This window comes from Oncorhynchus mykiss, chromosome 24 (genome assembly GCF_057628025.1).
Source record: "Oncorhynchus mykiss isolate SJ-2025 chromosome 24, ASM5762802v1, whole genome shotgun sequence".
Lineage (NCBI taxonomy): Eukaryota > Metazoa > Chordata > Actinopteri > Salmoniformes > Salmonidae > Oncorhynchus > Oncorhynchus mykiss.
The window spans coordinates 6964264-7108442 of NC_143045.1; the positions used below are offsets into that span (position 1 = coordinate 6964264).

General features: G+C 42.0%; 5 protein-coding genes and 1 long non-coding RNA gene across 11 annotated transcripts; 2 read left to right on the forward strand and 4 right to left on the reverse strand.

The window, feature by feature from the left end:
* Nucleotides 1-17535: 17535 nt before the first annotated feature.
* On the forward strand, nucleotides 17536-18969 carry LOC149972350 (uncharacterized). Its single transcript, XM_090218154.1, has one exon. The coding sequence runs from the start codon at nucleotides 17552-17554 to the stop codon at nucleotides 18863-18865; it is 1314 nt and encodes a 437-aa protein (XP_090074280.1). The 5' UTR covers nucleotides 17536-17551; the 3' UTR covers nucleotides 18866-18969.
* A 9970-nt stretch (nucleotides 18970-28939) lies between these two features.
* Nucleotides 28940-32658, forward strand: LOC110503584 (uncharacterized). The gene is made up of 2 exons (XR_016491301.1): nucleotides 28940-29055; nucleotides 29274-32658. It is a non-coding gene; the product is annotated as an uncharacterized LOC110503584 (long non-coding RNA).
* Nucleotides 32659-36221: 3563 nt separating this feature from the next.
* LOC110503586 (protein YIF1B) lies at nucleotides 36222-45693 on the reverse strand. 3 transcript variants are annotated; one of them, XM_021581990.3, is made up of 8 exons: nucleotides 43980-45693; nucleotides 38732-38952; nucleotides 38514-38618; nucleotides 38266-38344; nucleotides 38106-38163; nucleotides 37863-38018; nucleotides 37585-37678; nucleotides 36222-37455 (listed from the first exon to the last, which is right to left on the reverse strand). In XM_021581990.3, the coding sequence occupies exons 1-8, from the start codon at nucleotides 44044-44046 to the stop codon at nucleotides 37300-37302; spliced, it is 936 nt and encodes a 311-aa protein (XP_021437665.1). In that variant the 5' UTR covers nucleotides 44047-45693; the 3' UTR covers nucleotides 36222-37299. The 3 variants fall into 3 exon arrangements, with proteins under 3 accessions (XP_021437665.1, XP_021437666.1, XP_021437667.1); XM_021581991.3 differs by having other exon boundaries at nucleotides 44010-44173; XM_021581992.3 differs by having other exon boundaries at nucleotides 44000-44167.
* A 518-nt stretch (nucleotides 45694-46211) lies between these two features.
* LOC110503585 (HHIP-like protein 1) lies at nucleotides 46212-61562 on the reverse strand. 2 transcript variants are annotated; one of them, XR_016491299.1, is made up of 9 exons: nucleotides 60938-61562; nucleotides 56089-56735; nucleotides 55750-55893; nucleotides 49662-49990; nucleotides 49363-49489; nucleotides 48993-49134; nucleotides 48503-48584; nucleotides 48015-48097; nucleotides 46212-47885 (listed from the first exon to the last, which is right to left on the reverse strand). XR_016491299.1 is itself a non-coding variant. In XM_021581988.3 (9 exons), exons 1-9 carry the CDS (start codon nucleotides 61223-61225, stop codon nucleotides 46759-46761), a joined length of 2973 nt encoding a protein of 990 aa, XP_021437663.3. In that variant the 5' UTR covers nucleotides 61226-61562; the 3' UTR covers nucleotides 46212-46758. The 2 variants fall into 2 exon arrangements, 1 of the variants encoding a protein (XP_021437663.3); XM_021581988.3 differs by having other exon boundaries at nucleotides 48989-49134.
* A 7301-nt stretch (nucleotides 61563-68863) lies between these two features.
* Nucleotides 68864-72640, reverse strand: LOC149972351 (uncharacterized). The gene is made up of 3 exons (XM_090218155.1): nucleotides 72470-72640; nucleotides 71539-71623; nucleotides 68864-70527 (listed from the first exon to the last, which is right to left on the reverse strand). Exons 1-3 carry the CDS (start codon nucleotides 72638-72640, stop codon nucleotides 70424-70426), a joined length of 360 nt encoding a protein of 119 aa, XP_090074281.1. The 3' UTR covers nucleotides 68864-70423.
* LOC118944082 (uncharacterized protein C14orf132-like) lies at nucleotides 72577-109589 on the reverse strand. Of its 3 annotated transcripts, none has more exons than XM_090218156.1 (2): nucleotides 109432-109589; nucleotides 72577-75201 (listed from the first exon to the last, which is right to left on the reverse strand). In XM_090218156.1, the coding sequence occupies exons 1-2, from the start codon at nucleotides 109459-109461 to the stop codon at nucleotides 74983-74985; spliced, it is 249 nt and encodes an 82-aa protein (XP_090074282.1). In that variant the 5' UTR covers nucleotides 109462-109589; the 3' UTR covers nucleotides 72577-74982. The 3 variants fall into 3 exon arrangements, 1 of the variants encoding a protein (XP_090074282.1); XR_005039386.2 differs by lacking the exon at nucleotides 109432-109589 and adding an exon at nucleotides 84690-84810 and having other exon boundaries at nucleotides 75063-75201; XR_016491300.1 differs by lacking the exon at nucleotides 109432-109589 and adding an exon at nucleotides 84686-84763 and having other exon boundaries at nucleotides 75072-75201.
* Nucleotides 109590-144179: the final 34590 nt, after the last annotated feature.

A 144179-nucleotide genomic window follows, 5' to 3' on the forward strand; every position in this document is an offset into this window, starting at 1 on the left:
GCCCTGCACCTGATTGCAGATCAGAAACATCCTGTAGGGAAAACATGTTGTTAACAGAGACAGGAAGTGCAACAAAATAGCCTCCAAGTTTTCAACCAATGTGAAATGGAATGTGAATAGAATGTGAAATTGTCTTACCAGATGAGGTGAGGAAACCACATTCCTTCCAGAGTGTGCCAAAGGCATACACAACCCCAAATGTTTACCTGCTATCAGCATAAATCATACAAGTTTTCTTCCTAGCCTAATCTGACAGGTGGGTTGGTAGTTTAGCACTTTCTAAGGTAGTGGCAGCCAAAATTACTGCATAAGCCACTAATGGCTCGCCTTGAGGTGATTTTTGAGCACAACCATCAACAAATAGTTCCAAATCAGCATTCATTAAAGGTATGTCAGATAAATCAGAGTGTGGCTTACAGACCTGGTCAACTAGGAGAGCACAATCATAGGGCTCACCATCATCATCAGTTGGTAAAGCGTGGCAGTGTTAAGAATGGTACAGCGTTTCATGTGACATGAGACATTGTTAACAGCACATTCTGGTAATGGAGCAGCCTTGCTGGGGTGAAGTGAGCAGTAGGTGTCTGTGAAATGAGAGCATGAACAGCCTGATGGACATGAACTGTTGGAACATTTTCACCAAAAAAAGGGTTAAAAGATTTGGAGTGATCAGGCAATCCTAAACACGGTGAAGAGGTTAGCAACTGTTGCAATTTGTCAACAGCCTGCAAACCTTCAGGAGTCCACCTTATCTTGCCATTCATCGCCATCTAGTGGCCATGGGTGAGATCAGTGTTAAACATTCATTCACAATCATTCTGGTCTTGTGTGCTTCCACACCGTAATTCATGGTGTACCCCTCTTTATTTCTTCAGTTCTTTAACAGCAGTCAACTCTTAGATCAATCAGTTAACTAATTCCAGGCCTATTTTAAATTAAATTCCAAAGATCAGTCAACTCAATTCTCACTACTTAAATTCAGTTCCCGAGAGTTCAGATATTCTTACTACACGTGTCGACTTACATCAAGTGCACCTTTTCAAATTGTGTACACAGACCTTCTCTACACACGGCTCAAAGCATTAACTGTTAAAACATTGACCTTTAAAGACTTCACTGGTAGTGCTGTGAAAGCAATACTTACAATACTGTTACAACTAGCAGGCGGACAGAAAATGGTGTTGTTGGAAATCAGTCATAACTCCTTCAATCAGTAGCTTAGTTATAATTTTGTAAAACTACAGTATACAGCAATTGTAGACCGTATCAAATTTAGGAAGGTGTACTGAGTTACAACAGTACTCGTATTGATTCCTATACCAAATGAATTCGCTTTAAACAAATTTCTTATAGTTCGACGCTAATTTTCGAATCGTCTTCAAACCTATAATTTCCTATAATTTCAAGACAATTCGGGAGAAAAAAAAGTACAACTTTCCATTAATCTTATATAAAACAGCAGGAAATGCTTTTCAAGCAGTACATCTCCCTTACAAAACAGTCATCAAAATAAATCACATCTGAAGCAAACTTAAACAACTATAACCACTAACATTAGTAAATGCATTTAAAGCAGTACATTTCCTTTACAAAAACAATCACCAAATGAAATCACATCTAAAGCAACCTTAAACAACTATAACAATTAAATTGTTAATGCAAATTTTCTACATACTTTCGCCATATATTTTTTGGTCAGGAACTTGGCGAAGGATTGTCACAACACCCACACATTTCCTAAACTTCACTTAGTCAAGCCAATTCAGTCTGTCATCTTGTAATTGTAAATGGAAGTCCACACGCAAGCCTAGTTAATGAGATATTCGTCTTCAGCTTTAAGCCTCATCTCCTTATCTCGTTAATTATCCAAATCGATCTTTCTCTCTGCAACTTCCACTGCCAGCCCAGTGCAGTTTCTTATTTTCCATGTATTAGGCTAACCAGCCCTTTTCCTCGCTCATCATGCAACAGTATAGCCCAAATAATTATATTTTCTCGCTTTGTGTGTTCCAGTAGTCTTGCTGTCTCTGCCTGTCCCCTCTCTCCACTGGGATTCTCTGCCTCAAACCCTGTTACAGGGGCTGGGTCACTGGCTTACTGGGGCTCTTCCATGCCTTCCCTAGGAGGGGTGCGTCACTTGAGTGGGTTGATTCACTGACGTGATCTTCCTGTCCTGGTTGACGACCCCCCTTGTGTTTGTGCCATGGGGGAGATCTTTGTGGGCTATACTCTGCCTTGTCTCAGGATGGTAAGTTGGTGGTTGAAGATATCCCTCTAGTGGTGTGGGGGCTGTGCTTTAGCAAAATGGGTGGGGTTATATCCTGCCTGTTTGGCCCTGTCTGGGGATATTGTCGGACGGGGCCACAGTGTCTCCCAACCCCTGCTGTCTCAGCCTCCAGTATTTATGCTGCAATCTCTCTCTCTTTCTTTATTTCTTTCTTTCTTTCTCTCTTTCTTTCTTTCTTTCTTTCTTTCTTTCTTTCTTTCTTTCTTTCTCTCTCGGCGTACCTGAGGACATGCCTCAGGACAACCTGGCCTGATGACTCCTTGCTGTCCCCAGTCCACCTGGTTGTGCTGCTGCTCCAGTTTCAACTGTTCTGGCTGCGGCTATGGAACCCTAACCCGTTCACCGGATGTGCTACCTGTCCCAGACCTGATGTTTTCAACTCTCTAGAGACAACAGGAGCGGTAAAAATACTCTGAATGATCGGCTATGAAAAGCCAACTGACATTTACTCCTGAGTTGCTGACCTGTTGCACCCTCTACAACCACTGTGATTATTATTATTTGATCCTGCTGCTCATCTATGAACATTTGAACATCTTGGCTATGTTCTGTTATAATCTCTACCCGGCACAACCAGAAGAGGACTGGCCACCCCTCATAGCCTGGTTCCACTCTTGGTTTCTTCCTAGGTTCTGGCCTTTCTACAGAGTTTTTTCTAGCGACCGTGCTTCTCCACCTGCATTGCTTGCTGTTTAGGAATTTAGGCTGGGTTTCTGTACAGCACTTTGTGACATCAGCTGATGTAAAAGGGCTTTAAAAATACATTTGATTGATGATTGATAGTTTTCATTTAGTCGCAATTTATGTCAGTCCTTCATACTTTTAGAATCTACTTCAACCAATTTCCACTTATCATCAGTGTCATTATTTTTCATTCGTCCAGTAGTCTTCAGGATTTGTGTTCTAAGAGTTCAGTTATCCTTCACCTTTTAGTTTGTTTTTTTTTCAACCGAAAACGTTGGAGTCTTACTACGACGTTCTCCCATTCTTACTCAAGTTCCTTTACAATCATTCAATTTCATTAATTATTTGTATTTTAACAATGTTGTTCAAACCTATTTTAACGTCTTACTTAAATCCTATCTACCTTGTTCAATGACACAAAAACCCTCCACTCAATCACCAACCTATCGCATTCATTTACTTAGTTGCCCTCCTATTTTCACCTAATCTGTCACGGTTCTCTCTTCAACAAACACATAAAACAAACAGTACTTGCTAAGGAACGTCTTCCTTTCTTAAATGTCCAATGAATTAATCAATAAAAAAAAAATATATACTGTATATATTTTTTTTGAGGGTGGGGGGGGGGGGGGGATCTTGGATCCAGACTGAATCATCTCCTACATAGACACATTGCAGTATAACTTTTATAATAAGTTCTCCAACTATGTCCCACTATTATTCCTGTCCACTAATCTATTAGAGCTGTCTGTTGGCTGTGGGCTTCAATTCTACAGAAGTATTTACTACTAAAATGGGGTTTGGTTTAAAACAATTACAGGTGCACCTTACTATCTTATACCATATCATTTTATACCACGCAGGACTTCATAGCTCTTATGGCAGTGCCACGCAGGACTCTGTCATGGCAGTACCACGCAGGACTCCAAATAACTATTTACACTTTTCTATAATGCACTCTCGTTTATTTCTATGGCGCTCTCTGTACACACGAGGACTTTGAATTCCATCAGAATTCTTTGCTTTATAAAGTCAAACTAGTTCACACAGATCCTGGTTTCATCCAATCCACAGATTCGGATGCTAGTGACACAAATATTTGTCAATGGCAGTTCCCTCAGAACCCCATTATAAACTTGCCTTTTCAACTTTAACAAACACAGACGGAGCTCCATTTTTCTCCAATCCACAAATTTGGATGCTGGTAACACAAATATTTGTCAATGGCAGTTCCCTGAGAACCCCATTATAAACGTGTCTTTTCAAGTCTAACAAAACACAGATTTCACCAAATGTCAGTTCCCTCAGAACCCCATTATAAACGTGTATTTTCAAGTCTAACAAACACAGACATCACCAAATGGCAGTTCCCTCAGAACTCCATTTTCCTTTAAAAATACACACACACACCAACTGCGGGGAGCTAGAGGGGAACCATCCATTTACAGAAGCACAGTATTAGTAGTTATAAAAATCAATTGCTATTGTTAAGCATATAATTGGTAACTATCAATATTCAACAAAGCAGGTAAATACGTAATTTTCCCTGTACAGCTCATCTCATCAACAGGGACCAAAGGACAGATTTCCACCAGTCTAATGTCCATTGCTAGTGTTTCTTGGCCCAAGTAAGTTTCTTCTTATTATTGATATCCTTTAATAGTGATTTCTTTGCAGCATATCGACCATGAAGGCCTGATTCAAGCAGTCTCTTCTGAACAGTTGATGTTGAGATGTGTCTGTTACTTGAACTTTGTGAATAATTTATTTGGCCTGCAATTTCTGAGGCTGGTAACTCTATTCAAATCAAATAAAATCTATTTATATAGCCCTTCGTACATCAGCTGATATCTCAAAGTGCTGTACAGAAACCCAGCCTAAAACCCCAAACAGCAAGCAAAGCAGGTGTAGAAGCACGGTGGCTAGGAAAAACTCCCTAGAAAGGCCAAAACCTAGGAAGAAACCTAGAGAGGAACCAGGCTATGAGGGGTGGCCAGTCCTCTTCTGGCTGTGCCGGGTGGAGATTATAACAGAACATGGCCAAGATGTTCAAATGTTCATAAATGACCAGCATGGTCAAATAATAGGTCTGGGACAGGTAGCACGTCCGGTGAACAGGTCAGGATTCTATAGCCGCAGGCAGAACAGTTGAAACTGGAGCAGCAGCACGGCCAGGTGGACTGGGGACAGGAAGGAGTCATCATGCCAGGTAGTCCTGAGGCATGGTCTTAGGGCTCAGGTCCTCCGAGAGAGAGAAAGAAAGAGAGAAAGAGAGAATTAGAGAGAGCATACTTAAATTCACACAGGACACCGGATAAGACAGTTGAAGTACTCCAGATATAACAAACTGACCCTAGTCCCCCGACACATAAACTACTGCAGCATAAATACTGGAGGCTGAGACAGGAGGGGTCAGGAGACACTGTGGCCCCATCCGATGATACCCCCGGACAGGGCCAAACAGGAATGATTTAACACCACCCACTTTGCCAAAGCACAGCGCCCACACCACTAGAGGGATATCTTCAACCACCAACTTACCATACTGAGACAAGGCCGAGTATAGCCCACAAAGATCTCCGCCACGGCCAACCCAGACAGGAAGATCACATCAGTGACTCAACCCACTCAAGTGACGCACCCCTCCTAGGGACGACATGAAAGAACAGTGACTCAGCCAGTGACTCAGCCCCTGTATTAGGGTTAGAGGCAGAGAATCCCAGTGGAAAGAGGGGAACCGGCCAGGCAGAGACAGCAAGGGCGGTTCGTTGCTCCAGAGCCTTTCCGTTCACCTTCACACTCCTGGGCCAGACTACACTCAATCATATGACCCACTGAATAGATGAGTCTTCAGTAAAGACTTAAAGGTTGAGACCGAGTTTGCGTCTCTCACATGGGTAGGCAGACCATTCCATAAAAATGGAGCTCTATAGGAGAAAGCCCTGCCTGTTTGCTTAGAAATTCTAGGGACCATTTGGAGGCCTGCGTCTTGTGATCATAGCGTACGTGTAGGTATGTACGGCAGGACCAAATCAGAGAGATAGGTAGGAGCAAGCCCATGTAAAGCTTTGTAGGTTAGCAGTAAAACCTTGAAATCAGCCCTTGCCTTGACAGGAAGCCAGTGTAAGGAGGCTAGCACTGGAGTAAAATGATCAAATGTTTTGGTTCTAGTCAGGATTCTAGCAGCCGTATTTAGCACTAACTGAAGATTATTTAGTACTTTATCTGGGTAGCCGGAAAGTAGAGCATTGCAGTAGTCTAACCTAGAAGTTACAAAAGCATGGATACATTTTTCTGCATCATTTTTGGACAGAAAGTTTCAGATTTTTGCAATGCTACGTAGATGGAAGAAAGCTGTCCTTGAAACAGTCTTGATATGTTCGTCAAAAGAGAGATCAGGGTCCAGAGTAACGCCGAGGTCCTTCACAGTTTTATTTGAGACGACTGTACAACCATTAAGATTAATTGTCAGATTCAACAGAAGATCTCTTTGTTTCTTGGGACCTAGAACAAGCATCTCTGTTTTGTCCGAATGAGCATCTCTGTTTTGTACTTCTCCACAACTTGATCCCTGACCTCTTTGGAGAGCTCCTTGGTCTTCATGGTTCCACTTGCTTGGTGGCCCTCCATGCTTAGTAGTGTTGCAGACTCTCAGGCCTTTCAGAACAGGTGTATACAGTGCCTTGCGAAAGTATTCGGCCCCCTTGAACTTTGCGACCTTTTGCCACATTTCAGGCTTCAAACATAAAGATATAAAACTGTATTTTTTTTGTGAAGAATCAACAACAAGTGGGACACAATCATGAAGTGGAACGACATTTATTGGATATTTCAAACTTTTTTAACAAATCAAAAACTGAAAAATTGGGCGTGCAAAATTATTTAGCCCCTTTACTTTCAGTGCAGCAAACTCTCTCCAGAAGTTCAGTGAGGATCTCTGAATGATCCAATGTTGACCTAAATGACTAATGATGATAAATACAATCCACCTGTGTGTAATCAAGTCTCCGTATAAATGCACCTGCACTGTGATAGTCTCAGAGGTCCGTTAAAAGCGCAGAGAGCATCATGAAGAACAAGGAACACACCAGGCAGGTCCGAGATACTGTTGTGAAGAAGTTTAAAGCCGGATTTGGATACAAAAAGATTTCCCAAGCTTTAAACATCCCAAGGAGCACTGTGCGAGCGATAATATTGAAATGGAAGGAGTATCAGACCACTGCAAATCTACCAAGACCTGGCCGTCCCTCTAAACTTTCAGCTCATACAAGGAGAAGACTGATCAGAGATGCAGCCAAGAGGCCCATGATCACTCTGGATGAACTGCAGAGATCTACAGCTGAGGTGGGAGACTCTGTCCATTGGACAACAATCAGTCGTATATTGCACAAATCTGGCCTTTATGGAAGAGTGGCAAGAAGAAAGCCATTTCTTAAAGATATCCATAAAAAGTGTTGTTTAAAGTTTGCCACAAGCCACCTGGGAGACACACCAAACATGTGGAAGAAGGTGCTTTGGTCAGATGAAACCAAAATTGAACTTTTTGGCAACAATGCAAGACGTTATGTTTGGCGTAAAAGCAACACAGCTCATCACCCTGAACACACCATCCCCACTGTCAAACATGGTGGTGGCAGCATCATGGTTTGGGCCTGCTTTTCTTCAGCAGGGACAGGGAAGATGGTTAAAATTGATGGGAAGATGGATGGAGCCAAATACAGGACCATTCTGGAAGAAAACCTGATGGAGTCTGCAAAAGACCTGAGACTGGGACGGAGATTTGTCTTCCAACAAGACAATGATCCAAAACATAAAGCAAAATCTACAATGGAATGGTTCAAAAATAAATATATCCAGGTGTTAGAATGACCAAGTCAAAGTCCAGACCTGAATCTAATCGAGAATCTGTGGAAAGAACTGAAAACTGCTGTTCACAAATGCTCTCCATCCAACCTCACTGAGCTCGAGCTGTTTTGCAAGGAGGAATGGGAAAAAAATGTCAGTCTCTCGATGTGCAAAACTGATAGAGACATACCCCAAGCGACAAAGTATTAACTTAAGGGGGCTGAATAATTTTGCACGCCCAATTTTTCAGTTTTTGATTTGTTAAAAAAGTTTGAAATATCCAATAAATGTTGTTCCACTTCATGATTGTGTCCCACTTGTTGTTGATTCTTCACAAAGAAATACAGTTTTATATCTTTATGTTTGAAGCCTGAAATGTGGCAAAAGGTCGCAAAAGTTCAAGGGGGCCGAATACTTTCGCAAGGCACTGTAATTATATTTTAAAGTTTCATATATTTATATTAATCGTGTAACTGCTTTATGGGAAAACCAAAGGGTGTGCAATGTGTGTCCGTAACCTTTGAACAAAGAAAGTTGGCTTAAGGTGCCTAGGTCATGTGATCAAAGATTTATTAAAATTCTAAGTACAAAATGTAACTAATGAAGTAAGATAAAAGACCATTAAACCATTTATCAGCAAACCAAAGGGTGTGTGATATGTGTCCCTACCCTGTGAATAGGCTGCATCACATCCGGCCTTGATTGGGAGTCCCATAGGGTGGTGCACAATTGGACCAGCATCGTCCGGGTTTGGCCGTCATTGTAAAATAAGAATTTGTTCTTAACTGGCTTGCCTTGTTTAAATAAAGGTTAATCAAAACATATATATAATAATATTCCAAAGTTGGTTTGAAGTGTCTAGGTCACATGGTCAAAGAGCTATTGAACTTTAAATTATTTATAAGTTCAACTTGCCTCTCTGTGTCAGGAATAATGGACCGTTTAATGAGGTTGCTAAGTCACATTTTAAATTTGAATATTGTGATTATGCAGTTTGTTGATGATCCCTAACTAGTTACGTTGACTGCATCAGGCTGCCTTTAAGTTACCATGTAATTATGAAACGGGTTGGAATCGGAAAAATAAGACCTGTGTAACGTTGTACACTTTTTACCGCCATAAAGAGCCTAATTTAAGGTATGTAGCACAAATCGTTCGTGAGCTATTGAAGTTTGAAGGTCTGAATGTCTGTCGAATCTCAAACTACCATGGTTCATTACTGTACCTTATCATTTGGTTAGCTAGGAAGACATGTGAATCGCTTTGCTAGCTAGTTATCTATGCTGAACTTGAACGACTGTCTTATTTGCATGTCTTATTTGTCAAATTGGCGAGCAGGCAAATTCCCATTCAGATGTCATTATCTATTAGTGCAATTTTGACGGCCAACTACAAGCTGTTCCCTCGTTTGATTTTTAGCTTATCTTGCTCTAGCTCAGTGATTCCCAAATGTTTTATAGTCCCGTACCACCTCAAACATTCAACCTACAGCTGCGTACCCCCTCTAGCACCAGGGTCAGCGCACTCTCAAATGTCGTTTTTTTTGCCATCATTGTCAGCCTGCCACACACACACAATAGATACATGTATTAAACATAAGAATGAGTGTGAGTTTGTCACAACCCAGCTCGTGGGAAGTGACAAAGCTCTTAATCGACCAGGGCACAAATAATAATAATCAATGATGTTGCTCTTAATTTAGCCATTTTACATATAAAACTTTATTTGTTAATTGAAAATTATGAATGACTCACCATAGGTTAATGAGAAGGGTGTGCTTGACAGGATGCACATAACTCTGCAATGTTGGGTTGTATTGGAGAGAGTCTGTTATAAATAATTTTCCACACACAATCTGCCTGTATTTAGTTTTCATGCTAGTGAGGGCCAATAATCCACTCTCACATAGGTACGTGGTTGCAAAGGGCATCAGTGTCTTAACAGTGGATTTGCCAAGGCAGGATACTCTGTGTGCAGCCCAATCCAGAAATCTGGCAGTGGCTTCTGATTCAATTCAATTTTCGCAGAACCGCTTGTTGCAATTTCGATGAGGTTCTCTTGCTAAGATGTCGGTCAGTGGACTGGAGGCAGGGCATGAAAGGGATAACAAATCCCAACTGTTTGTGTCATCCTTTTCGGGAAAGTACCTGCGTAATTGCGCACCCAACTCACTCAGGTGCTTTGCTATATCACATTTGACATTGTCCGTAAGCTTCAGTTCATTTGCACACAAAAAAATCATACAATGATGGAATGACCTGTTTGTTGTTTTTGTTAATGCAGACAGAGAAGAGCTCCAACTTCTTAATCATAGCCTCAATTTTGTCCCGCACATTGAATATAGTTGCGGGGGGTCCCTATAGTCCTAGATTCAGATCATTCAGGTAGGCCAGTCGTGTGAGAAACTAGTCATCATGCAAGCGATCAGACAAGTGAAAATGGTCAGTAAAGAAAACGTGTCAGTACTTTGCCCCTTGATAACCAGCGCATTTCTGTATGTTGTAAAAGCGTTACATGGTCGCTGCCCATATTATTGCATAGTGCAGAAAATACACAAGTTCAGGGGCTTTCCTTTAACAACTGTAGTGTAGTGTCCACAGCGTCTTTCAAGCTGTCAGGCATTCCTTAGGCAGCAAGAGCCTCTCGGTGGATGCTGCAGTGTACCCAAGTAGTGTCGGGAGCAACTGCTTGCACGCGTGTTACCACTCCACTATGTCTCCGTGTCATAACTTTTGCCTCATCAGTGCAGATACCAAAACACCTTGACTGCCAAAGTCTATTTGATGTCACAAAGCTGTCCTGTACTTGAAAATATCCTCTCCTGTTGTCCTGGGTGGCAGAAGATGATGTCTTCCTTAATTGACCTCCCCCCATAAACATAAAGGACATATACCAGGAGCTGTGCCAGGCCCGCCACATCTGTTGACTCATCCAACTGTAACACATAGAATTCACTGGCTTGTATGCAAAGCAGTAATTGTTTCAAAACATCTCCTGCCATGTCACTGATGCGTTGTGAAACAGTGTTGTTTGAAGGCATTGTCTGTATAGTTTTTGGGGCCTTTTCCCCCAGCATTGTCCCAGCCATATCTGCGGCAGCAGGAAGAATTAAGTCCTCCACAATAGTATGGGCTTGTCCAAGCCACTCTGTAGCTCACCATATAAGACGCTTCTAGCTCCTTCTTATTAATGGTATCTGTTGCTTTTATACATGTCTTACTACTCGAAAGTCGTCTAAATTCTCACTCAAAAACTCCCTTGGCTTATTTTTCAAATTGCCATGTTTTGTTTCTAAATGTCTTCGCAAGAGTGAAGGTTTCATAGAGTTGTGAGATACTTTTGCACATATAACACACTGTGGCTGAGGAAAGGCACTACTCCCAAAATATGTGAACCCCAAATCAATGTAGTTCTTATCATAGTTACGCCTCTTCGATGGTCCAACGTCCCTGTCTGTTGTAAGGTATTTTCCCGGGTAAGGGGGCAGTAGCTCTTCGGCTGCATCAGATCCAACTGTCAGTGTCCATGCTAGCTGGACTAACAACAAATGTAGAATTGCTGATGCTAGCATTGGATGTGCTCGTGGAAGCAGAACAACTTGTGTCGTCGACAGATGCGGGTGTAGTACTGCTGGTAGTAGCAGTACTACCAGTAGAGGTGATATGTGTCTCTATGGACGCGGGCCTTACTTTTTTTAACCATTTATTCCTTTTGCTGAAATAATTGATGAGCAGCTGCTACTTTTGGCTTCATACAGACCATTAGTGGAATTCAAATTGTATTAGTCACATGCGCCAAATACAACAGTACAGTGAAATGCTTACTTACGAGCCCCTAACCAACAATGCAGTTTTAAAAGACAGATAGGAATAAGAAATAAAAGGAACAAGTTAATTAAAAAGCAACAGTAAAATAACAATAGCGAGACTATATACAGGGGGGTACCGGTAAAGGATCAATGTGCGGTGGCACCGGTTAGTTGAGGTAATATGTACATGAAGGTAGAGTCATTAAAGTGATGATGCATAGATGATAACAACAGGGGGGGCAATGCAAATAGTCTGGGTAGCTATTTGATTAGGTGTTCAGGAGTCTTATGGCTTGGGGGTAGAAGCTGTTTAGAAGTCTCTTGGACCTAGACTTGGCGCTCCGGTACCTCTTGCCATGCGGTAGCAGAGAGAACAGTCTATGACTAGGGTGGTGGAGTCTTTGACAAATTTTAGGGCCTGACACCGCCTGGTATAGAGGTCCTGGATGGCATGGAGCTTGGCCCTAGTGATGTACTGGGCCGTTCGCACTACCCTCTGTAGTGCCTTGCGGTCAGAGGTCGAGCAGTTGCCATACCAGGCAGCTCTCGAAGGTGCAGCTGTAGAACTTTTTGAGGATCTGAGGACACATGCCAAATATTTTCAGTCTACTGAGGGGGAATAGGTTTTGTCGTGCCCTCTTCATGACTGTTTTGGTGTGCTTGGACCATGTTTGTTGGTGATGTGGACACCAAGGAACTTGAAGCTCTCAACCTGCTCCACTGCAGCCCCTTCATTGAGAATGGGGGTGTGCTCGGTCCTCTTTCCAGTAGTCCACAATCATCTCCTTTTTCTTGATCACGTTGAGGGAGCGGTTGTTGTCCTGGCACCACATCACCACTCTGACCTCCTCCCTATAGGCCGTCTCGTCGTTGTCGTTGATCAGGCCTACGACTGTTGTGTCATCTGCAAAATTAATGATGGTGTTGGAGTTGTGCCTGGCCATGCATTCCCGAGAAAACGGGGAGTACAGGAGGGGACTGATCCGTGTGGCGGATGTGTTGTTACCTACACTTACCACCTGGGGGCAGCCTGTCAGGAAGTCCAGGGCTCAGTTGCAGAGGGAGGTGTTTAGTCCCAGGGTCCTTAGCTTATTGATGAGCTTTGAGAGCACTATGGTGTTGAATGCTGAGCTGTCGTCAATGAATAGCATTCTCACATAGGTGTTCCTTTTGACCAGGTGGGAATGGGCCGTGTGGAGTGCAATAGAGATTGCATCATCTGTCGATCTGTTGTGGCTGTATGCAAATTGGAGTGGGTCTAGGGTTTCTGGGACAATGGTGTTGATGTGAGCCATGACCAGCCTTTCAAAACACTTCATGCCTGCAGACGTGAGTGCTACGGGTCGGTAGTCATTTAGGCAGGTTACCTTTGTGTTCTTGGACACAGGCACTATGATGGTCTGCTTAAAACATGTTGGTATTACAGACTTTTTTTTTTTGCCTCTAAACAGTTCAGCTTGTCCGGTAGACTCGTGTCACTGGGCAGCTCTCAGCTGTGCTTCCCTTTGTAGTCTGTAATGGTTTGCAAGTCCTGCCACATCTGAAGAGTGTCAGAACCGGTGTAGTACGATTCGATCTTAGTCCTGTATTGATGCTTTGCCTGTTTGATGGTTCGTCGGAGGGCATAGTGGGATGTCTTATAAGCTTGCGGGATAGAGTCCCGCTCCTTGAAAGCGGCAGCTCTAGCCTTTAGCTCAGTGCGGATGTTGCCTGTAATCCATGGCTTCTGGTTGGGGTATACGGTCACTGTGGGGACGACGTCATCGATGCACTTTTTGATGAAGCCAAAGACTGATGTGGTGTTCTCCTCAATGCCATCGGATGAATCCCGGAACATATTCCAGTCTGCTAGTAAAACAGTCCTGTAGTTTAGCATCTGCTTCGTCTGACCACTTTTTTATTGATCTCGTCACTGGTGCTTCCTGCTTTAATTTTTGCTTGGAAGCAGGAATCAGGGGGATAGAATTATGGTCAGATTTGCCAAATGGAGGGCGATAGAAATTTGCTAATAGAAATTTGGTAAAATGGATATGTTTCCCTGCATTAAAGTCCCCGGCTATTAGGAGCCGCCTCTGGGTGAGTGTTTTCTTGTTTGCTTATGGCGTATTACAGCTCATTCAATGCGTTCTTAGTGCCAGCCTCTGACTGTGATGGTATGTAAACGGCTACGGAAATCGGTAATTTTGGAAACTGATTTGGCCAATTTAAAAAAATATATATATTATTATATATTTTTTTACACCTTTATTTAACTAGACAAGTCAGTTAAGAACACATTCTTATTTTCAATGATGGCCTAGGAACGGTGGGTTAACTGACTTGTTCAGGGGCAGAACGACAGATTTTTACCTTGTCAGGTCGGGGATACATTTTTGCAACCTTCCGGTTACTAGTCCAACGCGCTATCCACCTGCCTTACATTGCACTCTACGAGGAGCCTGCGTGGCAGGCTGACTACCTGTTACGCGAGGGCAGCAAGAAGCCATGGTAAGTTGCTAGCTAGCATTAAACTTATAAAAAACAATCAATCTTCACATAATCAGTAGTTAACTACACATGGTTGATGATATTACTAGTTTATCTAGTGTTTCCTGCGTTGCATATAATCGATGCGGTGCCTGTTAATTTCTCATCGAATCACAGCCTACTTTGCCAAACGGGTGATGATTTAGCACTGTCATTGCACCAAACCTAACCATAAATATCAATGCCTTTCTTTAAAAACAATTATCAAGTATATATTTTGAAACCTGCATATTTAGTTAATATTGCCTGCTAACATGAATTTCTTATAATTAGGGAAATTGTGTCACTTCTCTTGCATTCCGTGCAAGTAGTCAGGGTATATGCAGCAGTTTGGGCCGCCTGGCTCGTTGCGAACTGGGTGAAGTCCAATTTTTCCTAACAAAGGCCATAATTAATTTGCCAGAATTGTACATAATTATGACATAACATTGAAGGTTGTACAATGTAACAGCAATATTTAGACTTAGGGATGCCACCCGTTAGATAAAATATGGAACGGTTCCGTATTTCACTGAAAGAATAAACGTTTTGTTTTCGAAATGATAGTTTCCGGATTCGACCATATTAATGACCAAAGGCTCGTATTTCTGTGTGTTATTATGTCATAATTAAGTCTATGATTTGATATTTGATAGAGCACTCTGACTGAGCGATGGTAGGCAGCATCAGGCTCGTACGCATTCATTTAAACAGCACTTTCGTGCGTTTTGCCAGCAGCTCTTCACAATGCTTCAAGCATTGAGCTGTTTATGACTTCAAGCCTATCAACTCCCGAGATTAGGCTGGTGTAACCGATGTGAAATGGCTAGCTAGTTAGCGGGGTGCGCGCTGATAGCGTTTCAATCGGTGACGTCACTCGCTCTATATGCAAATATGCAGAATTCCATTCAGGTGTATTTTATGGCTTTTGGCAAATGCTTTCTAATGATCTAAAGTCCCTCTGTTGATATACTGCCTGCAAACACACAGTCCAGTTCAAAGTCAAGGATGGAAGGTCCATGTATAAAATGTCTTATTTGGATATAACTTAGGCCTCTAATGGTACATGGGTCTGTGTAAAGTCTGGTCCTAGACAAGCCTGAGATGTCTTATTTCCTGCAGTGTCTATTTGTTGTCCAGTTGCACAGACATTTTCCCACTCATAGATTTTTCACAAATGCCTTACTCAGGGTTTCCCAAACTCTGTGCACATTTTAGTTTTTTGCCCTAGCACTACATGGCTGATTCAAATAATCAACTAATCATCAAGCTTTGGTAATTTGAATCAGCTGTGTAGTGCCAAATATCTAAATGTGCAGCTTTTGGGGTACTGAGGTCCTAGTTTGGTAAACTGTGCTCTATTTCATTCCCAAACATTCCTATGAAAGTATAAAAATGTGAAGTGCTCACTTGTTAGAAAAAAAGGTGTCATTCTTCCTGGGTGTGTGAACAGATTTGAATAAGATTTTATGTTGTTAAAATGCTGTCAGTTCCACTTTAAATAAAAAATTCAAAAACGACTAATATATAAACTCAGCAGAAAAAGAAACGTCCTCACTGTCAACTGCGTTTATTTTCAACGAACTTAACATGTGTAAATATTTGTATGACCATTACAAGATTCAACAACTGAGACATAAACTGAACAACTTCCACAGACATGTGACTAACAGAAATTAAATAATGTGTCCCTGAACAAAGGGCGGTCAAAATCAAAAGCAACTGTCAGTATCTGGTGTGGCCACCAGCTGCATTAAGTACTGCAGTGCATGTCCTCCTCATGGACTGCACCAAATTAGCCAGTTCTTGCTGTGAGATGTTACCCCACTCTTCCACCAAGGCACCTGCAAGTTCCCGGAGATTTCTGGGGGGAATGGCCCTAGCCCTCACCCTCCAATATAACAGGTCTCAAGTGTGCTCAATGGGATTGAGATCCAGGCTCTTCGCTGGCCATGGCGGAACTCTGACATTCCTGTCTTGCAGGAAATCACGCACAAAACTAGCAGTATGGCTGGTGGCATTGTCATACTGGAGGGTCATGTCAGGATTAGCCTGCAGGAAGGGTACCACATGAGGGAGGAGGATGTCTTCCCTGTAACGCATAGCGTTGAGATTGCCTGCAATGACAACGAGCTCAGTCCGATGATGCTGTGACACACCGCCCCAGACCATGACGGACCCTCCACCTCCAAATCAATCATGCTCCAGAGTACAGGCCTCGGTGTAACGCTCATTCCTTCGATGATAAATGTGAATCCGACCGTGAATCCTGGTGGGACAAAACTGCGACTCGTCAGTGTCGCACTTTTTGCCAGTCCTGTCTGGTCCAGCGACGGTGCCTTACAACAGGCCTACAAGCCCCAGGTCTCTCAGCTCTCTCAGCACTGATGGAGGGATTGTGTGTTCCTGGTGTAACTCGGCAGTTGTTGTTGCCATGTTTGGTTGTACCGATCCTGTGCCTGGTGAGGACCTGCCTTACAAGCCCAAGGTCCAACCTCTCTCAGCACTGATGGAGGGATTGTGATGAAGTTGTTGTTGCCATGTTCGGTTGTACCGATCCTGTGCAGTTGTTGTTACACGTGGTTTTCCACTGCGAGGACGATCAGCTGTCCGTCCTGTCTCCCTGTAGCTCTGTCTTAGGCGTCTCAGTACAGACATGGCAATTTATTGACCTGGCCACATCTCCAGTCCTCCTTGCAGCATGCCTAAGGCACGGTCACACAGATGAGCAGGGACCCTGGGCATCTTTCTTTTGGTGTTTTTCAGAGTCCCGGGCCTCTTTAGTGTCCTAAGTTTTCATAACTGTGGCCTTAATTGCCTACCGTCTGTAAGCTGTTAGTGTCTTAATGACCATTCCACATTCATTGTTCTTTTATTTCTTTTATTTTACCATTATTTAACTAGGCAAGTCAGTTAAGAACAAATTCTTATTTTCAATAACCCACTGTTCCTAGGCCGTCAACTTGCCTGTTCAGGGGCAGAACGACAGATTTGTACCTTGTCAGCTCAGGGGTTTGAACTTGCAACCTTCCGGTTACTAGACCAACGCTTTAACCACTAGGCTACCCTGCCGCCCCAATGTTTATGGGTCATTGAAGAAGCATGGGAAATAGTGTTTAAACCCTTTACAATGAAGATCTGTGAAGTTAATTAGTAAAAATCCAAATATCGTTGAAAGACAGGGTCCTGAAAAAGGATGTTTCTTTTTTTGCTGAGTTATATATAATTCATTTCAACGTCAAAAATGGATGTACCAATCTCAGATTGTGTCTTTAAATATTTTTTTGTTTGCACACTGCTTTCTGACCCTTGACATCAAAATATTTATATTTGTGTTTATTGTACAGGAAAACTGAAAGATGGTATTGCTATTTGTGTTCTGCAGCTTTCTTCAGAGAGACCCTCATCAGCCCCTCATAACCATGACAAAGAAGAATTTGATGAAGATATTTCTTGGTTTGACTCTGTTCACCATGGGATATATCATTTTTATTACTCAGAAATGGTCTGTAGAGCAATTGTTTAGGAGGAAGGACTGGGCAATGGACACCTGCTTTCCAAATTTGAGCACTGACCCCTTCATCCCGATCCAAGGGTCCAAAACATTTGTGCTGAATGCTTTCTTTGAGCACCGGACCCATAACATGAGCCTTCGTCTCATCTCCATCGTGTGGCGACCAGAAAAGACCATCCATCACTGCTTACTATGCTGCCAAGACCGTCTGTTCACCTCTTTGGCCAAGCGGACTATCCACAATTCCCACTTCGGGTTCCCTTACGGCACAGGGGACTTCCTGTGTGACATCCCGGAGGACTGTGAGCCCACACACGCTGGCTTGGTGTCTGAGGACTTTGATCCTGAGCACGTCACCTTTGTCCCAATCTTGAACAGGGTACCAAGGGAGTCCAGCTTTCCTGTCAACTTCACTGTGTGCCTCTCTACCATGTTCGGGGGGTACAACAACGTGCTGCAGTTTGTGCAGGCCATGGAGATGTATCGCCTGCTGGGGGCCCAGAGGGTGGTGGTCTATAAGACCAACTGCAGCCGTGACATGGAGGAGGTACTGCATTACTATAAAGACGAAGTTGGTCTGGTGGAAGTATTTCCCTGGCCAATTGACACCCACATCAAGGTGTCCTCCAGCTGGCTTGCCACCAAGTCACCCGGTGACCTGCACTACTATGGCCAGATCCCTGCGCTCAATGACTGTCTGTACAGGAACATGTACCAGACTAAGTATCTCCTCCTCCATGACCCTGATGAGATCATCCTCCCTGTGGACAACAACACCTGGGGGGAGCTCCTGAGTACTCTGGAGATCAAATACGGCAACAAGGCCAACTTCTACTTTGAAAACAATGTTTTCCCAATCGAGAAGACTGACGAAAGCAGCAGATTCAACTTGTCAGAGTGGGCCACCATTCCTGGCATTAACTTCCTTCTGCATGTCCTGCGAGAACCCATTCTCAAATCCCACTACAAAACGGGGAAGCTGATCATCAACCCCAGGACTGTGTTTGAGATCTCAGTGCATGGCGTGAAGAGGCAGAACAGCCGGACAGTAGAAGTGTCTTCCCATCTCGGCAGGCTATATCATATCCGCCGGCGGAAGAACGGCAAGCTGAAAAGCAGAGACTTTGTCAGGGATGAGGGACTGTTGAGGTTCGCCCCACAAATGATCAGAAAGGTAGTACACTCCCTCAGAAAAATGAACCTGCCCTCCCAGAAACAGTAAACGCTCTCGTCTAGTGTCTCTACATCTAATCATGGGTTCTCTTCAATTCTTCATTTAGTTGTTTAAAGCTGATTCATTGCATGATATTTGATTGCTAAATAGCCCAAACCTCACTGTGCAACGTGACTGGCAGCAATTAGACTTTTCTTAAGATATCCCATTCACCATAGACCAAAGTACCGTCATTGGTTGTGCCTCTTATCAGGAAATAAAGATAATGCTGTTGTGAGAAAAGGAAAATTGTCTAATCCAGTCATGAATCTGCACAATAGAGATTTACCGACGCCACATTCGTCAGAGGTAGCTGAATTATTTGATGTTGTTGAATGGAAAATGTTCAGACACCTGCTGTGACTTACCTTACTCAACATTTTTGAAGTGATGCTTAGTCTGACTTGATGATAAACTCGTATGTACTGCAAAAAATGAAATCCTAGGAAGTAAATAAATCTTGCATTAAGGCAATAAATCAAATCTCCCCCCCCCCCCCCCAATAAGATACTGTAAGTCATTTTACCAAGCACTGTATGTGTTAGATTATTCAGCTTGTTTTAAGAAAATTGGTCTTGAGTTGTCTAATTTAGATATTAGATCTAATTCTAGGTACTTTATGTGTAACTAGCACAGCTAGGCAATCAACAAGTTATCATGTAATGTCATCAATTTTGATGATATTTAAATCAGGATTGTTTCTCTTGTTTTTTAAGAACCAGACCCAAAGAAATCCCTCACTTTTGCTTGCAGATATTGCATATTATTCACCTCTGACATTGGTCCCAACTCCCGCTCATTGAAAAAAAATAGGGTATTGTGACCCGTCTAGCATTCTGACAACATTCAAACATTTGATTATGTTTTATCAAAGACTTTCATACATTTCTGAAATTCAGCATTGAGGACTGTCATATACATACAGTGCATTGGGAAAGTATTCAGACCCCTTCACTTTTTTCCACATTTTATGTTACAGCCTTATTCTAAAATTGATTAAATCGTTTTCTTCCCTTTATCAATCAACACAGAATACCCCATAATGACAAAGCAAAAACATTTTTTTTTTTTGTCCTGTTGGAAGGTAAACCTTCGCCCCAGTCTGGGGTCCTGAGCAGGTTTTCATGAAGGATCTCTTTGGTACAATTCCCCAGATTAGTGCCTCGACACAAGCCTGTCTCGGAGTGCTACGGACAATTCCTTCGACCTCATGGCTTGGTTTTTGCTCTGACATGCACTGTCAACTGTGGGACATTTATATAGACAGGTGTGGGCCTTTCCAAATAATTTACCACAGGTGGACTCCAATCAAGTTGTGGAAACATCTCAAGGATGATAAATGGAAACAGGATGCACATGAGCTCAATTTCGAGTCTCATAGCAAAGGGTCTGAATACTTATGTAATACTTTTGTTCTTTATTTATAAACAAATATATATTCTAAAAACCTGTTTTCACTTTGTCATAATAGGATATTGTATGTAAAAAAATATATAATTTTAGTCATTTTAGAAAGTCTGTAACGTAACAAAATGTGGAAAAAGTGAAGGGGTCTGAATACTTTCCGAATGCACCGTATTTTAACCATTGGAACCAATAATTTAATCTGAGATGGAACATGAATCAAATAATGTTGCTTTGATGTAATATTGTTTTCAGGGAAAAGCTTTTTCACATACTTCAAATACTGCTCAATAAGACATTTCAAATCTGATACAGTTTGAGTAATAACAGGATAATATGAACCATCTCAATCAATGTCAAAGTACATTCACATTGTCTACATTTGTTAAACTCCACCCCCTCTTTAAATCCCACAGCTCATGTTGGGCTAAAGTGTCTCAGCGGAGAGAAACCAATGCACAATATATTTCTCTCTCCCCATTGGAAGTTTGAATTTGAACTCCATTGTACAATATAACCAGGTCCTCTTGATGTCTTTCAATATCGCGTCAACCCCACACTGAGAAAGGTCACGTGATGTTGCTATAGCAACAAGTTGGATAGCAGACAGCTTGGATCTTTATTTATGGTTGATATTTCCCAACATAATAAACCATAAGTAATTTGTTCTTTGGGGCATGGGAGCATAAAGGATTACACAATTAAATTTGGTCTGTGTATATAAAATCTGTAAAGCAGTGGGTTTCATGAAAACAATGGATGTGATCTTAAAAGGTCCCCATCTACAATGTCATTTAAGAGTCCATATGTGCATTTCTGAGGTCCATCTTCAATCTTGGCTAGTATTTTCGGGTGACACTAACTGTGCCAAACTTTTCACTAAAGATATGTAATGAAAGGATATGTCTTTGATGGTAAGGCTTTGATGAAAGTACCTTTCACCCTGCATGTCTTTTGCCCAGTCTTAGCTTCTCCTTTGATATCAGGGATTTCTTACTGGGTCTAGAACATTTCATAAGGAGTAAAGCTATATGGCAAGTTGCTCATCAGGATCATGAGGTAGGATTTCAGTTTACACTAGCCAGTACACGTAATATTGGTGTAAATGTTTGCAGCTCTTAATTTGATATTTTTCAAATTGCGAACAAAGTAGAAATGGGCATTTATTGCCTAGAAAGCGATGTCTATCTGATGCATGTGTTTAAAGGAACAAGATTCAGATCAGCTAAATTTGAGACCTTGTGCACAAGGCAGGCACCTCCAGTACCAGATCCTGTGACCCCAGCACTCTCCGGTCCAGTAATCCCAGCACCTACAGAACTAATGGCAGTGACCCCAGTAGTCCCTGATCCAGTAACCCAAATACCTTCACCAGAGCAAATGGCTGGAACCCCAGTGTCTCCAAGCCCAGGTTCTGTTTTGCATCCAGGCTCAGTGATCACGAAAGGAGTCCCTACAAAATCATGAAGTTACCCAGCACATACAGTGGGGCAAAAAAGTATTTAGTCAGCCACCAATTGTGCAAGTTCTTCCACTTAAAAAGATAAGAGAGGCCTGTAATTTTCATCATAGGTACACTTCAACTATGCTCCCAGGCAGACTAAATCACATTGTAGGATTTTTTATGAATTCATTTGCAAATTATGGTGGAAAATAAGTATTTGGTCACCTACAAACAAGCAAGATTTCTGGCTCTCACAGACCTGTAACTTCTTCTTTTAAGAGGCTCATCTGTCCTCCACTCGTTACCTGTATTAATGGCACCTGTTTGAACTTGTTATCAGTATAAAAGACACCTGTCCACAACCTCAAACAGTCACACTCCAAACTCCACTATGGCCAAGACCAAAGAGCTGTCAAAGGACACCAGAAACAAAATTGTAGACCTGCACCAGGCTGGGAAGACTGAATCTGCAATAGGTAAGCAGCTTGGTTTGAAGAAATCCACTGTGGGAGCAATTATTAGGAAATGGAAGACATACAAGACCACTGATAATCTCCCTCGATCTGGGGCTCCACGCAAGATCTCACCCCGGGGGGTCAAAATGATCACAAGAACGGTGGGCAAAAATGCCAGAACCACACGGGGGGACCTAGTGAATGACCTGCAGAGAGCTGGGACCAAAGTAACAAAGCCTACCATCAGTAACACACTACGCCGCCAGGGACTCAAATCCTGCAGTGCCAGACGTGTCCCCCTGCTTAAGCCAGTACATGTCCAGGCCCGTCTGAAGTTTGCTAGAGAGCATTTGGATGATCCAGAAGAAGATTGGGAGAATGTCATATGGTCAGATGAAACCAAAATAGAACATTTTGGTAAAAACTCAACTCGTCGTGTTCGGAGGACAAAGAATGCTGAGTTGCATCCTAAGAACACCATACCTACTGTGAAGCATGGGGGTGGAAACATCATGCCAGGACGACTGATCCGTGTAAATAAAAGAATGAATGGGGCCATGTATCGTGAAATTGAGTGAAAACCTTCCATCAGCAAGGGCATTGAAGATGAAACGTGGCTGGGTCTTTTAGCATGACAATGATCCCAAACACACCGCCCGGGCAATGATGGAGTGGCTTCATAAGAAGCATTTCAAGGTCCTGGAGTGGCCTAGCCAGTCTCCAGATCTCAACCCCATAGAAAATCTTTGGAGGGAGTTGAAAGTCCGTGTTGCCCAGCAACAGCCCCCAAACATCACTGCTCTAGAGGAGATCTGCATGGAGGAATGGGCCAAAATACCAGCAACAGTGTGTGGAAACCTTGTGAAGACTTACAGAAAACGTTTGACCTCTGTCATTGCCAACAAAGGGTATATAACAAAGTATTGTGAAACTTTTGTTATTGTCCAAATACTTATTTTCCACCATCATTTGCAAATAAATTCATTAAAAATCCTACAATGTGATTTTCTGGATTTTGTTTTCTCATTTTGTCTGTCATAGTTGAAGTGTACCTATGATGAAAATTACAGGCCTCATCTTTTTAAGTGGGAGAACTTGCACAATTGGTGGCTGACTAAATACTTTTTTGCCCCACTGTAATATGTCATCTTCACAGAAAGCGAGTTAGAACAAGCCAGAATATATTATTTTAAAAAGCAGCTCGTTGGGCAAGAGCAAGATTACACACTCTCAAAAGAACTTCGCTGTCGACTACTCCATAACACGATGACCAACATGAGATCCATAATGCGAGCCACAATGGATGACTTAAAGTATCCATTGAAGCGTGAAGTAAATTCTATGGCCAAACGACTGGTAGAATATTACCATATGCTGCGGGACAATTCGGTGCATTATAAATATGAATGGGTGAGTGGTCATCTTGTTCACTTCCTTTTAGTCTAACCATTGTGGCTTTTGCTATTCAGTAATTAACAGCGGTAATCTCTGCATTGTTGTGTCATGTTTAAAGGGATACTTTGGAATTTTGGCAATGAGGCCCTTTATCTACTTCCCCTGAGTTAGATTAACTATTGGATACCATTATATTATCCACAAGTTCATTTGACTCTGGGGAAGTAGATTAAGGGCCTCATTGCCAAAATCCCAAAGTATCCCTTTAAAGGGAGACATTACATATGTGTCCTAACAGGAAACTGTCTCCAGACTACTGATGAAGAGATTACAGAATGTGCGGACCCCTCAAAAGACCAAGGGCAGAAAGCACAAGGATGCTGCACTTGGAAAGAAGATCAAGGGCCATACACCTGAATGGGAGAAGAGAAGGCGCCTTGAGTTTGGATCTGGACCGAACGACAGCATCCGTGATGTATTAACTGATGACTCACTGCAGTTCTAGTGGCTCCACGGTGTTTCTTGACAAGTCCCAATTTAGATCCAGCACCCCAGAGAGTGAAGAGCAGGTTGATGGTAATGAAGCATGTAAGTAGGCTTTATACTCTGTTTACAAACAACACACAACACAAAAAACTCAAACATTAACTTACACTGTCACTGTTTTGGCATATGCCCTGTCCACTAATTTAAAAATAGTTCAAACTCGCATTTTCTGGCGGAATGCTAAATCTGATTGCTGTGATTGCTGTGCTCTCAGCACCAGGGTTTTAGGGCTTATTTCCAAACTAGTCCCTAGACCCTACCACTTCAATTCAATCAAATGTATTTCTAAAGCCCTTTTTACATCAGTCAATGTCACAAAGTGCTATACAGATGCAATGCAGATCTAGAAGCACGGTGGCTAGGAAAAACTGTCTAGGAAGGTAGGATCCTAGGAAGAAACCTAGAGAGGAACCAGGCTCTGAGGGGTGGCCAGTCCTCTTCTGGCTGTGCCCGGGTGGAGATGGTACATGGCCATTAAGGCCAGATTATTCTTCAAGATGTTCAGTGCATAGATGACCAGCATGGTCATTCAGAGGTCGGGACAGCAGGTGCAGTAGAGAGTCAAAAACAGCAGGTCCAGGACAAAGTAGCATGTCCAGTGAACAGTTCAGGGTTCCATAGCCGCTGGCAGAGCAGTTGAGACTGGAGCAGCAGCATGACCAGGTAGACTGGGGACAGCCAGGAGTCATCAGGCCAGGTAGTCCTGATGACTGAGAATTAAAGGGAGCGTACTTAAATTCACACAGGACGGGATAAGACAGGAGAATTACACCAGATTTAACAGACTGGCCCTAGCCCCAGCCCCTTGCACATAGACTATTACAGCATAGATACTGGAGGCTGAGACTTGGGGGGAGGGGGGGCACTGTTGCCCCGTCCGACGATACCCCCGGACAGGGCCAACCAGGCTGGATATAATCCCACACACTTTGCCAAAGCACAGCCCCCACACCACTAGAGGGATATCAACAGACCACCAATTTCACCTCATTTAACAAAGTAAATTCATCAGGCTTGAGCCATGTTTCAGTCAGGCCAATCACATCAAGATTATGGTCAGTGATTAGTTCGACTATGACTGCCTTGGGAAGTGAGGGATCTAACATTAAGTAGCCCTATTTTGAGATGTGAGATCACAACCTCTTTCAATAATGACAGGACTGGAGGAGATCTTTATTCCAATGAGACTGCTAAAGCAAATACCGCCATGTTTTGCTCAAGCTAGATCGAGGCACAGACACAGGGATAGCTGTGGGGATAGCTGAGCTGAGTACACTGACTGTGCTAGTGGCAGACTCCGCTAAGCTGCACCCTATCTCATTGTGGAGCTAGAGGATTGAGAGCACCCCTCCAGCTAGGATGGAGTCCGTCACTCCTCAGCAGGCCAGGCTTGGTCCTGTTTGTGGGTGAGTTCCAGAAAGAGGGACAATTATCTCCAAATTCTGTCTTTTTGGAGTGGCAGAAAACCATTTTCAACCAGCAATTGAGTTGAGACTTGGCTTTTGAGCTCTTCACTGGGAGGGGCCAGAGATAATTATTCGATGCCGACACATTGTTCTATTTGATTTACACACTGAAGCTATATTGCGTGACCTCTGACTGTATGTTATACGAGGGGAAAAATAAAAATATAAAACGGTTATTAAACATTTTGAAAGTAAAAACCTTAAAGTTGACATGGAGCAAAGTAACGTTAGCGTTTTACAGCACATTGGTTGACTGTCATTCATATTCCATTCACCCAGTTAAATGTAACAACGATAGGTTTAGGCTACAACATGATACTAACAGTTTCCCTATACCCATCATAAAGTTGCTTCAACCTAGCCTATGAATGAACGTTTACAACATGCACACAGGTCGAGAGACAAATTTGATGTGATAGACCGTGGCACACGGACAGACAGTGACATTCAATACCGCCTTGCACACTCTTGCCTGCATCTAGCTGATAATGTTAGTCCAACAGTTGCAAACAAGAGTTTCTATACCTGGACAAATTCAGGTATGTTTATCCTCGTTTTGTTCAGTTGGCTTCTGTTTAAGAAACGTTTTTCAACAGAATGGGCAGATTGAATACACCACTGATCATACGTAAACACAGTTCAGTTTCATAGCTGCCACGATGTATTCCTTCTCACATCTACGTTATGCGCTCTCCTACTTTCACCGCTTCCCTTCGCTTGTGGACTTCAATGCACAACACATCAGCTGTATGTGACAAGGCGAAAAATCCTTTCCAAGTTACACACAGCCTACATCATTATCACCATAAAGCAAAATTAACATCATAATCAGCATAGCTAATAAAACTAACACGTTAGTAAACCCGCTAAATCATGCAGTAATGTTAGTGTCCATCAGTAAGCAGTTGCACCGGTGGCAATACATTTGTAAAACCAAAAGCTCACCTTTTACTTGGAAGAGTTCCAGTGTTGTGTTGGATAGTCATAGCCAGCTAGCTAACATAGCTAGCTGGCTGTTTTAGCAGGGTCTTTCAGTAGGCTAAACTAGCTAGCTAAGTAGGTGAAACTGAAAGCAAAAAGCAAAAATTTGTTCAACTGTTCAACTATTTTCTTTCTCTTGAGTCAACTACTCACCACATTATATACACTGAAGTGCTAGCTAGCTGTAGCTTATGCTTTCAGTACTAGATTAATTCTCTGGTCCTTTGATTGGATGAACAACATGTAAATTCATGCTGCAAGAGCTCTGATATGTTGGAGGACGTCCTCCGGAAGTTGTTGTAATTACTGTGTAAGTCTATGGAAGGGGGTGAGAACCATGAGCATCCTAGGTTTTGTATTGAAGTAAATTGTTGAGTGGCAGCTCTCAGGGAACTGTGGGGGGATCTTGGCGGGTTGGTGGCCCGGCGGTTAGGAGCTTGTGGCCGATAGGTCACTGGTTCTGGTCCCTGTTTTGACCTGTTGGGAGACCTGTCAACGTGCCCTTGGACAGGATGATTACCCTGGTTGCTTCTATTGGTCACTCTGGATAGGAGTCTGTTAGATGACTGAATTTAATGTAAATGTTGTGGCTTCACTGCAAGTAGATTTTATGTTTGAATATTTTTTTTGAAGAATACACAAAAAAAAGTCCTAAATATATTTAAAAAAAAACTAAAAGCATTGTATTTGGGACAGACCCCCAAAACCAATTCTTCCTTTGGTCGCCTCTCCTTCCAGTTCTCTGCTGCCAATGACTGGAACGAACTACAAAAATCTCTGAAACTGGAAACACTTATCTCCCTCACTAGCTTTAAGCACCAGCTGTCAGAGCAGCTCACGGATTACTGCACCTGGACATAGCCCATCTATAATTTAGCCAAAACAACTACCTCTTCCCCAGTGTTTACTTGCTATATTGTATTTACTTCGCCATCATGGCCTTTTGTTTGCCTTTACCTCCCATATCTCACCTCACTTGCTCACATTGTATATAGACTTATTTTTCTACTGTATTATTGACTGTATGTTTGTTTTACTCCATGTGTAACTCTGTGTCGTTGTATGTGTCGAACTACTTTGCTTTATCTTGGCCAGGTCGCAATTGTAAAGGAGAACTCAACTTGCCTTCGTGGTTAAATAAAGGTGAAATAAAAAATATAAAAAATAAATAATTCACTAAACCTCAACTAAGTCTTGTAATGAATGTGGAAATTGAGCAAGTTGAAGAGACTAAACTGCAGGAGTAACCCTGGATTGTAAACTTATGGTCAAAACATATTGATTCAACAGTAGCTAAGACGGGGAGAGGTCTGTCCATAATAAAGTGCTACTCTGCCTCCTTGACAACAATATCAACAAGGCAGGTCCTACAGGCCCTAGTTTTGTAGCACCTGGACTACTGCCCAGTCATGTGGTCAGCTGCCACAAAGAGGGACTTGGGAAAATTACAACTGGCCCAGAACAGGGTGGCACGGATGGCCCTTAAATGTACATTAATAATATGCATGTCAATATCTCATGGCTCAAAGTAAAGCAGAGATTGACTTCATTACTACTTGTTTTTGTAAGAAGTGTTGACATGTTAAATGCACCAAGCTGTTTAAACTACTAGCACCTATGCATACCCCACAAGACATGCCACCAGAGGTCTCTTCACCGTTCCAAGTCCAGAACAGACTACACTCAAGGAGTAAAATCGGATTTAAAAAAACAGAATAAAATATACTGCTGTTACCAGATGGAAAAGACTGCTCCCTGACTTCTGTGGCCCATGCCCTGGGAAAGGCTTGTGTTCAGGGACACCGTGTTAAGCAAGGCTGCATTCAACATGTGTTCCTCCTGCAGTGATGATTGTCAACCGCAATCGTTCATCAGCAGAGTTTCATCATTGTGCGTCTCTTTCTGCAGGGTTAGTGTTTGAGGTGCTGGCCGCTCGCTTCTCCTCCTGCACATGCTCAGACATGGTCTGGCAGAGGGTGCGCTGGAAGCTGCTGGAGACCGTCCCAGAGTGCTGGCTGGAGTGTGTTCTCACTGGGCTGGTGTGGACTGTCAACAGGTAAGGGAAGGGGAGATTGCTAGAGGTTATAAAAAAGGTGTCAAGCTTTGTCTTTGTCCCATGTCTTTTTCTCGTAATGCAAGTGTTCTTTTTCCTCTAAGCCTGACAGGGGTCCAGGATCATGGGGAACCTGGTGTTGAAGGACAGAAAGTCCACTTAAAAAGCTGTTGTTATAGCTAAAGTCTTCAACTTCACTCTTGTTTTGAGGATTCTTCTGGGCTACCCGACTCAGGACAGGGAGAGGCCACTACTTATACAGGTGAGTGTACAACAGTCTTTTGTGTTGTGATGATATGTGTGTATTTTCTTGACAATGTTGATTGTGTGTGTGTCCAGGTGCTGCGGTTGCTGTGCCAGGCCTGAGCCAACCCCCTCTGGAGCAGAAGCTCTGTGAGCCGGGCTCTGCTGCTGTGTGTGACTGAGTGATGCAGAGCTACAGTAGCTACGCTCAGGTAACACCCCTAATATTACGGCACAGTATTGTCACAAGATCAGAGCTGTTCATACTACTTTCTGACCTGTCCGCCTCTTGAGTTATATATTCATTTTTCCTAGGAAAACGATAAACATTTTGTTATGGGAAGTGTCCATGTAGTCCCACCTTGTTGAAGTCTGTTTTCTTCTGTTTTGTGCCTAATGATCCCAACACTAATGTCTTTTCCCATGTCAGAGTTACTGCAGGTCATGCTGGGAGGGATACAGAGTCACCTGGATAGCAGCGTAGTGCATGTGAGGGGCATGGTGGTTGGGGAGTGTCTCCGCTCCTGCATGGACATCAACAGAGCCAAGCTCAAACTCGAGGTATACTACAGTATGGCACCTTACCCAAGGTTTTGGGTGCATCTCAATAGTCTGAAGTGACTTATATTCTGTTCTCTGCTCATACTGCTCTGAATGAACTGGACAGGTGAAGACAAATACCATAATGCTTTCACCTATCTGCTGTTCAGATCAGTGCAAATGAAAGGAGATAGAGGAAACCACTGTAGACTATGGAAGTGCACCCCTACAATAAGCTTTGCCTGCCTTATTATGATTAATGTGTAGGACACAGGGAAGGGTGTGTGTTTCTTTCCCTCAGGATGAGGAGACCAAGGAGCTGCTCTCACTGATGACTCCACTTTCTGATGAAGAAACGGAGCCGCTTGATGACAGATTGGCTCGTCCTCGAGGTCAAAGGGCAGACCATACCATCCCAGGCTGCTTCAGTGGCCCAGAAATCAGGAGCTGACCCAGACTCTTGTTATACACTACATTTATTAACATAATGTTGTCTGTGAGACTGAAGTTGTATATTTAATTCAAATCATTACAACTTAATGAATCTTCCCATGGGCAGTTAAGAAGGCATGGTATAGAACTCGCCAACTTGTAGTCCTAAAAAACAAATGCATCAAAAATCACAAAAAGTTAGATTAACTGATGAAGATTGTCTCATTGAGGAGAACATATACAATATCCTAAGCCTGTGTTTACCACAGACCTTATTTTCGGTGTTTATCCAAAAATCCTACAAAAACGCCTTTAATTTCCCCATAGCCTTGACCAACGAACCATGGTGGAGTTAGTGCCTACAAAAAGACGCCATTTCTATTTCTCTCTACTCTCTGTCCTGTGTTTGTATGAAACAGTGATGATTCGCTCACCCCCTACTGACCAGGAGATGAGACAAGCCGCCCCGCCTTGCTACCGCCGAGACAGTCTTGGAGAGTAAGATACAGTAAAAACAGTACATTCGGAAAGTATTCAGACCCCTTCCCCATTTTGTTGTAGCCTTATTCTAAAATGGATTAAATGAAACATTGGACTCTGCAAGGTGTTGAAAGTGTTCCACAGGGATGCTGGCCCATGTTGACTCCAATGCTTCCCACAGTTGTCAAGTTGTTTGGCTGGCCTTTGGGTGATGGATCTTTCTTGATACACACAGGAAACCGTTGTGTGCAGAGTTCGCATAAGGTGCTTAAAGTACTTGAATTTGGCACTCTAAAATTCAAGTACTGGAATACCTTGAAAATCAGACCTTTTCTCAAGTTAGTACTTGAAAAGTACTTGAATTAAAATGAGAGCAGAACAGAACATGATCAAGTATGTTATTTCCTTACATGTTTTCCTTTCACCGCAATGGCACTCAGCCAGGCAGATACAGAATTGATTGATTAAGCGCCGCCAAACATCACATCTATAGCTAAAATGCCGGGCAAATGTAGATGTATTCCTTCCTGGCAGGATATTGATGTTAATGAATGGGTTTTTCCAGACAACCAGGGATGTAGTGGAGCGCACATTCTTACTTGTGAAATAGCATTTACTCACTTTTTATTTAATTTTTTTAGTTAATTATTGTTTACCCACTTATTATTACGTTCCCAGCATTGATCAACGCTCAGAAGGATTGTTGATCAGAGTTCTAATTGCGCCTACCTCTGCGAACGAGTGGAATCACAAGTGATTCATGCATGTTCGTTGTTTATTTATTTACATTTTATTTAACTAGGCAAGTCCGTTAAGAACAAATTCTTATTTTCAATGACGGCCTAGGAACAGTGGGTTAACTGCCTGTTCAGGGGCAGAACGACAGATTTGTACCTTGTCAGCACGGGGGTTTGAACTTGCAACCTTCCGGTTACTAGTCCAACGCTCTAACCACTAGCTACCCTGTTTGCCTGCTCCCCGGATTTGCCTTGTAGGCAGCTCATTCTCTGCCTACTCTGTCCAAGGGGAAATTCCACCCACGACATAGGCGGAGAGGTGAAATTAACTAACTCAACCCAGGCAAGTGTCAGACGCAGCTGACAGCGGGGATTTTTTTTAAACATCCCTCGACTCCTGCCCTGTCAACAGACATCCCCAAAAACGGAAGAACCTGACTCTGAGAATGAGTGTGCAACTGGTAAATAGTCGCTGATATTCAGTCAGATGTCTAGCTAGCTCGGTAGCGCTGGGACTTAAATACAATTTAATACAATTTCTCATAACAAAATAGGGTCCCCTGAGAGAGTCCTTAATCTTATTAAACACATTAATAACTTGTATCTCTTCAAATGGGTATAGAATGCAACATTATAGAGTCAACTAAAGGAAGGGCATTTTACACTGTCAGAATTCACTTTCATGTCATTGTGTTGGGACAGCTTGTGGGACCCAACATGTTGACTTATAAAGACAACTTAAAAATGATTATCATGTACACTGAACGAAAATATAAATGCAACATGCAACAATTTCAAAGATTGTACTGGGTTAGTTCATATAAGAAAATCAGTCAACATCATCAGTACTGACTTACCACTCTTGTGTAGTAAATGAGTAGTGAAACGTATTATTGAGTAGAACTTGTAAGGTAGTGATGAATAGTACGTATTTTTTTTCATGTGGTTAATATACTGCAATCTGGTGGCGACAAAAAACATTTGCATAATAGGAACTATTACAAATTGATGATCCTTGAAAATACAAAATAGTATGTGTGCCATTCACCCTCTGAAGGGCACACATACACAATCCATGTCTCAAGGATTTAACATCAATAAGGGATCATAGCGTTCACCTGGTCAGTCTGTCGTGGTGTCCACAACGTTTTCTACACTTAGTGTACACACCATGCACAGTTTTGACAAGGTGGATGATACATACTGAATTTATACTGTTTTTCATACTAAGATGTGTTGCTTTTTCACATATTTGTTCATTGGTTTTGCAAGAGTTGGTTGATGGGTCAGTTCATTGGTTTTCAAATATGTTGATGCCATTGATTAAGAATAGGATGCAATGTCCACCCCAAAATATAAGCTTGTTTTACCCCATTGTTTGTAAACAATATAATTGTACAAATAAATTGTTGGTAGCATAAATAATGACTAAATGTTACATGAAATGTAATTAAGAAATATTTAAACCGAATGAAAACCCCCTATGTTTAATATGTATTGGCAATAATTCACTTAATGGTGAGGCATAGAATAATACATGTCTTTTCTCACACTGGATGTTTGAAATATGAGCAGGTGATTTTAGTCATGCTTCTTTAGTAGTGGAATAAAGACAATTAGCACTTGAATGTTCTTAATCAATACTGTGTACTTACTGAATTGATGTGATTATGAATCCAATTGTTCATTGACCAATTTGATACTGTGTCCATTTGAATGAAACTACATTGAAATTACTTTGTTTTCAAGTCATTGAAACAACCTGAAAAAACTTTTCAACTTCCAAACGAAAGTAGGATATTAGGAAGATGTTCTTGATGTTTGGTACACTCAATGTATACTGTCCAAAATGTATCCTTGCCATAAGTGTCCCCATGGCATACTACATACAGTGCCTTCGGGAAAGTATTCAGACCCCTTGACTTTTTCCACATTTTGTTACGTTACAGCCTTATTCTGAAATTAAATCGTTTCCCCCCCCCCCCTCAAACTACACACAGTACCCCATAATGACAAAGCAAAAACAGGTTTAGAATTTTTGCAAATGTATTACAAATAACAAAAACTATCACATTTACATAAGTATTCAGACCCTTTATTCAGTACTTTGTTGAAGGACCTTTGGCAGCAATTACAGCATCAAGTCTTGTATGACAAGCACCTCCTGCATTGTCTTGGCTGTGTGCTTAGGGTTGTTGTCCCGTTGGAAGGTGAACCTTCACCCCAGTCGGAGGTCCTGAGCGCTCTGGAGCAGATCTTCACCAAGGATCTCTGTACTTTGCACCGTTCATCTTTACCTCGATCCCGACTAGTCTCCCAGTTCACGCCACTGAAAAACATCCCCACAGCATGATGCTGCCACCACCATGCTTCACCATAGGGATAGTTTTGGCCAGGTGATGAGCGGTGCCTGGTTTCCTCCAGACGTGATGCTTGGCATTGAGGCCAAAGAGTTCAATCTTGGTTTCATCAGACTAGAGTGTCTTGTTTCTCATGGTCTGAGATTCCTTTAGGTGCCTTTTGACAAACTCCAAGCGGGCTGTCATGTGCCTTTTACTGAGGAGTGGCTTCCGTCTGGTCACTCTACCATAAATGCTTGATAGATGGAGTGCTGCATAGATGGTTGTCCTTCTAGAAGGTTCTCCCATCTCCACAGAGGAACTCTGGAGTGCTGTCAGAGTGACCATCTGGTTATTGGTCACCTCCCGGACCAAGGCCCTTCTCCCCTAATTGCTCAGTTTAGCAGGGAGGCCAGCTCTAGAAGAGTCTTGGTGGTTCTAAACTTCCATTTAAGAATGATCAAGGCCACTGTGTTCTTGGGGGACCTACAATGCTGCATAATGTTTTTGGTACCCTTCCCCAGTTCTGTGCCTCGTCACAATCCTGTCTCGGAGCTCTACGGACAATTACTTCGACCTCTGCTTGGTTTTTGCTCTGACATGCACTGTCAACTGTGGGACCTTTATATTAGACAGGTCATGCCCTTCCAAATAATGTCCAGTCAATTGAATTTATCTCAGGTGGAATCCAATAAAGTTTATTAAAGGATCATCAAAGATGATCCATGGAAACAGGATGCATCTGAGCTCAATTTCAAGTCTCCTAGCAAAGCGTCTGAATCGTTATGTCTAAGGTATTGCAAACATTTCTGAACCTGTTTTCGCTTTGTTATTATGGTGTAATGTGTAGATTAGTTTTTAAATGCATGTTAGAATAAGGCTATAACAAAATGTGGAAAAAGTGAAGGGGTCTGAGTACTGTTTGAACATATGAACTTAGCTATGAATCTGGAAATACACTGTCTTGCAATACTTGGCACCAGTTGTCTATTCTTTTTGAGAACTCAAAAGGAAAAAACTTCAGTCAAACCAGATGGATAAATTATTTGTGGTCGTCTATGGAGAGTTTCTGTCGACAGGCATATAGAGAATAATATTTGTCTGCGAAGTAAAACCACACCTTCGTCTTTCTTCTATATTGTCGCTACCCAATCAGACTACGGACAGCCATCTTCATGAGAGACATAACTGACCTCATTTTACACATTGAATTGTGAACATAATACCAAATAATAGTTTTATACAGAGATCACCTGAAATATGTAGATTGGTCTTCCTCAGAACATTGTCAGAAACCCATGTAGTAGTGCAAGTAGATTTTATTGGTTTCTCGCATTCAAAGACTAAATTGTAAATAAATGTTCAATCATAAATTATTAACAAATAGTAAAATCCTAAAGTAGCACAGTTTAAATAACACAATGTTAACAGATACAATATATGCAAAACAATAATACAACTACAATCTTTGGGTCGCAGCAGAAAAGCTCAGTGCTTGACAAGTACTGTATATGGCAAAGTGTAATGTGTAGGCCAAATTTTCCACCTGTACATTTAAATCTAGCCAGAATGAAAGGTTAGCGGGTAGTGAAGTCCATTTCAGTTGCTATTAGCCTATCAGATATGAAAATAATACATTGGTATTACAATCCAATCCTTTTTGATTGTATTATTTATAAGTCACATAGCTTTCTGTAAGCATGAACAAGGCCACTGTCCAATATATCGATTGCAGCTTTTATCTAAGCATTTTCATAATTTGACCACGTCTCTGCTATAGGTTATATTCAGGTTCCGTTAGCGATTGATCACTGATCAATTATTTGGAGGAAACTAAACCACAGTTGTACTCCCAGCCTGTCGTTTTTTTTAAAAATGTGGTGCTTGTTAGGCCTATATAGGGGTTATTTTCAATACAAGATTACAATAATATAAAGACAACATCCATGCGTAAAGAACAACCCTGTCCAAACCTGTTTGGATAATGCTTTGCGCCACTCTGAGATGCACTTTGTAGCCTACTTGAACTTGTTTTGGTTTTTACTGTGGGCATTAGAGCCTACGTGTCATTTCTATTTATACTGTTCAATATATTTTGTACACACATCCAGATACTCAGCTCGTTTGCGTGGGGACTTTTTTAGGGATGGGCGAGATTCTCAGAATATTTATTTGTACGGCCGTGGACAGGGCAAGGTTAATTGGGACAGTAGGCTATTATGGCCAGTCTTAAATCATTGGATAAAAAAAGTAGGCTGTAATGAGTATAAAACAAAACGTGCCATTTCCTTTCAATTTATACAGCTTGTTTCATAATGGGAGGTCCAAGACAGGTTGAATTAATTTGCATACAGGGAGGGACCATGGCATCTGGGCAAAATGTGGAAGCAGCGGTGGATAAGACACATTTTATTACCATGTGTAACGCAACACATCTCGATTAGATAGTGATCCGATCAAGAACGGATGACAACCACATGTTAATCCAAGGTGTAAACCACAACTTCTGTTAATCTGATTGTGCCATGTGACAGTGGGGACAGAGCAGGAGTGTTGGATCAAGATTGACAGGAATATCTGACATACATCTGCTAATGTCAAGGTAAGCAGGCTTTATCATACACACCGGCTTTCCTTATTGATTACCATATCATCCTAACCTGGGGCAGAGAGGGAAAAGGGCTAAGGTGTTAATCTTACATAGATACAATGTAGCCATTGTCCATTAAAGCTTATTTCCTGTTGGAAAAAAATTGTATCAATAGGAAGCAAAGTTTGAGTGTATGTTAGTGATACCGGACGAGACATATTCAGCTTCATAACAGTTCAATTTAAAAAAGCCATATCAAATTTGTACTCCAGTTTCAGTTTATTTATCAAGTTGAAGAGAGCATTAGAGGATCCATGTTATTCCGCCTCTGTATATCAAATATTCATAAAAGCAACTGAGGCATGGCAAGCAACACCATTTTAGCGTGATATCTCTAGTAATTAGGCCTACATTTGAAATGGAGGCTAGTATTTGAACATCTTAAACCATTAAATATTGTTTCCACTTTTCCAGTTTGAAGCCTGAAAATCAATTACAGTGTCATATGCTCATGTAATTTTGTCAAGCTTGTTTAAAAAAGCATCAGCTGTAATTTAAGATGACTTAATGACTTTGTTACATGATTGAAAGTCTTTGTTTGGGCTTCAGTTCGTGGCACCAAGACATGTACAAAAAAGCATTTTTCGTATTTACAAACACACATCCACAAATCTGTTTACATACATCATCCTGTGATTAAGGACATTAAGAGCGCTTTTTTTGTGTGTTCACTGGACGGCGCAGGCAAATTATGCTAAAGCCTTTGGGTCAATGTAAGTATGTAACGCAAGAACACAATTCACATTAAATGGTTTCCCTGCGTAGTTGTGACACATTACAAATTGTGGGCTGCAAATTCTGCAATGCAATTCTGCAGGACAGCCATTTCACGGAGCTAACTTCGTTCTTGCGTTGCCTACTTACGTAGGCTATGAATTTGCCTTAACTGTGCTTCCATCCTTGGCTCAGTCAAAGCTTTTGCGATTGAGGACCCAAAGCTGGATTGCTAATATACAACCATATGTTCACAAATACTTAGAAAACATAACTAATTACAGTATACAAAACATGACGAGCCAGTCAATTATCCTTCTTAGACAATTACATTTAAAAAAAACAATACAAAAGACAGGTCAACACTACTGTTACACTTGTACTGTGAGACTTCGCACAATGCTAATTCTACAATGCCATTTGTGTGTGGTTTTATTTATCCGTGCATGTGTCCCGCACCTCTGCAGCGAATGGTGGGGAGAAGTGATGGTCAGTGAACAGTCTTATTTTTCCATAGAGAGGTAGTGTCTTGTCAGATGAAACACTCCTGGTCAGCTCGTGGTCTTACCTGACCAGGTGATAGGTCAACCAGTACATAAAAATGGGCTGGGCGGCTGCGATGGACATGGTCAGGTACATCCTCAGCTGGTTCCTGGCCCCGTGAACCAACACGCCTTGGGCTGCTGCCTCAGACAGGAGCTTTAGTCTCAACGTGCGGATCTGAAGAGAGGACCAAGACAGAGGGAGCCAAAATCAAGCTTGTGAACCTACGTACAGTAGTCAAGGCGCTAGCAGGGGACATTGGGTGGAGTAAATCCGATTCTATCATCCGCTCGTCCTGCTACTCACCATGAAGACGAAGATGGATATACAGCACCACAGCAGCGTTAGGTAATATCCCGTTCGACCAAATAGTAACCCTGCCACGACCCCTACAATCATCCTGCACACACAAGGGAATCTTTCACAATTCATCCGAGTAGTTGATGTGTCATCATGTCTTTACAACTTTAATATATAATTAAGACAACTTCCATGTTGAAAGACAGGGAAATCCAGAAACACAAACCGCAATGTCATACTAATCATGTCAGAGAGAGCAAGAGAGAGAGAGAGACCAGCCATACCCCACATATTTGTATCCGGAGAAGGCCACAAGATCGATGGTGGTGAGGTCTGTGTTGACTGTGACCAGGTAGAGACTGAGGAGGACAACCAGCACCTCCATGATGAGCCACACCAGGGCTGAGCTGGCCTGCATGCCCAGGATCTCAGGGGTAAACCTAGAGGGGAGATTAGGGTAGATACACGTTTCAGGATACTCTTTATACAGAAAACTGGGAAGAAAGGTGCAAAGTGGACCAGTTTACCTGTTCTGTGTTCCGAGCGCTAACCCAGCCACCAGGATGTATGTGATAAAACCCATTGCTGCAAAATAATATAAAGCAATGTTAAAACAATAATAGGCTAGTTCCAGGTTTTATTGGTTTGGTTCAGTCAGGGTGGTAGACCTGACCAGATCTCCTTTACCTGGAATGTACAAGTCAGGAGCGTTGATATCAAAGCGTGGAGCCACTGGGGTGTCCTGTTGGTAGCTCACTTCCCAGTTCTAATCAAAAGCAAAACAAAAACATACACCTTCTTTAGTCACCCATTCAATGAGAGTCATCCTAGGGCGTAAGTTCAGTATCAGCTTGGTAGCTCTGAGTCTGGACATGGACACAAGCAATACCAACAGATGGTGACCATAGTAACACAGGGTGACATGGCATCAGTACCTGGTGCATGTAGGGGAAGACGAGCAGGCCGAGTTTCTTGCCCACGTAAACTGTGTCCACGGCAAAGTAATATTTCAGCTTAGAGATGGGGAGGAAACGATCCAGCTGTAGATTAAACGGAGCAAAACCAAGACAATTTAGGCCCACTTAATGACACATCATGTTGCTACTTACTAACTGGTACCACAACTATGTACCGTCACTACCATGAGTCTTACATTTTTGTCCACCAAGTCTTTGCCCTGGCTGGCCAGGCTGCTCCCGTAAGCCATGGCCAAGTTGGACATAGGGTCTGAGAGGAGGGTCCGGCCGGGGTGGCCCATCGTCCCAACACCCTGGCCCTGGAACCCAGTGGGCTGCACCCCCGGCGCTGCACTGGTGTCATCAAACAGCTGACTGGGGTCTGTCCCGTCCATTGACGTGTTCCTCATTTCGGGATCTGTCACACAAGAGGTGGATGAAAGCACATTCTGGTCAGTGGAGTGGGGAATACGTCCAATGCATTTTGAAGGACAACCCAAATGTAGCTGCAAAAGGAGGAGCTATGCAGTGCACATTGACACAATTCAACAAATAGCCTAGCCTAAGCAGACAGTGCCTATAACAGGGTCTCTTCACTCCATGTGTAAGATAAACCCTGTTCTCAGTCATCAATTCTGGGTGTGTTTTATCCCGAGTGCAGAATCACATCGCCCACTAAGCAGATGGATACCCTTATGTCACCCCAGCCGCTTCCTATCAATGTATACTTTGTCCTTCCACAGACATCCATTGGCCTGCACCGTAGACTAATCTTATTATTAATACTTAACAATGAGATCAATTGAGATTAGGAACCTCTTTCTCAAAGAGAGAGAGGTCAACCAGGACAAGTAGGCTGCATTTCAAAATTAAACTTCAAAAACGGACACACTTACAGATCTCCACTCGTGGTCTACTGTAGAGCCGGGACGATAAACCAAAAATGATCGGTACCAACCAAACCGAGGATTTTACAGATAACAATAACTAAGTATAGGAATGTGAAGTTTGAAATGAAATAAGTCTGCTAATATGGGCTATTGCTAACTGGACAAATGGTACAATATTACAAGTAGCAGTAGTAGTTAAGCGCCATATAACAAAAGTAACTTCTGCACACTGTTTTAAAGTTATTAAATGTCTCATTATCGTGCCAATTTATCGCGTTATAGATGTTTGTCCATATCGTCCAGCTCTAGTCTGTCTCAAAAAAGCCTATAAGCCTAAATAATGAAATACAATGTTTGTTATTCATTAGAAGCACATCTCTGATTCTCTATTTCTTACCTATTGAAATGGGTAGCCCTAATGTTTCATATCCTTTACCAAATCAGTAAGTTTACCATGGTACTCTTAGCCGTTCTCATGACTACAATTCCATTCCATTACAGTGGAGCCAATCCATGTCCCATTTTGCCTTGTGAGTGAAATGGCCCATAGCTCTGACGCTTTATGTAGCAGGTTTCGCCTGCTACATAAGTTCTGTTATAGTCACAGACATGATTGAAACAGGGTTAGAAACTTCAGAGTGTTTTCTATCCACACCTACTAATCATATGCATATCATATATTCCTGGCATGAGTAGCAGGAAGTTGAAATTGGGCACGCTATTTATCCAAAAGTGAAAATGCTGCCCCCTATTCCAAAGAGGTTAAGCAATGTCTTTTTTTCTGGCCACTTTTCTGTAAAGCCCAGCTCTGTGGAGTGTACGGCTTAAAGTGGTCCTATGGACAGATACTCCAATCTCCGCTGTGGAGCTTTGCAGCTCCTTCAGAGTTACCTTCGGTTACTTTGTTGTCTCTCTGATTAATGCCCTCCTTGCCTAGTCCGTGAGTTTTGGTGGGCGGCCCTCTCTTTGCAGGTTTGTTGTGGTGCCATATTCTTTCCATTTTTTAATAATGGATTTAACTTCTCTAGGGTAGGGGGCAGCATTTGGAATTTTGGATATAAAGCATGCCCAAATTAAACTTCCTTCTACTCAGGCCCAGAAGATAGCATATGCACTCTAAAGTTTCCAAAACTGTTAAAATAATGTCTGTGAGTATAACAGAACTGATTTGGTAGGCGAAAAGCTGAGAAAAATCCATTCAGGAAGTAGGATTTTTTTTTTTTTGTCATTTTCTATTCAATGCCGTGTCAAAGAGCTTTTTCATGTGCGCGACCAGAGAGTGCTTTTCTTGTTTACCTTTTATATTGACGACGTTATTGTCCGGTTGAAATATTATCGATAATTTAGGCTAAAAACAACCTGAGGATTGAATATAAACATCGTTTGACATGTTTCTATGAACTTTACAGATACAATTTTGATTTTTTGTCTGCCTGTTGTGACTGCGTTTGTGCCTGTGGATTACTGAAGAAAACGTGCAGACAAAACGGAGGTTTTCAGATATAAAGAGATTTTGGACTGATCTTTGTGGGCTATACTCAGCCTTGTCTCAGGATGGTAAGTTGGTGGTTGAATATATCCCTCTAGTGGTGTGGGGGCTGTGCTTTGGCAAAGTGTGTGGCGTTAAATCCTTCCTGTTTGGCCCTGTCCGGGGGTGTCCTCGGATGGGGCCATAGTGTCTCCTGACCCCTCCTGTCTCAGCCTCCAGTATTTATGCTGCAGTAGTTTATGTGTCGGGGGGCAAGGGTCAGTTTGTTATATCTGGAGTACGTCTCCTGTCTTATCCGGGTTTCCTGTGTGAATTTAAGTATGCTCTCTCTAATTCTCTCTTTCTCTCTCTCTTTCTTTCTCTCTCTGAGGACCTGAGCCCTAGGACCATGCCTCAGGACTACCTGGCATGATGACTCCTTGCTGTCCCCAGTCCACCTGGCCGTGCTGCTGCTCCAGTTTCAACTGTTCTGCCTGCGGCTATGGAACCCTGACCTGTTCACCGGATGTGCTACCTGTCCCAGACCTGCTGTTTTCAACTCTCTAGAGACAACAGGAGCGGTAGAGATACTCCTAATGATCGGCTATGAAAAGCCAACTGACATTTACTCCTAAGGTGCTGACTTGCTGCACCCTTGACAACTACTGTGATTATTATTATTTGACCATGCGGGTCATTTATGAACATTTGAACATCTTGGCCATGTTCTGTTATAATCTCCACCCGGCACAGCCAGAAGAGGACTGGCCACCCCTCGTAGCCTGGTTCCTCTCTAGGTTTTTTCCTAGGTTTTGGCCTTTCTAGGGAGTTTTTCCTAGCCACCGTGCTTCTACACCTGCATTGCTTGCTGTTTGGGGTTTTAGGCTGGGTTTCTGTACAGCACTTTGAGATATCAGCTGATGTAAGAAGGGCTATATAAATACATTTGATTGAGGAGTTCACCACATCAGTCATTGGCTTCTTCAAAAAGTGCATCGATGATGTCATCCCCACAGTTACCGTACGTACATACATACCCCAACCAGAAGCCATTTATTACAGGCAACATCCGCACAGAGCTAAAGGCTAGAGCTGCCACTTTCAGGGAGCGGCACTCTAACCCAGAAGCTTATAAGAAATCCTGCTGTGCCCTCTGGCGAACCATCAAACAGGCAAAGCGTCAATACAGGACTAAGATCGAATCGTACTACACTGGCTCTGATACTCATCGGTTGTGTCAGGGCTTGCAAACCATTACAGACTATAAAGGGAAGCACAGCCGAGAGCTGCCCAGTGACACGAGCCTACCAGATGAGCTAAACTACTGCTATGCTCGCTTCAAGGCAAATAACACTGAAACATGCATGAGAGCACCAACTGTTCCGGAAGACTGTGATCCCGCTCTCCACAGCTGATGTGAGTAAGACCTTTAAACAGGTCAACATTCACAAGGCCGTAGGTCCAGACGGATTACCAGGACGTGTACTGCGAGCATGTGCTGACCAACTGGCAAGTGTCTTCACTGACATTTTGAACCTCTCCGAGTCTGTAATACCAACATGTTTTAAGCAGACCCCCATGGTCCCTGTGCCCAAGAACACTAAGGTAACCTGCCTAAATGACTACCGACCCGTAGCACTCACGTCTGTAGCTAAGAAAGTAATGAAGGGTGCACAACAAAACCTATTCCCCCTCAGGAGACTGAAAAGATTTGGCATGGGTCCTCAGATCCTCAAAAGGTTCTACAGCTGCACCATCAAGAGCATCTTGACTGGTTGCATCACTGCCTGGTATGGCAACTGCTCAGCCTCCGACCGCAAGGCACTACAGAGTGTTGTGCGTACGGCCCAGTACATCACTGGGGCCAAGCCCAATGCCACCCAGGACCTCTATACCAGGCAGTGTCAGAGGAAGGCCCTAAAAGGAAGCCCCCCCCCCCCTCTAGAACACTGCTGCTACTCTCCGTTATTATCTATGCATAGTCACTTTAATAACTCTACCTACATGTGTATATTACCGCAACTAACGGTACCCCCACACATCGACTCTGTACCGGTACCCCCATGTGTATAGCCTCGCTATTGTTATTTTACTGCTGCTCTTTAATTACTTGTTACTTTTATTTTATTTTACATTTTTTTAACTGCATTGTTGGTTAGGGGCTCGTAAGTAAGCATTTCACTGTAAGGACGGTCTACACCGGTTGTATTTGGTGCATGTGACTAATAAAATTTGACTTGAATGTCCCCCGAGTGGCCTAGTTACAGTTTTGGCAAGACTTGAAAATGTCTGTCTAGCAACAATCTACTTGACAGAGCTTGAATAATTTAACAATTAATAAATGGGCAAATATTGTACAATCCAGGTGTGCAAAGCTCTTAGAGACTTACCCCAAAACACACTGCTGTAATCACCGCCAAAGGTGCTTATTTGAAACATGTATTAATTTTGTCATTATGGAGTATTGTGTGTAGATGGGTGGGAAAGAAATATTGAATCCATTTTGAATTCAGGAAGTAACGCAACAAAATATGGAACAAGCAAAGGGTGCTAAATGACGTAAATAGAATACTCTGTATTGGGAACAAGTTATGATTGAACACTGGGCGGAGACCAACAAGAGGCTAACAAAACAAGAGGCACAGTCCCATGTCCCAATTTAGAAGCAAGGCAATACGTGAAGGCTTGAAATCGTAAGTCTTGAGAGGGAATAGCGCGACCTTCTAACCTACACCTGAATAATGTGGCCCGAAACTGATCAGACATGTTTCAGATTCGCTGTCTACATGGAATATGACAACGTCACCAGATAGTTTATCTAATGACGTGGCTAACAGCCAGCTAGCTAGCTAACTCAGTCTTGTGCAACATGGCGTCAGCTAGCCATATTAGTAAGAAATTAGCTGTCATGATTGATAACACACCGCATATGACACAAAAAAGCAAGTTAGCTAGCAACATTTTCCAGGTAGTTCGTTTAGCTTTGGCTTGAAGAGCAGCCATCGAGTGGGTTAGCTTGTTAGCTAGCTATTGGTATTAGCATGCCGGTTAGCTACATTTCTAGGCCAAAAAGTTCAGACATCTTACCAATAGTTTGATCAACGTACGTTAACTTACGCTGTCTGGACACACTTTGGGTTGCGGTGTAATCCATGTCTATCAATTATTACAGGTAGTTTCGGATATCGTCTATAAAAACGCTGATATGAAACCATTCAATATGCTTCCTACAAAATTTGTACACAGCCACACCCATGTGTCAACTGGCCAATGATAGAATCGTAAAAGACAAGACGAAGTTGTTCCAGGAAAAATGTGGACCAATCGAAATAATCCACTATAATTAATTTATTTCTACGTCTACCATTTACCATCAATTCTGGGACAGACCATAGTCTTAGATATGCAGTTTTAGAAACGTATTTGTCCTGTAAACATTACATGGCCATTTTGATAGCGCACAGGGCTGCGGGCCAAACCGTTGTGGGTTTGCAGACTACCATAGAGTAGGGGTGGAAAGATCTCCTATATAGTAACATGAAAAATAATATTTTATAAACATTTCATGCAATTCTACTTTGTTATATAATAGCGGAAACGTTTTTTAATACCACACGTTACCTGAAATTACAAGATAAGAATGGACAGAGAGGTTAGGCATCTGTTCATTTTATCATATTTCTCCAACGCCAAATCAGTGTGTCTTGTTTGCAACGAAACTGTCACTGTTTGCAAATAATACAATCTGAGCATGGTGCTGAACTTTCAAAAGTTAGGCCTACCTTTCCACCAGAACAAATATAAGCTTTAATTGTGGGCTACTCTTCTTCCATGGCTTAACCCAATGAGAGGTCACAAGTAAACCCAGCTGTCTTGGTTTAAACAGTTTACTCAATTGATAGTGACAGAATTTGATTAATTCTCAAGCAAAGTAAATGTATTGTCTCCTCGGCTATGGAAGGTTGTAGCTCAGCCTCTGAATATCCAAGAAACGGAACAATGATATCCCCATATGTATCGGATTCATGTCTTTCATGGGTATTTTACAGCTTGTTCCTTCCTATATATAAAGCATCGGACCAAAGCGGTGTTAAATATCACTTTATTTAATCTTATTCGTTTTATTTTCTTCAAAATCTTAAACTAGTAAAATCTTGTTAGTAAAATCTAATTACAATGAAGATGGATTTAATGAATTATGCCCACTCAGTTGCCTACTTTCAGCATCATGAGCTGTCCATTTCTGACTGATTGTGCCGGGGCTTCTGCTTCAAGTGTCAGCACCACAATGTAAATTACTCAAATATGGCTTATTGTGAGGTCAATAACTCTGATAAATAGGCTGACATGGGCAAGAAACATATTGCTTTTAATGAAATCAATTATAGTAGTAGCAAGCTATCAAAGTTGACCTCAGGTCCTCCTCATCTTCCTGCTCTCTTTCTCAAACCGAACAGAACATAGGCTATAGGCTTGTCCATGCGCAAGATGGACTAGGCCTAATTTTTTTGAAAGCCTTTCACTCTCCTGGACTGCCACTATGTGCATACACAGGACAGCCATTGGTTAGGCAAAGCACAACAACTTTTTGATCAGCAAGAGCAGAGCAGACATTGGGCTCAGTGTTGGAATATCCATTGCAGTGTGTAATGCAGCCCAGTTTTATTTACACAATCCCAGCAGCCATCTTAGAAATATAACTTTGCTCTGTGCTTCTCCAGGCATGCATTTCGTAGCCTATAGTTTATAGGCTATGGATAATTTGGTTGAGACAATACTAGCCTAGAGGCGCACTTGATATAGCCCACCCAGCAGAGAATCAGAGATGAGGGGCAGCATTGGGCACAGCATTGGGCACCCAAAAGTACTCTTTACATTTTGAATGCTTAGCAGGACAGAACAATTGTCAAAGTTAAGCACTTATCAAGAGAACATCCCTGGTCATCCCTACTGCTTCTGATCTTGCCAGCTCACTAAACACAAATGCTTCATTTGTAAATGATGTCTGAGTGTTGGAGTGTGCCCCTGGCTATGCTAAAATAAAAACAAGAAAATGGTGCTGTCATGTCGGATTTAGACTTCTCAGTTTTCCATTTACCATGAGCACATGAAACCACCCTTCTCCCTTATCGTCCAGCATTATGCCTCGTTCAAGTGCTAGTCGGAACATGTATAACTACAACCTATTAGCAAGTCGAGTTTCCTAGTTCCGACTAGCATGTGAACGCAGCCATTAGTCCTCTGAATAACAGTATCGTTTTATCGGGTTGTCCATGGGTGATGCAGTATGCTTGCTTGAGTAGAAATGAGGAGCAAGAATTCAAATGAAATCTCAATTTATTCGTCTCAATGGCCTTAAACAGTTTACATGCTGTATATAATCAGTCAAATTTTACAATAATAAAGCACACAATGTCCAGCATTTTCCTTTTCATTATCATTATTATAATTATTATTTTGACATCACTTCTTCACATGTAGAATTTTGTTTTATGAAAAATAAAACATATATATATATATATGTAATTATCAATTCATACAATGTAAAAAATTATAAATTCAACAAAATATATGCCATTTCTTCCAGCAGAGGACAGTATTGTAAAGTGATACACTTTTTTCTGGTAGAGAGGCAAGGAAGGAAAGGGATTCTGCCTCTGAAGTAAAGTATCAGGATGTCTAGTCTACAATCAACAATTGTTGTTAATCATCTTGAATTCGCAGTGTGTGTGAGTATGTGTGGGGGAGTAGAAGGGTGAGATGTGTCTGACCACAGTTTGTGCCCTGAAGTACAGTGCATAGAGGAAGATTCTGTTCATGCACAGGAGAGTAGCAATGATCCCCCAGTCAGACGTATTTTGGCTCATTATTTATCCTCGTCGTGGTGGTAGCCACACACCACCCCCACATCCTCATCGTGTGCACAATTGTGCTTGCCCACCTTTGCCCGTTTGCAGTCCAGTAACGTCCTCTCTGTGCCTTCACACTCCACATCATCTAGCAGGATACTGCCACTGCCGCCCCCCAATTCCGCCCGTTTAGCCACACGCAGGGCTACAGGGAATCCTAGTTGCTGGCACACCACCGTGGCCGCTTTACTACTAAACAAGTCATCACACACTGTACCCCACTCCCCCCGTATGTAAATCTCCACCCGCCCACGGTCCGATAGCTGCTCTGCACTGATCAGCCTCACAGACCCAGCCCGGTGCTTCCGGCGCCGCTGCTTCCCAGGTTGGGAGCCCCGGTCCTTCTTGTTGAACCGGTTCCTTGTGGAACGGTCTATCTTGTCACTCTGGCCTTTCAGGAGCTTGTCCTGGACCTTTGAGAGGGTGAAGTTAGGCCTCTGGGTGGTGGGCTTTGTTGAAGCTGTACAGTACATGGGCCTTGGTGTGGTCTGGGGCCGGTTGGTCGTATCCCCTAGTGGTGGGGGTCTGACCATGTCGTGTGGTTGTGGTCGGGTCAAGGGTCGTGCTGTTGGTGGAGAGGGCCTTCTGGCTCCAGTTGTCAACCGTGGTCGGGGCTTCGGGGTAACAGTGGGCCTGGTGTAGGACAACGACATTCTCTGCCGGGAAAGAGTGGTGGCATGACCTGGCCTGGCCGTCACTACCTGCCTCCATGAGGTGGTCAGGGCAGGTGTAGCGGTACCAGTAGGCCTCTGCTGCATTGAGGTGGGGTTGGAAGTTGTTGCTGCAGGTTTAACAGTAGCCCGCGTCGTCAGAGGTTTAATAGTAGCCCTCATCGTTGAAGGTTTAACTGTAGCCCGCGTCGTTGCAGGTTTAATAGTAGCCCTCATCGTTGAAGGTTTAACTGTAGCCCGCGTCGTTGCAGGTTTAGCGGTAGCCTTCAGGGTTGCAGTTGGCAGTCTGTAGGTAGGTCTTGTCGTCGTAGAACGCATGGTGGTCGGAGGAGTACGGAGAGTGGTAGTAGCTGTTGTTCTAGCCGTAGTAGTGGGCACAGCAGTGGTCATCGGCTTCTTGTCAATGACAAACTCTGTAGAGAGGAAGTCAAGCGAGAGAAACAGCCCTTTAGACCACTCCAACTGACCGAGATGTGTTGCACTATGACTAATGATAGCTCGCAAACACAGAGCGACTCGTGTTTGTTTGTGGTGTCACTTACCCTCCGTCGGGTGGAAGTGAATCAGCTTGCCCTTAATCTTGACAAGAGTGGGCTTGAAGCTGCACTTGCCTGGGGGTGCTCTCCTAGATGGTGAGAGAAATCCATTGATTCCAAAGCTGCTCATGATAACTATCTCCTAATAATACAGTATTGTGTGATTTTAATCATACGTTATCATAATCACATGAAAAAAAACAATGATATCATAGATATAAGCACATTATATTCAGTAAATTGCATTTCAGGGTAAAGGATTTAGCAGATATTCCCTTAGCGTGACACAGAGCGATTACATTTGTGAATACATAGTTAAAGTAAGATATGTACTAAACAAACACAGGGGGATTGAAGACCACATCCATAATTGGATGGACAATAGACATTAGTATATCTGGCAAAGGTATGTCTGTTTTGGGAATCTTTCATTAATTCAAGATTAATTCCCAGAGCCCCCTGGCTGTTGAGACATTGGGACCCTAGTTTAATACCTGGATGGATCTACTATCTTATAGATCACCCCCGCTCTGGCAGACGCACTGGGAGCTCCCGTTGCCAGGAAGTACAGCTCCCCTAGAAACAAGAGGGGAAAAGGATCTAAGACCCAGCACAAAGATATGCAACACTTTCAAAGTGAAATGAAGACAGACCGTTTCTTTTGAACCTCTTCCCACTCTAATCAGCTTTGAAGTCAGGAATTCTGAACAAGATTGCTTTTTGAAACTTATCTGAAGTTAAAGAGCATGCACTAAGTGGTGCACCACTGGGTTTGAACTGGGTGTTTTTATTTCTTTATTGCCGTTCAAAAGCAGCAGACGCTCATCATGAAATAACTCAGAGAAGCAATTTGTCATGGTTGCCTTGGGTGAGTGAATTCACAAGCAGCATGCATCCCCTAATGGCCTTTTCATGTACGGATCAGTACGAACAAAACACAAAGAGACACAAAAACATGCAAAGCTAGTTGTCAAGGTTACCTGCCTCATCTTCAGCAAAGGAGATTATGTATTTGTAATAGCTGTTGATGAGTTTGGGGAATCGGCACGTCTGGCCTTTTCCCATACATATCTCCTTGTACTCCCACTTCCCAGTGCTTTGGTTCTCCTTCAGTGACATTAGGCGCCTAGGCAGACAAGTAGTCACTCAGATTGTGCATGTGTCAAGTGAGTTTTAGGGCAAAAAAAACTATTGTATTGCTATTGTTTTTATGCATTTGAAACATTTGGCAATAATCTTTCAATGTTAAGAACATATCAACTTCTTTTTGAGGCATGACAAACTATGGAACATTTTCAGCATATTAATTGGTATAACATTGGATAAATGTAGGTTATGTTGTATAAACACACACCCACTCATAAAATCCCCGAATATGTAGAGGCCATTGAGATTAGGCATCTGGCAGCCTCGATATATGTAGCCTCCAGTGACCGACTTCCCCAGTTTGTGGGGGTAAGCGAAAATAGGTAGAATGTCATCTGAGGAGAAAAAAATGTAATACAACAACACATCTCACTTTGGAAACACACTGCAAGAATGTTTTCACCGCTTAAGGGATTTAATAGATATCTGAACTTAAAATGAGCTGATGCTTGATAGAGAATCAGCCTGACACTTCTACCAAGCCTGTAGGAGGAGTAGCCTACTTACCAAGAGAGGAGTTGCGACACAGCCTGTTGTCATAGCAGGAGAAGCCCTCCTTGGCTCTCCAGCCGTAGTTGCCACCCTTGACGATGAGGTCCACCTCTTCAAACTTGTTCTGCCCCACGTCCCCGCAGAACAGTCGGCCACGGCCCTGCCCGGTGATGGGGTCGCCCCGGTCGATGGAGCAGCGCCACATGTTACGCACCCCGTAGGCATAGATCTCAGGCAGCGAGTCCTTCTCCCCCAGGAAAGGATTGTCTGACGGGATACTGTAGGGGTCCATGTCATCGTTGTTGTCCACATCGAGACGCAGCACCTTGCCCAACAGAGTGGACCTACGCACACATGGGGTGGAGTTTATTCATAGGAAAATGTACGAGCGTTTTAGTGTGTGCTTCTGTCATTGTTGTGTGTGCTTCTGTCGTTGTTTTTCATTTGTGTTTGTGTATCCAACCTGGTCTCAGACCATTTTGTAAATCTGAGACACTCTAGTATGATACAGTGGCTTGCGAAAGTATTCGCACCCCTTGTCATTATTCCTATTTTGTTGCCTTACAACCTGGAATTAAACTAGATTTTTTGAGGGGTTTGTATCATTTGATTTACACAACATTCCGCTGATGTACAGCAATCTTTAAGTCATACCACGGATTCTCAAATGAGGTCTGTGCTTTGACTAGGCCATTGCAAGACATTTAAATGTTTCCCCTCAAACCACTCGAGTGTTGCTTTAGAAGTATGCGTAGGTTCATTGTCCCGCTGGAAGTTGAACCTCCGTCCCAGTCTCAAATCTCTTGAAGACTGAAACAGGTTTCCCTCTAGAATTTCCCTGCAATTAGCGCCATCCATCAGTCCTTCAATTCGGACCAGTTTCCCAGTCCCTGCCGATGAAAAACATACCCACAGCATGATGCTGCCACCACCATGCTTCACTGTGGGGATGATGTTCTCGGGGTGATGAGAGGTGTTGGGTTTGCTCCAGACATAGCGTTTTCCTTGATGGCCAAAAAGCTACATTTTAGTCTCATCTGACCAGAGTATCTTCTTCCATGTGTTTGGGGAGTCTCCCAAATGCCTTTTGGCGAACACCAACGCGTTTGCTTATTTTTGTCTTTCAGCAATGGCTTTTTTCTGGACACTCTCTCGTAAAGCCCAGCTCTGTGGAGTTCTTCATGGTGCCGCTCGCTTGGTGGTGCTCCTTTCTTAGTTGTGTTGAAGACTCTGGGGCCTTTCAGAACAGGTGTATCCATAATGAGATCATGTGACAGATCATGTGACACTTAGATTGCACACAGGTGGATTTTATTTAACTAATTATGTGACTTGTGAAGGTAATTAGTTGCACCGGGTCTTATTTATGGGCTTCATAGTAAAGGGCTGAATTACATATGCACGCACCACTTTTCCGTTTAAAATCTAGATTTTTTTTCTAAACAAGTTACTTTTTTGATTTCACTTCACCAATTTTGACTATTTTGTGTTTGTCCATTACATGAAATCCAAATAAAAATCAATTTAATCTACAGGTTGTAATGCAACAAAATAGAGAAAAAGCCAAGGGGTTGAATACATTTTCAAGGCACTGTATGTTACATTTCGTATGATATGTATTAAATTTGCTCAATACTCATTTCGTATGGTATGTTACAATTTACATTATATGTTACGAATTTGCAAAACGTACAATATGTTGTGAATTTGCAAAATGTATGATATAATGAATTCTAGCTAGCTGGCTAACATTAGCTAGGCTATGGGTTAGGGTTAAGTTTAGGAGTTAGGGTTAGCTAAAAGTGTTAGGGTTAGGGGAAGAGTTAGCTAACATGCTAAGTAGTTGCAAAGTAAAAAGAAAAGTAGTAAGTATTTGAAAAGTTGCTAATTAGCTAAAATGCTGAAGTTATCCAGGATGAGATTCAAATTCATTACAGACAAGGATTAAGGTTAGTGTTAGGGGAAGGGTTAGTTAAAAGGTTTAAGGTTAGGGTTAGTGAAAGGGTTAGCTAACATGCTAAGTAGTTGCAAAGTAGCTGAAAAGGTAGTAAGTAGTTGAAAAGTTTCTAATTAGCAAAAATGCTGAAGTTGTCCATGATGAGATTCAAACTCACAACCTTTGGGTTGCTGGACTTTCGCATCATACATACTGCCGTACTTTCATTCTTGCTTTAAGTAACCATCTGTCTTATGTAACCATACGAAACGTAACATATCATGCTAAATTGAGTGTCTCGGATTTCTGTTTACTATGTTGCGTCTAGTCTACGAGACCAGACTAGTGTATCACAACAGTCATCAAAGACATTTATGTTTAATGATGAGTGAGTACGTTATAGATGCACAAAGGTCATGACCCTAAAGCATTTTTGGGGGAATGATATTTATGCCTCCGTGACTTTCTCACTGATCATTATTCACAATTCCTTCATGATTATCCAGAATCATGGTAACATCCACATTAATGTAGAAGTATCCAGAAACATATTATATTCTTATTTACAATAATTATTTTTGTATTATTTACCATCTATTTCTATTGACCACAACATCATCTGAAACACAACCAAAACAAACTGCAAATGCATCCAACAAGGTTGTAGAGTAGACAAGTTTGATGTAGTCATTGTGTGCTAGGAAAATGGGACCTAATATTAAAAACTTTTGACTATATTTAATACACTATAAGTGGATGTATCCAAATACTTATGACTAAATACATAAAGTGCACAAATTGCTTGCATTTCTAAACGATAAAACAGATATGTATGAAAATACCCTCAAATAAAAGTTGACATTCTGTACTGTCACCTCATATAAAACATTTCATCTCAAATCCAAAATTCTGAGGTATAGAGCCAAATGAATCATTTTAGCTTCACTGTCCAAATAAATAAATAGTGGAATTTCTCTCTCTCTCAATTCAATTCAAATTCAATTCAAGGGGCTTTATTGGCATGGGAAACATAAGTTAACATTGCCAAAGCAAGTGAAGTAAATAATATACAAAAGTTAAATAAACAATCAAAATGAACAGAAAACATTGCACTCACAGAAGTTCCAAAATAATAAAGACATTACAAATATCATATTATGTATATATACAGTGTTGTAACAATGTCTCTCTCTCTCTGTCTCTCTCTCTCTCTCATACACACATACTATTATGCGGCCCACAGCGTCGCGTCTTGTGTAAATATTAGCCTTGGCAGGTTCCACAACCCTCATATCCCTGGCCTCCCATTCATTGGCTGTCAAGAAACCCTCTGCTCATCTTTCTTCTCCTGCGATGAACTGAAAGGGATGTTTCCACCCAATGGAACTCAATAGAATGCCTTTACCGTAAGTACCGCCCTCCGTGGTAAAGCTGTGATGTAAAGATCCCCTTATTTCCGCATGCATGCATTCTGCTATACACTAGAGCTACCCAACTATAAACTAGACATAACCCTCTTCTGAGAATAACACATAACAAGGTTTGATTTAGAGCACCTGCTCTTACTGTACGTCTTGCTGCTGTTGAAGATAGGAGGATGAGCTCATTGTTATGGCTGGAATCAATCATGCATTTTCCATATTTTTTGTGATTTGTTTGATACTGTTCCATTTATTCCATTCCAGCCATTACAATGAGCCCCTTCCTCCTATAGCTCCTCTCACCAGCCTCCTCTGCACCACATTTATATCTACATTGTAATATTCTGAACAGAGTAGCAGATATTTTACCTCCACTCAGGTCTTTAAAAGGAGAGGTAAACTTCCCTTTTAAAGCTCAACTACACAAGACTGTAGTAATTATCACATGGTACGAAAAGGCCAGACATCGTCCGACAACATTCCCCATAAGTATTACTTTTGGTCTGGCACTGCAGGCCCAGACACTGGCCACTGACCAATACTCTGTGGGGGTGGCAGTCACTTAGAACCTGACTGGCAATGTTATGCCCTGTCCTTGCCCATGGTTCAAAATAAAAATGCATTCTAAGACACAGACTGTCCAAAGCTCAGTGATGTTTTTTTCATAATATCACTGTGTGTACAATTCTGCCATTGTGTTATAACTATAGAGGCTTTGAGTCATTTCTGAATGGCCCTGCGAGACACTGTAGACTCTGGGCACTGCCAACCCCTGCCCCTGCCAGGAGAAAGCTAAACTTACAAGGCTAATATTGTGAACAACTGTACCGTCTCTGTCTGCATAAATGTACACATAACGTTGAGCTGAATGTTTGTCATGTCAAATGCTCAGGGGTTGAGGTCATACATGGCGATTCTCTCCCAATTTTGCCACCACTGACGAGTACGGTCATAAAATCGCACTTTCATGAATAGCTGCTGAGTGGCATTGCTGAAGGTCTTGTATAAATTTAATTGGAAAACGTTGAGCTTAAATCCATAAATGTGTCACTCCCTCAAGGCCTAGAGAAATGTCTAGTCAAAGTTTCTAGTAAAATATTCTTCTACCCTCTGGAGTCAATTAATATTCTGTAATATTAAACTTGTGACAACTCAGACATAAAGTTAATCTATGATGTGTATTAGTTTACCATAAATATAATAATTACTAGACATTTACCATGGCAACAGGATTTTCCATTCTTTAAAAAACTTATTTGGGCTAGGCCCCTTTTTTCTCCACTTCCTGTCTAAATGACGTGTCCAAAGTAAACTGCCTGTTGCTCAGGCCCTGAAGCCAGGATATGCATATAATTGGTACCATTGGAAAGAAAACACTTCGAAGTTTGTAGAAATGTTAAAATAATGTAGTAGAATATAACACAATAGATACGGTAGGAGAAAATCCAAAGAAAAACCAACCGGAATCCTTTTTTTTTGAGAGACCATGCTCTTACAATGGAAAGTATAGGGGCATACTGAATTCTAGCTCCCATTATGCAATTCCTATTGCTTCCACAGGATGTCAGCAGTCTATGTTCAAGGTTTCAGGCTTGTAACTTCCAAAACGAATAAGAAATATCAGTTTTAGTACAAGGACACAATCCTGGAAATTCGTGTTTGGGCGTGCCATGAAGACAAGACACACCTGCTAAAATTGATTTCCTATTGAACATACTTCTTTCCGTAAGAAATATTTTAGTTTAATTACATTTTAGAGTATCTGAGGAGTGAATAGAAATGTATTTTGACTTGTTGAAACAAAGTTCAGGGGTAGATTTTCAGATTCCTTTCTCTGCAGGTTGAACGAGTGGATTACTCAAATCGATGGCGCCAACTAAACTGACTTTTTGGGACATAAAGAAGGATTTAATCTAACAAAACGACACTACATGTTATAGCTGGGACCCTTTGGATGACAAATCAGAGGAAGATTTTCAAAAAGTAAGTGAATATTTCATCGCTATTTGTGAATTTATGAAACCTGTGCCTGTGGAAAAATATTTTGATGTGGGGCGCCGTCCTCAAACAATCGCATGGCATGCTTTCGCTGTAATAGCTACTGTAAATCGGACAGTGCAGTTAGATTAACAAGAATTCAAGACTTCAACCGATATAAGACACTTGTATGTACCTAAATGTTTAATATCCATATTTGTATGATTATTTATTTGAATTGCGCGCCCTCCAGTGTCACCGGAAGTTGTCCCGCTAGCGGGACGTCTAGCCCTAATTATAGAATCATGTATCACTGTAGTATCATATGAGAAGGTCACATAGTGTGAGAGTTGAGTACTACAGTTTACAAACACACTAAAATACTAACTGTGCCCTATGGTCCCTTTACTGTAGCTTAGAACTCTCCTGGCATAAAAAAAATATGTCACGCTGTAGGTTTAATGTTTTGAACCCTTATTTTTCCCGTAATTTCTTGTCTGTAAATAAGTATACTTTAAAGAGCCAGCACATCACATTAAGTGTTTCCATCCACTACTATCTCTAATACTCCAACACTACTGTTTAGGTGTCCTTAGTTGAATGATAACTGTATCTTCAACACTTGAAAAATGGACGTCTCTGAAGCAAACATATCATTCTGACCTTCCAAAAGCATCAACATGGGGTGAAGGCTAGAAATACACTAAATGTCATCCACTAATTTGTTTCCCCTGAATGTGTTTGAAATGTATAGAGCACAGGGACTCACTTATTCTGGGAGTTCCCAAACTTGCCAAAGGGGTCCCCTGCTCTTCCGCCATCACCGATGAAGATATAGAGGTAGCCATCGTGCCCGAAGAGAAGTTGGCCCCCGTTGTGGTTCGAGGCAGGTTCCACCACTTCCAAAATAGTTCTACAAAGAAAACCACTCATGACTAAACATCACTAAATTAGAAATCTGATAGGATGAATGTAGTTGCAGATCTCTATTTCAAATCTGCTGGTTCGTTCAGATTTGTTTCAAAATGTCAAATGCATTCATGTGAATGGAGCCGATGACACCACAGGTTCTGATTCAGTCCATGCCATTTGGTGATACTTCTCTTACCTCTCTGAGGAGTGGTCTAGTTGGTTCATATCATCAGCGGACAGTGTAAACTCACTAATGCGGATCCTCTCCTCCTTCTTCACAGACACAGAGTAGTAGACATAGGCCTTCCGCACCACAGTGAAGCGCGGGTGGAGGGCCATGCAGAGGAAGCCTCTCTCATCCCCCGCCCAGGGCGAGGTGAGCACTGCCTTGGTCAGGTTGAGGAAGGGCCGGTCAATACGGGAGCCGTTGGCCAGGTACGCCCACACGTAGCCCAGCTGCTCGGCCACAAAGAAGCGGTGGGTCCCGTCGTCGGCATGGACCATTGCCACTGGGTTCCTCAGGCCGTTGGCCACCTCCTGCAGACACAGCTGCAGACAGCCCTCGGGGTCCGCCCGAACATCTCCCAGGTTGGCATTGAGCTTGTCGTCGGAGAGCACGTTGGGGTAGCAGTACTCCCTGTCTTTGAGTTCCAGGAAGTTACAGAACTTATTGCGGTCCTCCTCTATGCCCACCGTGGCGTTGTTATCGGTGAGCAGGCTAATGGTGTAGCGGCACTGGTGCCAGAACTCAGAGCAGTAGTCTCCGCACAGGCCTGGCAGCTCCCTCATGGGCGTGTTGGCATCCTCAGCATCATACAGGTGGGCAGAGTAGGGAGAGCACTCCTGCAAGGATAAGGAAACCTGGTTTGAAAGTGGCAGAGCTTTTGGGGCTTGGACGACACACGCTTTTGAGCAAAACTTCATGATCAGTAGACCTACCTTATCGGCTGATAACTTTCATAATGAGCTACCACTTAAGCTGTAGTATATAGCCACTTGATTTGTGTAATGTCGTATATAATCTTCAGAAGTATAGTCCTCAGGTTAATCCTATGCCATGTCTGTTCGTGATACTGTGCAGCTATTTTCATGATGTACTCTCCCTAAGCTTGAAAACATTTGCAATTCACCATGTCCTCTTCTCATCCCAGTACTAACCAGATCAGCTAGTAATAACTGTTCTAGAAATAAATAAGGCCTGTTTAAGTGCATCTTAGAACGTCCAATCCCTTATTAAGTCAAAGACACAAAATTACACTAATTTTGACACTGGTAAACCGTTGGGACAATTATGCAAAACATATAAACCACCTTAAAGACTGGTACTGAAAAAGACGGGTTCTGTTACAAAGACTCTGATGAATGATATATCATATGATTCCAAGTCTAAGGCAAAGTGGGCATAACGTTTTTCTGGAGTTCTGCTGAGTATTTATTTACTTCTTTATATTTAAATCTGGGATATGCTCTCTCAAAGGTACCCTCAAACCACTGCTCAAAAACTCAATATCAAAGCTTTTAAAATCAACAGCACTGGCCAACTCTGGGCTGAAATCTGTTGCTGACCATAAATTGTTAGGTGGATTATGCAGTCACATGATGTCAGGCAGTGACGTAAACAAAAGGGGGCAATCTGGAGGTGGTATGTGTTATGCACAGCCACACTGTGTGTTTGAGTTGGGGGTACAGTAAAAACTAGTAAGTAAGAGCTGACAAATGTGGGCATATAGCCACTAAAAAGAACATAAAAGAATGCATGAAATGCCTTGATTATATACAACATGTATGATATATCACATCACATCATAGCACCTTGTGGGAAATGTTTATTATTTTTTTTACTTACATCATTTCTGTTAGATCTTAAAATATCTAGATTTGGCTCTTGTTGAGGGGTTCATTTGTTTCTGCAGATCTGATATAGTTTCCCAGCTATCTCCCAGCAGGGTGCAATCTCTTTCAAGTCTTTACAAACAAACCCAGCCATGGTGAGTCCCATTTCCTTTGTGCATGTTTTGGAACTATCCAGAGAAATTGTATGAAAAGAGCCCAGTGTTCAGTGAAGCTAAGCAAAGCAGGATTGATATCATGCCATGCTTATTTGGTTCAATTTCAATCCAAGGTGAAAAAGGGAATCTCTGAGTCTGAATCTAAGATGCTATTGAACTACGCCAAACATACAGTGGCTTGCAAATTTATTCATCCCCCTTGGCATTTTTCCTATTTTGTTGCCTTACAACCTGGATTTTTTTTTTTTAATTAGGGGGGGGGGGGGGGGGGGCTGTATCATTTGATTTACACAAAATGCCTACCACTTTGAAGATGCAAAATATTTTCTTGTGAAACAAGCAAGAAATAAGACAAAAACTGAAAATGTGTAGAGCCACCTATAGCTGCAAGACTCTTGGGGTATGCTTGGCACATCTAGCCACTGGAAATTTTGCCATTCTTCAAGGCAAAACTGTTCCAGCTCCTTCAAGTTGAATGGGTTCTGCTGGTATACAGCAATCTTTAAGTCATACCACAGTCTCAATTGGAGTGAGGTCTGGGCTTTATTGCCTCTCTGATTAATGCCCTCCTTGCTTGATTCGTAGGTTTTGGTGGGCAGCCCTCTCATGGCAGGTTTGTTGTGGTACCATATTCTTTCCATTTTTGAATAATGGATTTAATGGTGCTCTGTGGGATATTCAAAGCTTAAGATATTTTTTATAACCCAACTCTCATTTGTACTTCTCCACAACTTTGTCCCTGACCTGTTTGGCGAGCTCCTTGGTCTTCATGGTGCCGCTTGCTTGGTGGTGTTGCAGACTCTGGGGTCTTTCAGAACAGGTGTATATATACTGAGATCATGTGACAGATCATGTGACACTTAGATTGCACACAGGTGGACTTTATTTAATTATGTGACTTCTGAAGGTAATTGGTTGCACCAGATCTTATTTAGGGGCTTCATAGCAAAGGGGGTGAATACATATGCACCACCACTTTTCTGTTTTTTAAGTCATTTTAAAAATTTCACTTCACCAATTTGGACAATTTTGTCTATGTCCATTACATAAAATCCAAATAAAAATAAATTTAAATTACAGATTGTAATGCAACAATATAGGAAAGACGCCAAGGGGGATGAATACTTTTGCAAGACACTGGAGACAAAAACCTCTAGGTGGCAATTACCCTTCTATGACTCTCTGTAATAAACATACCAGCGCTACCCTTAACCATATAATTTATTGTGTAATTCAGCCCAAAATCCACAGGGCCAAGTTAAAAAAAAATGTTAAATGCATATAAAAAAATCTATGCATATAAAATAGAATGAGCAGAACTGGAGTCCACATTCAAGTCAATGATTTGACAGTTCTAGCCATTCTATTTCTATGCATGTAATCCTAATCCAGATTGATAACTTTTGAAGAACTGCACCCTGGTCATTGTTCTTTGCCCTGTTTCATCTTGTTTCATCAAATGGGTGTTGACTCCTCTGGCCTCTACTGTAGGCAGCCCTGATAATGCAGTAACTTCGCCAATTATAACGTTCTGTTTAAATCCTTCGGAAATACTGTAAATTAGGCCAGCGTTGGATGGGATAGGGAGTTCTGACAACAGCAATCCGTCAACCAGATGACAACCAGATGTGGCATTAGAATTTGTACAGTTTAGCGTGGAAAAAAACCTAGATTTGTAAAGAAGGTTAACTACACAGTGCAGGGTGAGCTGGTAGGGTTAAAGCTGTGTGTGTTGGTTTCCTTTCCTCCATAAGTCACCAAAAGTCAACATAAATACACTCAAAGAACACTCTAAAAAGGCCCTCCTTCCAAAAGAGGTGGGCGGTAATGAGAGAGTGCACATGTGCCACATTGTATAGGACAAACCTTCAGAGTTCCACGTTGCCACGATCACGGTAAATGTGAGACTTCTCAGCTTCCAACGTTGGGAAGGAGGTATAGGATAGGCTATATTGAGTTAAATGGCTGACGTCAATGTTACTAATTGTTTTGTATCCCAATAGTCAGCCTTAATCCCACCACAAGTAGAAGTTGTAGTTCCTTCAACTACTTCAGATGGATTCAACTCCTCACCTGCATCTCCCTCCTGCCCTCCCTCCCTCCCTCCCTCCCTCCCTCCAGTGAAAATATGATACTGTATATCCTGTTCAGTGGCCAGACAGGAAATCAATGTTTCGCTGGTGGTCAGTGGACCTCTTGACAGATCACAAGCAGCCCCCTGTATCTATGATAACTGTTCGGACAAAGGGCATCATTGAGCAGAGTTTACCCTGGCTAAGTGGCCGTAGGCATTCGGTCTCCAGCTACTGGCCTGTATCTCAGCATGGCTGATAGGAGAGCTGAGAGCCAAGCACAACAGCTCACTTCCACCAATGGAGGCTGCTGAGGGGAGGACGGCTCATAATAATGGCTGGAACGGCGTAAATGGAATGGCGTCAAACACATGGAAACCATGTATTTGATACCATTCCACTAATTCCAGCCATTCCCACGATCCCGTCCTCCCCAGCTAAGGTGCCACCGACCTCCCGTGACTTCCACTGGATCCAAAACCAAACAAAGCTGAGGACACATGGGCTGTGATTCTCTTCATTGGAGAGGAGAAACAAGTCATCCGTTTACAGTAGTGATGTTGTGGTACTGTGGTTCAGGACCCTAAATCCACCATTGTTAACAGTGCTGTCGTTTCTCATGCTCGAACAGTCAAGTCAAGGTCTTACATAATACCTCCAACTATAATTTGTTCCAATCTACAGCGTGCACATTTGGAAAGGCCTGGGGTATGTTATTATCATGATGTCCACATACATTTCACTAGCGCAGGGGTGTACAAATCTGAATGAAGTATAGTTTCATGAAATGTGATAGCTTAATCTGTATACATTTTTCATGTCCTGTGATGAATTAGTAACAAGTGAAAATGTTTTAAAACCGTGCAAGAAGGTAATCCATTCTAAAAATATCCTGCAGTTTTGTGGACTGTTTTAGAGAAGGAGTCATTAGCTAACATCTGACTACTGACAGACTTCAATTTACCTGACAGAGGATGGTGCGTATGTATTTCGCACAGGTCACGTAACCCAAGTAGTCAAAGTAGTCCATGATCTTGTAGAAGTTCTGGGAGATCTTGTCATCTTTCTCCAGGTCACAGCAACCAAACTTGGCATACTCCTTACAGAAGACCAGAGGCTCCCGTGGCTGGAAGGGGGGCTTGTAATCCAAGCACTGGGGGTGTGTGTTCCCATGTCGGGGTGCGAGTAGGACCAGTAGGACCAACAGCCACCGGGACATCAGCTCAACTCCCTTTACACTTACCCCGCTCATAGCAATGGTAGTTCACCCTGCCACCTGTAGGGCTAAGTAATGGAGTGAGGCAGAATTCCAAAAGGTCTGTGTATAGTGGTGATTCTGTCCCTTCCCCCTGGTGCTTGACTGTTGGAGAGCCTTCCTATGTTTGCTCTGGACATGTGCTCTTTTGTGGGACAAAAAAACGAACGGTGGTGGAGAGCAACAGGCCCTTTCATTCAGCAGTCAGCCCCGGCCAGCCACGCTGCTTCCACTCTCCACTCAGATCCTATTCCCATCCCTCCCTTTGCCCCCTCCCTCTGCTCCCTCCTCCCCTTACTCTCCCTCGCTCTCTGTCTGTCCTCCACAGACACATGGCATTCTTTCCCATTGCAGCCTATCTTTATCACCCTGCTGTAGCTTCCCTCCCCCTCTACATACTCCGCCTTTTCTCTACTTCCCACACACCTCTCTACCCTGCCTCACTGAGGGGAATAGACTAGGGGTGTGTGTGGTTGAATGACTCAGGACCTTGTGCTGAAAGAGGAGAGCAATGGATCCTCCACACACCACAAACAATGGCATAGCCTATACGAAACTGTATGTATACGATGGAGTACATATGGATAACGCTGTTTGATATAGGCTTCTGCCGTTATTCAACAGGCATTTGTGAACCACTTGGTTCCAACTGAAACTGAAAATCCACCCTAAAGTGAATTGAGGCGAGCGATAAGGGGCAAGACAGCATTTGAATTGACTTGCTACAGTTCCTAAGGGTTGTGTCCTAGACCTACAGGGTATACAAATACCACTGTTGTATGTCTTTCATTTCGACTCAGCCACCTTCCTCCCTTGTACTTGGCTTCAGATGTGACACATTTGCAGAGCACACTCTGGTAACAACTTAGGAACTGTTTATATTTCCTCTTTCAATTACACATTTTGAACATGTGGATATTAAACCATATGCATCCCAAGAAATAAATACAGCACCACATAATTAGAGGACAAGCTCATGAATCAAATATTGGTTATTCAAATCGGTATCATCATTTTTAATTCCTTCTAGGATGTTTTAAGACCTTGCATTGTCGTCCGTGTTTAGTGCTTTATTGAGGTGAAATGGCTGCGAGACAGAGTAAGTGAGTTCATCTGCTTTCTGGGAATTAGTTAAATACCACAGAATGCTATTTTTAGAGAAAAAGTTATGTCTCATCCTTCTTTGTTTCAAAATGATTCAAGCTCTGTCAAATTGGTTGTTCATCTTTGCTAGACAACCATTTTCAGGTCTTGCCATATATTTTCAAGCAGATTTAAGTCAAAACTGTAACTCTTCCACTCAGGAACATTCACAGTCCTCTTGGTACACAACTGTAGGTTATTGTCCTGCTGAAAGGTGAATGACTCTCCCAGTGTCTGGTGGAAAGCAGACTGAACCAGGTTTTCCTCTAGGATTTTGCCTGTGCTTAGCTCCATTCTGTTTCTTTTTTATCTTGAAAAACTCCCCAGTTCTTAACAATTACAAGCTTACCCATAACATGATGCAGCCATAATACAAATATGGAGAGTGGTACTCAGTAATGTGTTGTATTGGATTTGCCCCAAACATAACACTTTGTATTTGCTTTGCCACATTTTTTTGCAGTATTACTTTAGTGCTTTGTTGCATACAGGATGCATGTTTTAGAATATTTTTACTCTGTACACGCTTCCTCTGTTTCACTCTGTCAATTAGGTTAGTATTGTGCAGTGGCGGAAAAAGTAGCCAATTGCCTTGAAAAAGTAGCCAACTTGAGTAAAAGTAAAGATACCTTAATAGAAAATGACTTAAGTAAAAGTGAAAGTCACCCAGTCAAATGCTACTTGAGTAAAAGTCTAAAAGTATTATATACTTAAGTATCAAATGTAAAAGTATAAATCATTTAAAAGTCCTCATACTAAGCAAACCAGGCGCATCATCTTCTTGTTTTTTTTAATTTATGGATAGCCATGGGCATAATTTATAAACGAAGCATGTGTTTAGTGAGTTCGCTAAATAATTGGTTGTAGGGATGACCAGGGATGTTCTTTTGACAAGTGTGTGAATTAGACCATTTTATTGTCCAACTATGCATTCAAAATGTATTGAGTACTTTTGAGTGTCAGGGAAAATACATGGAGTAAAAAGTACATCTGTAACGATGTACGCAGAGAGTCAGGAAGCAAGTTCAGGGAGTGAATACATTTAATTAAAAAATGAACAAAACAGCGCACCGACATGGAACAGGAACAGAAACAATGACGACTGGGGAAGAAACCAAATGGAGTGACATATAAAGGACAGGTAATCAATGAGGTGATGGAGTCCAGGTGAGTGTCCTTATGCGCAAGTGGACGTGGCGCTGGTGACAGGTTTGCGCCATAAACGAGCAGCCTGGTGACCTAGAGGCCGGAGAGGGCAAGCTCATTATGTGATATTTAAGAATGTAGTAAAGTAAAAGTAAAAGTTGTCCAAAATATAAATATTAAATTAGTAGTAAGTAGTATTTTCAATTATTTTTACTTAAGTACTTTAAACTACTGGTATTGTGGAGTAACTACAATGTTGTTGATCCATCCTCAGTTTTCTCTTATCACAAACATTAAACTCTGTAACTGTTTTAAAGTCACCATTGGCCTCATGGTGTAATCTATGAGCGGTTTCCTTCCTCTCTGGTAAATCAGTTCGAAACAACGCCTGTATCTTTGTACGGACTGGGTGTATTGATCCACCATCCAGAGTGTAAATAATAACTCCACCATGCTCAAAGGCATATTCAATATCTTTTATTTTTTAGATAATTGTATGTGTGGGGTACAAGGATGATGTAGTCCTTCAAAAACCATGTTAAACCCTATTATTGCAATTTATTATGTGACTCGTAAAGCACATTTTTACTCTTGAATTTATTTAGGCTTACCATAACGAAGGGGTTTAATGAGTATTGACTCAAGACATTTCAGCTTTTCATTTTTTATTACTATTTTTAAAAAATGACATTATGGGGTATTGTGTGTAGGCCACTGACAAAAAAATATACATTTATTTGATTTTAATTTCAGGCTGTAACACAACCAAATCCAGGGGTTGTAAATACTTTATGAAGGCACTGTACATAGTCATTGAACACTTGTCGCTTTAAGTGCTCAGCATATGTGGGAACTCCTTCAAGACTGTTGGAAAAGCATTTCAGGTGAAGCTGGTTGGGGGAATGCCAAGAGTGTGCAAAGCTGTCATCAAGGCAAAGGGTGGCTACTTTGAGCAATCTCAAATATGGAATAAAACACTTTTTGATACTACAAGATTCCATATGTGTTCTTTCATAGTTTGATGTCTTCACTATTATTCTACAATGTATAACATAGTAAATGAGTAGGTGTGAGTAGGTGTGTCCAAACTTTTAACTGGTACTGTATATACACACAAAATTATGTAGACACCCTTTCAAATGAGTGGATTCGGCTATTTCAGCCATACCCGTTGCTGACAGGTGTATAAAATCGAGCATGCAGACATGCAATCTTTATAGACAAACATTGGCAGTAGAATGGCCATACTGAAGAGCTTAGTGACCTTCAACATGGTACCGTCATAGGATGCCACCTTTCCAACAAGTCAGTTGGTCAAATTTCTGCCCTGCTAGAGCTGCCCTGATCAACTGTAAGTGCTGTTATTGTGAAGTGGAAATGTCTAGGAGCAGCAACGGCTCAGCCACAATGTGGTAGGCCACACAAGCTCACAGAACTGGATCGCAGAGTGCTGAAGCACGTAGCGTGTAAATGTTGTCTGTCTCTGGTTGTCTGTCTCATTCACCACTGAGTTCCAAACTGCCTCTGGAAGCAAGGTCAGCACAATAACTGTTCGTCGGGAGCTCCATGAAATGGGTTTCCATGGCCGAGCAGTCGCACACAAGCCTAAGATCACCATGGGCAATGCCAAACTTCGGCTGGAGTGGTGTAAAGCTTACCGCCATTGGACTCTGGAGCAGTGGAAACGTGTTCTCTAGAGTGTTTTATAATGTTTCACCATCTGGCAGTCCGACGGGCGAATCTGGGTTTGGCGGATGCCAGGAGAACGTAACCTGCCCCAGTGCATAGTACCAACTATCAAGTTTGGTGGAGGAGGAATAATAGAAGCACGTCCCCACAGTAATTTTCCAACATCTAGTGGAAAGCCTTCCCAGAAGAGTGGAGGCTGTTATAGCAACAAAGGGGGTGTAAAAAAGGCAGGGACAATTGGGAACTCTGAAAAAGCAAGGTTGAATCATGATGACGTCAGTGATCTTCAGTTCGGAGCTCTAGAAAGAGGCCCGAGTTCCCGACTTGAAATTCCGAGTTGGATGACCATTCAAAACCTATTTTCCCAGTTCTGAGTTCCCAGTTGTCTTGAACTCACTAAGGTCTGACATTTCCCAGTTCTGAGTTTCCAGTTGTTTTGAGCGAGGCAGAAGTCATGCTGGATTGACAGCATGGCCAATGTTGACTGTTTTTCCTTTTAAGCTTGGAAAAGAGACCCTTAAACCCAGACTTGGACCACACACCCACTGCACTGAATAGCAGGCTAGTAATTGCTTTGTGATGCTTGCAGTTAGCCACTGATTCCTTCCAAACCACTCATTGTTGAATTTTCCATTTCCAACTTGTATAATGTTTATGTTCAATGGGCGATAAGCACGGATACGTTTAATCTATCATTTAACTTAATTATTTCTCGTCATCTGAAAAGGATTTGCCAGTAGATTGTTGACTTGATTCATGATGACTGCTAGCTTTCTAGCTAAGATTTTGAAAGTATGATGTTGATATGATCATTCCAATCAAAGCTACTGTAGATATAATGTGATTTGACATAATTTTACCTGTGGCCATTGACCTTGAGCCTTCTTGGATGGACACTTCTAATGTAACTCTATAACAGCATCCAAGGGGCTTGAATTTGTTTAGGTCTACACATAGATTTTGCGGTGATGTAGTGTCCCCATGAGTGACAGAATACTGAGCCAATCACGGCGCAAGTAGAGAACATTACCATCCCCTACACTACATATTTTCCGCTGGCTGCCCCAGGACCACAGAAAGCACTGAGCTAGGCTGAAACACCTGCATTTTGGAGCTGCTTTCCTCAATAAAGCAAAGAAGAGACCGAGTTTGTATGCGGCTTTAATAACTCAATGTTCATTGTTTGCAAACTGATATGTGACACGTATTAATGCCAAAATAACAGGCAAACAATTATTATTATTATTATTTTTTTGCTAAACAGGTGGGGCTCAAGACTGCCCTGAAGTGTACAAAACATTAAGAACACCTGCTCTTTCCATGACCAGCTGAATTCAAGTGAAAGCTGTGATCCCTTATTGTCACTTATTAAATCCACTTCAATCAGTGTAGATGAAGGGGAGGAGACTGGTGAAAGAAGGATTTTTTTTGGCCGGTAATCTATTGGAAAATATTAAATATATTATAAAACATGTTTTTAAAAAATTTGAATTTTTAAGCCTCGAGACAATTGGGACATGGATGGTGTATGTGTGCCATTCAGAGGGTGAATGGGCAAGACAACAGATTTAAGTGCCTTTGAATGGGATATGGTAGAAGGTGCCTGGTGCACCAGTTTGTGTTAAGAATTGTAACACTGCTGGATTTTTCATACCCAACAGTTTCCAGTGTGTATCAAGAATAGTCCACAACCCAAAGCACATTCAGACAACTTGACACAACTGTGGGAAGCATTGGAGTCAAAATGGGTCAGCATCCCTGTGGAACACTTTCAACACATTCTAGAGTCCATGCATCGACGAATTGAGGCTGATCTGAGGCCAAAAGGGTGTGCAACTCAATATTAGGAAGGTGTTCCTAATGTTTTGTACACTCAGTGTATATCTTGCTATCGCCCTCTTCCTCTCCTTGCCTGCCTGCCTCAGAGTATCATCGCAGGGTTGAGTATCCATTAACTCCAGAGACAACGCTGGAGCAGTGCATTTCATGCTCTGACGCTTCCCTCCATCTCCAACCTAAGAGCCAGACCGTGTGAGTGAAGGAGGGAGAGGGTGCATTCGGCTCGCACAGGAAAGTCAGGTGTCTGCGGTCGTTCAGGGGAAACCAGTATACTGCGCTGCTCTTTCAGAATGATACACAGCCAAATCCACCCTTTAGTTTAGCATCACTAACAATTATTTCTAATGAAGTTACATTTTGGTTTGATTAACAGTGACTGCTTGATTGTTACGCAATTCCAACACTTGATAAAAGTGGTGATATAAAGGTATGAGACGCCTGACTGTATTAACCTTTAGAGTTCATTTTTTGTGTCTCGATCAATCATACTACACTACCCCCCCTTCCTTCGAGAGACTGTGTCCCCAAGCTTCTCTATACCAAGTTCCTCACGTGAACACGCCTCTGCGATGGCCTCCCAGGCACCATCCCGACTTCTGACATCAATGTAGCGAATTCGGGAGTACCTCCGACAGGGACTCGAACCCGGCTCCAGCGACTGAACATTTTAGCTACGTATGGTTTTACTGTGTCTGTGTAGACTATAGCAATCCAGATACTCTGACCTGAATTACAAGGTACCTTTCAGTGGTAAAATCAACAAAAGGACAGATATTTCATTGTGCACCAGTGGAGACTGTATTGAGGGTTGAGGATGGCACTTTACAGTACATTGCTGTGACATCATGGGGATGGCAGCAAATGAACATGTTTTGTTAAGCTTTAGAATGCCCAGTGGACTAACAGAGAAGGGTATTCCCAAAGTGTGCATATTCTCTCCCCAAAGACATCATGGCGTGACTACACATATATCATGGATTGCCAGGAGCCAAAACATCCCAAACAGTACAAAACACACACCCAGTGTCTCTTACGTATACACATCAATTGCTTACCGTACCATAAAACTATCCAAGCATGCATTTCAAATCTAATATACACTCTGTACATTCTTACCACCTATCGAGATATTGTTGCCAAATTAATATTAGCCTTTATCCTGATGATTTACTGGTTTTCCAGTGGACTAACAGAGTCAGGTCGACACCAATACTTTTGGCATTAATATTCCTAATTCCTATGTAAATCCATTTCCTGACATATTATGTAACCTATCAGCCAAGCAAAGTTAGTTCCCACAATCCAAGCTTGTTCCAGCTCTAAAACGAGTTGGATTTAGTGCTTTTACCTCATGATTTACCCCAGTTGCTCTCAGAGAAAAAATGTGACAAAATGCTCAAATGGCCATGAAAAAGACCAGGATTTAATTTTCAGTCAAATTGCTACTGACACTAATTGATTGCCGTTTTAATTGTATACATGAGAAATCAAAAAGCCACATTAATTTCATATTGCATTATATCACTCCATATCTCCAGATGGCCACTTGAGTGTGGATGTGCCAGAATGTATAAGCTGATTTCAGTTTTGAACTGCAGTTGCCATTTCAGAGCTAATTCTGAAAGAACAAGAACATGTCCCCTCTTTAAATTCTGACGAGTAACCCATTACTAGGAGTTTGGGGAAAAACATTTGTTCAAAGGATGAAATTAGTCCACTGTGGATTCAACCCCATATGAGCATGACATTGACAGAATTTGTGATAGCCTAATATTATTCACATTCATATGAAGAATAACCTGACAGGACAGCCCATCATTTTCACGTTCCTGTCAATTTAATTGAATTATAAAGGATGGTAAAATCATGAGGTTAACAGACAATATAGATTTTTAATTATGCAGGTAAAAACACATCTACTTCTAAGCTTTTCTGTTCGCTTGCAAGAGTGTGTAAAAATACAAAATAAATACATCAAGGCTTTTAGCAGCAATGTTTCTGCACTGACTGAATTACTAAAACATCGGGAAAAAGTACACGATCGATAAAAAGTTTACAAAAAATATTCCTCAAAACGAATAAACATTAGTTCTACATATTTGTTCACGTACAAAGTAATTCATCATTCAATCAATATTCCATCAAATAAGATCATGATTTTTACATTATTTATCCCTTACTGGAACGCAGCTTGCAGAGTAGTCAACTAACAAAATGTTGGGATGGAAATAACCCAACACATGCAAACAAGCTAGATAAGTACGCTTATACTAAATCAAAATATTACAGTTGAAATTGAAAACGCAAGAAAATGATCATTGTTGAACTGTCAAGTGGTCTCGCACCAGCTGCATTTAAGTGGTTTCCATATTAAGATGTCTTTCCAATGAGCATGCACACATGGCTTGGATGTTGGGACTAATGAGGAGCATATGAACAACAGAGCTGGTCCAATTTACTGACGTGCACACCACCATTATCCTCATAAAGGTACACGTATTGATTCCTGGCTCATGTAATGCAAGCCACAATGTGTGTGTGTGTGTGTGTGTGTGTTTTGGTTAATCTAGCATGGGAACAAAATGATAACGAGCCTCAAATATCAGGTGTAACATAAAACTGGTTTCAATAACTTTCATAGTGCTTATACTGTACACTGCAATCATGATTACACACACTGGAATTAAAATAAATCCCAAAATGTTTCATTTCCATTTTTAAACAAGGAATGTAGGTCATATATTTATGGGAAGTCAAGACAATAAGTACCCCCCCCCCCCCCTCCCTGGAAATATAATTTAAAACACATTGCAGTAATGTGACTCTGTGCAATATTTTGTATGAAGTAATTGTTATAGAATGCTTTTGTGAATGAACATTGTGAATGAATTTAACCAACACAGTGACTGTATTTAGCCAATAGCCTTTTGATAATCAGTATTTCATAGCGGTAACCCTGACACCTACAGGGAGGTAATCAGAACGTACAACCCTGCAACTGGATGCACAGAAAAGTAGAATCCAAGTGTTCAGAGTCGACAAAGTCGATGTATATCCATCTCCATTCGTTGCAATGAATGTGTGAATCGCTGTCAGGTATCCATTTCTAAAACAAGACGTATGGGACTCCAGAAGGATCTTGCTCTTTTCCTAGTGTGGCTTCACTTTCTACGTTCTTTTGAGTGTTATGAGTCACAGCACATTCTAAAATAAAGTCAACTACTAAGTAACCTTGGATAAGATATGGTATTATTTGCTGAAGTCATGAATATGATGTCCGTCACCTCTCAAGTCCCACCTCTTCCATAATATCCCTCCTAGCCCCCATGTATAGTCTTTATGGGTTCCCTGTAGGTGCTTTAAAAAAAGTCACAGTCCCTAGTCACCCATACTGTCTCTGCTGTACTGAAGATACAGGAAGTCTGCTTTAATGAGCCGATGTGTTCCTGGGGGCAGAGGAAGGATGGACAATTCCTGGGAGTCTGCAGAGACAAAACATAAACAAGCCACGGGTTAAGGGAGCCGCTGTGAATCAGGAGGGAAGGGAGTGCATATGATGTCCGGCAGCATTAAAGTCAAGAAGCATTCTCATACCTCCGACTGAACAAACATGCAGCGTAGCCTCGTTGCATAATGCAACACTCCGCCGAGGATGAGAGGCTGGGATGCTTAGGACCCCAGAGCAATAGAACACCACAAAAGTGAGGCGATCTATGGAGGGTGTTACCATAGCAACAACATATAGAGACACCCACTGAAGTCTGACCATATTTTCATTACCACGCTAGCTAGGTCATTTGTCAATTCATACATGGGTATATCACGATATGTGAACTGTTGTATTCATAAGCTATTAAATATTTACAAAGACTATCATGCTTATGAATTATAGAACTTCCAAGTTAGTGTGGGGCAGCATATTTATGCAACATAGTCTAGGGCTATACCTCAGCAGTAAGCATGTTTGACTGTGTGTGAATAACTATGACATTAGGCAATACAGTGCTTATTAATTAAAGCGAAATTATAACTAGTGTAATTGGAGAGAATATCCGCCTCAGGGCTCTATTCAATCCGTATCGGGGAAGTTCAGCGTTGCAGTGTGCTTGAAATTTAAAGGCAATGTTAGTGGCGACTGTTTTCTTGGTAAAGGCTGCATACGTCGGCTCATATGGAAATGACCTTTACATTTCTATTGCGCAATCTGTACCGCTTCAGAGATAAAGATTGAATAGAGCTCAAAGTTGAAGCGTAACCCATTTAGCCCAGGAAGACTAGCTCCACTTTTAATGGCCCCTATAAAATGTCCTCATTTGCTAATTAGGACCATGGTGAGAAAAATGGTGTAAAACATTTCAAGTCTATTGAAAGATACGAACAAACACAAACCCTGAGAGCACATAATGACATCATAGCATTGTCATCTCAACCATGTTACGGAAAGGTACATTTACATTGTGTGTGTGTGTGTGTGTGTCTGTTCGCTTATATACCCAGCTGCTCCTTACTCCTACAGTTCTCCTCTCGTAGGATTGACTCGTCCATTTCCCCAGCAACGGCCGGACTATTTCTTGCTGCCTGGGAAGGAAGAGGCATGTGGGCATGAGGTGCCCTGCCTCGAGTCAGAGGTCAGTGCCAACGCAGACACCACGGTCTAGTGCTCTGCATGGATGGATGGATGGATGGATGGAGGGGTGGAAGAAGAGAGAAGAGAGGGGAAAGGAGAAGGAGGATGGAACGTGCAGTGCTCTATGGGCTGTAATTAAGCAGTCCCCTCTGGGCCTATGGAGGGAGGAAGTCAAAACGTGGTGAAATGCATCTGTTGGCGGAGGGAGCACCCTATGGCCACGTCTCCCCCATTTAACAGCTGTAACTACATGAGTTTTGTCATGGTAGCATTTCTTTACGAATGTGACATTTATCATATAATGCAGTAGAGGATACATGATGACAAGTCTACACATGCTCTCAGTTAACGCCACACTGAGATGTACTACTAATCCATTAGAAGGAATAAGGAGACGACACGCTTGGCGGGAATGTTTAAACTCAAGATCTACAGTAGACTTAGTACGACTGAAGTAATGTTGACTTATAGAAATAAAGAAACAGTACATGAAAACAAATGTGATTATGAATGAAGCATCACTCCAAGTTCCCCAACACTAAAAAAATAAATGTTCCCTTTAACAGGCAGATGCATACTGTATAGCTCAACAATTCACTTTTTTACCTGGAGGCGATAATTAAAAACAAATCATAAAAACAGTAAAAGGGCAATTTCCCGGACACTAGTGAAGCCTAGTGTTGGAATAAACATTAGGCTCAATAGAGAATCTCCATCGGAATGTTTTTTGGAGTACAGGATTAGCTTTATTCGACTGTGTCCGGTGAACCGCGCCTACAAACGGGGTCACGCGGTACCTGGGCTTGAGGCTGTGATGACGTCTCGTCGTGTGGAGGAGGACCATCATCCATGGTGGTCAAGGGGCGTCCATGGTCAATAAGCAGTTGACGGGGAGGAGTTGTGTAAGTCAGCTCAGGCACATAATTCGAGCCGTAGACAGTGGGCACCGGAGCCTTAACCAGTCCCATGTCAAAGCACACAGCCGACACAAGGGTAGAAGAAATTCATATTATAGCTAACTTGGGATTCCTCACCTAGTTCATATGCATGTTGTTTCAGAATAGTTACTGTATCTAAGTACCTACATATAGTGGGGATGTATAATACTAACTTGTTAGCGTCATCTTGAGTTATTGCCAGCAGATACTTATGACGCCCCATACTGTGCAATAGAAAAACTAGCGTTTTTTTGGATTGTTGTTGTTTATTGTTAAGAGACCATGCATTTCTGTTCCCACAGGTTTCTTCAGACTAAGCTCTCTAAGGAACCTGGAAAGGACCGCTCAGAGACGCCACGATGAATCTGTCTCTTGTTTTCATTAACTCTACTGTACAGTGAGATCAGGGCAATTAGCTGTGTGGAGTGATGTCTCTGCCTGACTTTTGATCCTAAATCTCTCCATCTTAAAACCTTTTATTCCACTTCGTTGGTTTCAATAAAAAAAAAATATATTTTCCATTGTACTTCAAAAAAAAGTCCTGTAATTCAAAGCGATGACATGGAAGTTGGCTGTTACAAATCCAATCCCATGCGGTCACTCCTCTCTCTCCTACTCCTCTCCCTTTCAATCCCAACGAGTGCTGATTCAATTAGGAAGTCACACTCTAAAAATGCACTATCCTTGTTCAGCGCAGCCGAGTGCAGCAGGGATCAGATCTGCTCTGATCACCGCAGCGCAACTGGGAGGTCAGTGTTCGCTTTAGGAAAGAGATAGAGAGAGAGAGACATTACGTCTCATTACAGCCCTGCCGCTTGACAAGTCTGTGGCCCCACTCCACTGGGTGCATGGGAGACAGCACAGCACAGAACTACTGGGGCGGCTGCCACCTACACACACTAGTCTACTGAGAGACAATCTGAGGTGAATGTGAGATTCTGCCTGCCTGGCACAACAACAAGCAAACACTAACGTTAACAGCAAATGGGGTTTCTTACGACAGGAGCAAAATCATTTCAATGCTAGCTCAACAGCGTGGGGCCTTCGTAGCGGCGGTCTGGTCATTTGGGATAGTCTGGTTATGGTGGGCGGCGCAATGATTTAGTGCGATGTAATTGGTGGCTCCGTAATTGCAGATAATGTCAGCAGGGGTGGTATAACATAAGATGTGTGCTGACAACTTAATTCCCTCATTTGGCTTGTGGGTGATACTGTGTTTGTATACATCGGTCTCACTTATAAACATTATCCACAGCTATCCCACGGGGAACATTTCATTGAAATGACGTGCCATATTCAACCAGTGTGTGCCCAGTGGGATGCCATCACTGCATAGTTCAACTGGCACAGGTCTACAGCCACTGCAGAGATGCAACAGGTGAGCCCTGAACACTGCAGTTAAAACGGAAGAAAAGTCCCCAGTTTATTGGGTTTTATAAAGTGCTTAGGGAGATTTCTATCACAGAGGCCGATGAGGACAGGACAGAGCAGTAATGGTGAATGGTAGTGCAGTGGTGCAGCAGTCACAGGAAAGAACACCGAGTACTGCCAAGTCTGCCCTGGGCCCCTCCGCTGTCCCCTCGGCGCTCCTACCAGCCACCATCTGTCACATATCTCTCCACTGGTCTCCGAGACAGTGGCCAACCACAACGGGAACTGCTGATTCGGTGTTTATTTATATCACCCTTATTTAACCAGGTTGGTCTCATTGAGATACAAAAAAAGAATACTTTAATTTTCAAGAGAGACCTGGACCAAGACAGCAGCATCAACACATTAATTTCAGACAAACTGGCACATGACATCAACCAGACAAAGATATATGGGGTGGTGTTCTGTTCAGGTTCATAGGCAGAGGGGATCTCACAGCTGTACACGTTCCCTGTGCACTTCCCACTTCCCTACACTTCCACTTCCCTTCCTTTAGGCTGACCTCTGGTGATCCCTCCGATTGGAAAGCAGAAGGGAGGCTGCTTTATACAATGTCCATTTCCAAAACTCATTTACAAAATGTTCATTATACAAAGGCACAGCCCACATCAGCTCACTTCCCCGTTTATCATAAAAATACAAAAAAAACACAGTGGGAGACATAGGCTTTAGGTAAGATACAGTATGGTAACGCCAGAGGATTGTCTCTCTCTCTCTCTCATTCCTAGACTTACAAACGCATTCATAGTCCTACAGAACATCAGTTAAATCAATCCCTATATTTTCACGATCATACTTCGTCGACCCTCAGAACAGGGCCTTGGCTTTAATATTACGGATGGACACATACAAGATGAAAATAAATACAGGGGATAGGTTAAAGTGGAGGCGGAAAAGGTGGCAAGAGGGAGGTTCGGCTGTGTGCTTGTAACTAACGGGTCTTAGAAGGCACAGGCGCAAACCACTGCTACCACTACTATGTTGCCGATGGTTGCAATGACGGCCACCCAAAGCCAGATGGCGTCGCTGGAGTACTTGCCCTCCTCTTCCGCCTCGGTCGGCCGGGAGAAGTTGGCGTTGAGGTTGGAGGTGGAGGTCTGGAGGGACGTGTTGCCATTGTACGGGGAATCCATGAAGGCCCCACTCACAGCCGGAAAATGCTGAGGGACAAAAGAAAGAGTGAGATGAGAAGATGACTTGGATCGAGGCCAGGATAATAGCATATCAGAGACAGGCTATATGTACAGTAGCTCTGTAAACCCTTTGTCCAAAAATAGCATCTGGAGGGTAACAGGTATCATAAGGTTGATAAAATGGTCCACCACTCAGTTAATGAAGTACTGAACACTAAATGTGTTTTAAAAGGGTACATCAAGTGGAATCGATAGAGGGAGATGAGAATAGAAACACGTCGGAGAGACGTGTGCATGTAGCTACTTGGGAACAGGAATACCCTGAGTGCTGTGAGGGCAGAAGGGGGAACAAGAACAATCCAGAGCATCTGGTTAGTCACTGTGACATTTCTACCCTGTGTCCTATTCTGACGATCACAGCTGCATGACCTATATTATACAACACAGTCAGGCATCGTCTCCCTCTCTCCTATGGGACTCACCAATGTTTGTACGGAAGACGTCCTCAAATAACTTACCGAGTCAAACTATACCACTCACGATTAAAATCCATGAACAATTTAAAAAAGGTGCAGTAAACCACCTATGGGATTTCATAACCATATACAATATGATAAGAAAAAATATTTGCTGTGGCTTTTTCTTTGTGATCCTTGCAAATGTGCAGCCTTGAACTAGCTAAATGATTCACCAGACAAGAGTGTTCCTGTTGTTATTCTGAGGAACGTTCGGAGGACACGGCCAGGTTTGTTTTCTTCACCCCTCTTCACCTTGCCTGGCTTAAAACACACACCCATTTATCAGCTAAGTCTGACTTTGCCCACCCAGCTCTAACATATGGCTGGACCAGCCAGACGGGACAACTGCACGTAGTGATGGCTCAATCATTTAGCTGTTCCTTGTCCCCGCGCCTCATTGCCCCCACAGTCTCCACAGGGACAGGCTCGATCCATCAGGAGGGGACACAGTCATCATTCTCTTACTCCCATCTGCCACTGATAAGAAGAGAGAGGAACCAGGAGGAACCACCGGGCTAACTCCACTACACCTCCTATCATGAAGAGTGATCAGGGAGAACTTGGTGTCCACCAAAGATTCAATTGAACAACAGTTAAAGTTGTGTAGAGTTGTCACAAACGGTCAGAAACCGTATCCGGGAAGCTCATCTGCGTGCTCGTCATCCTCACCAGGATCTTGACTTGACTGCAGTTTGGTGTCGTAACTGACTTCAGTGTGCAAACGCTCACCTTCGATTGCCACTGGCACGCTAGTCAAGTGTGCTTTTTACGAATGGCTCAACTTCAACGTTGTGAACAGAGTGCCCCATGATGGCGATAGGGTTATGGTATGGGCAGGTGTAAGCTAGGGACAAAGTACACAATAGCATTTTATCGATGGCAATTTGAATGCACAGAGATAACGTGACGAGATCCTGAGGCCCATTGTCGTGCCATTCATCTGTCGCCATCACCTCAGCATGATAAAGCATTGCCCCATGTCGCAAGGATCTGTACACAATTCCTGGTAGCTCAAAATGTCCCATGTTCTTCCATGGCCTGTGTACAGTGCCTTGCAAATGTATTAATCCCCCTTGGTGTTTTTCCTATTTTGTTGCATTACATCCTGTAGTTTAAATGGATTTTTATTTGGATTTTATGTAATGGACATACACAAAATAGTCCAAATTGGTGAAGTGAAATGAAAAAAACAACTTGTTTCAAAAAATGATAAAACATTAAAAACAGAAAAGTGGTGGTGCATGTGTATTCACCCCCTTTGCTATGAAGCCCCTAAATAACATCTGGTGCAACCAATTACCTTCAGAAGTCACACAATTAGATAAATAACGTCCACCTGTGTGCAATCTAAGTGTCACATGATCTCAGTATATATACGCCTGTTCTGAAAGGCCTGAGAGTCTGCAACACTACTATGCAAGGGGCAGCATGAAGACGAAGGAGCTCTCCAAACAGGTCAGGGACAAAGTTGTGGAGAAGTACAGATCAGGGTTGGGTTATAAAAAAAGATCCAAAACTTTGAACATTCCACAGAGCACCATTAAATCCATTATTAAAAAATGGAAAGAATATGGCACCACAACAAACCTGCCATGAGAGGGCCGCCCACCAAAACTCACGTACAAGGCAAGGAGGGCATTAATCAGAGAGGCAACAAAGAGACCAAAGATAACTCTGAAGGAGCTGCAAAGCGCCACAGCGGAGATTGGAGTATCTGTCCATAGTACCACTTTAAGCCGTACACTCCACAGAGCTGGGCTTTACGGAAAAGTGTCCAGAAAAAAAGCCATTGCTTAAAGACAAAAATAAGCAAACGCGTTGGTGTTCACCAAAAGGCATTTGGGAGACCCCAAAGAAGGTACTCTGGTCAGATGAGACTAAAATTGAGCTTTTTGGCCATTAAGGAAAACGCTATGTCTGGATCAAACCCAACACCTCTCATCACTCCGAGAATTCCATCCCCACAGTGAAGCATGGTGGTTGCAGCATCATGCGGTGGGTATATTTTTCATCTGCAGGGACTGGGAAACTGGTCAGAATTGAAAGAATGATGGATGATGCTAAATACACGGAAATTCTTGGGGGAAACCTGTTTCAGTCTAGAGACTCACACCCCAAGATATACTTGCAGCTGTAATTGTCGCAAAAGGTGGCTCTACAAAGTATTGACTTTTGGGGGGTGAATAGTTATGCACGCTCAAGTTTTCCGTTTTTTTTTTTGCTTATTTCTTGTTTGTTTCACAATAAAAAATATTTTGCATCTTCAAAGCTGTAGGCATGATGTGTAAATTAAATGATACAAACCTCCCAAAAATAAATTTTAATTCCAGGTTGTAAGGCAACAAAATAGGAAAAATGCCAAGGGGGTGAATATTTTCGCAAGCCACTGTACTCACTGGACATGTCACTCGTTGAGTAAGTTTGGGATGCTCTGGATCAACGTGTACAACAGCGTGTTCCAGTTCCCGCCAATATCCAGCAACTTCGCATAGCCATTGAAGTGGAGTGGGACAACGTTCCACAGGCCATGATCAACAGCCTGATCAACTCTATGCAAAGGATATGAGTTGTGCTGCATGAGGCAAATGTTGGTCACACCAGTTATAGACTGGTTTTCAATATCTGGTAAATTTGCTAATAATTATGTTATGACATCACATGCCCAACCTACCTTCAAAAGTATTTTACAATCATAATGTATTCGAAAAACAGTTTCCATTATAATTTGTCACAATAAATAGTTAGACAACAAATGTTGTCAATCTTTAGAAAATGTCTCCTATATCTGCCGTTTCCATTACACGGGTTGCAATGATTGCTTCTGTCAAATAAACCCGGGTTAATGGAAACCTGCCCAATGCCTCTCAATGGTGAGGATGTGTCTAAGGCCCTGAGCTACTGTGAAAGACTGCAGAGACACAGGCCCAGTGAGGGAATGACACAAATTACTTTGATTGTCTCACAATGAGCTCTGTCTGTCCCTAGAGGCCAATGAGAAACCCATTGAAACAGACAGAAGGAAGGAGCAAATTAAGACTTGAGGTTCATCAATAGCGATCGCTGTTAGGAGTTGTAATTAATACTCTCTAACAAGGCAATGGGAAAAGAGCCAAGCATGCACTGGCAGGCTGGGCAGCCTAACTGACAAGCTTCTGTTTCCTGTCACAACACGAGGAGATCCCAGCTTAATAAAAAATCATGTCTTTGATTATGTCATCCCAGTTCTATTTCAGTGTGCTATTAAACCCTGGGAGGAACACACAGGTAAGGGCACCCCAGGGCCACCAGAGACGTGTGTTGTCATGTAGAGGTCGACCGATTAATCGGAATGGCCGATTAATTAGGGCCGATTTCAAGTTTTCATAACAATCGGAAATCTGTATTTTTGGACACCGATTTGGCCAATTTAAAAATGTTTTTATTAAATATTTATTTACACCTTTATTTAACTAGGCAAGTCAGTTCAGAACACATTCTTATTTTCAATGACGGCCATGGAACGGTGGGTTAACTGCCTTGTTCAGGGGCAGAACGACAGATTTTTACCTTGTCAGCTCGGGGATTCAATCTTGCAAACTTACAGTTAACTAGTCCAACGCTCTAACCAGCTGCCTCTCATTGCACTCCACGAGGAGCCTGCCTGTTACGCGAATGCATTAAGCCAAGGTAAGTTGCTAGCTAGCATTAAACTTATCTTATAAAAAAACAATCAACCAATCAATCATAATCACTTGTTAACTACACATGGTTGATGATATTACTAGTTTATCTAGCATGTCCTGCGTTGCATATAATCGATGCGGTGCGTATTTGCGAAAAAGGACTGTCCTTGCTCCAATGTGTACCTAACCATAAACATCAATGCCTTTCTTAAAATCAATACACAGAAGTATATATTTTTAAACCTGCATATTTAGCTAAAATAAATCCAGGTTAGCAGGCAATATTAACCAGGTGAAATCGTGTCACTTCTCTTGCGTTCATTGCATGCAGAGTCAGGGTATATGCAACAGTTTGGGCCACCTAATTTGCCAGAATTTTACGTAATTATGACATAAAATTGAAGGTTGTGCAATGTAACAGGAATATTTAGACTTATGGATGCCACCCATTAGATAAAATACGGAACGGTTCCGTATTTCACTGAAAGAATAAACGTCTTGTTTTCGAGATGATAGTTTCCAGATTCTACCATATTAATGACGTAAGGCTCGTATTTCTGTGTGTTATTATGTTATAATTAAGTCTATGATTTGATAGAGCAGTCTGACTGAGCGATGGTAGGCACCAGCAGGCTCGTAAGCATTCATTCAAACAGCACTTTCGTGCGTTTTGCCAGCAGCTCTTTGCTGTGCTTCAAGCATTGCGCTGTTTATGACTTCAAGCCCATCAACTTCCGAGATTAGGCTGGTGTAACAGATGTGAAATGGCTAGCTAGTTAGCGGGGTGCACACTAATAGCGTTTCAAATGTCACTCGCTCTGAGACTTGGAGTAGGTATTCCCCTTGCTCTGCATGGGTAACGCTGCTTCGAGGGTGGCTGTTGTCGATGTGTTCCTGGCTCGAGCCCAGGTAGGGGCGAGGAGAGGGGCGGAAGCTATACTGTTACACTGGCAATACTAAAGTGCCTATAAGAACATCCAATAGTCAAAGGTATTTGAAATACAAATGGTATAGAGAGAAATAGTCCTATAATTCCTATAATAACTACAACCTAAAACTTCTTACCTGGGAATATTGAAGACTCATGTTAAAAGGAACCACCAGCTTTCATATGTTCTCATGTTCTGAACAAGGAACTTAAACGTTAGCTTTCTTACATGGCACATATTGCACTTTTACTTTCTTCTCCAACACTTTGTTTTTGCATTATTTTAACCAAATTGAACATGTTTGATTATTTATTTGAGGCTAAATTGATTTATTGATGTATTATATTAAGTTAAAATAAGTGTTCATTCAGTATTGTTGTAATTGTCATTATTACAAATAAATTAAAGAAATCAGCCGATTAATCGGTATCGGCTTGTTTTTGGTCCTCCAATAAATCGGTATCGGTATCGGCATTGAAAAATCATAATCGGTTGACCTCTAGTGCCATGACAGGGACAGTAAATGTTGAAGTTAATAACATACAACTGTGTTGTTTTGCATGATTTTATTTAACTTCTTGGTGACGGGGCAGTATTTTCACGTCCGGATGAAATGCATGCCCAAATTCAACTGCCTGCTACTCATCCCCAGAAGGTAAGATATGCATATTATTAGTATTGGATGGAAAACACTCTGAAGTTTCTAAAACTGTTTGAATCATGTCTGTGAGTAGAACAGAACTTATTCAGCAGGCGAAACCCAGAGGACAAACCATTCAGTTTTTTCTTCTTCTTTGAGATCACTCTCTTTTCAATGGGATTTCATTTGGAATCCAGATTTCTAAGGGACCTTCTTGCAGTTCCTATCGCTTCCACTGGATGTCAACAGTCTTTAGATATTGGTTTAGGTTATTCCTTTGTGTAATGAAGAAGTACGGCCATATTGAATGAAGGTCACTTGAAGTGTACTGTTAGATAGAGGCGCGTGACCAGAAAGCATGCTTCAGTTTGTTTTCTTCCTGTATTGAACACAGATCATCCCGTCTTCAATTGTATCGATTATTTACGTAAAAAAATACCTAAAGTTGTATTACAAAAGTAGTTTGAAATGTTTTGGCAAAGTTTCCAGGTAACTTTTGAGATATTTTGTAGTCATGTTGCTCAAGTTGGAACCGGTGTTTTTCTGGATCAAACGCGCCAAATAAATGGACATTTTGGATATATATTGACGGAATTAATCGAACAAAAGGACCATTTGTGATGTTTATGGGACATATTGGAGTGCCAACAAAAGAAGCTCGTCAAAGGTAAGTTACAAATTATATTTTTTATTTCTGCGTTTTGTGTCGCGCCTGCAGGGTTGAAATATGCTTTCGCTCTTTTGTTTACGGAGGTGCTATCCTCAGATAATAGCTTCATTTTCTTTCGCCGAAAAGCCTTTTTGAAATCTGACATGTTGGCTGGATTCACAACAAGTGTAGCTTTAATTTGCTATCTTGAAGTGTGATTTAATGAAAGTTTGATTTTCATAGTAATTTATTTGAATTTGGCACTCTGCATTTTCCCTGGCTTTTGGCCAGGTGGAACGCTAGCGTCCCACATATCCCAGAGAGGTTTTAACTGACTTGCCTAGTTAAATAAAGGTTATGAACAAATTCTTATTTAAAATAACAGCCTACCCCGGCCAAACCCTCCCCTAAACCCAGATGATGCTGGGCCAATTGTGCACCGCCCTATGGAAATCCCGAATACGGCCGGTTGTGACACAGCCTGAGAACGAACCAGTGTCTGTAGCATTGCAATGCAGTGCCTTAGACCGCTGTGCCACTCACGAGGCCTGATCACACGATGATCACACACACATCAAATGACCAGCTGCCTCTAGCTTTGAGTTGTTGTTTTTTTCTTTAATCCAAATACTATTCACCAGACAAACGATTACAGTTGATGGTATCAGGTGTGCTGAAGTTTGTGTCAAAAACGTGTTCCACTGAGGCAACTAAAGATGAACTGTCCACCAAAACATATATCACAGTCAACAAACATCTGGTTCCCAAATAAAGCTCTGGTGATACTCCACAGCATTCAGAAACCCATAAAGAGTAGGACACTGGATATTCATAGCAACTCCTTTTAGCTGAGACAATAACCAGCTTAGGTTCCAGGGAGGCTTCTGAAGGTGTCATTCCATCCATACATGAGCTATAGAGTTGTCCGAGGACATTGTCACTGAAGTGGAGGCAGGGTGAGATTTCACCATGTCAATTCTTCTTTTAATGATCAGTAGGGTCTGATAAAGTCTCCCTCACCTCACCAATTATCAGTGCAGATAACGAAACCTAATCTAAGGCTCGGGTACAGCCCATGGTGTCAAAGCGAAAGTTCTAAACAAGGACCTTTCTCACAGTGGAAGATGATTTGTATTATGATATCCAAAATCCAGATGGTTTAGGTATCGTCTTCTAAGAGAGAATAGAAAATATCAACTCACATGGTCACACAGAGGAGGCCTGTGTGAAGGATGAGAGAACATATCTATGAAACATCCTGAACGTCATAGTTATTCACGTATGCATAGCAGCACTTAAGTGATCTCTTACAACAGAGGTTCATCATCTGCTGTGGAAACAATTGAGTGAATGAGGGGTCCAGACACTTTTTGTTGTTGTTGCTTTCACTTGTTTTTCAAGAACTTACCCTAACCAGCGATTAATTTCCTCATAAACAGAGGCTCTGAAAAGACATGAACAAATGCTCCAAAAACACCCAAATAAGTCATTTTAGAAACGGAAACACTCTCAGTATAGGGATGCAGGTCTTTAGATGTTGTACACATGAAATTGTGTCATTACAAACCTTATCCGCGACGTTATATCCAATTTAGTTGCGACTCGAGTGATACCTCTCTGTCCAGTCTACAGGTTACTGCCAAAATAAAGGAAACACTTGAGTAAATGAGGGATACAAAGTATATGAAAAGCAGGCGCATCCACACAGGAAGTTCCAGACATTTGTAGAATCGATGCCAAGGCACATTGAAGCTGTTCTGGTAGCTCATGGTAGCCCAATGCCACCATGAGCTCATGGTGGCCCAACGTTTTAAGATACTTCATGTTGGTGTTTCCTTTATTTTGGCAGTTACCTGTAGCAGCAGGTTACTCTGAGAATGGACAGCTGGTAACGGCTTGCGTCGAACAAAATTGATATAACGTTGCGGAAAATCTTTGGAATGACACAATTTAATGTGAACAACATGTAAAGAAAGACCTGCATCACTATATTGAGAGCTTTTTTGAGTGAGGTGTATTTGTGTGTTTTTGGAGCCTTTGTTCATGTTTTTTCAGAGCCCCCATAACGCACAACGACGATGAGAAAATATATTGCTGGTTGTGGTTAAAATTCTCAAAAACAAGTGAAATTGCAAAAAACAACTATTTCTGGACCCTTGTATAACATTCCATTTACATAAAAATGTTTGAAATGGTTGTAAAAAAAAAAGCTAAGAAATCTCCATAAACTTCTTAAAATGTATTTTTTTTTATTAGTGCCAAGATTTTACAGAGAATAAAGGAAGGCCGTTTAAGAGATTTGAGTGCCTGTAGTTCCCCTTTTTGTTTTCGTAGTCAAGACAGAGCCAGAAATAACTAAATATCTATATATGGTTGAAGTTTAACTATCTATCCTCATTACCCCTGTATCGCAACATCAATGAGTAAGACAACTAGCAGTTGTGATCTATTGGTCTTGTTTGTTGACATTTTGTATGCAAAGTCATGCTTCCAATTCCAAACATCTTAAGACATAGGGATGTGTCAGAATAATTCTGAGAACAACATTTAATCCCTGGTCTAATGATTTATGTACCACGTCTCCACTCACACGGGGAAGAGAAAAATGACTGACATAAATGGGGCTGTTGTCAACCCAGCAAAAATGAAAGTGACGGTTTTATCAGCTTAAATGTTAATATCACCATGTAAAGTCCGTCATGAGAGTCAGTCAACCAGCTCAGAAGGCTAAAAGCCTAGGTCCTTTTGCCATGCACCATTAACTTTCCAATGCATTTCACAAGTCACATGCACCAATCGTACTTTGTTTAGCATGTCCCAAACAATCTCTGCCCATGTGTTCGTTCTTCAATGTGCATTACAATCACTAGGCAAGGTGATTGAAAGCGCAAGAGCCGCTTCAAGTGAAACTGACTGCACCGTGAACCGCATTCGCCACACTGTCAGCCAAACAAGCAAAGTGCAAAGTTGAGCTACGTTAGAGGATGCAGGGACAACGAAAGACACACACAAAGTCGAGAGTCGACCCAGGGGAACGGGTGATGGGGACGAGACGTAATATTTGAGGAGGGGGAGAGAGTGGGGGAAAAGGAAGAGAGAGAAGGTGTGAGTACCTACTGTAGGCTGTTTCAGTAGACTCCTCTACCACCTGCTGTATCACCGGAGGGCTGCGCTGCGAGTGCTGATTCACCACAGAGAGGGGGATTTAAAAGGAGAGCGCTCTACTCAGACGGCACTGAGCAGCGATTGGACCAGTGCAGCGAGACTAAGTCATGGTTGTGTTGGTCTGGTCTGCATGAGGGAGGGGCAAGGGATGCAGAGAAACAGGGGTGAGTCTATCATTTAGCAGTGGGACTTCAGTAAACAGATTAAGGTCAATCTAGAATGATGCGGTCGCTTAGAGCTAACTCTCTGGGAATCTAAAGCCCCAACAAACAAAGTCCACCTGGTCCCAGTCCCAACCTTGGATCTGACGTGGGTACAGACACACTAAGTCACCATTTCCCCAGCAACCTCCCCCTTTGCAAATAATATCATTATTACACTAATGTGTAAAGCCCTGCAAAGATAGTTGACACGATGGACTCCTGACATGCACAGTAGACATCCTGACATTGCTGTGGGCCTTGGCTCTGATGGACTAATAAGTTTAAACTCTCGGTTCCATTCAGGGAAGGGGAGAGAAGGTGGTTAATCAGGCAATGGAGCGGTAGTTGCATTATGATCTTATGTAATATTACTTGGTTGAGAGGAGATGGAGATGAAAAGAGCCGATCGTGAATCGGGGGATGAAGGGAGCTCATCTTGGAGAAGGTGTGGGGTCATACTAATCAGAGATGGGGAGTATTATGCTACATGTATTTGAAATACGTATTTAAATAACTTGAGTATTTTGCCATTTTTAATTCACTGGCTTGAACTACAGTTCAGTTTATTTTGTAACAATATACACTAGAGGACTGTATTTTGTATTTTCTAAATACTTTTCAGCAGTCCTGATAAAAAAAATATATATATGGTCTATTTCTAAAATAAGCTGAAATTGAAAAAAACGGTGTTCACACATGTATTTGTTCCATTTACAATTGCAGAGGATATTTTACTTAAATAGTCTATTTTTATACATTTTTATGCCTACTTTAAATATATTTTCTGTATTTTAAAAATGTATTTTAAAAACTAATTTAAAAAATAAAATTTGTATTTTATTTTTATAATTTCTTTATGGTATTTTATAAGATATAAATCAAAATGTCTTTGCCCATCTCTAGTCATTCAAATGTGTACTTATTTGGGGATGGAGCTCATTAGAACAATAATACCCAGCATGCTTTGAAAGTGGTAATTTCAAATCAAATCAAATTTTATTGGTCACATACACATGGTTAGCAGATGTTAATGCGAGTGTAGCAAAATGCTTGTGCTTCTAGTTCCGACAATGCAATAATAACCAACGAGTAATCTAACCTAATAATTTCACAACAGCTACCTTATGCAAACAAGTGTAAAGGGATGAAGAATATGTACATAAAGATATATGAATGAGTGATGGTACAGAACGGCATAGGCAAGATGCAGTAGATGGTATCGAGTACAGTATATACATATGAGATGAGTAATGTAGGATATGTAAACATTATATTAAGTGGCATTGTTTAAAGTGGCTAGTGATACATTTTTTACATGTATGGCAGCAGCCACTCAATGTTAGTGGTGGCTGTTTAACAGTCTGATGGCCTTGAGATAGAAGCTGTTTTCAGTCTCTCGTACCCTGCTTTGATGCACCTGTACTGACATCGCCTTCTGGATGATAACGGGGTGAACAGGCAGTGGTGGTTGTTGTCCTTGATGATCTTTATGACCTTCCTGTGACATCGGGTGGTGTAGGTAGTGATGGTTGTGCAGACCTCACAACCCTCTAGAGAGCCTTACGGTTGTGGGTGGAGAAGCTGCCGTACCAGGCGTTGATACAGCTCGACAGGATGCTCTCGATTGTGAATCTGTAAAAGTTTGTGAGTGCTTTTGGTGACAAGCCGAATTTCTTCAGCCTCCTGAGGTTGAAGAGGCACTGCTACGCCTTCTTCACCACGCTGTCTGTGTGGGTGGACCAATTCAGTTTGTCGGTGATGTGTACGCCGAGGAACTTAAAACTTTCCACCCTCTCCACTACTGTACCGTCGATGTGGATAGGGGGTGCTCCCTCTGTTGTTTCCTGAAGTCCACGATCATCTCCTTTGTTTTGTTGACATTGAGTGTGAGGTTATTTTCCTGACACCACACTCCGAGGACCCTCACCACCTCCCTGTAGGCCGTCTCGTCGTTGTTGGTAATCAAGCCTACCACTGTAGTGTCAACTGCAAACTTGATGATTGAGTTGGAGGCGTGCATGGCCACGCAGTCGTGGGTGAACAGGGAGCACAGGAAAGGGCTCAGAACGCACCCTTGTGGGGCCCCAGTGTTGAGGATCAGCAGGGTGGAGATGTTGTTATCTACCCTCACCACCTGGGGGCGGCCCGTCAGGAAGTCCAGTACCCAGTTCCACAGGGCGGGGTCGAGACCCAGGGTCTCGAGCTTGATGACGAGTTTGGAGGGTACTGTGGTGTTAAATGGTGAGCTGTAGTCGATGAAAAGCAATCTCACGTAGGTATTTTGTCCAGATGGGTTAGGGCCGTGTGCAGTGTGGATGCGATTGCGTCGTCTGTGGACCTATTGGGGCGGTAAGCAAATTGGAGTGGATCTAGGGTGTCAGGTAGGGTGGAGGTGATATGGTCCTTGACTAGTCTCTCAAAGCATTTCATGATGACGGAAGTGAGTGCTACGGGGCGGTAGTCGTTTAGTTCAGTTACCTTAGCTTTCTTGGGAACAGGAACAATGGTGGCCCTCTTGAAGCATGTGGGAACAGCAGACTGGGGATGCCGTCTGGGCCTGCAGCCTTGCGAGGGTTAACACGTTTAAATGTTTTACTCACGTCGGCTACAGTGAAGGAGAGTCTGCAGGTTTTGGTAGCGGGACGTGTCAGTGGCACTGTATTGTCCTCAAAGTGAGCGAAGAAGTTGTTTAGTCTGTCTAGGAGCAAGACATCCTGGTCCGCGATGGGGCTGGTTTTCTTTTTGTAATCCGTGATTGACTGTAGACCCTGCCACATACCTCTTGTGTCTGAGCCGTTGAATTGCGACTCTACTTTGTCTCTATACTGACGCTTAGCTTGGTCATTTTTACATTTAGGTAATTTAGCATCCAGAGCAATTTACATCCAGTGCATTCAACTAAAGTAGATAAACAACCACAGATCACAGTCATAGCAAATCAAACATTTTTGCTACCATTACTGAGAATATTTTTGAGGTTAAGGGGGAAAATTGCAAATGTATTTTGAAAATATATACTGTACTTGCAAAAGTATTTTGTATTTTATTTTGATACATTAGGTTTTAGGGTACATTGTAATTGTATTTTGTAAATCTTTTACTATTATTTAGTAAAATATTGTGTTTAAAAGAGGGAGAGAAGAAAAACAAGAAAATAAGGACTTGTATATGTAACCACCAGCCTGTTGCGCCTGCATTAACATGAATTATGGATGCCATCACAAAGAAGCTAAAATATTCAAAAGGTACCAATTATGTAATGACATTCTACGCTGGGAAACAATGGACCAACTCTCTCACATGAACAGCATCATCACAGCTCCTTCTACCCCTTGTACATTTATGACGGGTGTTAAAAATACATTGACAACCACAAAAACAAGCCCAATTTGTTACAGTACAGAGCCCTTTGACCGAAACCAGACAGTTTACAGTGTAAAAAGTGCTGTTATGTAGAATAAATTGAAGGGGCTATGGCTTGTCTCCCCTGCCCCTTCTGAGAAGCGAGGGGAAAAGGCTGCAGAGCAAGCAGATGTTTCTACCCTCTGTAACATCTGTCTGAGCGATAGGTAATCAGTTGCAGAACTTTACTGTTTGTCCCATTTTAGTAGTACGCCTCAAAACAAAGTGGTGGACACATTTTAAAGGTACGAGCATCAGCAAGAGAAAAGGCATCAGTCTACAATATAGTCTTGGGCATGTTTATTGTTAAAAAATGTGGAATATAAATATTGTGTGTTTCAAGCAGCTTCAGCTAGAAAGAGATGAGCCGTGGGGCGAATAGTGTGGCATTCTGTTGTCTAAACTGTCAATGTGACAAAAAGTATACACAAAACAAATAGGGAAAAGCACAGACCCAGTTTTCTACAGATAGATTACCCCAGATGACAAGTGTAAAGTACTATATGTAGTGATGAGTTTCCAACATTGACCTAAACAGATTTTGGGGGGGATTATAATTGTCCATCTAAATGTAATTGAGGGTGTCCTCATTTGCTTTGGCAATGTTAACATGCCAATAAAGCCCCTTGAATTGAATTGAAAGGATGTCTTCATGAAGTGACAGAGACAACAGTGGACTTTTCTACATCACACCAGTTTATCCACCCACTTAAAGTCCAATCTCACTGATTTGGCATGTCTCGGTGTGTAGCCTACTCTTGAGGTGAGCCATATTGTCCACAATTTGTTTTCAGAACATTCACTGGCAAAAACGTACAGGGGGAAAAAAATGGGCGTGTGTTATCTTTTAATTGAAGAGGCCCTGACCAGGGAACATGACAAGTGGCTGGATTTGGCCTGGAGCGAGGGGAGAAAGGACGGGGTACACAGACTTGTTTTACCCCACTTCTAAAAATGTCAACTGCACACACACACACACACACACACACACACACACACACACACACACACACACACACAGTCAGTGGTGTAATGTACTAAAGTGAAAATACTTTAAAGTACTACTTGCAGTTGAAATCGGAGGTTTACATACACCTGAAACAAATACATTTAAACTCAGTATTTCACAATTCATGACATTTAATCCTAGTAAAAATTCCCTGTCTTAGGTCAGTTAGGATCACCACTTTAGTTTAAGAATGTGAAATGTCAGAATAATAGTAGAGAGAATGATTTATTTCAACTTGTATTTCTTTCATTACATTCCCAGTGGGTCAGAAGTTTACATACACTCAATTAATATTTGGTAGCATTGCCTTTAAATAGTTTGGGTCAAACGTTTCAGGTAGCCTTCCACAAGTTTACCACAATAAATTGGGTGAATTTTGGCTCCTGACAGAGCTGGTGTAACTGAGTCAGGTTTTATAGGCCTCCTTGCTTGCACACGCTTTTTCAGTTCTGCCCACAAATTTTCTATAGGATTTAGGTCAGGGCTTTGTGATGGCCACTCCAATACCTTGACTTTGTTGTCCTTAAGCCATGTTGCCACAACTTTGGAAGTATGCTTGGGGGTCATTGTCCATTCGGAAGACCCATTTGTGATCAAGTTTTAACTTCCTGACTGATGTCTTGAGATGTTGCTTCAATATATCCACATAATTCTCTTTCCTCATGATGCCATCTATTTTGTGAAGTGCACCAGTCCCTCCTGCAGAAAAGCACCCACACAACATGATGCTGCTACCCCTGTGCATCACGGTTGGGATGGTGTTCTTCCGCTTGCAAGCCTCCCTCTTTTTCCTCCAAACAGAACAATGGTCATTATGGCCAAACAGTTCTATTTTTGTTTCATCAGACGAGAGGACATTTCTTCAAAAAGTACGATCTTTGTCCCCATGTGCAGTTGCAAACCGTAGTCTGGCTTTTTTATGGCGGTTTTGGAGCAGTGGCTTCTTCCTTGCTGAGCGGCCTAATGTGATTATGTCTATATAGGACTCGTTTTACTGTGGATATAGATGCTTTTGTACCGGTTTCCTCCAGCATCTTCACAAGGTCCTTTGCTGTCGTTCTAGGATTGATTTGCACTTTTCGCACCAAAGTACATTAATCTCTAGGAGACAGAAAGCATCTCCTTCCTGAGTGGTATGACGGCTGCGTGGTCCCATGGTGTTTATACATACGTACTATTGTTTATACAGACCACAGAACGTGGTACCTTCAAGCGTTTGCAAATTGCTCCCAAGGATGACCCAGACTTGTGGAGGTCTACAAGTTGTTTTTCTTAGGCCTTGGCTGATTTCTTTTGACTTTCCCATGATGTCAAGCAAAGAAGCACTAAGTTTGAAGGTAGGCCTTGAAATACATCCACATGTACACCTCCAATTGATTCAAATTATGTCAATTAGCCTATCAGAAGCTTCTAAAGCCATGACAGCATTTTCTGGAATTTTCCAAGCTGTTTAAATCACAGTCAACTTAGTGTATGTAAACTTCTGACCCACTGGAATTGTGATACAGCAAATTATAAGTGAAATAATCTGTCTGTAAACAATTGTTGTAAAAATGACTTGTGTCATGCACAAAGTAGACGTCCTAACCGACCTTCCAAAACTATAGTTTGTTAACAAGAAATTTGTGGTATTTTGTTGAGGTATCTGTACTTTACTATTTATATTTCGGACAACTTTTACTTCCCCACATTCCTAAAGAAAATAAATGTACTTTTCACTGCATACATTTTCCCCGACACTTAAAAGTACTCGTTACATTTTGAATGCTTAACAGGACAGGACAGTGGTCCAATTTACCACTTATCAAGTGAACATACTGCCTCTGATCTGGTGGACTCACTAAACACAAATGCTTTGTTTGTAAATTATGTCTGAGTGTTGGAGTGTGTCGCTGGCTATCCGTAAATAAATAAAGAACAAGAAAATTGTGCCGTCTGATTTGCTTAATATTAGCAATTTGAAATTATTTATACTTTTATGTTTACTTTTGATACCTACGTATATTTTTGCAATTACATTTTCTTTTAATACTTACTTAAGTATATTTTAAAACCAAATAGTTTTAAACTTCTTATTGGATTACCTTCACTTATATTTGAGTCATTTTCTATTAAGGTATCTTTACTTCCACTCAAGTATGACAACTGGGTACTTTTTCAACCATTGCACGCACGCACGCACACACACACACACACACACACACACACACACACACACACACACACACACACACACACACACACACACACACACACACACACACACACACACACACACACACACACACACACACACACACACACACACACACACACACACACACACACACACTTCCACTCACTTTGATCACTCTTGCCCTGAACATGGTCTATCCAGCTCAATTTGCTTACACCCTCCTCTGTTGAACTGATATACCAGCACTGTTAAGCTTTTCCACACATGCATGTTCATCATGCTTGAGAGAACGGCTGAGTTGAGAGCATCGCATGAAACTTATTTGTATACATTTCATTGGTGGGAGATGAGTTTCATCTAGTCATAATTGAACGGAACACTACAGTCCCTTGATTTCCAGGTCAGGAGACGTTGTGTGTTCAAAAGGAGGATGTGATGATGTCCAATTGTTGTTCCATGTGATGGTGGATAACCATGGTGATTATCCTGTACTAAAGTAGCTCTCCTCGATTATTGGTGTGTATGTAAACCTATGGTCAGTATTAAGCACTGGGATAGAATGTCCATTCTGAGGGCATCAGATTCCCCTAATGCACCCTCATCTTTTCAACGCCTGAATAGCTCTTAAATCCTCCATCTCTTCTCTCATCCCAGTGAGCAGCACAAAGCATTGTGTCCATTGCTCCGCCACTGTCAGATTATCTGGTGTGTGTGTGTGTGGACAGATGATTCCTTTTTTTTCGTGAGGGAATTAACCGTAGATTATTTTTTTTAACACAGGGGTTTGTCATCGCCTCAAAACAGGGCTCTGGGTTATATAAGTAACTTCATCTGCTCCTCTATGTTATCCCCTATTAATTGGACTGGTTTGCCATGCTATCGTCCCCGGTCACATGAGAGAGCGCATTTATTTTATTGCCATGCAAATCCAATGAGAACAAGCTTTGTCAATTTGCCCTGCCATTGTTTGTATGGGATCCATCCAACTGATACACCAGTGCCACAGGAAGTAAGATGCTACAGGGCTCTTTATTTCTCACTGGGTGGCTTAGGGAATGCACTGAGCACATCATCTGACTGTTTTCAATAAGACTACAGGGATCTAAGTCTCCTTTGGTTCCTCGAGTATAGGGATGGGCAACTGGTGGGCCGGGGCCATGCCCCCCTTTTGTAGACCGGCCAATCAATTCCCCCAACCAAAAAATAAAATAATATACAGTATACAGTACCAGTTAAAAGTTTGGACATAACCACTGAGTCAAGACTTTTCTTTATTTTTACTATTTTCTACATTGTAGAATAATAGTGAAGACATCAACACTATGAGATATCACAAATGGAATCATGTAGTAACCAAAACAGTGTTAAAGAAATCATAATATATTTTAGATTCTGGCCACACTTTGCCTTGATGACAGCTTTGCACACTCTTTGCATTCTCTCAATCAGCTTCATGTGGAATGCTTTTCCAACAGTCTTGAAGTAGTTCCACATTTGCTGAGCACTGCTTTTCCTTCACTCTGCGGTCCAACTCATCCCAAACCATCTCAGTTGGTTTGAGGTTCGGGTAATTGTGGAGGCCAGGTCATCTGATGCAGCACTCCGTCACTCTCCTTCTTGGTCATTGTCCTTTTGAAAAAAACAAATGATAGTCCCACTAAACGCAAACCAGATGGGATGGCGTATTGCTGCAGAATGCTGTGGTAGCCATGCTGGTTAAGTGTGCCTTGAATTCTAAATAAATCACAGACAGTGTCACCAGCAAAGCACCCCCACCACTCCTCCATGTTTTATGGTGGAAACTACACATGCAGAGATAATCCGTTCACCTACTCTGCGTCTCACAAAGAAATGGCGGTTGGAACAAAAATCTAAAATTTGGACTCATCAGACCAAAAGACATATTTCCACCTGTCTAATGTCATTGCTTGTGTTCTTATCGGTGTCCTTTAGTAGTGGTTTCTGTGCAGAAATTCGACCATGAAGGCCTGATTCACGCAGTCTCCTCTGAACAGTTGATGTTGAGATGTGTCTGTTACATGAACTCTGTGAAGCATTTATTGTGCTGCAATTTCTGAGGCTGGTGACTCTAATAAACTTATCTTCTGCAGCAGAGGTAAATCTGGGTCTTCCTTTCCTGTGGCGGTCCTCATGAGATCCACATTCATCATAGCGCTTGATGGTTTTTGCGACTGCACTTGAAGAAACTTTAACATTTTACAGGGTGACTGATCCTCATGTCTTAAAGTAATGATGGACTGTCATTACTCTTTGCTTATTTGAGCTGTTCTTGCCATAATATGGACTTGGTCTTTTGCCAAATATGGCTATCTTCTGTATACCAACCCTACCTTGTCACAACACAGCTGATTGGCTCAAATGCATTAAGAAGAAAGGAAATTGCACAAATTAACTTTTAACAAGGCACACCTGTTAATTGAAATGAATTCCAGGTGATTACCTCATGAAGCTGGTTGAGAGAATGCCAAGTGTGCAAAGCTGTCATCAATACTACTTTGGCTACTTTGAAGAATCTAAAATATATTTAGATTTGTTTAACACTTTTTGGGTTAATACATGATTCCATGTGTGTTATTTCATAGTTGTGATGTCGTCACTATTATTCTACAATGTAGAAAATAGTACAAATAAATAAAAACCCTTGAATGAGTAGGTGTGTCCAAACTTTTGAGAGGTATATGTGTCACACACAGAGTATATAAATGTTTTTATTGAAGCTAAGTCGGGGTCTCAACTTACTTAGAGTTAGAATAGTAGAACGCACAGGTTCAATATCGAAATTTGGTTGTGTATCAGCAGTTTCTCTTGTTGTCACTAACAGTCACTCCATTAGCTTATGTCAGCAAACATTTTTTAGATTGGAAAATTAGTCTAGCCAGCTATCTAATCTTGTAGTAATCATTGTTGAATTACCGACTGGGGGGGTACCCATATATATATTTTTTGTCAACCTCACCTCAGGAGACGGGGGCGAAAAGGTTTTGCCCACTTAGGACCCCCAAAAGGCTCTGACTGCATATGTGGGTATAGATGTGGGTACACAGAACCCGCGAGCCACTGCGACCTCTCGTGATCAGTTCAGATTTCTTGTGGCCCTTTCACCCCCAACAAAGTTGATCGTACCTGCTCCAGTGAGTCAGTGAATAATATACAACTGTCAGACATTCTTTTTTCGATTTAAGAAGTCATCTGACCATTTACTCCACTACAATTTCTCTGGAGTCATTAAACTCTCAGAAAAACATTTCCCCTGAGAGGTTGAATTTGATGGCTAGGGGTTTACCCTGAAATGTGATTAAAGCTACACAGTCAACGCACGCACCCTCTATGAGAGGGTAGTATTTATATATAAGTGGTGCACGTTTGAGGGTTGGTGTTAGGTAAAAGGCGTTTCTCATTTTCAGAGCACTTTGGTGGTAATGTTGATGTTCTTGCAAGAGCTTTTTGAGCAAGGCCTTTCTTTTTCCACATTGAAGTGTTATATGGCAGCCATCTCGACGTGTCATGCTGGGCTTGATGGCTCTACCCCAGGGACTCATCCGGTCCGGTGGTCCGGTTTCTGAAAGGTGTTCGTCGGCTCAGACCAGTGTCTAAGCCTATGGCACTGACCTTGGACTTGGCTTTGGTGCTGGACGCTCTGTGTGAGCCTCCGTTTGAACCATTGGAGTCTGTGGACCTAAAGGACATTCCTTCAAAACTGCCCTGCTCATGGCCTTGGTGTCGGCCAAGAACGTAGGGAATCTCCATACATCTCAACACTATCAGTACACCCTTCCTGTTTGGAGTTTGCGCCTGGCAACTTCAAAGTGATGTTACTTCCGAATCCAGCTTTGTTCCCAAGTTAATAGCCATGTCTTACCTGACTGTCAAGATGTTCCCTTTCCCACCCCTCAGTTTGCTTCCAGTGAACAACCCGCCTGTGTCAGGTGAGCGCTTTATGCGCGTATATGGATAGGAACAAGGATATCTACGTTTGTGCCCAGCTTTTTGTCTGTTTCGCTAATCCAGCTCGGGGTAGGGCACTTTCTCATTGGATTGTGGAGGCTATCTCCCTGTCACGTGACAGCAAAGGACAAGGGTCGCCTAGCAGTGTGCGTGCCCACTCCACTTGGGGTGTGGCGTCTTATTGGGCATTGTTCAGGGGCCTGACGATTGGTGATGTCTGTTTCGCAGCGAGTTGGGGATCCCCACATTCCTTTGTGAGATTTTAATCGCTTGAATGTAACTGCTCCCAGTGTGGCTCATAGTGTTCTTATGGCTGAGTCCGGGAGTGGGTGTTAGGCAGCTTCCAGGTTGCAGACTTATCTGGGTTACCACAGTTCCCTGTGGATTTGCGCCTTGGGCTGACTTGAGGTGCGGCACAGCGTAAAGTGCGCATTATCAGGGTTACCACAGTTTCCTGTGGGTTTGAGCCTCGGGCTGCCGTGGCAACGTGTGAGTACACAGTTTCTGGGTTACTGCAGGATTCCAGTGGGTTTGAGCCCCGGGCTGCCGTGCACTTCACCAAGTCAGGAGTTCTGTTATTTTGGACTTGCAGTTCCTTGTACGAGTTCTGACATTTCAGGCTCACAAGGTAAGTAATGTTTTTGGAACTGTGGGGTCTATTGGCAGCTTGTCAGTGTGTATAGCCATGAAGTAGCAGGTTATGGTTCCCTATATGGGGCTCTGACAGTTCAGGCTTCTTGGGTGAGTATTAGGGGAAATGTGTCTTCTGTAAAACCCTTATTGGAGCCGGTGGAACCTGTGTGTGCTTGGGCTGCTGTGTGCCTCCTAGTTTGGTAGCCTCTGAGCCATCATGGGGCGTGATTGTACAGTGCCTTGCGAAAGTATTCGGCCCCCTTGAACTTTGCAACCTTTTGCCACATTTCAGGCTTCAAACATAAAGATATAAAACTGTATTTTTTTGTGAAGAATCAACAACAAGTGGGACACAATCATGAAGTGGAACGACATTTATTGGATATTTCAAACTTTTTTAACAAATCAAAAACTGAAAAATTGGGCATGCAAAATTATTCAGCCCCCTTAAGTTAATACTTTGTAGCGCCACCTTTTGCTGCGATTACAGCTGTAAGTCGCATGGGGTATGTCTCTATCAGTTTTGCACATTGAGAGACTGACATTTTTTCCCATTCCTCCTTGCAAAACAGCTCAAGCTCAGTGAGGTTGGATGGAGAGCATTTGTGAACAGCAGTTTTCAGTTCTTTCCACAGATTCTCGATTGGATTCAGGTCTGGACTTTGACTTGGCCATTCTAACACCTGGATATGTTTATTTTTGAACCATTCCATTGTAGATTTTGCTTTATGTTTTGGATCATTGTCTTGTTGGAAGACAAATCTCTGTCCCAGTCTCAGGTCTTTTGCAGACTCCATCAGGTTTTCTTCCAGAATGGTCCTGTATTTGGCTCCATCCATCTTCCCATCAATTTTAACCATCTTCCCTGTCCCTGCTGAAGAAAAGCAGGCCCAAACCATGATGCTGCCACCACCATGTTTGACAAGGATATCTACGTTTGTGCCCAGCTTTTTGTCTGTTTCGCTAATCCAGCTCGGGGTAGGGCACTTTCTCATTGGATTGTGGAGGCTATCTCCCTGTCACGTGACAGCAAAGGACAAGGGTCGCCTAGCAGTGTGCGTGCCCACTCCACTTGGGGTGTGGCGTCTTATTGGGCATTGTTCAGGGGCCTGACGATTGGTGATGTCTGTTTCGCAGCGAGTTGGGGATCCCCACATTCCTTTGTGAGATTTTAATCGCTTGAATGTAACTGCTCCCAGTGTGGCTCATAGTGTTCTTATGGCTGAGTCCGGGAGTGGGTGTTAGGCAGCTTCCAGGTTGCAGACTTATCTGGGTTACCACAGTTCCCTGTGGATTTGCGCCTTGGGCTGACTTGAGGTGCGGCACAGCGTAAAGTGCGCATTATCAGGGTTACCACAGTTTCCTGTGGGTTTGAGCCTCGGGCTGCCGTGGCAACGTGTGAGTACACAGTTTCTGGGTTACTGCAGGATTCCAGTGGGTTTGAGCCCCGGGCTGCCGTGCACTTCACCAAGTCAGGAGTTCTGTTATTTTGGACTTGCAGTTCCTTGTACGAGTTCTGACATTTCAGGCTCACAAGGTAAGTAATGTTTTTGGAACTGTGGGGTCTATTGGCAGCTTGTCAGTGTGTATAGCCATGAAGTAGCAGGTTATGGTTCCCTATATGGGGCTCTGACAGTTCAGGCTTCTTGGGTGAGTATTAGGGGAAATGTGTCTTCTGTAAAACCCTTATTGGAGCCGGTGGAACCTGTGTGTGCTTGGGCTGCTGTGTGCCTCCTAGTTTGGTAGCCTCTGAGCCATCATGGGGCGTGATTGTACAGTGCCTTGCGAAAGTATTCGGCCCCCTTGAACTTTGCAACCTTTTGCCACATTTCAGGCTTCAAACATAAAGATATAAAACTGTATTTTTTTGTGAAGAATCAACAACAAGTGGGACACAATCATGAAGTGGAACGACATTTATTGGATATTTCAAACTTTTTTAACAAATCAAAAACTGAAAAATTGGGCATGCAAAATTATTCAGCCCCCTTAAGTTAATACTTTGTAGCGCCACCTTTTGCTGCGATTACAGCTGTAAGTCGCATGGGGTATGTCTCTATCAGTTTTGCACATTGAGAGACTGACATTTTTTCCCATTCCTCCTTGCAAAACAGCTCAAGCTCAGTGAGGTTGGATGGAGAGCATTTGTGAACAGCAGTTTTCAGTTCTTTCCACAGATTCTCGATTGGATTCAGGTCTGGACTTTGACTTGGCCATTCTAACACCTGGATATGTTTATTTTTGAACCATTCCATTGTAGATTTTGCTTTATGTTTTGGATCATTGTCTTGTTGGAAGACAAATCTCTGTCCCAGTCTCAGGTCTTTTGCAGACTCCATCAGGTTTTCTTCCAGAATGGTCCTGTATTTGGCTCCATCCATCTTCCCATCAATTTTAACCATCTTCCCTGTCCCTGCTGAAGAAAAGCAGGCCCAAACCATGATGCTGCCACCACCATGTTTGACAGTGGGGATGGTGTGTTCAGTGTGATGAGCTGTGTTGCTTTTACGCCAAACATAACGTTTTGCATTGTTGCCAAAAAGTTCAATTTTGGTTTCATCTGACCAGAGCACCTTCTTCCACATGTTTGGTGTGTCTCCCAGGTGGCTTGTGGCAAACTTTAAACGACACTTTTTATGGATATCTTTAAGAAATGGCTTTCTTCTTGCCACTCTTCCATAAAGGCCAGATTTGTGCAATATACGACTGATTGTTGTCCTATGGACAGAGTCTCCCACCTCAGCTGTAGATCTCTGCAGTTCATCCAGAGTGATCATGGGCCTCTTGGCTGCATCTCTGATCAGTCTTCTCCTTGTATGAGCTGAAAGTTTAGAGGGACGGCCAGGTCTTGGTAGATTTGCAGTGGTCTGATACTCCTTCCATTTCAATATTATCACTTGCACAGTGCTCCTTGGGATGTTTAAAGCTTGGGAAATCTTTTTGTATCCAAATCCGGCTTTAAACTTCTTCACAACAGTATCTCGGACCTGCCTGGTGTGTTCCTTGTTATTCATGATGCTCTCTGCGCTTTTAACGGACCTCTGAGACTATCATAGTGCAGGTGCATTTATACGGAGACTTGATTACACACAGGTGGATTGTATGTATCATCATTAGTCATTTAGGTCAACATTGGATCATTCAGAGATCCTCACTGAACTTCTGGAGAGAGTTTGCTGCACTGAAAGTAAAGGGGCTGAATAATTTTGCACGCCCAATTTTTCAGTTTTTGATTTGTTAAAAAAGTTTGAAATATCCAATAAATGTCGTTCCACTTCATGATTGTGTCCCACTTGTTGTTGATTCTTCACAAAAAAATACAGTTTTATATCTTTATGTTTGAAGCCTGAAATGTGGCAAAAGGTCGCAAAGTTCAAGGGGGCCGAATACTTTCGCAATGCACTGTACATATTACCTCAATTACCACGACTAATCGGTGCCCCCGCACATTGACTCTGTTGTTTTACTGCTGCTCTTTAACTACTTGTTACTTTTATTTCTAATTCTTATTCATATTTTTCAAACTGCATTGCTGGTTAGGGGCTTGTAATTAAGCATTTCACTGTAAGGTCTACAGCTATTGTATTCGGTGCATGTGACGAATAAAATTTGATTTGATTTATTGAAACTCTGAACAGAGTTAGAATAGTAGAATACACAGGTGTAATTTCATCTTGTTTCTGTTGTTATGTCAGTCACTGACAGCCACTCAATTAGCCTATGTCAGCAAAACCTTTTTTGATTGGTAAATTAGTCTAGCCAGCTATCTAAACTAGAGGTCGACCGATTAATCAGGGCCGATTTCAAGTTTTCATAACAATCGGTAATCGGACGCCGAATATGGCCTATTACATTGCAATCCGCGAGGACACTGCCTGGCAGGTTGCCCACCTGTTACGCGAGTGCAGCAAGGGGCCAAAGTAAGTTGCTAGCTAGCATTAAACTTATCTTTTAAAAACGATAAATATTTTTCACTAGTTAACTACACATGGTTGATGAAATTACTAGGTTAACTAGCTTGTCCTGTGTTGCATACAGTGGGGAGAACAAGTATTTGGTACACTGCAGATTTTGCAGGTTTTCCTACTTACAAAGCATGTAGAGGTCTATAATTTTTATTATAGGACCACTTCAACTGTGAGAGACGGAATCGAAAACAAAAATCCAGAAACTCACATTGTATGATTTTTAAGTAATTAATTTGCATTTTATTGCATGACATAAGTATTTGATCACCTACCAACAAGTACGAATTCTGGCTCTCACAGACCTGTTAGTTTTTCTTTAAGAAGCCCTCCTGTTCTCCACTCATTACCTGTATTAACTGCACCTGTTTGAACTCGTTACCTGTATAAAAGACACCTGTCCATACACTCAATCAAACAGACTCCAACCTCTCCACAATGGCCAAGACCAGAGAGGGTGTAAGGACATCAGGGATGAAATTGTAGACCTGCACAAGGCTGGGATGGGCTACAGCACAATAGGCAAGCAGCTTGGTGAGAAGGCAACAACTGTTGGTGCAATTATTAGAAAATGGAAGAAGTTCAAGAAGACGATCAATCACCCTCGGTCTGGGGCTCCATGCAAGATCTCACCTCGTGGGGCATCAATGATCATGAGGAAGGTGAGGGTTCAGCCCAGAACTACACGGCAGGACCTGGTCAATGACCTGAAGAGAGCTGGGACCACAGTCTCAAAGAAAACCATTAGTAACACACTACGCTGTCATGGATTAAAATACTGCAGAGCACACAAGGTCCCCCTGCTCAAGCCAGCGCATGTCCAGGCCCGTCTGAAGTTTGCCAATGACCATCTGGATGATCCAGAGGAGGAATGGGAGACGATCATGTGGTCTGATGAGACAAAAATAGAGCTTTTTGGTCTAAACTCCACTCGCCGTGTTTGGAGGAAGAAGAAGGATGAGTACAACCCCAAGAACACCATCCCAACCGTGAAGCATGGAGGTGGAAACATCATTCTTTGGGGATGCTTTTCTGCAAAGGGGACAGGGTGACTGCACCGTATTGAGTGGAGGATGGATGGGGCCATGTATCGCGAGATCTTGGCCAACAACCTCCTTCCCTCAGTAAGAGCATTGAAGATGGGTCGTGGCTGGGTCTTCCAGCATGACAACGACCCGAAACACACAGCCAGGGCAACTAAGGAGTGGCTCTGTAAGAAGCATCTCAAGGTCCTGGAGTGGCCTAGCCAGTCTCCAGACCTGAACCCAATAGAAAATCTTTGGAGGGAGCTGAAAGTCTGTATTGCCCAGCGACAGCCCCGAAACCTGAAGGATCTGGAGAAGGTCTGTATGGAGGAGTGGGCCAAAATCCCTGCTGCAGTGTGTGCAAACCTGGTCAAGAACTACAGGAAACGTATGATCTCTGTAATTGCAAACAAAGGTTTCTGTACCAAATATTACATAATATATTATATTATGCTTTTCTGATGTATCAAATACTTATGTCATGCAATAAAATGCTAATTAATTACTTAAAAATCATACAATGTGATTTTCTGGATTTTTCTGGATTCCGTCTCTCACAGTTGAAGTGTACCTATGATAAAAATTACAGACCTCTACATGCTTTGTAAGTAGGAAAACCTGCAAAATCGGCAGTGTATCAAATACTTGTTCTCCCCACTGTATAATCAATGTGGTGGCTGTTAATTTATCATCGAATCACAGTCTACTTCAACTTCGCCAAACAGGTGATGATTTCGGCACATTGCCGAAAAAAGCACAATCTTTGCACAAATGTACCTAACCATAAACATCAATGCCTTTCTTAAAATCAATACCCAGAAGTATATATTTTTAAACCTGCATATTTAATTAAAATAAATTCATGTTAGCAGGCAATATTAACTAGGGAAATTGTGTCACTTCTCATGCATTCAAGCAGAGTCAGGGTACATGCAACAGTTTGGGCCGCCTAGCTAGTTGTGAACTAAATTGCCAGAAATGTACATAATTATGATAACATTGAAGGTTGTACAATGTAACAGCGATATTTAGACTTAGGGTTGCCACCTGTTAGATGAGATACAGAACGGTTCCATATTTCACTAAAAGAAGAAACTTTTTTTTTCTCCAAATGATAGTTTCCGGATTTTACCATATTAATAACCAAAGGCTTGTATTTCTGTGTTTATTATATTATAATTAAGTCTATGATTTGATATTTGATAGAGCAGTCTGACTGAGCGGTGGTAGGCAGCAGCAGGCTCGTAAGCATTCATTCGAACTTTACTGTGTTTGCCGGCAACTCTTAGCAATGCTTGATGAACGGCGCTGTTTGACTTCAACCTTATCAACTCCTGAGATTAGGCTGGCAATACTAAAGTGCCTATTAGAACATCCAATAGTCAAAGGTATATGAAATACAAATGGTATAGAGAGAAATAGTTGGCGCATCATAATTCCTATAATAACTACAACCCAGAACTTCTTAACTAGGAATATTGAAGAACTGGGAATATTGAACCACCAGCTTTCATATGTTCTAAGGAAGGAACTGAAACGTTAGCGTTTTTACATGGCACATATTGCACTTTTACTTTCTTCTCCAACCCTGTGTTTTTGCATTATTTAAATCAAATTGAGCATGTTTCATTATTTATTTAAGACTAAATAGATTTTATTTATGTATTATATTAAGTAAAACATTGTGTTCATTGTTCATTCAATATTGTTGAAATTGTCATTATTACAAATATATATATATATATATATATATATATATATATATATATATATATATATATATATATATATATATATATATATAAATAAATAAATAGGCCAATTAATCGGTATCGGCTTTTTTTGGTCCTCCAATAATCGGTATCGGCGTTGAAAAATCCTAAATCGGGCGACCTCTAATCTACAGTGCCTTGCGAAAGTATTCGGCCCCCTTGAACTTTACGACCTTTTGCCACATTTCAGGCTTCAAACATAAAGATATAAAACTGTATTTTTTTGTGAAGAATCAACAACAAGTGGGACACAATCATGAAGTGGAACGACATTTATTGGATATTTCAAACATTTTTAACAAATCAAAAACTGAAAAATTGGGCGTGCAAAATTATTCAGCCCCTTTACTTTCAGTGCAGCAAACTCTCTCCAGAAGTTTAGTGAGGATCTCTGAATGATCCAATGTTGACCTAAATGACTAATGATGATAAATACAATCCACCTGTGTGTAATCAAGTCTCCGTATAAATGCACCTGCACTGTGATAGTCTCAGAGGTCCGTTAAAAGCGCAGAGAGCATCATGAAGAACAAGGAACACACCAGGCAGGTCCGAGATACTGTTGTGAAGAAGTTTAAAGCCGGATTTGGATACAAAAATATTTCCCAAGATTTAAACATCCCAATGAGCACTGTGCAAGCGATAATATTGAAATGGAAGGAGTATCAGACCACTGCAAATCTACCAAGACCTGGCCGTCCCTCTAAACTTTCAGCTCATACAAGGAGAAGACTGATCAGAGATGCAGCCAAGAGTCCCATGATCACTCTGGATGAACTGCAGAGATCTACAGCTGAGGTGGGAGACTCTGTCCATAGGACAACAATCAGTCGTATATTGCACGAATCTGGCCTTTATGGAAGAGTGGCAAGAAGAAAGCCATTTCTTAAAGATATCCATAAAAAGTGTAGTTTAAAGTTTGCCACAAGCCACCTGGGAGACACACCAAACATGTGGAAGAAGGTGCTCTGGTCAGATGAAACCAAAATTGAACTTTTTGGCAACAATGCAAAACGTTATGTTTGGCGTAAAAGCAACACAGCTCATTACACTGAACACACCATCCCCACTGTCAAACATGGTGGTGGCAGCATCATGGTTTGGGCCTGCTTTTCTTCAGCAGGGACAGGGAAGATGGTTAAAATTGATGGGAAGATAGATGGAGCCAAATACAGGACCATTCTGGAAGAAAACCTGATGGAGTCTGCAAAAGACCTGAGACTGGGACGGAGATTTGTCTTCCAACAAGACAATGATCCAAAACATAAAGCAAAATCTACAATGGAATGGTTCAAAAATAAACATATCCAGGTGTTAGAATGGCCAAGTCAAAGTCCAGACCTGAATCCAATCGAGAATCTGTGGAAAGAACTGAAAACGGCTGCTCACAAATGCTCTCCATCCAACCTCACTGAGCTCGAGCTGTTTTGCAAGGAGGAATGGGAAAAAATGTCAGTCTCTCGATGTGCAAAACTGATAGAGACATACCCCAAGCGACTTACAGCTGTAATCGCAGCAAAAGGTGGCGCTACAAAGTATTAACTTAAGGAGGCTGAATAATTTTGCACGCCCAATTTTTCAGTTTTTGATTTGTTAAAAAAGTTTGAAATATCCAATAAATGTCGTTCCACTTCATGATTGTGTCCCACTTGTTGTTGATTCTTCACAAAAAAATACAGTTTTATATCTTTACGTTTGAAGCCTGAAATGTGGCAAAAGGTCGCAAAGTTCAAGGGGGCCGAATACTTTCGCAAGGCACTGTAAATTTGTAGCAATCATGGTCGAATTACCGACTGGGGGGGGACACTTTTTTTTTGTCACTCTTGGAGGTTAGGGCCCCCAAAAGGGTAGGGCTGGCTCCGACAGTATGTGTGGGTATGGATGTGGGTACGCAGAATCAGCAAGCCACTACAGCCCTTCATGACGAGTTCAGATTTTTTGTGGCCCCCCACTCCTATCAACGTCACCCAACCCTTCTCCAGTGAGTCAGTGGATAATACACAACTTTCAGACATTCTTTTTCGATTTAAGAAGTTATCTCACCATTTTATCCACTACAAATTATCTGGAGACGTTAAACTCTCAGATAAAACAGTTCCCAAAAGGTAGAATATAACAATTGAATTGGCTGATTTGTTAGATTGCCGTAAGCGGTTTACTTTTCATTATTATTCAAATTGGAAATGGCCTTGGTTCAGCTCCCAGAAAACAAAGACATTAACCAAATCGAGTTGAAAGTAGCAAAGCTCTCTTTTACTAAAGTTATTATAGGAACATCTGAGTCATTTTGCATGAGATTAGCTTGCGGAAGCATTTAAAGTGCAACCAATTACATTTTCTATGGAGACTCGGATGTGTCGTTGTCAAACTGGACCATAAAGAATAAATTATTATTATTTAAAGTAGGATATTACCACAAGTGAACATTTCCACTGTTAATGTGGACACTAAACATTTCTATGATCTTGTAACCCACCCCCTGATGCATTTGTATTAGCTGTTATGACTAACTCAAGAGTTACATGGCCATTAGGATAACAGTAGTTCAGCCACTATGTATCCCAATCCTTCTCAGCTGCAATGTGACTCATTTTGTTCCATTATTAATGCTTCATCACCCTCTCCACCCCCAGTCCCCCACCCTCTCAATTATGCCCCCCATCCAAAAGTCCATGGAGCATAGAGGAATGACAGTCTGGACAGAGGATGTATATGGTAAAAAAAAAAAAAACGTACAAAAACAGGGATGTCTGGTCCAATGCTTGTAAGCCACAATAATTGACTCTCCATCTGCTGCGATGGCCAGAGGACTGAGAACTAAGGACAGACGAAGCTGACCAGAAGTTCACATAAACCCGAGAGATAACGGCACACTGAAACATACACATCCTCGCTGTTGCCTTCTTATTTACTCAACCTCATTCGCATACGCTCTGCACTCTCATGCACTTATTTGGTCACATGCATGTACATGCACGCAAATGCAAGCATCTGTGCACGCAAGCCAATTCTGAAGGGGATTGTTGGCCTGTGACAGTAAATCTCTTGAAAGAGGATGACCTAGTGCAGCGACTCCACTGCACTTGACAGTCTCTGTCAGCTACCATCATCCTCCACCTTTATCTACTGTGTGTCTTGTTGTGCCACAGACATTATGGTGAAACTCTTTGGCTCAACTTTATTCCTTCCTTCCATCACACTTTGGCATGATCTGTCAATACAAGCACAATTTGTCAATACAAAAACAATGCCAATGCGCACACGTGGAGAAAAACGCATAGCACTCGGTGGCTTTTACTGTCAAACATTGTGTGTTTCTACAGTATAACTATACCAGCTTGGCAATGGAGCAGATGCTCAGTACATGCAAGCCTGTGCCCTACTTCAGGCATCTCATTGACATTCTGCCACTTGATTTAAAAAAAAGTTAATTAAACTATTACCAGCTGCTTATGCCCTTCCATCAAGTTTACTCAGCTGTAAAATAATCAAAATAATGGAGGAGATTGTTTGAGCTAATATGCCTTAACTTTTGAAAATTCTAAACTTTTACAAAACGTTTATCAAAGCAAGAAATTGTTTTGAAATAAGAAGCAAAGTTCTTTAAGCATATGTTCTATTTTTAGCCTCCTCCATTTCCACTAACTATAGTTAACTGTAAGGATGTTTTTCCTAATAATAGACCTGTACACAAAGACTTGTGTGAGGGCCAAATTGCAGGGGAGGAACTTCTTGATGCAATTGAAGCCTTTAGGCCAGGGGGAAATCCAGGGCTGGATGGCATACCAGCGGAGGTATATGAACCCTTTTTTTAAACTACTCAAAGATCCATTATTAGCATGATTTAACCACCGCTATAAAAATGCTAAACTATCAGGTACTCAGCAAGAAGGTTTGATTTCACTATTACTGAAACAGGACAGAGATGGTAAGTATAAAGATCCAGTCCAAAAAAAAAAACTGGAGGCCACTTCAGTGTTGTAATGCAAACATCCTTGCAAAATGCACAGCACATACAATAAAAAAATGTGTTGTCGGATATTATTCATCCTGATCAGACAGCTTTTTTTTACATGGAAGATACATTGACGATAATATAAGACAAGTCCTTGAAACAATAGATCACTCTAGGAAACCAGGTCTGGTATTCATAGCATATTCTGAAGTACAACTAGAATCAAATTTTGGAGAATCTCTTATACAATGGGTTAAAGTTACAGTGCATTTGGAAAGTATTCAGACCCCTTAACCTTTTCCACATTTTGTTACGTTGCAGCCTTATTCTGAAACGGAATACATAACCCCTCCTCCCCCACAAATCTACAAATAACAGCACATAATGACAGAGGGAAAACAGATTTTTAGACATTTTTGCAAATGTATTAAAAGTAAAAAACAGAGAAAACCAATTTACATACAGTACAAACAAAAGTTTGGACACACCAACCATTCAATGGTTTTTCTTTATTTTTACTATTTTCTACATTGTAGAATAATAGTGAATACATCAAAACTATGGAGTGCTGCATCAGATGACCTGGTCTCAACAATCACCCGACCTCAACCCAAATTAGATGGTTTGGAATGAGTTGGAGCGCAGAGAGAAGTAAAAGCAGCCAACAAGTGCTCAGCATGTGTGGGAACTCCTTCAAGACTGTTGGAAAAGCATTCCAAGTGAAGCTGGTTGAGAGAATGCCAAGAGTGTGCAAAGCTGTCATCAAGGCAAAGGGTGGCTACTTTGAAGAATCTCAAATATAAAATATATTGTGATTTGTTTAACATTTTTTGGGAGTTAAACCAAGGTGTATCCTGTTTCCATTGATCATCCTTGAGATGTTTCTACAACTGGATTGGAGTCCACCTGTAGTAAATTCAATTAATTGGGCATGATTTGGAAAGGCAAACACCTGTTGTCTATATTAGGTCCCACAGTTGACAGTGCATGTCAGAGCAAAAACCAAGACATGATGTTGAAGTAATTGTCCGAAGAGCTCCGAGACAGGATTGTGTGGAGGAACAGATCTGGGGAAGGGTACCAAAAATATTTGGCAGCATTGAATGTCCCCAAGAGCACAGTGGCCTCCATCATTCTTGAATGGAAAAAGCTTGGAACCACCAAGACTCTTCCTTGAGCTGTCCACCAAGCCAAACTGAGCAATCGGGGGAGAAAGGCTTTGGTCAGGGAGGTGACCAAGAACTCAATGGTCACTCTGACAGAGCTCCAGAGTTTCTCTGTGGAGATGGAAGAACCTTCCACAAGGACACCATCTCTGCAGCACTCCACCAATCAGGCCTTTATGGTTGAGTTGCCAGACAAAAGCCACTCCTAAGTAAAAGGAACCTTGACAGCCCACTTGGAGATTGCCAAAAGGTATCTGGTCTGATGAAACCAGGATTGGACATTTTGGCCTGAATGCCAAGCGTCACGTTAGGTGGAAGCCTGGCACCGTCTATGCGGTGAAGCATGGTGGTGGCAGCATCATGCTGTGAGGATGTTTTTCAGTTGCAAGGACTGGGAGACTAGTCAGGATCAAGGGAAAGATGAACGGAGCAAAGTACAGAGAGATCCTTGATGAAAACCTGCTCCAGAGCGCTCAGGACCTCAGACTGGGGAGAGGTTTCACTTTCCAAAAGGACAGTGACCCTAAGCACACAACCAAGACAACGCAGGAGTGGCTTTGGGACAAGTCTCTGAATGTCACTGAGTGGCCCAGCCAGAGCCCGGACTTGAACCCGATCAAACATCTCTGGAGAGGCCTGAAAATAGCTGTGCAGCGACGCTCCCCATCCAACCTGACAGAGCTTGAGATGATCTGCAGAGAAGAATGGGAAGACACATGTTGTGTTTATGTTTGTTCTGTGTACATAACCTTTCAAAAAACGATGAAGTGGGTAATGTAAATTGTTGCAATAACCAGCAGGAGTCCAGGAAACCTCTCAACTTCAAAAGGAATAATGCAATAGCACTGGGTACCTACACACATGGATGTCAGTGAAAGGTAAACGCAGTGACAAATCTGCATGATCATTAGGCTATAATTTCCATCTCATTATAAATGTATGACAATGATTATGCTTATTATTAGTCTGTTATTAGTAGTGGTGGAGGTTGAGGGAGGCTAGTAAAAGTACTAAGTTGCCAGGTTTATACTCTTTAAAAAATATATATATATATATTCTAGATGGAACAATTTGCCCGAGGTGATCATTTTCCTGCAGTCATTCATTTAACAACAGCAAGAAATTACCTAATCCCTTTCTGCCCCTGATAGCCTACCCAACACAACAGCGCGCATCATGTCGGTCACCTGTCTGCATCCAAATGCCATTCACCTGTGCTGAAGTAAGTAAGACACTGCAGGTTACTGTTGCGCCACACGTGCTATGACGTAGGCTACCTTGAAAAACAGTAGCATACTTTGAAAAACAGTAGTCTGTCCGTTATCTCATAATAAGTGTTCACTACATTACTTGATTAGCGTAATTGTAGCCTTAACAACGTGATGTCGTTACATATTACAATTAGAGCAGAGGGTTTCTTACCTGCGCTGACATCAAGGATAACTCCATCATTGGGTTAATGGGGTTCAGAAATCGGCAGGCTGTTAGAAAATTCAATACACTAACAGTGTGTAAAATGTAAGATTGAGTAAAAGGAAAGCTTCGTCTTCAGCGAAGTCTCATCCGTCGAGCACACTACTACGCTTCGCTGGAACAGCACGATCTTGATTCGTCTAAACGCACTTAATGGAAGAGCCCACCCAGTGGATTCGTGCTGCAGGCGTGCAAGGCAACTTTGCAGAATTATTGATGCAAGTTTGCCTTTGACAGTTAAACTCTTTGACACTTCTACCCACTACATCCCCTTCCTCTTTTCCTTCATATGTTTTGAGGGGAGGACATTCTATTGGAGATGGATACTTGAATTATGTATTTATGTTTGAGTTCATTGACACAAGATAGGCAAGCTCTGTTATTCTTCCTTGAAAACAGGATTGGACTGGCCATAGGCATTTCGTGCAAATGCCAGATGGGCTGCTCCATTTTTAGCCTAATAAGCCTGTCTTAACATGTTTGTTTTTTTGTTGCACAAAATAATCATTATCTGGCTAATAATCAGGGCCTCAAGGAACAAAATGGGCCAGTGTGGGGGTCTCAAGGGGGGTAAAAATTGGCCCGTTTGTCAGAAATGCAAGAGATTGTTATTGCTCCCAGTCCGCCGCTGATTCTAACTCAGACAGAAAACATGTTGATGGCAGTGGTGTAAAGTACTAAAGTATAAATACTTTAAAGTACTACTTAAGTAGTTTTCTTGGCTATCTGTACTTTACTTTTTATATTTTTGACAACTTTTACTTCACTACATTCCTAAAGAAAATAATTTACTTTTTACACCATACCTTATCCCTGACACCCAAAAGTACATGTTACATGAAAAGTTTTAGAACGCCTACTCATTCAAAGGATTCTCTTTATTTTTTACAAATTTTTACATCGTGGAATAATAGTGAAAACATCAAAACTAACACATATGGAATCATGTAATAACCAAAAAAAGTGTTAAACATATCAAAATATATTTTATAGTTGAGATTATTCAAAGAAGCTACGCTTTGCCTTGATGACAGCTTTGTACACTATTTGCATTCTCTCAACCAGCTTCATGAGGTAGTCACCTGGAATGCATTTCAATTAACAGGTGTGACTTGGTAAAAGTTAATTTGTGGAATTTATTTCCTTCTCAATGCATTTGAGCCAATCAGTTGTGTTGTGACAAGGTAGGGGTATACCTAATATAGCCCTATTTGGTAAAGGACAAAGTCAATATTATGGCAATATTATGAACAGCTCAAATAAGCAAAGAAAAATAACAGTCCATCATTACTTTAAGACATGAAGGTCAGTCAATACGGAAAATGTCAAGAACTTTGAAAGATTCTTCAAGTGTAGTCCCAAAAACCATCAAGCGCTATGATGAAACTGGGTCTCATGAGGACCGCCACAAGAATGGAAGACCCAGAGTTACCTCTGCTGCAGGATAAGTTCATTAGAGTTACCAGCCTCAGAAATTGCAGCCCAATTAAATGCTTCACAGAGTTCAAGTAACAGACACATCAACATCAACTGTTCAGAAGAGACTGCGTGAATCAGGCCTTCATGGTCAAATTGCTGCTGCAAAAAAACACTACTAAAGGACACACTTAAGAAGCTTGGGCCAAGAAACACGAGAAATGAACATTGGACTGGTGGAAATCTGTCCTTTGGTCTGATGAGTACAAATTTTAGATTTTTGGTTTCAACGTGATGATCTCCGCATGTGTGGTTCGCACTGTGAAGCATGGAGGAGGAGGTGTGATGGTGTGGAAGGCTTTGCTGGTGACACTGTCTGTGTTTTATTTAGAATTCAAGGCACACTTAACCAGCATGGCTACTACAGCATTCTGCATCGATACGCCATTACATCTGGTTTGCGCTCAGTGGGACTATCATTTGTTTTTCAACAAGACAATGACCCAATACACACCTCCAGGCTGTGTAAGGGCGATTTTACCAAGAAGGAGAGTGATGGAGGGCTGCATCAGATGACCGGTCCTCCACAATCACCGACCTCAACCCAGTTGAGATGGTTTGGGATGAGTTGGACGGCGGAGTGAAGGAAAAGCAGCTAACAAGTGCTCAGCATATGTGGGAACTCCTTCAAGACTGTTAGAAAAGCATTAATGAAGCTGTTGGAGAAAATGGCAAGAGTGTGGAAAGCAAGGGAAAGGGTGTGTCACGTTGTATAATGATAGGAGATAGGCGCAGGAATACGAAATAGGTGTTATTTCTCTACCCAAAATAGTGTACATCATGAACATGACATGGATGAAGCCCAAAACAAACACATGTATATATATAACACAGGGCTGTAACCCAAACAAAGAGTGAGGTGTAAACCTCTAATAAAAAGACGGAACGAGACCCGTAATAACAAGTTCACACTAACATGGTAACATGCAAGCCGATACAACAGAGCACAAGACGAACAGACATGAAACAATAATCAACATGGACAATGGGGAACAACGGGCACATATACACACACTAATCAGGGGGAATGGGAACCAGGTGTGTGTAATGAGACAAGACAGTCTGGGGTTGGTGGTAATGATCCAGTTCAGTGACTCCTAGAAGGCCGGTGAGGTAGACCTCCGGAGCTGGTAAACGGAATGAGCAGCAGTATCGGGTATTCCGTGACAGGGTGGCTACTTGGAAGAAGTAGTACTTGGAAGATTTTTTGGGGTTACTACATGATTCCATATGTGTTATTTCATAGTTTTGATGTCTTCAATATTCAACAAAGTAGAAAAAAAACTTGAATGAGTAGGTAGGTGTGTCCAAACTTTTGTTGGTACTGTGTGTATATACAGTTGAAGTCGGAAGTTTACATACACTTAGGTTGGAGTCATTAAAACTCGTTTTTCAACCACTCCACAAATTTCTTGATAACAAACTATAGTTTTGGAAGGTCGGTTAGGACTTCTACTTTGTGCATGACACAAGTAATTTTTCCAACAATTGTTTACAAACAGATTATTTCACTTAGAATTCACTGAATCACAATTCCAATGGGTCAGAAGTTTACACACACCAAGTTGACTATGCCTTTAAACAGCATGGAAAATTCCAGAAAATTATATCATGGCTTTAGAAGCTTCTGATATGCTAATGGACATCATTTGCGTCAATTGGAGGTTTACCTATGGATATTTTTCAAGGTCTACCTTCAAACGCAGTGCCTCTTTGCTTGACATCATGGGAAAATCAAAAGAAATCAGCCAAGTCCTCAGAAAAAAAATTGTAGACCTCCACAATTCTGGTTCATCCTTGGGAGCAATTTCCAAACGCCTGAAGGTACCATGTTCATCTGTACAAACAATAGTACGCAAGTATAAACACCATGGGACCACGCAGCAGTCATACCACTCAGGAAGGAGACGCGTTCTGTCTCCTAGAGATGAACGTTGTCACGCCCTGACCTTAGAGAGCCGTTTTATTTCTCTATTTGGTTAGGTCAGGGTGGGCATTCTATATTTTCTATGTTTTGGCCAGGTATGGTTCTCAATCAGAGACAGCTGTCTATCGTTGTCTCTGATTGGGAATCATACTTAGGCAGCCTGTTTTGCCACCTTAGTTGTGGGTAGTTGACGTTGTTAGTGGCCTGTATAGCCCTAGTAAGCTTCACGTTTGTTTTGTTGTGTCTTGTTTTTGTTGGCGACATTCCAAATAAAAAGAAATGCACGCTCAACACCCTGTCCCTTGGTCCGGTCATTTCCACCCTGACAAAGATCGTGACAGATCTACCCACCACAAACGGACCAAGCAGCGTGGCAAGGAGGACTGGACATGGGAGGACATCCTGAATGGGAAAGGATCCTGGACGTGGGAGGAGATCCTGGCGGGAAAGGATCGCCTGCTGTGGGAGCAGGTGGAAGCAGCGAGGAAGGCGGAGGCAGCGAGTAAAAGGGCCCAGGATTACAGAGGGTCACGGCTGGCACGAAAGACCGGGAGGCCACTCCCCCCAAAAATTTAGGGGGGCACACAAGGAGATTGGCTGAGTCAGGTTGGAGACCTGATCCAATTCCTCGTGCTTACCGTAGGGAGCGTGGTACTGGTCAGGCACCGTGTTATGCGGTGGAGCACACGGTGTCTCCAGTGTGCGTTCACAGCCCGGTGCGCTACATTCCAGCTCCCTGCATCGGCCGGGCTAGAGTGGGCATCCAGCCAGGACGGATGGTGCCGGGTCAGCGCATCTGGCCGCCAGTGTGTCTCTACGGCCCAGGATATCCTGCACCGGCTCTGCGCACTGTGTCTCTGGTGCGTCTGCACAGCCCAGTGCGTCCTGTGCCAGCGAAAATAACCATCCAGCCTGGAGGGGTTGTGCCGGCTCTACGCTCGAGACCTCCAGTGCGCCTCCACGGCCCAGTATGTCTCCCCAGCCTGGTGAGTCCTGTGCCTGCTCCCAGAACCAGGCCTCCTGTATGTCTCCCCAGCCTGGTGAGTCCTGTGCCTGCTCCCAGAACCAGGCCTCCTGTATGTCTCCCCAGCCTGGTGAGTCCTGTGCCTGCTCCCAGAACCAGGCCTCCTGTATCCCCAGCTGCCCATATGCTTCATATGCAGCTTCACACACCAGGCTGCCCATATGTCTCCTCACTCCAGTGATGATCCATGGCACGAAGCCTCCAGTGATGATCCATGGCACGAAGCCTTCAGTGATGATGCATGGCACGAAGCCTCCAGTGATGATCCATGGCACGAAGCCTCCAGTGATGATCCATGGCACGAAGCCTCCAGTGATGATCCATGGCACGAAGCCTCCAGGGATGATCCATGGCCCGAAGCCTCCATTGGTGATCCATGGCACTATGCCTCCGATGATGATTCATGGCACGAAGCCTCCAGTGACGATCCATGGCCCGGAGCCTGCAGTTAGGATCCATGACACGAAGCCTCCAGCACTGATCCGCGGTCCGGAGCCTGCAGCGACGGTCTCCAGTCCGGAGCCTCCAGCGACGACCCCCAGTCTGGAGCCTCCAGCAACTATCCCCAGTCCGGAGCCTCCAGCAACGATCCCCAGTCCGGGGCCTGCAGCGAGGGTCCCCAGTCTGGAGCCTCCAGCGACGGTCCCCAGTCCGGGAGCCTGCGGGGCCTGCGGCGAGGGTTCCCAGTCCGGGGCCTGCGGAGAAGGTCCCCACACCAGAGGCGCCACCAAAATAGGGTGAGCCAGAGGAGCCGCCACCGAAGTAGATGCCCACACGGACCCTCCCCTATAGGTTCAGGGTGAGCATTCTATGTTTTCTGTTTCTATGTTTTGGCCGGGTATGGTTCTCAATCAGAGACAGCTGTCTATCGTTGTCTCTGATTGGGAATCATGCTTAGGCAGCCTGTTTTGCCACCTTAGTTGTGGGTAGTTGACTTTGTTAGTGGCCTGTATAGCCCTAGTAAACTTCACGTTCGTTTTGTTGTTTCTTGTTTTTGTTGGCGACATTCATAATAAAAATAAATGTACACTCACCACGCTGCACCTTGGTCCGGTCATTTCCACCCTGACGACGATCGTGACAAACATACTTTGGTGCGAAAAGTGCAAATCAATCCCAGAACAACAGCAAAGGACCTTGTGAAGATGCTGGAGGAAACAGGACATACACAAAAGAGTAGAAATTGGTGAAGTGAAATGAAAAAAATTACTTGTTTCAAAAAATTCAACAAAAAAAAAAAAAAACACGAAAAGTGGTGCGTAGATATGTATTCACCCCCTTTGCTATGAAGCCCCTAAAGAAGATCTGGTGCAATCAATTACCTTCATAAGTCACATGATCTGTCACATGATCTCAGTGTATATACTGTATGCACCTGTTCTGAAAGTCCCCAGAGTCTGCAACACCACTAAGCAAGTGAAGCTGTAAATGCTGCAAAAGGTGGCTCTAGAAAGTATTGACTTGGGGGGGGGGGGTAGTTATGCACAGTCAAGTTTTAATTTTTTTGGTCTTATTTCTTGTATGTTTCACAATTTAAAAAAAAAACATTTTGCATCTTCAAAGTGGTAGGCATGTTGTGTAAATCAAATAATACAAACCCCCCCCAAAATCTATTTTAATTCCAGGTTGTACGGCAACAAAATAGGAAAAATGCAAAGGGGGGTGAATACTTTCGCAAGCCACTGTATGCAAAGGAGATGTGTCTCACTGCAGGAGGCAAATATTGGTCACACCAGATACTGACTGGTTTTCTGGTCTACGCTCCTATTTAAAAAAAAAAAAAGGTATCTGTGACAAACAAATGCCTATCTGTATTCCCAGTCATGTGAAATCCATATAATAGTATCTAATGAATGTATTTCAATTGACTGATTTCCTTATATGAATTATAAATACGTAAAGTATTTGACATTTTTGAATGTTGCGTTTATATTTTTGGTCAATATATATGCAATAGCATGTATTTTCATTCTTATTCCAAAGATAAAGATGAAACATTATGAAGTCAAAATGCAATAAATGTGCAATTATTGTGCAAACTTCGATTATTTCTCAATTATGCTTTTAGATACAAAAATGTCAGATATATGTCAACACGCCTACCTCCAAAGGACTATTCTATGCATTACATTTTGTGAAAATCATGATATTATTTGGTCTGAGTTTCATGAGGAGTCACACTCTACACTGAGATAAGAGAAAGATGACCTCTTGAGTATACAAAACATTCCTCTTGGAGTTACTTTGATGAGACGGTAAAGCGTTCCCCTGTTGATGAAATGTTGACATCTAGAGAAATCCTCTGACGATTCAGAAGCATATCACCCTTTCAAAACAGATTTAACATTTGGGTAATCAGTGCTCTTATTCAACTTTTCAATTTGGGAATAGAATTGCTTTAAAAAGACAGACCTTCTTGAAGCCTTGTGTCACTTACAAAGCTTGTCGTAATAGCTACCCATTAGCTTTCCTGAATTGAAATTATCACTGCATGAACCAACTCTTAAATATAGTAATATATTTTTGTTTAGTTGTTTTCATCCCCTTTGCGCTTGCCTCCATGTTAGATAATGATGATGGCCACCTTCCCCGAAGCCCAGATGCCCAGTGTACAGTTTTCAGTGGCTATTCAAAAGGAATCTTTACTCATTCACCCCTCTTAGCTTTTAATTTCAAAAGAGAAAGTCATAAAAAGCCTCTCCGTTTCTGCCTAAAATATTTATTACATGCATCCTATTATTGTCCACAGGGAAACTGGTGAATGCTTCAGTGATTTTCAAAAACAGATCTGTCCATCCAGCGCACAATGACATATTAGCAGAGTTTCTCTTCAGAAAGAGCTTACACCTCTAGCAACTTATTGTTCATGTCTCCCCTCAATAAGTTGTACCTTTAGATTTATGTTTGGATTTGGACAAGCATTGACTGACTTTGGATTATTAGAGGAGGAAGCTGCATGTGGCATCTGACAATCTATGAACAGAATATTATTAAAAACTGCCAGGACACTCAAACATTTTTATTGGCAGATAGATTGCCTCTCTCACTTCCAAATGAGATGCTTCTCCCACAATAATACATGGTAATCAAAAACAAACAATAAGCTGGTCACTGACGTGTGATGTGTAAATCCCTCCTTTTGGCCTGGGTAGAAAGGTCTGGGAGGTAATGTAACATATTCTCAGAACTACAGTAACTTCAATGACCTGATTCCCGGTAGGCCTAGTATGGCTTGGTGACATGCCACGGTCTATCTCCTCGTTCCAGGTAAGGCTCATGATTCAGTGACATAATCTCCACACTAGATCACGATGACTGAATGGATTTGGCCTAGTTAGTGGCGCAGGTTTTTGACGTCACTGTCATTTTTGTTCATGCAGGTGATGCTCCACTGAGCAAATACCAGGAATGACACACATTGAAGTTACACGACCCTGCATATTTACTTGGACAGTGAAGATGAAACTTTTAATTTGTCTCTATACTCCAGCAATTTGGATTTGAGATCAAATGTTTCATAAGAGGGGACAGCACAGAATGTCCCTTTTTATTGGAGGGCATTGTTATTCATATCTGATTTACCATTTAGAAACTAAAGCACTTTATGTAGCTAGTCCCCCCTATTTAAATGTGTCATAAGTATTTGGACAAATTCACTTGTGTATTAAAGGATCAAAATTGTCATTTTTTTGGTTCCATATTCCTAGCACGCAATGATTATCAAACTTGTTGGATGCGTTTTGGTTGCGCTTCCCATTATGTTGTGCCCAATAGAATTGTATGGCAAATAATGTAGTGTCATTTTGGACTGTAAATTGTAATATAATTGTAATGATGGGGCGGCGAGTGGGAAGCAGGTGCAACGTTTTAATAAAACAATAAAACCAAGACCGCGGCACTATCATAATGCAGTACGCCGATACACAAGAACAACACCAACTGATGAGCGAACATGGGAGAGTGACATATAAAGGGGAGGAAATGATGAAAGTAATGGAGCACAGGTGTGAATCATAATGATTCACATGTGCGTGTGATGATGAGTGCCAGGTGTGCGTAGTGATGAATCCCAGGACCGGCGGTTAGTACTCTGGCGACGTTGTACGCCGGAGGGGAGGAGCAGGAGCAGACGTGACAATAATAAGCTTCTGAACACTTCTATATTCATGTGGATGCTACCATTATTACGGATAATCCTAAAAGAATCGGGAATAATGATGAGTGAGAAAGTTAGAGGCACAATGATCATACCCCCAAGACATGCTAACCTCTCACCATTACCAATAACAGGGAAGGTTAGCATTTCTCAGTCATTTACAATTCATTCATGATTATCCATAATCATGGTAGCATCCACATTAACATATTCTATTCTTATTTAGAATATAAGTCACTCCAAAATGACAATATGTTATTTACCATTCATTTCTATTGGCCACAATGTAATCTGAAACACAACCAAAACAAACTGCAAATGCATCCAACAAGTTTGCAGAGTAGACAAGCTTCGATCTAGTCATTGCGTGCTAGGAAAATGGGACCAAAAATTACAATTTTGACTACATTAATGCACATTTAAGTGAATTTGTCCAGATACTTATGACCTCTTCAAATGGGGGGACTAGATACATAAAGTGCTTTCATTTATGTATTTTATTTATTTATTTTATTGAACCTTTATTTAACTAGGCAAATGAACTAGTCGTATGAAAACACCCCCAAAAAATGTGACATTCTGTACTGTCTCCTCATATGAAACATTTGATCGAAAGTATAGAGCCAAATTATAACTTTTCGCTTCAATTTCCTGTAACACACATGTAACACACTGTGCTGCTGCTTCTAGTCTTGACATCCAATTGAAATACAGTATTTTGCCAATGTTTAGACACTTGAGATGGAGTCTGTCAGAGTGTGTCAGCCACAGCTTCTGACCTCTTCTCTTGCCTTCATCTGTATCTCCCTTTCTGTCTAAGATGAATGGGATTCGGGTCAAACTCATTAAAACCTGAATCGATATCTGTCCTTAAGCTCTGTGCCAAGGGCACTGTATTCCTAAAGTAGGAGTGAGCGTCACAGAGCAAATTAGGATGGACTTCCCCTTTGGCAAACAGTAGTGTTCCGTATGTACTGTTTGTTGAGTTTTCATTAGTACATATTCCCTATTTAGTCAAACACATTGTTACACCCACCAATAAGAATGAGCTACTACTATTAGTACTACTGTAGTACTATAGATAATGTGTATTTGTGCTGTTCCTTATGTACTATTACAGTACTACACATATTATTATACCAACAGTATATGACAACAAATCACATCTCTTCTCTCTACTGTATGTCCTGAATTACTAGACTCCAGGGGGATGACCTCACTGCACTCTATCACAGTCACAGCATTCATAATGGTACTGTGTGGGATGCGTGGATACTCGGCAGCTCATACGTCACATGATTAAACACATACATTGGCAGGCGAACCGTAATAGGTACGAACCTGCCTCAACCACCCCACACTCCCCTAGCCGACAGATGTTTAACCTTTAACTGCAGTGGGCTAAATCAGGGTCACACAAAAGTGTTTCTTGGTAGTCTTAAACAAATCTACTTTGAAACAAAAATATACACCTCACACGCATGCTTATGGGCTTTAAAAAAAGAAGACACTTGTGCCATGTCAGATAGAGTTCAAATGTATAGAATGCTGATTTTGCATCCAAATATTACACTTTACATACACATCACAGAAGACTGAAATAAAACCGTTTGCCATTGAAACACCAGATTTTCAGGCGGCTTTTTTGAAAGAATGTTTATTCCTTCTGAAAAATATTAATAACATTCCACCCACTAGGTCATTTGACTGCAGGAAAGCGCTACACCTTCGCACGCGAGTCTGGACTGGGACAAGTGCTTGAGGAGGTTCCCCTGCTGACTGTGACCACCATCCTACTGCACCCAGCCCACTTGTGTCATCATAGCCAACATCACCATGAGCTGCCCACCAGAGCAGGATCCAATGTGATTTGAGAAGGAGGAATATGAGGAGAATGTCATGGAAATTCAGTACTGAGTGAGACTTGAACAACTATTAAAACAATCATCCTTATTCAACATCGATTAAATATTGCAATAATGAGGCTGGTCGACCCACCACCCTTAAGTGTTGGACCGAGTAACCTAACCTTTACACAAGTGCAGAGTACTATATATAGCTGACACTAACAATGCTCAGTCATGGTTGGTTCAACCCCCCTTTATTTAGACCAAGGAGCATCATAAGCCACTCTGAGTTCATCCTGTTGTTATCTGCATGTGTGTTGTTGTCTTAACCCCACCCTGACTTAGTTTCCCAGGTGTAAGGATGATTTTGAGACAATGAGGGATTGTTCTACTCTTAAGCTATCTCTAGTAAAACACTTCCTTGTCTCTGTAATGCAGTCTTTAACCCATTTGTTAGCTCAAGCCATCTCCAGTGACCATACGCCCAGATTAGCTGCAGGGAACTCGAGTGGAGCCCTTGAAAACACAGACACTAACAGGACAGAAATGTCTTAGTATTAGTTAAATATGAATTGTTAATCATTCATATCAAATTAACCAGGTAAATGTCATTTTTCTATCGCAGGGGACACTTGTGAAGGCCAAATTTCCAGCATCAGCTGGAGCTTACAAACTCCTTTGGGAGGAATTTTGCTCTAGAAAATCTACAAGGAGAGACTCATTTAGTTAAAAAAATGTGTAAACAATTGTTGTGGTCTTGTAGGCAATTCTAACATTGCCTACAGAGTGCAGCGTGGCTATGCACTTCTTGAGCAAGAGTTACTTTCATCTTGGCTCGCATGCCAGCTATATTCACAAAACCACCCGTGGCGCTGTACTTTTGCGTACGTTTCTGAGAAAAGCATGATGCTCTCTGTAATCCGCCAGTCACCGTGCATCCTAGTAACATTATTTGTGTTTGGTTCGTGTTGCATTAGCACCAACGAACCAGTGGCAGAGGGAACACTCTGGTCGGGTTTCGGCCCCTTTCCATCATACTCATCAACCTTCCTCCCCTTTTCCAATGAAACAGCTCCCACCACCACCTCAGCTCATGATAATGCTTACAGTAATGTAGCTATAGCATGTGACCGGGAGAGTGCATGGAGTCTTGTTCAATGGAATGAGAACACAATGGGGGCTGATGCTGACTAATGTATTGTGGATGCCCTGAGTGGCTTGTGACGTCCACTTGCACATCTGTAGGATTACTGCGACCATCACAACAAGTACACTCAGCAGAGCCAAGCCCCACTCTTGACGAATAATAGCCTCTCCAAAATAGATGGAGACTGGTTGGTTTTATGGTATGTCCCTGTCATCGTACTGATGAACTTCACATCACTCCTGAGAACAACTCCATGTGGATGGCTGCCTCTTCAAACGTCAATATGTCCACCAAGGTATGGTACTCAGCTTACTTCCCCAGTCATGCTTTCTTCTTCAGTCCTTGCAGTGAATGCAGAATCTTTAACAATTCTATTTATTATTCTCAGTGGCCCTCCCACTGATTCTGCACATTAACCCTCTACTGCAGTGGTCTAATTCAAGGCATTTCTCGTCGATACCCAAACATTTCTGTAGAAAGCCAACGTAAGGGCATAAAATGCTCCTTTTTGTTATGTGTTGCGCAGTTGGTGGTACATGCACTTGATTCAGAAGCTCTGCGCACCGGGTAGGCAAAGTGTTCCCATTTTTGAACAATTTAATTTGTCTGAAAAAACAAAAACCGGGAGATCTGTGGTTAAATCAAGTGTGCCTACTGCGGTGACCAATCGGATAGCTCAAATTACGACCTTGCCACATAAAGGTTTAATACTAGCATACGTGAGATTTCATAACTTTTAAAACCTTGACCAGAGATCGACTGACAAAGGATACAGCAAAGAGATGCTTTTTTTTATGAGTGAGTTCATGTCTAAGTTTTTGTTCAGCACTGTCAACACTATTACAAAACCCACTTCTCCCTACAGCCACTAGCGCTGCAGCTGCAATGAATGAGTAACCAAGTGTATTGATAACCCTGCATTTCTAAAAAGTATTATTATTAGCAACTCGTTGTGTCTTTTTTAATATCGAGGAATATTTCCCTTTCTCTGGTCATAGAAACGTGAATTTTCCCTAGTTCCCAGTTGTCTTGAAAGCAGCATGACCATCAAATGCAGGTACCATCAGTCCAGTAAAATAAAAAATAAAATGTGCAAATGATTTAAATTTAGGCTAAGCTGTGCCTCACAAACGCTACACCAAATGATCTATTTCATTATCAAAGCTCGAGTTTTGAAGTATAATATGGTCTGAGAAGAACAATATTGGCAGGCCAGGCAGATAGCCAATATGCCTTGATAATATATTAGGCTTACTACACAAACCTCATTCCTACAGAACTGTTTTTGTAAGCTTAATGTTACATTGTTTAAGTCATGTCTAAAACAAATTCTGAGCGGTAGAGCTCGGCTTGCTTTTTGACTGCGAAAGTGATCTTGACTAAGAAGCGGTTGGTGATTACTGCTCTAATTTGTTCACTCAAAATTAAGTATTCTCTTGTTCACTTTGCCACGTTCATTTATCACATTGAGACCCATTAATGCTACAGTGCACGTGCTATGGTGTGTTTTTCCCTCTCATGTAGGTAAAGCCATTGTTGGAGAGACTGATAGGACACTGTTACTAGGTCAGTTAGAGCAGTTTTCTCCTCTCTTAATGGATTTGACATGCAAATTCCTAATTTTGCTCTAGTAATGGGCAAAGAACTTCAAATAGAGCTTGTTACGGATTCTGCTGACGGGAGGGATTTTCTGTTCATATGGGGTAATGAAGCCAAATAATCTTCTGAAACTTGCACTAGGTCTTGAAAACAAAGAGTACGCAGTGCAATTGTGCATTTCTCCTCATGTTGCACAAAAATGTAAATAAAAAAATCATCAAGGTACTGTATTTCAAAAGTGCAAACACATTACATACAGTACCTATTATTCTCAAGTTCCTCTTGTGTCGTTAATTCGTCAGGTTCAGTTCGAATTCATAGTGAAAGGGGAAAATATGAATCTCCTTTGCATGTGACTTCAAATTGAAGTAAGACTTTTAAGGTCGCCTTTTTTGGGGGGATACCTCTAAAGCCCTTTGAAAATGAAAACATCTCATCATAGCGAAAAAGGTGAAAGAGCTCAAGTGTAATGCTCACAGCACCGTAGGACGAGCTGCTGTTCTTCTCTCAAAATAAAACACTGTTTGGCTGCTAACAGGGTGACAAGAAAAAGGAACCTCCTTCCCATTTCTCTTTCCACTTCCAAGACGATAACTGCGCCGTGCAGAATGTGCAGTTTTGAAATGCACTTATGTCACAGCCCTCAGTTAAAGTGCACCCACTGGCAAAGTGGCGTTTATTGTCAACAGAAATATAACAAAACACAATGTATGTTTTAGCTGAATTTGCCATTATACATAGACATCAAACAGAACAAAACTATACAGTGCCCCTAACTTTCCGGACTCATACTTTTTGGAGCAGGGTTGAAGCAGGGTCAGGTTTTCAGCAGTAGTTGTGAAAGCAGCAGCGTGATGTCTTCTCTCTGAGCCGGAGTGGCAGTTTAGCTTTTAAAAAAATAACTCCCCCTTCCTGGCACAGAGCGTGAATGTACCCTATTACTGAGGATGTTGCTGGCTCTGTGAAAACGGTTGCTGTTCATGAATTATACACTGAGTGTACAACACATTAGGAACATGCCCTTACCATAACAGACTGACCTACTGAAAAGGCATGATCCCTTATTGATGTCACTTGTTACGTCCACTTCAGTCAGTGTAGATGAAGGGGAATAGACAGGTTAAAGAAGGATGTTTAAGTCTTCGTGACCATTAAGACATGGGCTGCAGTCCAAACTCAATGTAGACAGCCCTCGGCCTTAAAACCTCTGCCCTAAAATGACATTTTACATCATCACATCAGAGTGTACCTTAAATGTCCCTTGCCCAAGCTCGGGAGTGTGATGATCAGGGAGGCAACATCCTTGGTGGAAATCTTGAAGTTGAGTTTAGAAACACTCAACCTAAAGCTATTAAATGTAACTAGCAAGCTAACGTCGATAGCAAGCACTCCTGTCAGGTAGCTAGCTACAGTTACCCATAGCTGGCTAGCTAGTTCTATAGTTTGGTCATTTATTCCAATACATTTCTGAATTCCAAGAAATATGTTTATGACGCTAGCTATGTTTTATAGGCACCACACTATGAGACTAAGCCAATTTGCCAATACTGAAATCAATGTCATCTATATTTTTAAAAATTCGCAAGCTAGCGTTATAATTTTTGTCTTACATGCCGAAAATGCAGTCGTGTTGATTAAATTCGACACTTCTCGGCCACTGGAGTTTGCATTGAATTGTGGGTCATATCAACCCCACAAGTGATTCAAAATTCTTCACTCGCTCCCTCAAGCTAAATCGAGGGTGCTACGTTTGTGAATTGGACCTCCACTCAAGATGGCAATCAAACTGCGTCCGTTTTCGACGGTGACTCCCCCGAGGGAAAGTGGCTAGCGCGAGGGCTGAGAGGGGTAAAAATAACGTGTTTGAACTGCAGCTATGGATTGTGTATGTGTGCCATTCAGAGGGTGAATGGGCAAGACAAAAGTTAAGTGCCTTTGAACAAGGTATGTAGTAGATGCAAGGTGCACCGGTTTGAGTCGGTCAAGAACTGCAATGCTGCTGGGTTTTTCACACTTAACAGTTTCCTGTGTGTCTCAAGAATGGTCCAAAGGACACCAGCCAGCTTGACACAACAGTTGGAAGTATTTTTTATTTATTTATTTCACCTTTATTTAACCAGGTAGGCAAGTTGAGAACAAGTTCTCATTTACAATTGCGACCTGGCCAAGATAAAGCAAAGCAGTTCGACACATACAACAACACAGAGTTACACATGGAGTAAAACAAACGTACAGTCAATAATACAGTAGAAACAAGTCTATATACGATGTGAGCAAATGAGGTGAGATAAAGGAGGTAAAGGCAAAAAAAAGGCCATGGTGGCGAAGTAAATACAATATAACAAGTAAACACTGGAATGGTAGATTTGCAGTGGAAGAATGTGCAAAGTAGAAATAAAAATATTGGGGTGCAAAGGAGCTAAATAAAATAAAATAAATACAGTAGGGAAAGAGGTAGTTGTTTGGGCTAAATTATAGGTGGGCTATGTACAGGTGCAGTAATCTGTGAGCTGCTCTGACAGCTGGTGCTTAAAGCTAGTGAGGGAGCAGAGAACTGGAAGGAGAGGCGGCCAAAGAAAGAATTGGTTTTGGGGGTGACCAGAGAGATATACCTGCTGGAGCTCGTGCTACAGGTGGGTGATGCTATGGTGACCAGTGAGCTGAGATAAGGGGGGACTTTACCAAGTAGGGTCTTGTAGATGACATGGAGCCAGTGGGTGGGGCGACGAGTATGAAGCGAGGGCCAGCCAACGAGAGCGTACAGGTCGCAATGGTGGGTAGTATATGGGGCTTTGGTGACAAAACGGATGGCACTGTGATAGACTGCATCCAATTTGTTGAGTAGGGTATTGGCGTCAACATGGGCCAGCATCCCTTTAGAATGCTTTAGACACCTTGTAGAGTCCATGGCCCGAATAATTTAGGCTGTTCTGGGGGCAGAAGGGTTAGGAAGGTGTTCCTAATGTTTTGTACTCTTAGTACATGTTGAGTCTTCTCTATCACAGCTTCATAACAGCAGAACACAGTCCTCCTGAGGGACTCTATTCCCTGTATGTTGCTGTTGTGCCCTCAGATCAAGTTCAACTCTTTGTGAGAAATTTATGTTTTTCAAAGCAGAACCGTTAGGGACCTTAGGGGATAATTTGTGTTTGCTTAGAGGTGATGCTTCCACATCACTGGGTTCATCTGCACTCAAATGTCATGCAACTGCCATGACTGTTACTGCTCGCCAGATATCCTGCAGCAAATCAATGTGAACTCCTCACAAAGCGGTGGTCTGTTCGTATTTTTTTTAAAGTTAAACAAATTCACCATGCTTAAAGGCCCAAAGCAGCCATTTTTATTTCAATATCAAACCATTTCTGGGTAATAATTCAGTACTTTACTATGATGTTTCCATTAAAAACAATGGTCAAAAATAACTTTTAGGCAAAAAATACTTTCAAGCTAAATTTTTGTTAGGACTGTGTGGGAGTGGCCTGATAGAGGGGCCTAATTGGAGGGGCTTTATGGGAGGGATATGTAACCTGAAAACTAGCATTGGTAGAGAGATTTGGTATTATTTGTTTCAAGTTTTAATGTCACATGCACAAGTACTTTGAAATGTCTTTCTTGCAAACTCAAAACCAAACAATGCAATAATCAGTAATCATATATTACTAGAAAAAACCCCACAAGAAATAAGAATAAGAAATATGAAATACACCATAAAGTAAATAAGTGAGCATACTAAATACCTTCCTTTGTTATTGGTGTATTAACTTATATTGCCAAAACTCCACCCATGCAAAAACCTGCTGATTAGAAAGTCCGATGTAACTTATATTTTCAACCCGCAAATATATCACATTTTTCTACACTTTTACAGTGTTAGTTTCATCAGCTGTTGGACAACGTGATACAAAACACCGGAAATACAGAATACTGCACTGGGCCTTTAAATTATAAAAAAATAAAAAATAAACTGTACAGTTGGCACTTAACATTGACTTTGCTTTTCTTACTGTTGTCTAAAACACAAAGTTACCTTGTCATCTTAAAACACTTTGGGCCTGAGTCAAATGGACCAGCAGTTTGACTGCAGGGATATTACTACCTTCAAAGTTCTCAGCAGGTAATCCCTTATTTAATCTTTTATTCTTTAGAAACGCACCTAGTGCACTATAGAGACTGTAGATAAATAAAGGGGACTGTAAGTTAATGCAGGGCAGAAGCAGAAAGAACAAACTAGTACTTCTGACCTGAGTCATTGACCACTGGGTGTCTAGACCCATGACAGTCAGGTGAATTTATCTTCAACCTCTGGTGCATCTCATTTTGTGTGTCCTTAGATTGACTCATTTCCCATGGACATTTCTCATTTCTCATGCACCCTCAAGTAACCTGACCTCACAAATATGTCAGCAATGGGGGTAAGGATGGACATGACGGCTCCAGAACACACTTGGCCAGGCTAACACGTTAAAATGCATCTCTGGTTGGACATCGAACTGTCCCAAATGGCATGAATCATTGAACAAAGCTGGTTGAATGCTATCCCTAAACATCCAAAACATCCATGCCACGGATCTGTGCACTTGCTCAGTGGGCCCCAGTACCTTCACAAACAAACACACCCTAATAAGTCAGCGATGGGGGTAAGGATAGACATGACTGCTCCTGTGAATGCCACCGTTCTGCACGTTAAAACGGATTCATACTCAGTTCCACAACATCAGAGAGGCTAAATTAACCTATCATGCTGTGCTTTCTACATGCCCACCAGGAGGCACCTAGATGGGAGGATATCACTCTCTCTGCTCTAGGATATTGTTTATTTATCCCTAACGACATACCGGAGAGAAGGACACATACAGTTGAAGTCGGAAGTTTACATACACTTACGTTGGAGTCATTAAACTTGTTTCCAACCACTCCACAAATTTCTGGTCAATAAACTATAGTTTTGGCAAGTCGGTTAGGACATCTACTTTGTGCATGACACAAGTAATTTTTCCAACAATAGTTTACAGACAGATTATTTCACTTATAATTCACTGTATCACAAATCCAGTGGGTCAGAAGTTTACATACACTATGCCTGTGCCTTTAAACAGCTTGGAAAATTCCAGAAAATGATGTCATGGTTTTAGAAGCTTATGATAGGCTAATTGACATCATTTGAGTCAATTGGAGGTGTACCTGTGGATATATTTCAAGGCCTACCTTCAATCTCAGTGCCTCTTTGCTTGACATCATGGGAAAATCAAAAGAAATCAGACAAGACCTCAGAAAATAAATTGTAGACCTCCTCAAGTCTGGTTCATCCTTGGGAGCAATTTCCAAATGCCTGAAGGTACCACGTTCATCTGAACAAACAATAGTACGCAAGTATAAACACCATGGGACCACGCAGCCGTCTTACCGCTCTGGAGATGTGTTCTGTCTCCTAGAGATGAACATACTTTGGTGTGAAAAGTGCTGCAAATCAATCCCAGAACAACAGCAAAGGACCTTGTGAAGATGCTGGAAGAAACAGATACAAAAGTATCTATAGCCACAGTAAAACGAGTCCTATATCGACATAACCTGAAAGGCCGCTCAGCATGGAAGAAGCCACTGCTCCAAAACCACCATAAAAAAGCCAGACTACGGTTTGAAAATGCACGTGGGGACAAAGATCATACTTTTGGAGAAATGTTCCCTGGTCTGATGAAACTAAATTAGAACTGTTTGGCCATCATGACCATGTTTGGAGGAAAAAGGGGGAGGCTTGCAAGCCGAAGAAGACCATCCCAACCGTGAAGCACGGGGGTGGCAGCATCATGTTGTGTGGGTGCTTTGCTGCAGGAGGGACTGGTGCACTTCACAAAATAGATGGCATCATGTGAAAGGAAAATTATGTGGATATATTGAAGCAACATCTCAAGACATCAGTCAGGAAGTTAAAACTTGGTCACAAATGGGTCTTCCAAATGGCTTAAGGACAACAAAGTCAAGGTATTGGAGTGGCCAGCACAAAGCCATGACCTCAATCCTATTGAAAATTTGTGGGCAGAACTGAAAAAGCATGTGCAAGCAAGGCGGCCTACAAACCTGACTCAGTTACACCAACTCTGTCAGGAAGAATGGGCCATTTGACTCAAGTTAAATCATTTAAAGGCAAATACTAATTGAGTGTATGTAAACTTCTGACCCACTGGGAATGTGATGAAAGATATCAAAGCTGAAATAAATAATTCTCTACTATTATTCTGGCATTTCACATTAAAATAAAGTAGTGATCCTAACTGACCGTAGACAGGGAATTTTTACTAGGATTAAATGTCAGGAATTGTGAAAAACTGAGTTTAAATGTATTTGGCTAAGGTGCTTCTGACTTCAACTGTATTTTATTTTTATTTTTTTACTAGGCAAGTCAGTTAAGAACAAATTCTTATTTTCAATGACGGCCTAGGAACAGTGGGTTAACTGCCTGTTCAGGGGCAGAACGACAGATTTGTACCTTGTCAGCTCGGGGATTCAAACTTGCAACCTTTCGGTTACTAGTCCAACACTCTAACCACTAGGCTACCCTGCCTAAGGTGCAGTGATTTCACTGTAGTGTAAAAAGGCTACACGCACGCACACACACACAGTAAGACATACACAAACACAGAGTCATGCACTCATACAGTATACACACAGACAAAAAGTGTCTCTAATGGTAAGCTGCACACAGTATCTTTCACAGATGAGCTGCTGCGCTCTCTCTTGTCTACGGTACAGCTCCAAACTCTGTCACTAACATTCACATCACACCAACATTCACAAAGCACTGATCCCAGGTCAATCCTATACAATGAAGAAGTCCACAGGGACCAGGGTGGTTAGACAGAATAGACACCCGAATACATGACAGAGTGTTTGATGAAGATGTTGAAGCAGGGTGGTTTAGGGTCGAACGTTTGACAAGCAGGATCTTAAGGCGTTAATCACGCAAACACATGTCTATGACCTTCTGTCCTCTCATCCATGGAATTAGTCCACTGCGTCACCAGGATGGAGCTAGCATGCCAGGTTTTTTGACGGATACAAAGCTGTTCATTTTCGTCTATTCAAACAAACCCCATTTCAAATGGGAAAAAAAACACCTATAAAGTCAGGTGTGGTCAATTATTGAGCGCGGCCAACAGACCTGAATGCACTTAAAGAGCCACTGAACACTTCCTCAAAAACCACGGAATGAATCTAAGATAACTCAAGAAATCTGTAACTCATTTGGAAATTTTTGCAGAGGTAGTTTTAGTTGGGCAATAATACATCGAACGTAAGGTGTTTGCTGCAGTATTTCTCAAGTTAAAAAAAAATGTGTGAGGTGTTATCTTTTCTAAACAGTCGTAGCTGCTGAGCAGGTCTGTCACAATCTTTATGCTATTGGATAGAATGCGATCACCGCAGCTATTCATCCCATATTAGTGGGCTAATGGACATCAAAACCCAACCTTAATTGACCTGTTACCTGTTGTTTACCATGGATGTTCCATTTTAGATGACTGACTTTATGACCAAAATTATTGTTTACATTATGTGGTCAATTTTGACTCTAGAATAACTGTTTCTGATTCATATCGATGCCACGTAGGCTTTTCCAAAGGAATTTGTTGCTTTTTAAAGGCAGTTTTGTTGATGCCGATAACAGAATGTATTATGCTTTTAATAACATTCTTAGAACGTTCTCTGAATGTTACTCAAGTTGTGGTTTTTATGGAAAGTGCTCTTAACGTTATCAAAACAATTTAGTAAATGTGATGCTGAAGTACTGAATTTGGACAATGATTCATGTCAGAAGTACCAGCTTGGTCTCTCTGCTCCTGCCCTGCAGTAACTTACAGTACAATGAAGATGTCCAAAGATACCAGGGTAGTTAGACAGAATAGAGACCCGAATACATGACAGAGTGCTCGATGAAGATGAAGCAGGGTGGTTTTGGGGTCAAACGTTTGACAAGCAGGATCTACAATGGTTGAGGGAGAGTGTGAAACTATAACCTCACGCGTAGGCGTGAGAGAGAATGGAGGAGAAAAAGAGGAGGAAAGCAAGTCACATTGTGCTGTTTTTTTTACCTGACTGGATACCCTGAGGAAGGAGGTTTCTCTCTTATCCCATTTTCTTTATAGTTGTCTGTCATAGATGAATTAGAGGCTACAGTATACGCTGAAACAGTGCTATGCAAATGGAACATTTGAGGCAGTGTTCATAGCGCACACTCCAGGGTCACAGAACATGAACATGACAATAAATGAATCTGAGAATGAGACTGACTCATCCAGATCCATTCATGTATCATTTACCAAGGAGAAGTAACACTGCTCACTACAAAATGCAATGAATCAAGCTTGACTCCATAGTATATCTCTTCACAAATCTACACAGGTAAAAAAAACATGTTATGGCTCAGGTCTGTGCCCCCGGTCCTTGGCAGTCGGGCGACTGTACAGACCACCCCGGATGGATGGAGGGGAGGGAAGGCCGGGCAGCCATGGGCCTGGGGGTCTCAGTGGAGCAGAACGTCATCAGGTAGCTTCAGTCCCCTGAGCAGCAGCTCGGCTCCATCTGTTCCTGCTAGGGCCGCCTCACCCCACTCGCACGTCACTGTTCCAAACGGAGATCCAGCACCCTCCGCCACCTTGATCTGTGTCCCCATGGGGGGCCTGGGTCACGCTGACATCCCACGGGGGGCTTGGGTCGCTCTGATATTCATCTTCCACGGAGAAAGTGGCTACATGACATGACAGCATGAAGGAGTCTCTCATGCAATTAGAGGCAGTCAAGGCATCTGATTGATTTGTGCAACGCCAAAGAGAGCCCAAAATCAACGACAGCAATGTTTAAAAGACTTGTTTTAACCCCTTCGTCTTGAAAACTGTATTTTATCTTAGTGAGAATAGCCTCCTACATACATAAAGATTAGGCATGCGTGACCTCATTCGACCTACCCAAAACACCAATCATATCTCATTGCATTACAAAACTAATTGATGCAGGGGTGGATGTAATCGACAGCTGTGGGAGTTTGCAGTTCATCACAAACCCTGCTATCTGGCACAGAAGGTGAAAACTGAGTCACTGGCTTACTGGGGCTCTCTCATGCCGTCCCTGGAGGGGGTGCGTCACCTGAGTGTGCCGTGGCGGAGGTCTTTGTGGGCTATACTCAGCCTTGTCTCAGGATGGTAAGTTGGTGGTTGACGATATCCCTCTAGTGGTGTGGGGGCTGTGCTTTGGCAAAGTGGGTGGGGTTATATCCTTCCTGTTTGGCCCTGTCCGGGGGTGTCCTCGGATGGGGCCACAGTGTCTCCTGACCCCTCCTGTCTCAGCCTCCAGTATTTATGCTGCAGTAGTTTATGTGTCGGGGGGCTAGGGTTAGTTTGTTATATCTGGAGTACTTCTCCTGTCCTATTCGGTGTCCTGTGTGAATCTAAGTGTGCGTTCTCTAATTCTCTCCTTCTCTCTTTCTCTCTCTCTGAGGACCTGAGCCCTAGGACCATGCCCCAGGACTACCTGACATGATGACTCCTTGCTGTCCCCAGTCCACCTGGCCGTGCTGCTGCTCCAGTTTCAACTGTTCTGCCTTATTATTATTATTCGACCATGCTGGTCATTTATGAACATTTGAACATCTTGGCCATGTTCTGTTATAATCTCCACCCGGCACAGCCAGAAGAGGACTGGCCATCCCACATATGCTCTCTCTAATTCTCTCTTTCTTTCTCTCTCTCGGAGGACCTGAGCCCTAGGACCATGCCCCAGGAATACCTGACATGATGACTCCTTGCTGTCCCCAGTCCACCTGACCGTGCTGCTGCTCCAGTTTAAACTGTTCTGCCTTATTATTATTCGACCATGCTGGTCATTTATGAACATTTGAACATCTTAGCCATGTTCTGTTATAATCTCCACCCTGCACAGCCAGAATAGGACTGGCCACCCCACATAGCCTGGTTCCTCTCTAGGTTTCTTCCTAGGTTTTGGCCTTTCTAGGGAGTTTTTCCTAGCCACCGTGCTTCTACACCTGCATTGCTTGCTGTTTGGGGTTTTAGGCTGGGTTTCTGTACAGCACTTTGAGATATCAGCTGATGTATGAAGGGCTATATAAATAAATTTGATTTGAAAACAGAACCTTTCCAAGAACCACTAGAACTCTCTCTACTCAGAATCCATTTGTCCGTTGACCTCATTCACTTATTTTTCAGCGATCTCCTGTGGCTGCCTCCTGCCTTTGCTGTGATGTAACCACTTAAAATGTTGGTGTAGTGAATCAGGATGAGCCCGATTGGTGGGATTAGGTCAACACATCTCAGGGACCAATCCACCTCCTCACTGATAAACAATGTGAGGATAAGCCATCCAACCGATTTACCAGTCAGCTAAACTGATTAGTAGCCAACCCTAAATCTACCAGATTATCTAGCACACACTTTTCCATACAGTTTTTATCACAAACCTTCAACTTTGATATTTTTACCAGCAGAGGGCAAGCATGCACTGTGTGTCTTTATCAAAGCCAATTTGTAATTTCATGTAATGTATTCTCCCTTACTAACACTAGAGGGTGCAATGTCCCAATTTAACTCCCGTGTGTGTGCATTGACAAAAGTATAACCATGCAATACTGTAATAGTCACGTACACTACCGTTCAAAAGTTTGGGGTCACTTAGAAATGCCCTTGTTTTTGAGAGGAAAGCACATTTTTTTGTCCATTAAAATAGCATCAAATTGATCAGAAATACAGTGTAGACATTGTTAATGTTGTAACTGACTATTGTAGTTGGAAACGGCTCACAAGTCCTCAACTGGCAGCTTCATTAAATAGTACCCGCAAAACACCAGTCTCAATGTCAACAGTGGAGAGGCGACTCCGGGATGCTGGCCTTCTTGGCAGAGTTCCTCTGTCCAGTGTCTGTGTTCTTTTGTCCATCTTCATCTTTTCTTTTTATTGACCAGTCTGAGATATGGCTTTTCCTTTGCAATTCTGCCTAGAAGACCAGCATCCCGGAGTTGCCTCTTCACTGGTGACATTGAGACTGGTGTTTTGTGGTGCTTTGTTTCTGGCCATTTTGAACCTGTAATCGATCCCACAAATGCTGATGCTCCAGATACTCAACTCGTCTAAAGAAGGACAGTTTTATTGCTTCATTAAGCAGAACAACAGTTTTCAGCTGTGCTAACATAATTGCAAAAGGGTTTTCTAATGATCAATTAGCCTTTTAAAATGATAAACTTGGATTAGCTAACACAATCTGCCATTGAAACACAGGAGTGATGGTTGCTGATAATGGGCCTCTGTACACCTATGTAGATATTCCATAAAAATCAGCCGTTTCCAGCTACAACGGTCATGTACAACATTAACAATGTCTACACTGTATTTCTGATCAATTTGATGTTACTTTAATGGACAAAAAATGTGATTTTCTTTCAAAAACAAGGACATTTCTAAGTGACCCCAAACTTTTGAATGGAAGTATATATATATATATATACACACGGTATATATATATAGACAGAGAGATATTATATACACACACACACGCATGCTTCAACATGCAAGGCACTTAACTCATAAACTGATCCTGTTCTCCACCAACCTCTGTGTGTGTGTGTGTGTGTGTGTGTGTGTTTCTCTCTTTCTCTCTCTCTCTCTCTCTCTCTCTCTCTCTCTTAGCAGGGTTGGAACATAGGAAGACATTTCTGTGTCTGTGACAACTGACAATAAAGTATATCATATCAACACACTTACACAAGTTTCCCAAAAAGATTTCCAAAAATAGACTTGTGTGTGAACGCTTCCGTGTCTGCACACATGCAATGCGTCGCTCGGGTTGGGGTGGTTAGGTTGTTATGCCTGATCTATAAGTCATCCAGACAGCTATATTTTAAATCAATGCCATTGTAAACGGTCCGTCACATTATTACAGCCCTCTTATTCTCCTTCGTCTTCTGGGTCAGACAATCCATCCTCTCAAACTGAAAATAGTTGAAAACTATTGCGGTTATTGTGGCTTGATTACATCTTCAATGCCTATTTAGATGGAGAGATCAGTGAGCTGGCCCAAATGAAGGAAGGAATGAATGAAAGGAACTGTGTGATCACGTCATTGAGCAGCCCACTGAAGTGCTGCATACACAATGACCCGAGCTTCTTTCTCAAGGCCATCCGACTGTTAAACAGCCGTCACTAACACAGAGAGTCTGTTGCCTACATACAGACTTGAAATCATTGGCCACTTTAATACAGTGCCTTGCGAAAGTATTTGGCCCCCTTGAACTTTGCGACCTTTTGACACATTTCAGGCTTCAAACGTAAAGATATAAAACTGTATTTTTTTGTGAAGAATCAACAACAAGTGGGACACAATCATGAAGTGGAACGACATTTATTGGATATTTCAAACTTTTTTAACAAATCAAAAACTGAAAAATTGGGCGTGCAAAATTATTCAGCCCCCTTAAGTTAATACTTTGTAGCGACACCTTTTGCTGCGATTACAGCTGTAAGTCGCTTGGGGTATGTCTCTATCAGTTTTGCACATCGAGAGACTGACATTTTTTCCCATTCCTCCTTGCAAAACAGCTCGAGCTCAGTGAGGTTGGATGGAGAGCATTTGTGAACAGCAGTTTTCAGTTCTTTCCACAGATTCTCGGTTGGATTCAGGTCTGGACTTTGACTTGGCCATTCTAACACCTGGATATGTTTATTTTTGAACCATTCCATTGTAGATTTTGCTTTATGTTTTGGATTATTGTCTTGTTGGAAGACAAATCTCCGTCCCAGTCTCAGGTCTTTTGCTGACTCCATCAGGTTTTCTTCCAGAATGGTCCTGTATTTGGCTCCATCCATCTCCCCATCAATTTTAACCATCTTCCCTGTCCCTGCTGAAGAAAAGCAGGCCCAAACCATGATGCTGCCACCACCATGTTTGACAGTGGGGATGGTGTGTTCAGCTGTGTTGCTTTTACGACAAACATAACGTTTTGCATTGTTGCCAAAAAGTTCAATTTTGGTTTCATCTGACCAGAGCACCTTCTTCCACATGTTTGGTGTGTCTCCCAGGTGGCTTGTGGCAAACTTTAAACAACACTTTTTATGGATATCTTTAAGAAATGGCTTTCTTCTTGCCACTCTTCCATAAAAGCCAGATTTGTGCAATATACGACTGATTGTTGTCCTATGGACAGAGTCTCCCACCTCAGCTGTAGATCCAGAGTGATCATGGGCCTCTTGGCTGCATCTCTGATCAGTCTTCTCCTTGAAATGAGCTGAAAGTTTAGAGGGACGGCCAGGTCTTGGTAGATTTGCAGTGGTCTGATACTCCTTCAATTTCAATATTATCGCTTGCACAGTGCTCCTTGGGATGTTTAAAGCTTGGGAAATCTTTTTGTTTCCAAATCCGGCTTTAAACTTCTTCACAACAGTATCTCGGACCTGCCTGGTGTGTTCCTTGTTCTTCATGATGCTCTCTGCGCTTTTAACGGACCTCTGAGACTATCACAGGGCAGGTGCATTTATACGGAGACTTGATTACACACAGGTGGATTGTATTTATCATCATTAGTCATTTAGGTCAACATTGGATCATTCAGAGATCCTCACTGAACTTCTGGAGAGAGTTTGCTGCACTGAAAGTAAAGGGGCTGAATAATTTTGCACGCCCAATTTTTCAGTTTTTGATTTGTTAAAAACGTTCCACTTCATGATTGTGTCCCACTTATTGTTGATTCTTCACAAAAAAATTAAGTTTTATATCTTTATGTTTGAAGCCTGAAATGTGGCAAAAGGTCGCAAAGTTCAAGGGGGCCGAATACTTTCGCAAGGCACTGTAAATGGATCACTAGTCACTTTAATGCCACTTTAAACATGTTTACATATCTTGCATCACTCATCTCATATGTGTATACTTTATTTTATACCGTCTATTGCATCTCTGTCCTTGCTCATCCATATATTTATATGTACACTACCGTTCAGAAGTTGGGGGGGTCACTTAGAAATGTCCTTGTTTTTGAAAGAAAATAACATTTTTTGTCCATTAAAACGACATCAAATTGATCAGAAATACAGTGTAAACATTGTTAATGTTGTAAATTACTATTGTAGCTGGAAATGGCAGATGTTTTATGGAATATCTGCATAGGCGTACAGAGGCCCATTATCAGCAACTGGAGCAGCAGGTAGCCTAGTGGTTAGAGCATTGGGCCAGCAACTGAAAGGTTGCTTGATCGAATCCCCGTGCTGCCAAGGTAAAAATCTGTTGTTCTGCCTGAACAAGACAGAACCCGCTGTCATTGTAAAGAAGAATTTGTTCTTAAATGATTTGCTTAGTTAAATAAAAAATTATATCACTCCTGTGTTCCAATGTTGTGTTAGCTAATCCAAGTTTATCTTTTTAAAAGGCTAATTGATCATTAGAAAACCCTTTTGCAATTATCTTAGCACAGCTGAAAACTGTTGTGCTGATTAAAGAAGCGATAAAAATTGCCTTATTTAGTCAGTCTAGTCTGTGCGAGAAATTGCAAAGAAACTGAAGATCTGGTACAACGCTGTGTACTAATCTCTTCACAGAACAGCGCAAACTGGCTCTAACCAGAATAGAAAGAGGAGTGGGAGGCCCCGGTGCAGAACTGAGCATGGTATTTCTGATCAATTTGATGTCATTTTAATCGAAAGAAAAATAGCTTTTCTTTCAAAAACAAGGACATTTCTAAGTGACACCAAACTTTTGAACGGTAATGTATATATTCTTATTCCATTCCTTTACATAGATTTGTGTGTATTGGGTAGTTGTTGTGGAATTGTTAGATTACATGTTAGATATTACTGCACTGTTGGAACTAGAACCACAAGCATTTTGCTACGCTCGAAATAACATCTGCTTACCATGTGTATGATCAATAAAATTTGATTTGATTTCTATGTGACTGAAGGTTATGACCTCCACGGCTATTCCCTCCCCTGACGCGCTAACTCTCCATCGGTGAAACACTTCCACAGCTTTTCCGTAACGTTACAGTTACTCCTCTTCATTATGTAAACTGGCACAAGTCATATAAGCTTTTTCTATGTGTGTAGTTCTTGGCACGCAATGAACTACAGATCTAAAGGGTTAATGATATCAAAGTAATGCTTCATTATTTTTGCTGCAGCATCTAAAACATACTTTTTTGCCTCCAGTCAAATTAAATCTCTGACGGATTCTGGGTTCTGTGAAATGACAGGGAATCAACGCATGTCCATGATAAGTCCTGCCCACCTGCTCCTCTCATAGGGTATCTGAGACATCCATCATGATGGCAATAGAACACAGACCAAACCTTACTTCCCTGTGTCTATGGTTTGCTCTCACCACCGTAGCCAGTCACAACTAAGCTGACAAGTGTATACAGCTAGGCAATCAGGGTGGCTTTAGCCTCATGGTAAAGTGCACAAAGGGCATTCTATAGGCCAGTAAGCTGTGACAGGTTCACATATCAACTCTTGACCACAAACAATTGGAACATGATGGTGTCAGGGAGAAGAGGCGCTCCCATTTACTTTCCCCCCATTCTCTGATTGTTAACAGGCTCCTTAGGGATTTACTGATGTGACAGACAGACAGAGATCTGTAGCAGCTCTGTCATTCATTGACCAAAGCAGAAACAGTCTCTTAGGCTTTGTGTTGAAATCAATGACGTGCAATTTGCTATGGTGACACACACAATGCACAAGACACAGGGCAAATACCTAAAAGCACACAGACCTCCATCTCAAAACCGGAATGGAACTAAATACTTTTCAGTGGTAGCTCATTTTTCTGAAAAACATCTGTTTGTGGACTCCAGCTTTGAGCCAGAGATCATTTTTACGCATGAGAAATAACTATAGATAAAATTATAGAGGCACAACAAGGGGAACTCGAATAAACACTTGCTGAAGATGGTAGATGGAACAGAAAGGAAAAACAGATCACATGAGATCAAATCGGGCAGCTTTTGAGTGGAAATACAATAGTTCTAGGGATGGGGGTCCTGGGTGACTTCAATCATTTTTCAACTCGAACTAGCTAGCTAACATTAGCTAGCTAGCCAACTCATTTAAACTCAGACAATGATAGCTAACTAACCCAGATGTGCAAGTTAGGTAGCTGGCTAGCTAGCTAGCTGGGATTCAGGGGCTTTTGTTTTCTAACCCCAAACAACATACCAGTTCTCATAAGTTTATCATGTATTTCCTGGGGCAAAAACAATTGAAGGATGGTACTTGTCTACTACACATATAACTATGGCAGCAAATGGCAAAATGTGTCTGCAATATACAGCAGGCTGCATAGTAACAGCGTCAGAGTCACCGGCCTGAATCTAATAGTTACAGTCCCTCTATTACCATATATAATTACATTCAAACTAGAGAAAGTTATTTCTCTTGCTATTATGTTTGAGTAATTATATTTGATTTAATTCACTGCCTATGTACAAAACCTGGTGTATTTGTTGTTCAGCAGCATCGTCGGAACCAACCTACCATATCAGGAACTGTTACACAAGGCGGAGGAAGTGGCCAGACACCAGCCCCGCTTCAGAGTAAAGGAGGACACTTTGACAAGATCAGATGTTACCAACTTGATTAAAGACAAAAAATACAACCACTTTTCTGTCCTGGAATTCATCTAACCATCATAGATAATGGATGTAATCAGTGCTGTGTGTGTTTGTATGCATGTGTCTATGTTTTAAGGAGGTGCCCCCTTCCACAGTCCCTTGTAAATTGGGTGTGAATCGTATGTACTGATGTGTGCATGTGTGCGACTGGTGGATTCTGCTGGGTGAGAATGTGATGTAGGGAAATGGATATGTAAGACAAGTTGATGACGAGGGAAACCATTCAGTTGAAACTGTAGCAGGAGGAAACTCCCCACGATTCAAGGCATGAATGCTGCATCTTACCTAAGGAAACCCATAGCGGGTGTTAATGTAACAAAAATGCCTAGAAGTTCCAGAGATTACATGTTACCCCAGGAAACCCATTGCGGGTGGTAACTGTAATAAAGTCGATATTTCACCCCAGGAAACCCATTGTGGGTGGTAACTGTAGATGACAGTGTAGCTTTATTTAGGTCAGGGGTGTTTAACGAACAAGATTGCTGCATTCAAATCAGGGGAACTTAGCAGGGGTTAAACTTAGGTTTAACTCCATATTTTGTATTTATTTTTTATTTCACCTTTATTTAACCAGGTAAGCTAGTCGAGAACAAGTTCTCATTTACAACTGCAACCTGGCCAAGATAAAGCAAAGCAGTGTGACACAAACAACAACACAGAGTTACACATGCAATACACAAGCGTACGTATCATGTATATGATATATGTGTACATACAGTGCTGTGAAAAAGTATTTGCCCCTTCCCGATTTCTTATTTTTTGGCACATTTGTCACATGTAAATGTTTCAGATCATCAAACAAATTTTAATATTACACAAAGATAACCCAAGTAAATGCAAAATACAGGTTTTAAGTAATTATTTTATTTAATAAGGGAAAAAGCTATCCGAACCTTCATGGCCCTATGTGAAAAAGTAATTGCCCCATCCAGAGGTGGACTTACTGGTAAGTTTTGGATCATTGTCCTGCTGCAGAACCCAAGTGCGCTTCAGCTTGAGGTCACGAACTGATGGCCGGACATTCTCCTTCAGGATTTTTTGGTAGAGAGCAGAATTCATGGTTTCATCAATCACAGCAAGTCGTCCAGGTCCTGAAGCAGCAAAGCAGCCCCAGACCATCACACTACCACCACCACATTTGACTGTTGGTATGATGTTCTTTTCCGAAATGCTGTGTTACTTTTACACCAGATGTAACGGGACACACACCTTCCAAAAAGTTCAACTTTTGTCTCGTCAGTCCACAGAATATTTTCCCAAAAGTCTTGGGGATCATCAAGATGTTTTTTGCCAAAAGTGAAACGAGCCTTTATGTTATTTTTGGTCAGCAGTGGTTTTCACCATGCATCTCTGCCATGGATCCCATTTTTGCCCAGTCTCTTATGGTTGAGTCATGAACACTGACCTTAACTGAGGCCCGCAGTTCTTTAGATGTTGTTGTGGGTTCTTTTGTGACCTCTTGGATGAGTCGTCGCTGCGCTCTTGGGGTAATTTTGGTAGGCCGGCCACTCCTGGGAAGGTTCACCACTGTTCCAATTTTCTCCACTTGTGGATAATGGCTCTCACATGGTTCGCTGGAGCCACAAAGCTTTCGGAATGGCTTTGTAACCCTTTCCCGACTGATAGATGTCAATTACTTTGTTTCTCATCTGTTCCTGAATTTCTTTGGATCGCGGCATGATGTCTTGCTTTTTGAAATCTTTTGGCCTACTTCACTTTGTCAGACAGGTTCTGTTTAAGTGATTTCTTGATTCAACAGGTCTGGCAGTAATCAGGCCTGGGTGTGGCTAGTGAAATTGAACTCAGATTTCCCCAAAATTTGATTAACCACAGGAAATTCATGATGTTACAAGGAGGGGGGGGGGGGGGGGGGGGGTGCAATTACTTAGTCACATAGGGCCATAAAGGTTCAGATAGCTTTTTTCCCTTAATAAATCAAATGAACACTTAAAAACTGCATTTAATGTTTACTTGGGTTATCTTTGTGTAATATTGAAATTTGTTTGATGATCTGAAACATTTAAGTGTGACAAATGTGCAAAAAAATAAGAAATCGGGAAGGGGCAAATACTTTTTCACAGCACTGTATATATGGCATGTATACATTTATATGATATGATATGACATGACATGTGGCTCTGTTCACGCCAGGGGAACTGAGCAGGAGTTAACAACTTCGGTGAAACTCCACATGATTTCATGTGTTGCCCATGCATTTAGTAGAGTCTATGAATCACATAATTATGCATAGTACTTGCGTCAAACGGAAGAATCAAGGACACGGATGGTTCCTGATGGTGTGAGATTCTGTCTGGTGTTTACAGAACTGGTGCTGTGAGATTAGGATATCAGGATTCAAGGTTGCAATGAGATTAGGATACCAGGACTTGCTTAGACAAAGCCATTGTAACCGTACAGCAAAGAATGCAATATACGGGAAGATTAATGGCTGCAGTATTGCCTTTAAAATGAGTACATGATGCATGGAATTCTAAGGCATGAATGTATGAAAGTCTGTCTTCTTATTTTAAAATGTGTAGTTCTGGCCTTGTGCTGTGCTTGTCTATTAATGTTATGTATTTTGCTTTGTGTGCTGCTTTAGCTAATGAGAATCCTAATAAAACAAAAAATCATGACCAATACCTGTGATGAGAGGGGCCTGGAGCTGATCTACGCTGCCATGCCCACCAGGCGCTGGTAAACACCTCAGAAAGGACGAAAGGTGATTAGTAATAAGACAGCACATCACACGTGTTTAGTAATATCAGAATCCCATTTATTCGCCAAATACATTTGCATGTACAGGAATTTGACTCTGAAATTGTGCTGCCACAATAAAACAATGTAAAGATTGACAAATAGAATATACAGACAAGATAATACCACCCTTTCAATACATGTGTCACTCATAAACACTTCCTTTTTTTGTACAGATGGAGGACAGGAGTGAGGCTTTGGTCATGGAGTCCTCTGACTGAAAGACAGGTTGATACTAATGTCTGAATCGGGAGAGACATTGCGCTCAGCATTGAAATTATACAAGACATGTATTACTTTAAAGGTCTTTCGTACATTTTTGTTTATCAAATGGTACTATCAATCTGGGGCAGGACCCTGTGTATTCTTCAAGCATGTCAGGGAACTCCTGTTTTATACGGGAAACCATACAGGAAGGAATGATGAGTGACATGTTTGGCAAGGTAGCCCCAGCATGCACCAGACAAATTGCTGATGGGGGACAATATCTGTATCAGCTGTGAATGACAATCGAAGATGAACGACGTGTAATATTTGCACATTGTTATATTCGCAGAACACTGCTTTTACAGTATAATGATGGTTTATTTGACATGGAACTGTGGCACGTAGAACTGTTACACGTAGAACGTATCAAAACGAATATCTACATCCAATATCTACATACAGTAAGTTCAGCAATTGCACTCTTCTCATATTACTCTGTAGGCTACTGACCTCCTGGAGGAAGCTTTGAATTGGTCAGTGGCCTACAGAGTGGCACGAGAAGAGTGCCATCCTCCTGCATCTCAGGATGGAGTGTAATGCTCTCCACCCCTTCTGCACCTGTCCATAACTTGTAATACACTAGAGACTTGAAGACATAACCTCACCCAGAGAGTTGTGCATGTCACTAGCTATGTTTCCATTAACTTGTCCAGTGATTTTTTTTGTCAACGTTTAGAAAGTTCTACACAACTGGATTAGCTGAGCATCTTGAGATGGCGAGTCAGTCAGGAGGGGGGGGGGGGGGAATCCAGCTAAGCTTAGCTTACCTCGCTGTACTCACGACTGCCCTTGTTTGTTGTGATTGATTGGCAAAGACACACCCAAGACACACCCACATCAAACCACACCCCCAAGACAACTGTCGTTTGGCTTCAGTCATGGCCGCTAGCATTTCTTAATAAGCAAGCAAAAGAAAACGAGGCCAAATCAGGAAGTTCAGACCCCACTTTAAATGGGCTGCTTTAGCTACCTAGCATTAGGACAAAAAAAAACAAGTAGGCATTAGAAAAGCCGTCCACACTTTGGCAAGGTTATTGGAACTCAAAAAAGGAAACTTCTGAGAAGCAATACAACTTTTTGGAGAAAGTTCTCACTTGAATGGAGTGAGAACTAAGCTTTAAAAACTATAAACAGTTTCCTAGTTACCAAACATGTCTGACATGCAGCAGAGAGGAGAGGAAGATAGAGGTGAAGTGAGAGAGTTTACTCCGCTCAAAGTCAGTTCACAAAAATAAGTCCACAAATGGAGGAATTTTAAATGGTGTTGAAGTGTTGAATTTGGTCTACAAAAAATAGAATTGCCAATTTTCCACCTGAGCATTATTTGATCAAATAGAAGTTTTGTAATGGTAAGGTTGTTACAAATGCACTGGCATACAGTGCCGAGAAGATGATCAAACTTGACTATCTAGAGGAAGTAAAAGTCGTAACAAGGTGCAGTGCATTCGGAAAGTATTCAGGTCCCTTGACTTTTTCCACATTTTGTTACGTTACAGCCTTATTCTAAAATGTGTATATATATATATTTTTTGCTTCATCAATACCCCATAATGCCAAACCAAAAACAGGTGAGGGTTTGGCCAGGGTACGCTGTCATTGAAAATAAGCATTTGCCTTGGCCTCCCGGGTGGTGCAGTGGTTAAGGGCGCTGTACTGCAGCGCCAGCTGTGCCACCAGAGACTCTGGGTTCGTGCCCAGGCTCTGTCGTAACCGGCCGCGACCGGTAGGTCTGTGGGGTGACGCACAATTGGCCTAGCGTCATCCGGGTTAGGAAGGGTTTGGCCAGTAGTGATATCCTTGTCTCATCGCGCACCAGCGACTCCTGTGGCGGGCCGGGTGCAGT

Bases quoted from the DNA above. Each gene is read 5' to 3' on its own strand.
- LOC149972350 (XM_090218154.1), top strand. From the start codon at position 17,552: ATGACAAAGAAGAATTTGATGAAGATATTTCTTGGTTTGACTCTGTTC.
- LOC110503586 (XM_021581990.3), bottom strand. From the start codon at position 44,046: ATGGATTACACCGCAACCCAAAGTGTGTCCAGACAGCGTAAGTTAACG. The intron at 38,953-43,979 runs GTAAGATGTCTG...CTTGTGTGACAG, and splicing joins GTACGTTGATCAAACTATTG to ATCCCGAAATGAGGAACACG. The intron at 38,345-38,513 runs GTACTGATGCCA...GCTTTTGATTAG, and splicing joins TCTTCCCCTACATGCACCAG to AACTGGGAAGTGAGCTACCA.
- LOC110503585 (XM_021581988.3), bottom strand. From the start codon at position 61,225: ATGAGCGGGGTAAGTGTAAAGGGAGTTGAGCTGATGTCCCGGTGGCTG. The intron at 48,585-48,988 runs GTAACCTTGACA...TCTTGTTTCTAG, and splicing joins CTTTGCTGAAGATGAGGCAG to GGGAGCTGTACTTCCTGGCA. The intron at 47,886-48,014 runs GTAAGTGACACC...TCCTCTCTACAG, and splicing joins TCACTTCCACCCGACGGAGG to AGTTTGTCATTGACAAGAAG.
- LOC149972351 (XM_090218155.1), bottom strand. From the start codon at position 72,640: ATGGGACTGGTTAAGGCTCCGGTGCCCACTGTCTACGGCTCGAATTAT. The intron at 71,624-72,469 runs GTACCGCGTGAC...CTTCCTTCCCAG, and splicing joins CATCACAGCCTCAAGCCCAG to GCAGCAAGAAATAGTCCGGC. The intron at 70,528-71,538 runs GTATATAAGCGA...TTGTCTCTGCAG, and splicing joins TAGGAGTAAGGAGCAGCTGG to ACTCCCAGGAATTGTCCATC.
- LOC118944082 (XM_090218156.1), bottom strand. From the start codon at position 109,461: ATGATGGAGTTATCCTTGATGTCAGCGCAG. The intron at 75,202-109,431 runs GTAAGAAACCCT...TTTGTCCCTCAG, and splicing joins TATCCTTGATGTCAGCGCAG to CATTTTCCGGCTGTGAGTGG.